Source organism: Nipponia nippon, unplaced genomic scaffold (assembly GCF_047370975.1).
Source record: "Nipponia nippon isolate SJK-2023a ecotype South Korea unplaced genomic scaffold, ASM4737097v1 scaffold_5, whole genome shotgun sequence".
Taxonomy (NCBI): Eukaryota; Metazoa; Chordata; class Aves; order Pelecaniformes; family Threskiornithidae; genus Nipponia; species Nipponia nippon.
Window position 1 is genome coordinate 46900793 of NW_028262369.1, and position 144179 is coordinate 47044971.

At 36.7% G+C, this 144179-nt stretch overlaps 1 long non-coding RNA gene and 1 other non-coding gene across 2 annotated transcripts; both read right to left on the minus strand.

Annotated features, from left to right (window-relative positions):
- Window positions 1–13469: 13469 nt before the first annotated feature.
- On the minus strand, window positions 13470–93464 carry LOC148052174 (uncharacterized). Its single transcript, XR_015699014.1, has 4 exons — window positions 93397–93464; window positions 72940–73101; window positions 20256–20359; window positions 13470–13560 (listed from the first exon to the last, which is right to left on the minus strand). It is a non-coding gene; the product is annotated as an uncharacterized LOC148052174 (long non-coding RNA).
- On the minus strand, window positions 25566–25639 carry TRNAI-AAU (transfer RNA isoleucine (anticodon AAU)). Its single transcript has one exon. It is a non-coding gene; the product is annotated as a tRNA-Ile (tRNA).
- Window positions 93465–144179: the final 50715 nt, after the last annotated feature.

Genomic DNA, 144179 nt, shown 5'->3' on the forward strand with positions numbered 1-144179 from the left:
CACATGGAGTAAGTCAAAGATAGATTTGAAATTTATCTTTCTCCAGTCTTCCTGTAAGCTTTTTGCTTCATGTCCTTTTTGTGAAGCTTTTGGTGTTTGCTCATTGTGTGGATACCAAAAAGCAAATATCAAATATTTTCATTATTTGGGAATGTCATTAAGGAATACAGAGCTTCTCAGAACTCCCACCAATAGGATTAGTAGGAAACTGGGGTCTAGGAAGCTGCCGCACTTCCATTCTTGCAAAGATTTTTTCCTCCTATTGTGAAGTATTTGGTGCACTGATGTTTCAAGAAAAGACTGGCTTATTCAAGAACTGGAAAGAAAAAAAGCAAAGGTTCTGCATTCAGCCTATCAGGGACTAGAAGAGCCAAAGGGACCAGAATTAAATACTTGCTCAGCGCCCCCCCCCCCCAGGTAGATACTGAATATGTTCCTTCTTATCGACATCTTAAGTAAAAATTCCACCATTTAGCACTGTGCCTGATGTGTTATAAAGAAAATGGTAAAATTCTAAGAGCAAAACCTATAGAGAAGAGTAGTGAACTGTACACAGTAATGGTGTTGCTTTATCACTTTACAACTGCTGAGTAATGTTTTTCTAATAGCTGCCCCTGTCAGAGCCCATGCAATTGGCTTGTTTGGAAGGGTCTCTTTGGAAAATACTGTGTAACTGCCTGAGGATCAGTATACATTTACTCCCTCTTCTACTGAGATGTTTACCTTGCGGATTCATATAGCATAAGCATATCAATACAGTTCTACTTTGCCTTGCATCTACTCATCTATTGCATGGCCAACTCCTTGCAGTACAGGACCAGGAATCAGTTTGATTTTACTTGATAAAGTAGCTCTTACAGTAGTTTTGACACCTCATACAACAGCACGTTAGTTTCTTGTAGCTGTAGTGCTGTTTATAAGCATACAGTATACAGAAGTTCTAGACTCCATTCTGCAAACCGTTAGGTTTTAATTGTTCAGGGAGACTGCAATGACCTTTATTGTACTATTAATCTTCAGATTTACTGATCTCTCTGCTCTACTCATTGTATCTGCATGTTCAAGCTTGCAGTATGCTTGGCCCCCTTTTAGGAAGAAACCAAATTCTTTTTTAGGCACAATAAGTACATTTAACTTCTCCGTTTCTCACCTTCAACAGGGATGAATTGCTTCCTTCCTTTATCTCTGAGCAGAATCAACCTGGGAAGTTGATCTCAATATGTACAGCAGTACTTGCTTTTGCTCTGCTTAACAATTCAGTGTTTTCATGAATACAGAGTAGGTCTTTAACACACACTTAGCAGGTTGCAACTGCATAAGCACCTGTTTGCACTTTGCCTTTCAAATCTCAGTGGTAGAAGCATTCCTGCCACACAGTAACCAACAATTGGAATTGCCTTTATCAATTCCAAGACATATTTCCTTCCCACAGGAACGTAGTTTAGTTGGACTTAACAGAACCAGTTGCGCAGTCACAAATTCCCTTTTCCTCGATGGGCATGGGCCGTGGGAACTTTGCCTGACTGATTATTATGGTCAGCTTCTTAGAAAAATGCAGTCCCATTTATAGTACAATCTGGATTTCCTGCTGTATGAACTACAACTTTCCCATTTAAGTTAATAGAAAACCAAGAGACAGAAACGGGACTATTGCACTGCTAGTAGCATTGACAGGCATGCTGTACATTGACTTTGTTTTTCAAAACCTGATTTTATGTTTAATCATAAACAGTCAGTATTCTTCATGTTGGTATACTGCTGTCTGACTTTGTCTTGGAATCATAAAGGGACCTTAACTATTGTTTGAGTCTATGAATTATTTGTAATAAATCAAATAAAATCTGCATTTATACAGTCTATTCTATCAAAAGCTGTTTGCTGAATTTTTGTAAGGTTCCAGAAGCAGTGAGGCTATTGTTTCAGCCCCTACCATTACCTAAAAAGTCTATTTGAAAGAGCCACTTTTCAACAGGATTATTTGTTAGGATACGAAGTGAATAATTGAAATTGTTTAGCTGCAGTCCAACATCTCACCAAGTTTCCACTAACCAGTGTTCTGGGCACTGAATAAATGGAATTCAATCCATCAAGTATTTACGCCATATTTCCCAAAGTAAAATTTCATTCCTTTAGGAGAATGTAAACTTTCCCACTATTTCCACATCAAAAGTTTCATCTGTTAAATGAGATGAAATGGAGCAGACTCCAAAAGCTGCCCCCTGGAAATGCTGCATTGCCTGCTGGCGTATCTGCCCAAAGTATTTTATACAGGTGGTTGAAAGACTCAATTTAACTATTCAACTCACTACTTTCCTACTCTCCTCTCAGGGCACTTTGTGCCAGTTTTACTCTTTTTTTTTATCAAAATCTTAGTTATGTGATTAGAGTTTTATAGGTTTTGGTGTAGCTATATCTTAAGATGTTTACCCTTGCTGCCTATTACCTATGATAAACTATTATTATTATTATTATTATTATTATTATTATTATTATTATTATTATTACATAGCAACATGTTTATTCTTAATTTGGTAACATTTCAGAAGTCTGAAAAGACTCTTGCTTATCTCAGTCAACACGTAATGGGACGGAATGGGACAGGCTAGAATACCTGTACTATGAAAGAGTAATTTATATCATAATCTTTTAAAAGATTTAGGGTTAATAGAAGCTGTTTAGAAACCTGCTTGAAAAACCTCAGAGTAGATGTGTTTACCTTCGAGTCTACCACTTTGTCATTTTCTCTGATGTTCTCCAACCTCCATGATCCTGCTAATGAATTTATATCCTACTGGACCCCTCTCCTCGCCATTACAACTTCCTACCCAGCATTGCTCCATTCCTCCAGCAGTCTCTTTTCTAAATTTGGTAGCATACAACCTAGAGCAATCCCTCACTTTTTCTAAAACCCGCCTTGTCTATACAAATGATTTGCAAAAGAAAATCTTTATCAGAAGACAACAATAATTATTATAAATTATTGTTTTTATCCAGCATGAAAACATTAATCAAACCCAGTTAAAGAAAAAACAGACGTAAGAAATCTTGTCTACAGCTGAAAACCTGTGTATTTTCTGAAGCTATTGTTTCAACTATTGGTACTCTTGCAATATATGAACTTCAAGACTACATATTCCAATTCTGCTTCTCTGAAATCAGTATTGGTCAGAGAAATGTCAAGAGATCAGAACAGCGAACACTGTAAATAAAGGCAGCTTGACTCAAGATTAAAACATGAACAAGTAACAAACCAATGCCCTCCCCTGTTCTCCCCACTAGATTTTTATTTTTGTTTTTGCACGGCTTTCTACAACTCTCCAAACCAGTGGTGGGAAGCAGGTTGAAATAGCAATCCTGTGGATTCCTTCTCAGAATCTGGAAACTGAGCTGAGGATAACAGTGATATCGCTTAGATTTTTCCAGTAAGAGAAGAATAAGTTGATCTTATTCTAATCTTTAAAATTAATACAAATAATTCAACTTTCAAAGCAATTTACACACTATGAGGTGTAATTTCCAAAGCAAGATGCTTCACATTCATAGCTGAATTTGCAACTGCTCCGTGTGCCAATAGAAGGCTGGCTGATTTCTTGGTTAGCTGAATAAGGACTCATGAGTGCCCAAATGTTGCAAGAGAATCCACCTCTTCTGAAGTTCCTCAGTTTTTTGAGATATCTGATTTTAAAGGAAACACTGGTGAGTTCAAGGCATTGCCATTTGGCTTTAGGGAGCCTGCTAATGCAATATTAATCTGCTTCACTATAAGACCTTAGATTTCACAACTAGGATCTCAATCTTATTGCCTAGCCTGCCATTTTCACTCAATGAGGAACATCAAATTCTGTACTAATTTCAAATGGCTAATTGTATAACATGGTATTTAATGTGTTTACATACAAGAAAATCTAGACCTGCATATCCTACACAAGATAGGATTTTTTTGTCTAACACAATGGTGTCAACCTAATAACAAAACCAAACCTTCTGTATCACACGGTATGTTGTTCCTTCAATAACTCTGAAATAAAACAAAATATATTGCTGTGTAAGAATAGTGTCATACAATAATGCCCCTGTGAAAGTAAAGCACTGTACTGTGTTTCTTCAACAGAGAAAACACCTTTCAAATTCCTTTCTCTTTATGATGCTCACAAATAGGGAATGTATAAAGTCAATAACAAAATCATAAAATGTAGAAGTAAGAACTGTTTCTATGCTTTTCATTATCCTGGAAAAGACATAAACAAATTCTAGAGATGGATAAAGGCCAGTAATTTAATTCAGCTTTGTCCTTTTTTTAGACAAAATTTAGACCTATTACAAACTAAGTAAAATAATATTATGCAGATTAGCTCAATAAATACTTCAATTAATTTTAAATTCAATATCTTGAATATTGCTTTGAAAAACTTGAGAAATTATTAAAGAATAAGAATATGAAAATGGAATGCGGGAAATTAATCATTTATAGAAGTAAGCCCAATTTGACTGTTAAGCACCTCAGAAAGTGAGAGCGATCATGTGTGAGACTTAAGGTCAATGGTACAACATCACTGGGAATCATCATTTTAGTATGCATCAGGTTTTAGAGCCACAAGAGGATTACTGTGGCTGTAAATGAGAAGCATCAGCAGTCAAATGTAGCGCCATAGCTCTGCAACTCCTTCATTATACAACTTCTGGCAAATAACTTGCTATGGTCCTTCCATGTATTCATTTGCTCTGTTGTAATTACACCATATTTTGAGATTCTAGGTGAGAGGTACCATCGGATATACAAATATGTGTAGTATTTTAATGTACAAATTTTCTCCACCTACATGAAAAATAACAAGGATATACTTTGTACAAAACTCTCCATGATTCAAAATCCCTCACAGAGATGACTGGGCGAGTCTCGCAGACAGGAGGCAGAATGTGATTAAGCCAAGAGGTGAGAGCCACTTCTCTACAGGCATGGCAGGTGCATCTGTTCTTCATTGGGAAAGGAGGAGATGTGGCAAAAACCTGCAACGGAGTATCGATTCCCCTCTATGTAGGGGCAGGAGCTTGCAGACACAGCTTTTTCAGAAACCAGTATGAGACAGGAATACGTAAGCACTGAAAGAAGCAGGTTCCCCACTATCAACTGCAGACAGAAAAGACCATGGTATTGGACACTAAAAACAAAGCCTAGTGTTGACAGCACTACTCTGGTCCAACACCTAGACAAAAATCAGGTAAGTAAATATCTGCCAGTTTCACTTGGATGAAAAATTTAGCACGGGGTTTTTCAACATTAAAGATGCTCTGATATCAACACAGTTTGAGCAAACCTATGTATAAGGCATTTGTTATTCCTCTGAGCACAGGGCTTAATTCCCCCCTGGAGTAGTTCCAGGGAAGTCAATGGAGTTGCCTGAGGGATAAACTTAGGGATGTTCAAATGACCGCAAATGATCAAATTACTGCAGTTTATGATATTATGCTCTCACCAGAGATGTTCTAACAGATTGTATGTGTTTCTAACTCAATTGAAAGGAACCAACTAACTTAATTGAAAGGAACAAGTTTAAATCTCCAGCTTGCATCACACTCCCATTTCTCCTGTCTACCAGCAGGTACGCTTACCAATTCATCCCTCTCCCATTCCCTAGTCAATGACCTAAGTGACACACATGCTGACCTCATGTCTGCTGGCCAACAGTGACCCTCAGTAGCAGCAGCCATTTACAGGCGGCACCTTCTTAACCAACAAGCCTGTACACTTACAATTGCGTGAATGCGCATCAGTCAGAATAGTCTTAATTCAGAACAATTGTTTTATACTTCACAACCAGGCACAATCCCACTTATGAGAACAATCCTGAAAAATATTTTTAGCTTTTTGTTTTTGTATTCCAGTAACGCAGTTACAGTTCTGCAGCTAAGAAAATTTCACATTTTCTTGTACGTATATTCCTAACAGACTGGGTTTTTTGGTCATATACATGCATACATTGAAACAAATGTCTGTTTTCTACCTTAATGTTGCTCTACAGTTGGTTTTAGAAGGTATTCAACGGGAGGATACTCTGGGCATTAGGAAGACAAAACCTAAATTCCCTGCATTTCAATGTCCATTTTGTTTCCATGGAATGACTCTGAATATAGCAAGCCAAAGGATGGTTTGTTTGTAGATGTACTTTCTGTTGTTAGTCCAGGAGCCTTTAGAATTTTTCTTGGACTTTTAACTAGAGCTACCCAGCAGTTTCATAGAGTTTCTTTTGTGTTTTAGGAATTGAGGATGTATGTCAGGACAGGTGTCTTTTTTAAGACACAACAAGAAACGATGTTACATTTTTTTAACAGAATTATTCTCATTAACTCTCTGGGATCAGAGATTTCTGCCAGTAGGCTTCCCTAGGTTTTTGCTTTTTTGTGTATGTGACAAACGGTACAATACTTAGGAGGGATAGTATTCAAAGCAGGAGCACAGAGTCAAGGAAAGAATGTAAATCTGTCTTCCTACTTGCAATGGAACAAATAACAGCAGAAAAACAATGTGTGTATTTGGGAACATGAGCAGATCGATTACTGGGTGGGGACAACCTGCATTACTTTACATAATTATGCAGATTAAGGAATATAACTTATGATACCACACATTATAATTTCAAAGAATTATTTCCTTAGCTTCCATATACAAAACTTCTCTGATTTTTTACTATTCAAATTTCCCCTGTTCTGTGAAGACAGCTGTGTCTATTAAAGACTATTCAGCTAATTTATTATTCTTTTTATCCACTCCTCTCTAATGTATTTTCTCCTGTGAATTAATAAAATAAGGGTCAGGCTTCAGAGGGTGACAAAGCATGAGACAGTTAGGATGATTTATAGTCCAGCTGAGAGTGCTAGCACTCTGTTAGATAAATACTCCAATCAGTTTAAAGTTGTCTTCTAATAATGACAGTGAATGTTAGTGATAAATTCTCAAGCAAGAGCTGCCAGCATGCAAGAGTTAACAATGGCAGAAAACCAGGTAAAGGGCTATCTACTGGGGAGCCCTTGGAGGTTTTTTTTAATTTGCATCTAAAAGAACATGACTAGAAAACAGAAAGCAGAGAATATAAAATCTTGTATCATCTTGTTTTTCAGTTTAGAGAAGTACTCATCAGAATGAATGCTTTTTAATATTCTTGGTTGTTCTGTATTTTAGCATGGAACTCTTTTCAAATAGAAATGCAGAGAAATGTATTTCTGTAAAAGGTATGAATGGTGTTAAAGTAAAAAAAGGTCTTTAGAAACAGTTAACGCCTTGAGGGAATTCACCTATAAATAGAAAGCTACAGTCAAGATCTAAAATACTGAGCAAAGTGACTCATAACAGAGTAGATTAAAAATGGGCATCTGCAGAAAATATGACTTAATGCAGTATTAACAAATACTTACTAAGGAGCCATATTGAGCAGAAAAGATATATTGTCTTTTGGGTGTGGCAGACTCTACGCAGCAAAGGTTTATTTGCAGAGGCATGCAGCTCCAGAAGAAAGTCACCTGCACCACTTGGGCAAGGAGAAATTGAGCAATTCTGCTGATGAGACCAGTGCAGCTGTGCTCAGAGGAAAGCTGCCCTAGCTGGTGCCCCCACTCCCATTTAGTGCTGTCATGTCCAATGCCTCCTGGGAGAAAGTAACGTCCCAGGATAAGGCCATTTACAATACTAAATTGTAGTGTTTGGGACTATTACTTTAGAAGATTAGAACATTTTTATATTGATCTTAGACTGTTTCACACCCCAGAGGTAATTACAGGCCCAGGGAGTGCCTCTAGCTCTATTTATGGTGGGGATTAAGGGGATTGTATGGACAGGATTACCTTTCAAATTTAATAGCTACCCTTTTTCTCAGAGACAGAACATTTGGTGACATGATTGGTAAGTTCTGGGGCAAAAACTTCGGGGACAAGGCAGAAGAATCAAATATATTGAGAGTGAAATATTTGACTCATCTAAGATGCTAACAACTAAGATAATTCTCTTTAAAAAAAAAAACCAAAACAACAAACTTGTGAATGAAAGCAAAAAACCTTGCATCCTCAAAGGTAAAAACTGTACCAAATATGGAACAGTGGTGTATCGACACTTTATTGTATTTGGTTAATTTGATAGACTGATGGATCTAAATTTAGATTCAAATTTTTCATAGTATCCTCAATATATAGAAGATACTTCAACAAAATTTTATTGCACAGTATGTTTTGAGTTCTAAAATCAGATCCCACCTTACTTTGAGAATATAGATTTATATGCAAATCCTATTGGCTTCAGATATTCAAATGAGACCTATAAGTTATTGTACCACAATTGATTTCAGAAATAATATTCATTTTTAAGCACTTTATAGAGTTTTCAGTTCATGTAGCCTTGAAGTTCATCTGATCACCTAATTAAAAAACAGCACTGCAGCAAGGATTTGAGAGCCTAAACAGTTTCTCTAGCAAGCTATGAAATCTGGCATTTAAACTTCTAAGAGAAAAATAAATCAGGTTTTATATATTTGTTTCAATGGGATGTCTCTAACCTGTTTGTCTTGGAAGCATGCTGGTAGCATTTGAAATCTCTACTTCAAAACTTATTTTCATGTAAATTGATTAAAAAATAAAACAAGTGCATGTGCACCAAAATTAGCATTTTTGCAAGACAGACATGGTAATGAAAGTGCGATCGATAATGGGCAGCCGTGATTTAACATCGCCACCGTGCATGTTGAGTGAAAGACCAATCACTGGTGTGGTCCCTCATGCTCCTACATTAGGGGCAGGAATGCATTTGGGTATAAGCCTGAGCTCTTGTGTGGTCCTGCCAAAAAGACAGAATCTGAGTCAGGGACACCACTTCTTCAAAGATCCATAGCACAAAACAACTCTCTTCTGTCCCAAACTTTAGGTGATGGACCATGAGGCTTCAAAACTTTCATGCTGTCTGGAAGCCCTAGAAACTTCACTTAAGGATTTAGAGAAAGAAAGCACTGAGAGAATTCCTAACATTCACTAGCCCTGCTGTGCAGGTGTGAACTCATTAACTCCCATGGTCTCAGCTATACCAAGGATTCACAGGATTTGTTCTTGGCTTTACAGCATCTCATCTGAGAATCTTCTCTAGCTATTAATCTTTCTGTCCAGCCACGACTATAAAATCCTGCTGATTTTATCGGTCTGCTAGATCTGAGAGCTGGTCATTATGGCTGAGCCAGGAACCTTGCAATCTGGACTCCTAAATTCAGTTACTTTTAAGAATTTCAAAACACTTTTTACATTTATTTCCTTCAAAAATGAAATTTGGGGAAAAAAATCCTTTGTTCTGAAAAGAAACCACTTTATTCAAAATGTCAGTCTTCCATGGAACAGATCTAGCAACGAATTCTTGTCTGTCTTAGGCTGCAGAAAGCCTAAAATTAGGGAAGGAATGTATTTTTTGTTATAATGACCATTCACTACTGGATCCTAGCAGGCATATCAGAGATACTTCAAGTATAACTTTTTTCTTTTTAAACACTACTTTACTAATGCAGATGATAAAATGATTTATCAAGCAGAGATTTGCCCACAAGGGGAAACAAACACATGTTAAGGAAGCTTTAGCTATTTTTTCATAAGCACTGGTGAAGGTAGCATATGTTCCTGAGTCACGTGCTCCTCCTCGGTCACATTCTGAATATCTACAGTATCTGACACCTCATGATGATACCTAAGTTTTGCTTCTGAAGCAGAAGAGGGCTGTCTTGTCTTGCTTCACTTGTCCCCAGCAATAAAATACAACACTCCAATGTTTAACGTGTGATTCTGATTATACCCTCTAACTATGCATGTAGAGTAATTATATAAAACATTTGCTCAATCTGGCTATATATAGTTCCTTCATGTTTTCCTGCTAACAAATGGAATTATAGCAGCTAGTAATAACATCAGCTTTAATTAAATTTCATCTCTTATTTGAATACATCCACTTACTTTAAAGCCTGAGTCATTTAAGTTCTTACTAATACGCCTTCTTTCGTAAACCAGATTCCTGTGTTTCTGACAAAGGTCTGCATTGAACTATAGAGAAAGCAACAGCAATCACTATAGTTAAGATCACAGAACTATTTTTATTTTCTCTTCCTTCAACTTTTGAATAATAGGCATGATATTTTCTGTGATCTTGTCTGAGCTTTAAGGTGAATACTTTACTAGTTTGATGAAAAATAAAAGCATCTTAGCGTTGGGAAAAATGCTCATTATTACAAAATTCTGCTTGTGGGGGGTTTCGGGTTTTTTGTTTGTTTGTTTTTCTCTTTTTTTTTTTTTTTTAATGGCATTATAACTGAAACAGCAAACAGTTTAAAGCTCAAGTTTACCATAGCAATAGCTGTCAGTTGAAAATAGTTTCTTTGCTTTTTTTCCTGACAGATATTGGTTTTAATTTGACTGCATTACAGATATAATTCTTTGCCACTCAGGTGCTATCTCCAAAACTCATACATTGTGCAGTTAAAGCCCACTCTGCTACCTTCAGCTGATCTTCCATTAAGCGTCTGCAGTGATTTATTGTGCACGTGCTTGGATCTGAGGTGCATAGTAAATAGCAAGAAACAGACAAAAATCAGTCAGGCTGCCTGGATCATAAGGACATGAACAAGTGAAAATTTTTAAGATGAAAAGGGGCTGTAATATGTCCTTTGCATCTTTCTGTTTATTTGCTAACCAATCAAGCTGCATACTCACAGAGAAATCATTTCTTGGCAGGGATGCCACAGGGCTATCTTTGGAACACAATGATTGTTTCTCCAGAACAAAACATGCTGTGACTTTGCCTCCAATGGTAACACTTCAGTGGAAAAAAAAAAACAACAAAAACAAAAAAAAAACAACCTGTGCCAGCAAATGGTTGACTTTATCTTTAAACCTAAGGGTGAATATCCCAGATGAAAACAAACAAAAAATTGAATCATTTGTGAATGACACAGTTGAGCCTTGCAGGCTTTGATACCAACTTATGTCTAGGACTCAGTAAATGTATGACAATGCTAAAATCAACTATTCTTAGAGCTTTTTATAAAAAGAACAAGTATTTACATCTATAATTTTAAACATGTCCCTTTCTCAAGTTCATTAAATCTTTCTTCTGTTCTGGAAACACAGATCACTGGTACATAAAAAAAGTAATTACCTTCTCTACAGCATTACTTTTTTTTTTATATACACATTTTTTTTTTTTTATCCTCTGCATTTTTTCTCCAAAGTAAGCACATTCAATCTTTTAAATCCCCTTCCTATGGAACACTTTGCTCATCTCTAATCATTTAATCATCTGAATATGAATCTCCTCTATTCATGTTTAGGAAGGGTTTTACTGCGAATCCTTGGACTTTGTGGTGCCATAAGCTATGCTGTCTGCCTCTTCTTAAGGAGGCTGTAAATCCTTCCTCCTCTGAAGAGCATGGTATTTCAGACTCCATTTTTTAACATTTCATATTTTAGTGTTTTATCAAGGAAAGGGAATGTTTAGGGCACTGTAATTTCTAGAGGGCATGTTCCAAAGCCAAAGAAGTCAATTAGAAGAAGGAAGGAGCTAGGTAGTAGTTTTTTTAGAAGAGAGGATGCTCAGAGTTTTTAAAGGCTTATTGCAGGAATAAGTGAAATGTTTTATCAGGATGTACACAAATTAATCAAGGGCAATTATAAAAATTGTTCATAGAGATAAAGCTGAATTGGCTACTGCAGATTATTCATAGTGAAGCTGTCTTGACAGAGTAGAAGGAACAGTATTTGTCCAAATTAAGAACAAGCTCTGGCTGATGCACTGAAGAAAGTATGTGCACACGTAAGACAAGTACATTTCATAACTACTATGAGGTTAAAAGGCCAGCATTACCTGTGTCATTGCAGATACTATCACAGCAACTTGCAAAAATGAAATTTAATGCAAATGGTCTTAGCTGATTTAGAAAAGTAAGTTCCTTCTAGAAACAGTAAAATAAATTAGTGTGACCAATTCGTTACACAGGTTTACATTCCATTTGCACTGTAACTAACAAGTTTATGAAAGCATTACTTGTGCATCTTCTGAAATGTTCCCGTTTAATATTTGTAATTATATATAGATTTGTTTTATCACTCCAGTCTGAGGTATATTCAGTGTTCAGACAATTCCACCGTGCTTGATTGTACTAAAATTCCCCAAACAGCTCTCAGTATAAAGTAGAAAGAATAGACTTTCTGAAATCAACTCATTGATGATAAACATTTTTTAGCCAGTCTAGTGCTGCATGATCCTAGAAAATTGCTGTCGCTTTTTTGCCCTTGCAGCATCTGTTTTTGCAGATTTGAACCCCAGCTGCCAGTTTAGTTTGAAAATGAATTTCACGCATTTGAATTGGTACATGAATTACAGTCATGGCTAGTGGGATCAGAACGCTCTCAGAATCAAGTCTCAGAAGCAGGGAAGGTCAGTTTCTACAAAGAGGTTGTTAATGACAAGGGTGAATAATTGGCACTTACGAGCAGTGAAGAACCTCTCGTAAGTCCTTTATTAATCTTCCAAACTACTTCACAAAATAGCTAGTTGCATCAGTGTTATAAATAGCTGAATCAAAACAATGATATTTTTCAAACCTAGCTAAAACAAACTCAGGAGGGACTAAGCTTTCACCAAGATGTTTACTTCAGTGACCAAGTACAGTAAGTTTTAGATAAATCTAAAGCTCTGGCTCAGAAAATCTGGACTTTAAGGTTCCCCTGGAGCAGGTGGCAGAACAAGATGTCCTACCACTGCAGTCCTAACTCAAGCTCAGATGTAGCACTGAGGTCTCCTGCCCCTCTGCACAGTACACATAATCAATAGTTGGTTTTGGTAGTAGAAACCTATTTGTAATAGCCCAGCTCTGTGTGAAGATAATTTACCATCCTGCCACAGCTAGACTATTTCTATTAGAAACTCATTTAACACTAGCTCAGTTTTTTCTCCGGTACATTACAGTGCAGACATATCCTCAGATGATCTACCATATAGGTTCATTTTGCGAGATGATCTGCCCTGGCAGATTCTTGTATCTACACAGCTTAGCTGACAAAAACAGGACCTATTCTCGTGTCTTCATAAACTCTGTTTGCTATTCATTCCGTTCAAACAAATGGCAGGAATATGAGGTGAGGTTAACAATAGCCACTGTTAGCTATATCCTGCAGTGTAATAAAAACGTCCCTAATTGAAAGTTAGTGCAAACCCTTGAAGCGATTTCCTTCCACTGCTTTTTACACTATTCTCATTGATATCACAGCACCCAGCAAGAGAGGGCCTTCTGTTGTGAATTTATCTTTGCTTTTGGCATGTTACTCTAAAATCTGCTTGATCATTTGTTAAGTATTTTTTTCAATACAAAAAAATAAATACAACATATGTATTTATTACATGTAATGTCTTACTATTCTTCCTTTTTCTTTTATATCAGGCTAGAAACAAGAGGCAGAAATTGCTCTAGCTGCTCTGCAACGCATAGGATTCATGTCACTGCAGAGTCCGGACCTTTAGTTTCAAGAAGAATTCTGTTCAGTCATAATAGCCTAATGAACACAAAATGCCATGATGTTAGTTTTACAACAAAGTTGAAGTTTGCTCTGTACAAATATATGGCTATCAAAACTTCGGACTCCTCTAATCATTGCAATCAGTCCCTTAAATAATATCTAATATTACTATAATTGCATAGTTTGGTTAAGGTGTCAGCAACACAGAAGCAAGATTTCTTAAAAGGCATCTAAAATTGCCAGAAAATTTTATTCTTGCTGTTAATCATGTTTTTAAATAAAACTTTTAAAACAGATCAGACAAACTGCACAATACTCAGTTGCAAGCATAAAGATTCATATACTTCTGAATATTAAAAGTTGTAGTCACAAACATTTGCTTAGGCAAAGTTGGGCCTACAACTTAAAAACGATTTAACATCCTTCTACAAATTGGCATACATATTACACATTGGAAGCAAAGATAAAGATAAAAAAAAGGAAAGCTACAAGACAGAAGGACTGACTCTTGAAAAGATTTTGTTTAATTACTCAGAGATCATGCCTTGCATTTGGAAATGATATCACAAGTTCTTTTTTAAGTGGACAGTTCCATGAGATCGTTGAACAGAATGTCTCGTAAATAATGCTTATGCATTCTCTAGTATGTGGTTTCTGATGCTGCTGTTCGACCAGTTATTTTTTATAAATCTGAAAGTTCAGCTTGCTTTCAACTTAAAAATAAAATAAACATCAACCCTTAGGTTGATGCTAATACTTGGACCCTTCAAGTCACAATTTGCTGAATATCTGTGCTTATTTGCAACAAATGTTTGTTGTAGTACTTAGTTTACATTCCTGACATCAAATTTTCTTCCATTCTTAATAAATTATAGATCAGAGTTTTAGCAACACAGTTATTGAAGCAGATAGTGTTTGATTCAATACATTAAAAACCTATTATACTTCTATATCATAAAGGGATAATAATTGCTTTATTATTAAAACATGCCTTTCATTCTGACACTGTTTAATGCCTTTTCTGAAATCAGTGCAGCACAATAATATTGACAGAAAAGCTAAAGGTTATATGGACAGCAAAATGTCATGTGTTAGCATTATACAACACAGAAAAGGTTTCCATTTATAGATTTCATTATCAACTACATTTTATGTTCAAAACATTTAATCTGTCTTTTTTTTTTCTCAGAATCCCATGTTGACCTTCATCTTTAGGAGGATTTAAACTGCATACAATGCTGCTGTTCAATCATCATTATTTTAGGTTTCCTGAAAATAGTCTATTATAAAACAAATTCAAAATGTCAAATTTGTTATTAATTTTCCTCTCTTTCTATCACAGCATTTTTTTTTTCCTTAAGAGTAGGAGCCTAGTTGGTTAAGATATCCAATACTTACATTGCTTTTGTACACAAGACAAAATTGTAAACCTGTAATCACCTAGAAACCAGAGACTTCAGTGCTTCTGCATATTTCAAACGTATTAACGATAAACTTTCCATGTACATTTAGGAGTGAAGAACAGTAAAAGTGTGATGAAAGTGATTGATTCTCCTACCAAAATGAGCCTTAAATAAAAAAAAGCATTTTGAGGTCACTTTTACAATGCAGTCACGGTATATTATTACCCCTGTGGTGGTGTTCTAAAGAAAGTTCTTTTCCAACTAGGTGACCACAGGCGTTCTTCTGTTACCTTATTGCCTGGTGAGTAGTACAAAATAAAAGGACTTGCCAAGATTTGTATTTATATGCTTCCATAAACTAGTGTTTCTAGAAGGCAGTTCTTCAGAGATTGAATTAGGGTTTATGTTGGAAACAAAGAAGATAAAAGTAGCTAGACTATTTACAGTGTTTGTTTTTGTTTTTTTTTTTTTTTGAGAAATGCTATTATATAAGCATATAAAATATGAATACCTTTAGCAAATAAAATTTGTAAGTGGAAAGATAAGAGGATTAAGGGGACAATCAAGAAGATTAGTTCACTAACCTTGCCCAGATATCCCCCCACAGTGTAAGCTGGCAAAGTGCCACTGCTTCTCATGGAGGTATGCCAACTAGACAGCTAAGGACTTGACCTACTATATTTACATTTTAACTTAGTTTAAATTGACCCTATCATATACCTGAAATAAAGTTTTAAAAAAAATTTAAAATGACTAGTATGTTATTAGAAAGTTCAAATAACAAAACCACACAAAATACAAGACAGCTTAGAGATACCAAGGCAAGCTATTTTCAACATAGCATGCAGATAATGAGTTAACAGGTAATAGTACCAAGCGTCTCGGCAAATTAAAAGACTAAGCCCACTTTAAAAACTGCATGGCTACTTAGCCTAAATTCTACCAATTGCCAATGTGCCTAAATGCTTTCATTACATTTGTAAATAGGTTTTGGTACTTGAGAGGTATATACAAACAGAATACAGTTTCTGGAATGGTGACTTCTGTAGGGCATATGTGCCCATGCTGTCTGTTGCAATCCACAGTCCCTTGTTACATACTTATGCTCAGGACAATGGAGAGGAAATTAGATGCCTGCAAACTGGAGTCACGAAAAATACTGTGCATGGAGCATAGTGTCCAGCCATTATGATATGCTAGAAAGGCTTAGGGAAGAGTTCTTGCCTCTCAGTTCTTGTCATTCTCTCAACCAGCAGGTAACAGCCCACTCTGAAATCATTAAAAGATTCTTAAGGGATTCCATAATGCTGGAAGAGACCATGCCTCAATGTCCATCACTGAAACACTCCCTTGTTGCGATTTCAAAAAGTTTCAAGACATCTGACATCTAAGGAGTCGGTAAGTTAAGTATATTTCAGTGGAAAACCTAAAAGACCTGGTGAATCTTGAATACATTGTACCTTAAGCCTTTGACCACTGAGCTGCATTTCATTATGCTCTTTCTGAATAGGTTTATATAGTGCCCAACTGCTTGGAGAGCATGCAGAGATACGAATGCTGATTAACGCAGGTGCTAGAATGACTTATGGAGCTCATTCCCAAAGGTTCTCTTTCTCAGCAGTTAGTTAGGACCAGACAGAAAATACATTGGAGGCTGAATTAGTTGTCTTAGAAGCTAAGAAAGTCTTACAACCATGATCTTTCCTTGACGACACCTTTCCCCATTCCAATTTGTGACCAGTACATATCTATGATTTGACAGGGAAAGCACTTATGAAAAATGACTGTAGGTCAGGTGAATCCAGACTAAATCTGGAATATGGGTGGAGGATAAGTTCAACATAGGGACTGAAGGTATTTGCTCCTTCAGTTAATGACTTCGAATTCCAATTAATGATACAGACATGTGTTATTTACAGAGACTGAGATGGTCAGATCAGGCCCATTGATGTGATTTCAACAGACATTTAAACAGTAATGTTCTGTACTGAACACAGCACTAATCAGAACAGGACAAGTATTTCACTTTTGTTTTGATGGTTTTGATACTGTCAGCTCTAGGACAGTTTGTCTTCCTTTTCTGCTGACTTAAACAGTGTGTTTAGAAATACAGTGACCAGCTGGCATTCACATTCCAAGAGGAAAAATAAATTCATTTAATGGAAGCATTTGCTATCACTTCAGCTTTTATCCATTTTACACAGATCAGAAAAATAGAACTTATATCCAAAGCCATGGCAAAGACAACATAAAGCATTATGTATGCAAATGACTCTCTAAACAAAGTTTGCCAATCAAAGTACATTTTCCAATAATCAGAAGGAAACTACTTTAGTCTGCAAAAATGTTTACATCACAGTGACGGAAACCATGTTACACCAAAGCCCTCTCAGAATGACTGTTGATAAGTTCTCCGGCTTTTTTCTTTGATAGGAAAATTAATAAACAACTTCTGATGCATAGTGGGCATCACTTTGTTTTGCTGCTCTTGCTACATGGTCTAGGGTTATTTAGAAATTCAAAAAGAGACCTTACAATAAGGCATGCATCTGCTGAAGGAAATGCATCTGTGCAGTCCGTTATTTATTAATTTCTTCATACTTTACACTATAGATAGATTACAACAAAGTGCTGCAATTCTAATATGTATGTATTTACTGGGTCACTTGGTGAAAATGCAATCTAGAATTATTACAAATGGCCTGCAGTATTGCTTTGAAGTTAATGTAAATTTTGGGCCTTAACGGATACATTTTTGGTTCTAATAAAACCTCTCAGTAAGTAAAACTAATTTCAGGATTAATATTCAATGTTAATTAAAATTTATTATTTAAGGTTATTACTAATATTCATCAGTTTATGTGAAATTGATTTTAAGATCTCTGAACATGCCCCCTTGGACAGAAGTCTGCATTGTAATTTCAACTACCCAAACATCCCTATGTTTTCAGAAAGGAACAAGCACAGATTGGCTTTGAGGAGAGGAGTAATAACTGAGCAATCTTGGCTCTAATGCGACCCTGAACAAGCGCCTTAAACCCTGCTTCAGTCTCCTGCTGTTCACATAATTTAAAAGACAAGCAGTGAAAGTAGGCTAACACACTAAGATGCTCACAGAAAAGATGCTAATTAATCAAAAAATGTTTTGTGCTTCTTTTATACTGGTTGAGTGGGTAACAGCAAATATAGAAACAGTTCAAGGCAACAACAACAAAAAAAGCTAAAGCATATGCACTTGATCGACTTAAGCTGAACACCCTATACATTCAAACGCAAAGGTTTCTAAGAGTCTGATGGCAGAATTAGGTGCTTACTACACTGTTAGCAGCCTTCCTTTTTTTCCTCTTCTGCCAACCTCTGTCTCCCAAGAGTCTTGAGCTTCATGTTGCACTTGCAACGTAAGACTCTACTCACTAGAGGTCAGTGTTGGGCTGGCAGAAGCACTGCCACTGCACACGAATAATGAACATTAATTAATCCTCCAACCAGAGATGGAGGCAGGAGGTTGATGCTAATTTCACAAAAGATCAGGAAACAGTGATGACACAGCAGTTTTCAGAACAACAAAAAACAGAAGCTGGAAAGGAGAAAGCCAACAATTCTCACAGGTATCAAAGAGCTTTGCAAAGAGTCATGTTATTTCAAAAGCTGCATGGTCCGACTCCACTGCAGAACTGGGCCCAGGTGCATCAGTAGAGGAAGAAAGTGAAAGCTGCAAGTCAGCTTGCAAGGACAGCTATTACAGACGATGGGGACTATGTGACACAGCAGTTTGTCAACCAAAGAAAACTAAACAGGGAAAGAATCCTCTATACAGGAAGAACTTTACTTTCTGATGGCACCATGTTCTGGACACCCATTTGTGATTAGTCATCTATTCAAAATCCTGTTGGTTGATCTTTGCAGTGACTTGAAAAATTAAATTATAGAGGTGAGGGAAATGAAAAAACAAACCACTTTTCCTTGTTTTTTCTACCATATATCCACCTTATGACCTGAAATATGCTGTAACTGCTATTGAAGCTGGCTGAGTTGTACTGAACTGAATTTACTGGTGTGACTTTTTTTTTCCCTGCAGTCATTTGTTTTCACTTGTTTGAGAATCTGGCCTGAGGTATTGCCTGATGGTCTTGGATTTTGCAGAACTGTTTATATCATTTTGTCTTGTAAATGAGATATACATACTGTTTTTCTGCACCAGACCTGTGTAAATTTTTAACTTCTTACTCTTTAGAGAACAATGAAAGTGAAACATATTTCAGTCACTGATACTTCTTAGAAACTTTAAGTAAATTCCATTTGTTTCCTTCAGTTCCTTTCACACTATCTTTTACTGTTGGCACCCACTAGCGTCAATGGAATGGCAAATGTTATTTTGGTATTTCTTTTCACGTAATTGCTGATCTTCAAGGTGTACATATTGTTACTCTAGAAAACATTGAGACCTTAGAATACACGTAATTTCAATGTTTTATTTAATGCTAAAAGGACTCTATTCAGTATTGCTATTTCACTGTGCTTTTAAAAGCCTCTTAATTCGTTTTCAGAAGGCTTTCGCTCACACAGTTAGCCAAACCTGGTGCCCTTCAAGAACACCCCTATTAGATGGGTAGGTTACCTTAAAAAAGCAGTAAAAAAAGCTTTGCATTGATCAGAAGCTACTCAGGAAAGAGATCTTCTTCTGGCAAGTCTACATGAACAGTTCCTACAACTTTTCCCAAAGAGATCATCAAGGTAAGTTGACTTTTCTTTGATGAGAGACTTGAAACCTTATGAGAAGAGGTGGATGTGCATCTCTCTAATGAGTTTTCAACACCCTAAAGAGCTGGAATATTTTTGATGATGTACATACAATTTAATAGGGGCTAGTTCCTGGCTCCAAAAGAAGAAATACTTTATATTTATTCCATTTCCTGAAACTGCTCGAGGACGTCTGAAAATCTTGGGACACCTAACAGAATATAACCATTGGTATTTTTACAGACTATTAAAATACATATTTTCCAGATACAATTTTATATAATAAAGTTATCAAAATGTATTTTTTGTTTTAGCCAATACCTTAGAAACAAGTCTCAGAATTTCATCTCTTTTTCTTGAAATTGTTTGTGTTCTAAATAGAGGTTTTCTCTTCTGCTTTAACCTCCTAGCCACTCTTTCTTTAAAGCAATCCTTGGTCTTACTATTTCCATTTTTTCCCAGTGTTATTTTTCCACTTTTCTTGGAACCTACTTAAAAGACTTCACTGCCTTTGTTTTCAGCTTCATAAAACACTCCCTTTCATTCATCATTTTACTCATTCTTAGTTGTATGAGGAAGTATACTTACAGGAAAACAGGAAAAATGTCTGTCTGTTTCTCCTCTTGTCTCTCCAGACTCATGCATTCTGTATGCCATGCTACTTTCAGATTAGTGGTACCAAACAAATTTCCCTGAAATAAATGAGTCTAATGAGTTAATGGCATTGAGTATTTCAGAGAAATGTCATCCTATTCAGTTCCATGGTAAAAAAAGGCCTTGAAAATTAGTGACAACATTTTCTGCAGTTGTTGAAGACATATTTAAAAAAAAAAAAAAATGGGCTAAGACACCTACCTTGAATCTGAAATAGGATGGCTATACAAAGCAAGTTTAATGAACGTATAGAGGTTACTCTTAAATAACAAATTAAAGAAATTGGGAAGTTAAATACTCTCTTAAGTATTCCTTTTTTCATAGAAGGAACTAGTTCTTTTATTTAGCTATCCCTTTGCCAGGCAGCAGGGAGAAAAAATATTACAGATGGATATTATTGTTGTCAGCAATCTCTAACAAGAATAAGTACATCTTTACTTAGTTTAGTTACATGTTAATTAAGTTCTGTTTTAAAAATTTTAAATAGGACATTAATAAAATGAACTGTGCGGGTTTTTTCTGGTAATCCTGTGTTTTTTGATTAAAGTAATTCCATTAAAGTAACAGTCCATTTTATTTAGAATTATGTGAAAAAGACTGCAATGTCCATGTGAAAAGCAGAAAGAAAAAGCATATGAGAATCAAGGGCATTAGCTTACATTAAAAAAGCACACTAAAATAAGTTTAAATATTTTGTTGAAATGTATTTGGTAAATTTTTCACTTTAGAGAAAAAAAAAAAACCACAATGGCAGAAAGAAGCATTTTAATATTTAATCTTAATTTTTAGTTGAAAATCCTCCATATCTCTACCACAAAAACTAATAAAATAAACAGAAAATATTATTTAAACAACTTTCAAAGCACTCAAAGAATTTGAGACCAGTTTTGGTTAGCAGCTTGGCCTGTCTTGTCCACGCTCCTATATGATGATGCTCTGGATATTATTTGTTTTTATAGTTGGCATGAAGTTTTGATTCCTACTTAAGAAATTCACTATAAGCTTGTTCAGTTCCTGAGTTCGTGATCTCCTAGTTCTCATGCTAACAGATACAGCTATATAAAGTCCTTATAATGCATTTCTCAGACAGAGATTACCTTGGTCAATCACTTAGAAAGCAGAGATCTTTTCACAATCTTTTTTACCAATAAATACATCACTTTAGGAATAGCTAGCCTCCCAGAAACATGAATGTCAATATAACTATATTTAAGAGTACACTAAGCCTAAATATTTGTACTAAACTCCCAGCAAAGTCCATGAAAATACTGTCTCTGTTTTCAGTGGAAGTTACAAATGTCATAAGGTCCCTCACTCCAACTCAATGCAATATAGAGCATCAGATCCATCCATACTTAATGTACTAATATACAAGTAATTCTGTAGATTAGTTTTGTCACACACTATAAAAACATTAAAGGGCAGGTACAGATTTCCCAAACCAAGAGATCAGTAATAAAATGTTCAAACCATTTTCAGTGTTGGACATTAGCCAGCAAATTAAAGTAGATTGAGGAAAATACTACCTTTCTTCTCCTGACAGTTGGGGATAGAGGCTTTTCAAGCTTTTATTATGGCCTGATTTTTCACTAAAGATGCAAAGTTATAAACTGGGTAAAAGACAAAATTAATTTTTGTTCAAAGATGTCTTTTTCTCTTTGTTAATGGATCATTTACAATATTTAGCCCAGCTGTACACTGATATATTGATTTCTTGATCTTGCATCATTGACAAATGCATTTCCATTGAAAAGATATGAAGAATTCCTACAGCTAGACAGGCCTTTCACAGAAAAGAAATGAGACTAAGAAAATATACTTTCTGGAGTATATCAAAGCAGTTCACTTCAGTGAATTGTACATGGTGATACTTAATGGATTTTGGATTTTGCTGCACCTGAAGAGAACTATGAGGTTCACAGAACTCCACCAGTAAGAGCGCTTAAGTCCACATAAACTGCGCTTCAGTTTTGTCCAGAACTCAGTTGCTGCTGCACTGAGAAGCTGCTAAGAATGAGGAGCCCCAGGGGGGCGAGGAACTAAAATGAATAAACATTCCTCAAGTCTCAGGCACCATAGAACTGTTCTGTTAACTGGTGGTAGGAAACAATATGTACTACATGGCATCTCAAAATTAATGGCTCAACGGCTTCGCAGTTTATTCTTTCAGGTTCTTAAAAACGTTCTTATTTACAATAGATTTTCACATGCAGTATCTGCATTAGAATTAGCTTAAGGCCACAGCAGTGAGAGCTCTCTGCCTTGCAAAGATGAACGATAAGAGAAAGAAAATCAGAAAACTAAGTCTTAACAACTCAGAATATTTCATTGGATTCTAGACAGCAAAGTGTGAACTGGAAAAAAGGAACCTTGAAGAATGTAACTACATAATTTTTTTGGAGAAAACACACCAAGTACTGGAAAGGAAATTTTCAGTATATTTGAAGAAAGGCAAATAACTAAAGAACGCAGAAAAAACATCCCACAGAGGAAAGCATGAAAATCTGCAGTTTCAATTATTCCATACTGGTATGTTGAATGACAGCAGTACAACTGTGGTACAATTAACACACACATCTCCAAACTCTGTTATTAAATGACCTCCAGAATGTTACCTTTTAGCCTTGCCCTAAGATTACTCCTTCATTCAGGCAACATGAGATAACTAATATTATTTCTGGCATCCATGTCTTCTCTGATGAATATGGTTACCACAATTTTTCCAACACTAACCAATCTGTTGATAAGTAATCTATTTCCATCACCAAGTAATCTATTGCTATTAGAGCTTCAGAGAGAAGAGCCACTATTGTGCAACAGGGGATGCCTGCCCAACTCTAAGGAAGAAGATGGGAACAGATCTACCAGCAAAATGCAACCATATAAACCATCTAACTTCACTGTTTTCACTAGCTTTTGACAATAAATTCTTATTCATTTCACTTTTCAGAAATACAGAAGAGTTCATATATATATATTTATTTAAATCTGAGGCAGATTCTGAACATTTATGAACTTCAAACACAAGAAAGAATTCACAGAATCGTAGAATCATAGAATTGTTAACGTGGGAAAGGACCTCTGAGATCATCGATTCCAACCTGTTAACCTAACTGCCTGGTCCACCTCTAAAACATGTCCCTAAGCACCACATCTACACGTTTTTTAAATACCTCCAGGGATGGGGAGACAAACACTTCCCTGGGCAGTAGTCTGTTCCAATGCCTAACCACTCTCTCCATGAAGAAATTTTTCCTAATATCCAATCTAAATCTCCCCTGCCACAACTTGAGGCCATTTCCTCTTGTCATATCATTTGTTACTTGGGAGAAGAGACCAACCCCCACCTCCCTACAACCTCCTTTCAGGTAGTCGGAGAGAGCAATAACGTCTCCCCTCAGCCTCCTCTTCTCCAAACTAAACAACCCCAGCTCCCTCAGCTGCTCCTCCTATGACTTGTTCTCTAGGCCCTTCACCAACTTCATTGCCCTTCTTTGGACATGCTCCAGCCCCTCAATGTCCTTCTTGCAGTGAGGGGCCCAAAACTGAACACAGTATTCAAGGTGTGGCCTCACCAGTGCCGAGTACAGGGGCACTATCACCTCCCTGGTCCTGCTCACCACACTGTTCCTGATACAAGCCAGGATGCCATTGGCCCTCTTGGCCACCTGAGCACACTGCTGGCTCATGTTCAGCTGTCAACCAACACCCCCAGGTCCTTTTCTGCCACCGGGCAGCTCTCCAGCCACTCCTCCCCAAGCCTGTAGCGTTGCATGGGGTTGTTGTGACCCAAGTGCAGGACCCGGCACTGAGCCTTGTTGAATCTCATACAGTTGGCCCCAGCCCAACAATCCAGCCTGTCCGGGTCGCCCTGTGGGGCCTTCCTACCCTCCAGCAGATTGACACTCCCACCCAGCTTGGTGTCATCTGCAAACTTACTGAGGGTGTGCTCGATTCCCTCATCAAGATCATCAGTGAAGATATTGAACAGGACCGGCCCCAACACTGAGCCCTGGGGAACACCACTTGTGAACCGGTCGCCAAGTGGATTTGACTCCATTCACCACCTCTCTCTGGGCTCAGCCATCCAGCCAGCTTTTAACGCAGCGCAGAGTGCACTTATCCAAGCTGTGAGCAGCCAGGTTCTCCAGGAGAATGCTGTGGGAGACAGTGTCAAAGGCCTTACTAAAGTCCAAGTAGACAGCATCCACAGCCTTTCCCTCGTCCACTAAGTGGGTCACCTTGTCATAGAAGGAGATCAGGTTAGCGAAGCAGTACTCCCTTTCATAAACCCATGCTGGCTGGGCCTGATCCCCTGGTTGTCCCGTATGTGCTGCATGATTGCACTCAAGATGATCTGCTCCATGACCTTCCCCGGCACCGAGGTCAGGCTGACAGGCCTGTAGTTCCCTGGATCCTCCTTCTGGCCCTTCTTGTAGAGGGGTGTCACATTTGCTAACCTCCAGTCAACTGGGACCACCCTGGTTAGCCAGGACTGCTGATAACTGATGGAAAGTGGCTTGGCAAGCTCCTCTACCAGCTCCCTCAGTATCCTCAGGTGGATCCCATCTCACCCCATACACTTGTGGGCATCCAGGTGGAGTAGCAGGTCACTAACTGCTACCTCTTCGGTTATTGGGGCTTCATTCTGCTTCCCATCTCCATGTCCCAGCTCAGGGGGCTGAAAACCCTGAGGATGACCAATCTGACTATTAAAGACTGAGGCAAAGGAGGCATTAAGTACGTCAGCCTTCTCCTCATCCTTTGTGGTGATGTTTCACTCTGCATCCAATAAAGGAGGGAGATTCTTCTTGGCCCTCCTTTTGTCACTGATATATTTGTAAAAACATTTTTTGTTATCCTTGACTGCAGTGGCCAGTTTAAGTTCCAGCTGGGCCTTCGCCTTTCTAATTTTCTCCCTCCATAACCTCACAACATCCTTGTAGTCCTCCTGAGTCACCTGCCCCTTCTTCCAAAGGTGGTAAGCTCTCCTTTTTTTTCCTGAGTTCCAGCCAAAGCTCTCTGTTCCGCCAGGCCAGTCTTCTTCCCCCCCGACTCGTCTTTCGGCACATGGGGACAGCCTGCTCCTATGCCTTTAAGACTTCCTTCTTGAAAAACATCCATCCTTCCTGGACTCCTTTGCCCTTCAGGACTGCCTCCCAAGGGACTCTGTCAACCAGACTCCTAAACAGTCCAAAGTCTGCCTTTCTAAAGTCCAGGGTAGTGGTTTTGCTGACAAAAAAATGGCCTGTACGGGGATCGAACCCGCGACCTTGGCGTTATTAGCACCACGCTCTAACCAACTGAGCTAACCGGCCTGGTATCAAAATAACCCGCCCTAATTAAAGGAATTTGAATATAAACAACCCAAATCGCTTTGATTAGCAACAATTCAATTAGTGTATGATTTTATTATTCTTATTTAAACCAACAAGGTACTGGAATATCAAAGTCTATATTTATGTTTTAAATTCTGCATTGTGTACACAAACCGGTACTTCTAAGGCTTCAAGAAACTTGAGCTTGAACTTCAGATTTATTGAAACTCTTGAATTCTCTGTTGCCTTCACTGCATTTTATAATGTGGCAAAAGAGTGAATTTAACAAGAAAACGCTGCCTGGAGCATAACCTTAATCACCCTCCAACAGCTAGCATTTTTTTTTATTCCATATAACTAAAACCTATGTATTCTGCTCCTTTCTTCATGTCGTCTTCACGTTTTCAAACTGTATACAAACTTCTACAAGATTGCACTGATCAAGCAATGCTCAAAGTAGAAGACTCCATTCATTAAAGCATGTTGACGAGTACTACTGGTAAAAGGGGACAAGATTGACCATCTGCGACTGATCATCTCCTATCCTCAAATTCAGAATCAATATGAAAACAAGCTTCAAGAAGAACAGGTTAATGATATGGATCAGGTGTTAAAAGCCTGGAAGGTACTACAATAAGAATTTTTTTAAAAATCAAACAGAATGAGACTTAGTCACCTATTGGAGAAAACAATGGGTCACTAAATAATACATTGGCCTGAATCTAGGTTTAATTCTGAATTGTGCCATTAACTTCCCACATTTTCCCGAATGTATGAATTAACCCACTTTATTCTAGAGAGAAATACACATAGATGGATTTCTACCACACATCAGTCCTTTCAAAAGTGCCATATTAAGTCAAATTTTTATGGAAACATTAATTTACACTTCTAAAAGTGATTACTGTCATAAAATCAAGGTTGTATTTTGTTCCCATTAAATACCTCAAACATAATTTTTAAAACACTATGTTCACAAAGACACTCTATTATTAATAACAAAAGAAATTAAATAGATAACATTCCATAAGCAAAGTACCTCGATCTTTTTTTTTCTGCTGACAGAAAGACAGATTTTTAAGTCACTTAAAGTCTGTTCATTCATCTGAGAGAATACTGTTTTGCTGAATATTTCACATAGTCATGATAAATCTATCTACAGTAATTGACTGGATTTTGTTTGAAAACATGCTGCAGAGGCATTAACAAATACACCAATGTAATGAGCTGCAGCTGTTTGTTGACAGCAGTGCACAGTATATTATGAAGAGATTTGTTACATCTCTGATTAGCAAAGTCCTTTTTCACACCTTTGATTACTGAGAAAGTTTATACATTTGCCCATGAGACTGTTTTTTTTAGTCTACTACGTAAGAACTTCAGTGACTGGTAAAGAAAACGTCTGACTATTCAGCTCAATTCAAGACCAACCTTAGTTGCTTCAGACCCAAATTCTCCTTTCACTGCGCTGGTTAATTTTCAAGATCACACAAAATAAGGACAGATCTGAAGGATTTATAAAGCCCAATACAGAAGTTGATTGAGAGAAATCCACAGTAAAGAATATGGATGAGGATTTTAAAGAAGCAACATCGTTGCATGGTAGTCATTTGACACCTTGCCATTGATCCAGGAGTGCAGGGTCATCTATTTCACACTTTCACCTAATGCCAGTAGCAATCTAGGACTGACTTCAAAATATTCTTGGCATCAGTTATTTCGCCGAAGACAAGCGCTTTCGTAACAATAAATACATGACAATCATTGTCTGCCATGTCAAATCTTTTCTTTCAATATGGACAGCTTTATTCTGTTGGTTCCTTCATAGAGAAAAAACCATCACACCAACAACGAAAAAAAACCTGCACAACTCAGAAGTCACCCAAACGCCCGCCATGAACTTTTTTGGAAGGAAATTGTCTCCTTAAGAGAATCTCCAACCTTCTCATTCATTTTTGTCATTAACATACATGCATGCACTCACCCTCCAAAAGAAAACAGCTTTTTCTTGGTCACAAGACAACGGCATGTAATGGGTTAGAGTTTCAAAGCTATTTATGTACCTAAGACAATCGATAGGAAACTACTTGGATTTTGAGTCGTACCTACGCAGGTGGTTCTTGGCTCCCACTGGAAACAGTAATGAGTTATGCAATAAAAATACACTTTGGCATAAATTATGCCAATCTGCCACATGCTGTTTTCAAATTACAGCTGTAAAATACACTATATTTGTCCAACAGTTATTGCTTTGAATCACTGAAAATCTCTTGATCTGGGGCCAAAACTCATAGTTTTACCAAGGTCAGTGCTTAACATTTCATACATTTTTAATCAATTTTCTCTTTCTACAGATAGCCCACCATTATTATTGTCATATGACTTTTACTGAAAATTTTTACAAACCAGTAGTATTATTTCCAGAGCTGATAGGTCATGAAAACCCTGAAGCCATCATTAAAATTCACAAACATTCTCTCATGAACTATTTTACCCTATATATATATATTGCTGCAGGGTGGCTCAAAATATGACAGGTGCAAAACCAAAAATATACCTGAACTGCATTTTAATTTTGTCTTTCTCATATTCATATTTCAAAAGAGTTTTCTTTCTACAAAGTCATTTCTAACAACATTACAAAAACAGTAATCTCAGAACTGCCTCAAACACTTTGAGATCTATAAATAATTGCTAATCCTTTTCCAGGTCATAATGGACTTACTTTCTTTTGAAGTATACCTGTCTGTGAATGGTTTTTCCATTTTTAAAACATATTTTCTTCTTAATACCTTGTGCTTAATGCTTTTCGGAGAAAGGGGGCTTAGGATTTTATTCAGAGTGTATTCCCGAAATCCTTGTCTACACACAACATGCCCTCTTTGTATTGGAAACAAGGCTGGCTCTAAAGCTCACTGGAGTTGGAAAGAACCTGCCTGTAGAGTATTACGGTCCTTGCTTCTCAATAAATGCCTCTTTCCCTTTTAATACTAACAAAGTCCTACCTTTGATTATCCTTGGCTTTGTTTTTTAACTTTCTTTTTACCCCAAAGGTAAAAGCCTGGAGACTAGATTTTATGCCTCAGGATTGTGTTTTACTCCAGTATTACAGACAAAATCCTTAAAAAAAACCTAGAAGCAAATTATAGAAAATTCCAATTGATTTTAATGAGGCCAAAACTTTATCCTACATATTTTTGTTTTCTTTCCATCTAAAGCAATGAGACCCTTAATTTAAACAATTGCATAAACATGCATCTCAATTTAAATATTATACAGCCAAAAATCTGTTCTTGTAGCCTTGAGATCCCTGACCTAGACCAGTAAGCTAAATTCAAACTTTTAAAAATGGAGACAATCGTTTGGGCAATAACCTATCTGTATAAACAACAGCAAAAGCTTTCTGTTATAAATATCAGTGATAACTCCATAAACTACACTGAAGCTCATGAACTCAAGCAACACCCTATAAATTCAAAATTAATCCTTCACCTTCCTCAGAAGCAGCTGTTTTGACTGCAAGGCAGCTGAGGCTGTATGGTTCTTGAATGGTTTAAGTACCACACTCGCCCACCAAGGTTGTACCATCATCAGACAACTCTGCTGGCACAGATTTGGATTCTTGTAAAGCAAATACCAGCTGTGAAAAAGAGCAGTTACTAGTGACTCTTCAGTCTAAGACTATGGAGTTATCCTGGTATGCATCTAACCAGCCATCCCAGCATGAAGTAGTGGGAATCAACGATCCACAAGTGATGCGGGTCAAAACACTCCTCTCAGACTCATAAGGTGTTCTATGTCATAAGGTGTTCTATGTTCTATGCAGGCAGCTTGCAGGCTCAGGTAGGCTGGGCATTTTTAGATAAAACTAGGGAGTCACGTTCACATTGCTCTTACTCAATTCCCATGAATATTTGCCCAGAGACATGTGGAGTCACCAACCTTGGAGATATTCAGAACATCAACGAGCAGAGCCCAGCTAACCTGATCCAGTTTTGAAGCTGGACCAGATGAGCACCACAGAGACCTTCCAACCCTAATTATTCTATGATTAAATGATTCTTTCAGAGCATGTGGAAAATCTTCATGAAATGCCAATCCATAACTCCATCCTGCAATATTCAATTTACCTGTTCTGTTTAGAATTCTAATTTTGGGGCTCCTAATTTTAAAATACTCTTGGGCATTTTATAATTGAGGGGAAACGATGAAGCTCTGAACCTATCAGTTCCTTCAGGAAAATCAGAAACAAAACCTAGTTATGCTGTAATTTCATCACTATACCCATATTATTCCAAACATAACATATGAGAGTCTTACTTAACAGTTAGATCAGGGTGGTTAGGTTTTGCAATTTTAGTGCCATTCTGGTGACATCTGAAGTTTGATTTGATACTTTTAGATGCAGCTTCTAATATCACCCTTTCATTAAAAAGAGTATCTCCTTTGTGCAATACGTTATGCACGGGTTAGCAGCAGAAGAAAAGAAATACTATTTTCCTTTTAAAAAACATTATATTTGATACTGAGAAACAATTTATACATTTGAAACATTTGGGACTGTGGCGTGGTTTAATCCCAGCCAGCAACCAAGCACCACGCAGCTGCTCTCTCCCCCTCCCACTCCTGGTGGGATGGGGGAAAGAATCAGAAGGGTAAAAGTGAGAAAACTGGTGGGTTGAGATAAAAACAGCTTAATAATTGAAATAAAATAATACCACTAATAATAATTATGATAATAATGATGATAATAATAATAGTGAAAAGGAAAACAACAACAACAACAAAAGAACAAAAATCCAGGAAAAGCAGATGATGCAACTGCTCGCCACCCGCCAACTGATGCCCAACCTGTCCCCAGGCAGCGATTGCTGCCCCCCGGCCAACTCCCCACAGTTTATATACTTAGCATGACATCCTATGGTATGAAATAGCCCTCTGGCCAGTTTGGATCAGCTGTCTCGGCTGTGCCCCCTTCCCAACTTCTTGTGCACCTGGCAGAGCATGGGAAGCTGAACAAGTCCTTGACTTAGTGTAAGCACTAAGCAACAACTAAAACGTCAGGCTGCTATCAATATTATTCTCATACTAAATCCAAAACACAGGACTATACTAGCTACTAGGAAGAAAATTAACTCTATCTCAGACGAAACCAGGACAGACTGGCAATAGTATAGCACAGTAAATACATACGCACATTGGTCATTTAGTGTTTTCCACAGACACAATTTATCAAACTGCTATACTTTTTTCTTGCAGAGATCATGTATTCACCAAGCTTTATCGCCCACATAACATTTGGAGTGTGTAATGTACCCCAGCTGAAGACAGAATCACTCATTTTTCTATTTTAAAATCATTCCAATTAAGAACTGGTACTTCGAATTATTCTTTTGTAAATTCTTACATGGAAATATGATAGAGGTCAATTGATCCAGAAATAAAATAACTAAAGAGGAATTTCTTCCAATTCCTCTTCTGTAGCCAGCGTCATGCACTCTAATCTATTATGCACTTCAGTATGAAATGCAGGTTAATACTGCCAAAAACTGGTAGTCCCTCAGTATGTAAACAAGCCTTCACTAGCAGTTTATTCATGGCAAAGTGCACAACGCAGGATGCATCCAACAATATCATATATACATTAAACCTCTATTTCCTGTGCATGTGATACAAGATTGCTCCACATATATACTGCAGATGTTTCTCAGGAATGTCCCATTGGGTTCCCACAGCTCTTAGACACCTAGAAACCGAACAGATCACTCTTCAAATATAAAAGGTAAGTCTTCAATTACAATACAAACCAACTAAAATAGTTGGTTTGCCTACAGAAGACAGTGAAGTTCAGTAAACTACTTAACTGGGCCGGGGCGGGAATAATAATCTAGAGTTTTAAAAACACAGACGAGCATTTTTCCAAACTGCCCAAGAGTCAGGTGAAAGCGACTGTTCATTTGCCCTAAGTGGTAGATTGATGCCACTAAGCATGAAGGGAGAGGAATCTTTCTGCTTAGGAAGGGAATTGTCTTAACTTTCATGGGAGAAAGTATCAGCAACCAAGAGCCTGACTGAAAAGAAAGTAATGAACACTTTCTAGAAGCCAAGCATCCTCACTTCACAGTAAAATCCAAATGCAACCAGTTCATTCTGTACCTGGCAAAAATCTGTCATGCCACCAACCATAAGACAGTACAATATGTCTATTTGAGACAAAGCGGGTTTTTTCAACCTTAATTTGGAAAACTGGCTTATTTCTGAAGAAGAGATTCCAAGTAGGTATAAACTAGAGATTAAATATAAATCCATTTCACATTGTTATAAAGTGTCATGGAAACTTTGAGCAACTAAGAACATAGTATATATTTCATGTCTTCCCCCAAAATATAACCGTATTTTGCAAAAATGATAAGCAAAGTAACACAAATGCAGACTTACAGGGGAGAGAAAACACAGAAGGTTCTAATTTCAAACCATAGGTGCCACCACCTGCCATTCAACCCTGCATGGACTGATGAGAACCAGAACAAATTCTGAAAGGCTACGCCCCAGATTTGCTGCTCTGGCAGCATTCCTCTTCGGCTGATCAGCTTTGTGACCAATCTTGGTTTTATTACCTACTTCCCCAGTGAGGAATGATGTTTAGTTATGATTATGCTTGCTGAATTACAAATACAGCAGATAGAATAATCGATCAATAGGAGGACTAGATAACTTAAGGATATTTTGAATTTAGAAATCATTGAAAATTACTCAGGGAGAAAGAAAATACATTGCCATTCAGAAGTGTCTGTGATTACAGACATTTAAATTATTTAAGTGCTTTTCAGAGTTGCAAACATGAATTGAGTGCCCAGATTTGGTGAATCTCAAGGCAATTTACTCGTCTAGATAACAGCCTAAAAAGAATAGACATTCTAAATAAAGACTTATAACTGTAATCAGCCATAATCTTCCTCCAAACTAGTTTGCAAACTGTACTTCATGACATGTTTATTACTAAAACGAAGTTATATTGTCATAGCACCTAGGACAAGAACAGGGCCATATTGTGCTAAACTGAATAAATGAAGGAAAAACTCTGAATAAATGAAGGAAAAAGATGATTCTTGGTCAGATGACTTAACATAGGAAGCATGTCTAACACCAATTACAGATTGCAGTGACGTCTTTTGACTGTTCCCCATCCTGAAACTTCACATTAGCCAAACCATACTGAGAGGGAGAGGCCGTTCTTTAGCAGCATTACATCAGAACAATTTCACCAAGACAAATATCTGAAATACAGTTTTTACCCTTGCTGAACATTTATCTCTAAACAGCTCCTTGCCTGCACAAAAGGATATATGATTTTTTTTTTTTTAAATGCTCACACTATAATCAAAATTCCTTGGAAAGAAGTAAAACTCTATACAACTAGAAAGGAAGAAACTGTAGCGCATAAACAGTTTCAGCCAGTGGCAGCTTGGCACTGACAAGACAGTATGCAGTTCTATAAAACGGACACTCTACATAAAACTTCATTGCCAGTTTTCTAACTCTAAAGGGTTGGTGCTTGACTTTGTCAATGCTTATGGACATTGTACTGCCCATAAAGTTATTGGATTAGAAAATATATCTGGACAAAATATGGCTCCTAGTGCAAATGCACGCTGTAGTTTGAAATCATCCATATTCATTTTGATATGCCTCCATAAAGACGTATGACACTTCAGATGCACATGTTGGGCAAGCCTGAGAATTTTAAAAAGGCTTTACTGAGAGAAGTGGCACGTTCAAACACTGGAAAATATTCCAGAGTTTGCTAGGGGCCCAACTGCTAAATAACAGGAAAAAATGCCTAAAACCAGAACCATATTCTCATGCTGTTCAATGGGTTTCCCAGTGGGTGGTAAATGAGAAAATAGGCTTTAAACTCTGCTTCTGGCTTAAACTAGAGGAAGGTGATAAAGTATATCCACTGAATGGCAAAATATTTCACAATGAAATCTAAAGAGAAGCTAGTCTCACTATAAAATTACATTTTAACAGTGAAGCACAGTAGAGTTTTACCCATGAAACAATAACATTTTAAGACCAATCCGTCTCCAGCTGAAGAACACGGACTTTCCCAGAACTGAATGGAAGCAGAATCAAAGCATCAAACTTTGCACTAGCAGAGATAATTTTTCCACCCTTTATTTAATGACTTACATATTGAAAGAACTGAAATCAGTGTCTGTTTCCAGGATGTTTATGGGAAATAATCAAAATCACTTCACTGAGCATCTTTATCATTCTTAGTATGACAAAGTATACCAGACAATACATAGAAAAAGCCTCATTCAATGACTTAAGTAAAAAGCAACCTGGATGACTACTAAGCATGGAAGAAAGTATCATATAACCTTTTACCTTTAGCCTTAAAAATGCTGCTTTTGTGTTTTTTCTGTGATGTTTTGTGTAATACAATTGCTGATAACTCTTTGAAAGGCCAGTCTATTTGGGTCAGGGGAAACACAAAGATAGGGCCAAGGTAAAAGAGTTTTCAGTTACCAATTTTTAAGTGGATTAGCCAAATCACAAATTTAACAGTTTGTTTTGTCCTTAATGTTTATAGCAAAACTATTATAGTATTTCTCTTCTCAAAAATCAGTTGTCAGTACCATATCAGTTGTGTGATGTCGCTATCGAACAATATGAACAATATTTAAAGGACTTGCTTTTAGTATGCAAGTACCAATAATGTTACTGACAATTAGTGATAGGTTTTTGATAGTAAACAATTTTAAAGAGAGATCCCTACATTTATAGCAATACGTCCTCTGATCCCATGTCAACTTGATGGATCTCTGTAAATGAAATCAGAAACACATGATGACATATTCAAATAAAAAGTTATCACGACATTTTGGCCAGCCTGAACAGACTAATGGAAGAGTAAACAGAGATCAAGGTAGCAATAGTGACTACTAAAACTGACATAATTGACCACATTATGATCAGCATCAAAAGCAGCATTTGTATCATACAGCAGTAAGAGCTTTCTTCAAATGAGTTTACTTAAAGCAGAAGCCAACAGAAAGGAAGATTTGCTAACTGGTGAAGCCAAGCTAAGAACACAGGCTTGGTCTTTGTAAGCTCTGGTCCTGTTTCCTCAGCTACACTTCTTTTCATAGATGAGCTTGTTGTTGGCTTGATTATAGCATTAAACAAACCTGATATACAGCATTAAACAAACCTGATATACAGTATACCATAAAACATACTATGCTGTTTTTCAGGTATACTCTCAGATTGGGTAATCCTGAGGCTTTCACTGAGTTTGAATGTGCATTTCAGAAATAGCTTTTAATAAGTAGATAATCCAGGTAGCACACTAGAAGATAAACCATGTTTCAATGATTTCACTCCAGCATACAGTTCTCCAGGGTCCAATCGTACTGAAGCAACTGTCTTCAGAAGCAGGTCTTCTCTCTAACGCTCAGCTCGTCTTTGGCTTAAGTCTTTTTGTGTAACCTTGACAAGGATTGACTTCCTCAGAGAAAATTGCCACTCCCTTCTTGTCTCAGAGAATGAAATATAAATTGGCTTTAACTTAATCCCATAATCAATATATAATATTTCAAGTATAGGAGATAGATGGTGCTTTGGAAACTGAGCCATCAATGTACAATACTCTGGACACCTACATGCAGATAACACAAACTCTCATCTTTTACTGAAAGGTTTTGTTCAAAGAAATGGTTTATGTTTAGAGTTTTGTACCTTATAGGTTGTAACTGCAAAGCCAACTCTACAGATTAATATCACAGATCCCAGCAAAATAAACTTTCTATGGAAATCCTAGAACTTGAATGACATTTTCCAAAGACCTCTTTATTAAATAAGGTAAGAAAGATGTATGTATTGAGTAAAATTACAAGAAAGTTTTTTAAAAATTGGTGTTGCTGAAAAAGCTACATTAACCTGAACACTGTATAGGCTATAGAACTATTTTATAAGCATTAACAGAAATCTCATATTGTCTATTAAAAAATTTATCAGCAACCCTAAAAATTTATTTCTTCTATAGCATGAAACATAATTGAAAGGAATAAACAAAGAGGAGTTAGGTTAATAGTGCACAGCTATAGAACAAATTTTACTCTAAAGAACTGTGAAAAGGAAGATAATGAATACGTTTTAAATCATGCTGCACAATAGGAATTTACTCAAAAAGCGACACTGAAAAAGTGTTGCAAGGCAAATGATAATACTTAATAAACCAAATTTTCATTTTCCAGGTGTTTTTAGAGATAAAGTCTGCTTTTTACTGCATGTGCTGTATGTTTTCTGGATTGATTCTAAAGTTAGAATGAGTTTGACTCAACTTTTTCTTGCTTAGAGAATGGGGAAAAAAATCCATTCTGATTAATTTTATTTTTTTTTAACACATCAAGGAACTTTCTTCTTAAGCTTGAGCATTTTGTGAAGACGTTATATGTGAATTATACGATGTAAAGCTACACAATGAATTTTGTTTCAAAGACTGAATGTACTTGAAGCAGAGTATCAGGGCAGAAACTGCATTCAACTCAACTTACTAGTTTGCAATTAGGCCAGCATGCACAATGTTGAAATTACAAGGAAACAGAACTGATGTTTGCAGATATAATGACATCTGGGAAATAAATTGTCTGGTTGCCTAAGATTGTAATTGTGCAAGATATTTCACAGAAGATACTACTGTTGATTAAGGCGTTTTTTTAGCTTAAAGATAAGAACAACTTTGATTTCTAAAATATGGAATTTGTAAATTTCTTTACTGCAAAGTAATAATAGAACGCAATTCCATCATACAGTTTCAGGTATAAAGGAAAATCTGAAGAAATGTAAACATTGTTGTAAAACAACAGTCAAACAACACAAGAATTAATATTTTGCTGCTGTAAGATTAAACCAATATCTTGAAATAGCAATATGGACATGAATCGTTTCAGCTAAACAATTTCAGACTCGAAGCAACCATACGACTAAGAGCTAGACATATACCTAAGGAGGGCTGTGGAGACACATAACATCTGTATTATGCATCATCTGTAAATCTTAGGAATTCATGGGATCAAAGTTCTCAGCACTGGGACAAGGTTATCATTGCTGAATGTTTTGTGGAGAAGTATGCTAAAAGATCCCAGTCAAGCATCCTTTCTTATTAATTTCTTCTATACTTCCAGTGCATAGGAGATAAAGATCCCTGCTGACCAAGTAATGAAGAGACCAATAACGGCCTGCCTCATGCAGAAACCCTGCTGAGAGCTTGCAGAGGTTTCTATTACACAAATGCCATATGCAGAAGGCAGCTGCCTTGTGACTGCACACCCTGGACAGGGTTGCAATGGAAGTACGGCTCGCTATACCCATTTGTGCAGCACCTGAGTGGACAACACCACAGATGCTCGTGTTTCAAGCTGTGCTAGAGCTACTGGACATGGTCAGAGTTTCTTTTTAACATACACATGACCATAGATCTCTTTTCTAGTCATTTTTAACCGTAATGGTTCATGTCTCTCTGGTCTATGCAACTCAACTGATAGTAAGAAAAGTGCCTAACTCTACAGTTTAAAGGTCTATGAAAAATCACATCAGTAAAAAGAGTTTACCACTGTCTAAAATGCTTCTGAAATAGTTTGCTACAAAATATATTTCATTTACAGAACATCCTGTTGCAGTGGGCAGAATAAAAGTTTTACAGGACCTTACTTAGGATAATTAACCAGTCATTCAATCTCATATCAATATACTTTTTGTGCCATACCTCAGTGCCACATGTTCATATACAACACTGTATAAAAACCAAAGCCTTTTTCTTTTTAAAAGAAATCATGGCTGTGAAGAAGAGGGAAAACACTCACGTGAAGTAGATTATACAACTTCGAGGAGAGCAAATTCGATTTATCCAAATTAAAATAAGTATTGTAGAGCAGAGACCAGACCTGCTTCTCAAGACATCAAGAGTTTTCTAGTTATAGGGAGTGTACTGAAATCTAATGACTCTTCCAAAAATGACCTGTGAGGAAAATGGGGCAGTTCCCATTGACTTCAAAGCACTTTGGACCGAACCCTAGAGGAAGATAGGAGAACCTTAACAAGGACAGAAGATTTGGTTGAAAATCATTCACTAAATAGGTATTTTTAAGAGGTAAGAACAATGAAAGGAACCTTTTTAAAAAAAAAAAAAATCAAAACAAGAACAGAACAACAACAAAAAAACAGCAGTTGGGCAGCACAGAGAAGTTTTTAGCAGTTTAGAAAACATCCTTGTAGAAAGATAGTTACAGATAAAGAATAAGGTGCAGAGAAACACAAAGCTATTTCTAAGTAGGAGGAAACAGAAGTTGGTAATTTATAGTGGTCCTGATTAGAATTTTAGCATGACTTTTATCCTGAACTAGAAGGAGAAGGAATGTGAAGTATGAATTATCCATGTGATCTGAATCAAACTTTCATGTTGAATTCCCTAGCGTTTGCTGGCTTGTCCTACTTATTTCAAAGTAATTTAAATGTGTTCTGTTAAATTCATTTTATTTTTAAAATCTAAGCTCTTTTTCGTATTTTCTATTTGCAACATCAGACAAGCTATGTCTCACTTAACCGTCCCACCTCTCACAGTAAAGTGCAACACTTTATTTTGTATCAAAAGATCAAAACAAAGCATACAGAAGGCTAAATACCTGTTTCCTGAAAGAGCCCGTGTTTCAAACAGATCCCATTTCAAGGTAAATAAAGGCCCATTTAGTAAGTCTGGCATTTGGTTAGCTATACAATTTACCTTGCTGCAGGTCATAGCTTTCAAGTTATCGCAGAATGATAGCTTGCATGGGCTGTTTACTTCTTAATACAGTATATTACATTGAACAAAGACAAAGCTACTTCATCCTCAAAATGTCTAGCAACTGCAAAGGATATCATTAACACATGACACAACATTATTTTCAAGGCAGAGCAGTCCCATGGATGCATACCATAGCTCTGCTGCTGCAGAGGCTGACAAAACATCTGGTTGTCAAAAAACCTTTATGTATCAGCTTTATAACTAAACTAGATGAAATATAGCACTGTAGGGGAAGTCTGGATGGAATAGCTATTGACTAAGGCAGCGATCGGAAATGGTATAGTATTGAATTTATTTCTTGATTTTGCCACTAGTTGGTTTTGAAATTTCACGGAAATCACCTTTGTATCCTCCAGGCTGGGAGGAGTGTCCCCTCCAGTGCTTGTGTAGTACCTGATAGGAGGACTGAGAAAGACAATAATTTACCCTTTGAGTAGCATGCGTTGTATCACAGTAGAGCATACTCATGGGATGCATATAGCTCTGAAGAGCTGGATTCCTTCCTCAGCCACTGTATACCAGTACTTGTGATTTCATAAGAAGTTATTTGTACGCGGCAGTTCAGCCATCAAGGAATCATCAGCAGTAGTACCTAGTGCGGCACAGCCGGCCCTACTAAATGCCACAAAGAGACAAAGGAAACATGAGCTCTTGGTAACTAGGGCAAAGCACAAGTGTGCTTGTCAGCAACTCTGCTTGTTCTTCAGCCTTGAGGTGCTCCGCTCCTGGTGAACATGCTAACACACAGCTGACTGCTGGTCTAACAGCATAACATCCTACGAAGAACAAATATGCAGTCTGTGCCTAACTCAGGGAGTTGGAGAAGTACTGTAGTTATGAGCATCTCCAATACATAGGAGAAAAAGATCCCCTGAATCTCTCCACATAACATGTGTTCAGCTTTCACAGCACTTTTGGTGCACGCAATTGGATTTCTTTTGAAGAAAACTAAACCAGCAGCTTTTCTTTGAAAGCACCCCAGCATATGGCTGACTAGCCCAAAATCATCCACTGGGCACCTAATACGTTTTCCCTTCAGAAATCTTCAAACCATATGTTCATATGGTGACAGTGGATCAAGGGACCAAGTAATCGGAATAAACCCTTGAATCACATATAATGAAGATATGCGTAGTCTCAGCCATAACTGCCTCAATGTACTTATCATATTGCAATGAAATACCTAATGTAAACAAAGCCACAATTTAACTAATTTCAAGATTTGCTACATGGCAGATTCTGGGTCTCTCTATCCATTTCAAAATCTGCCGTCATTGGAGTAATAAGGATGAAAAATTTAAAAGTAATCTATAACAGCACACATTTTTTCAAATCGTTCTGATTATTTAGAAGGAGTACCAGGAAACAAAAACAAAAAAAATGCATTATTCAGAGATGAGTGCAAAATTCCCATTTGAGTCAAGTGCTGGGATCATGCTTTAGTGGAATATGTTTTATTTAAGATGGTGACATTTTCTACTCAGTAGAACCAGTTTCAGACTGAAGTAACACTGTTAACTTCTGGGTTTAAATCAAGCTATGAGTGACAACCATCCCTCATGTGCCTTTCTCTTCTGAATATTTTTGCAATGGTTAATCTTTATTCCACAAAGATAGCTTTCTTCTTTTATGCTCTCTCATGCTCTGCACTGTTCTTCACAAAATTCTTCTTTTTGCCCAAAGACATCATTTGCTCTATAACTTCTAAACTGCTGCAATTTGCTTTGCTGGGACATTTTAATTTTCTACTACTTCCTCAGACATATAGGGCTTGACTCCCATTTAATTTCCACCAATTTGTACTACTGTTAACTACCTCCAGTGAACTCTCTCATAGTTTATCTAGTGATACAAAAGGAATTCTGCACAGCTGAGTTGTCTCTGCTTCAGCTGCCATTAACAGTTTGTAATTGCTTCCAAGTTGTTGGCTGGTTTCTTGGGACTGTAGTCAGACGGGCATCCTTCTAATGACAATACAAAGATGCGCTACCTAGTAACTGCTGAATAACTGAACACCCAGTGAATATTACTGATGGAAAGAAAGGCTTACAAATTGAATGGCTATGAAAAATGAAAGAATAAAAGAAGCCTGTTGATGCAAGTTAGAGGGAGACTCCTATGACTAAATTTTATGAAAGATGGGAAATATTCCTAAAGTGATCATTTGAAACTGAGAAATATCTCCTCCTTCAGAAAATTAGTCCCTTTCCCATCACACCCCTTACTGATAATTCAGCCTCAGACTTCATGTTCTTTCAGGCAGCCACATATGTAAGTATGGAAAGCAATCTTTATTTCATAAATTAGGACCTTTTAAAAGCAGTCTTACCCATGGGTCTGTATTATGAATAAGGAATATGCGAGCTTGCGTATTACTCTTTCTTCATATGTATGCATTGAATCACTAAGAAGTAAGTTTCCAGGGGAATTTATGTATAACCTAAGTCATTCCTTGGACAAGCAGTGAACAATCTGGAGGCCAAAAAACCTTGTCTGCATAAAACATTCATTGAATAGCAAACACAGCCTCCAAAACAGCAGCATGCTCACAGGCTATTCACAGTGAAGACAAAGGGTTGATTCACAATCAGGACAAAGACAATTGGGCACCACAGCTTGTTCAAGCAGCTGTGGAACAAAGGGCCTATGTGGATACTCGGTGTTAACTATCTTACCAATAAATAAAATACCTTGTGTACTGACACAAGTGTCCCTGGGTGAACATCCCAGGTCCTTCCTTCTGCAGTGCCCTGCGCTTGCAGTATAATGAAAGAAAATACAAAATGAAAATAATTTCTTAGAAGCCCAGAACTGGCATATTGTAAGAAAATGTGAGTTACCTTCTTGTTCAGTTATGACCATATCAGCACTATTTCCAGTTTGTTTTTGCAAAGTCATTGATAGCAATTCCACTGCTTGAAGATCCACAACTAGGGTAGACTTCCAATATCATTTTCCTGAATTAAGTTTATGCATATTTATGACAACACTATTTATACATTTTGTGTATCATAGTCCATAATACAACAGAAGTTAAACGGTTAAAGAATTTAAGGTTGATAGAACACATCATTTCCTTTCTAAAATTTCTAGTGTCTACAATAATGCAAGTCAACAGACGGCTGCTTTTCAATCAGACAGGACTACAGGAATGTTTCCTTCAAGAATAAAAATCTTGCCATAGAATCACTACACTTAGTGGCAAGAATGAGACAGAATGACTGGATGTGTACTGGCTCTTATGTATTTCCGTGAATACTGCATTTTGAAGGGTATTAGCAAAGGATCACACAGTTTCATTCAAAGAAGAACAAGACCCCTACACTGCACAGAAGCTAGTCCCATTGCTCAAGGCAGTTCTGGAGAATACAGATCCTACAGTGATGAGGCTGGAGTAATACCTGGATGCTTTCACACCTATTCTAAAGCATATCAATGGATCCATGGAGGATCCCATCCACTATGTTATTCAGGAACACAGAGTATGACAGAAAGGCAGTTCCATCAGCTTTCCAATGAGAAAAAAAGTGCTTCCTGATTCCCAACTACATGTGCCAACTAAATCATGTAAAAGGAAAATCCTAGCAATTCCCAATGTTGATGTATTAGCATTAAAATGCTAATCTGGACATTAATTAATGTTAAATTAGTTACAGTGGAATAAAATTACATCAACATAAAAATCAAAAGAGCTAAGCATAATTTGCCACTTAAGATAAATATTTCTGCTTTACATGGGAATTGTAACAAATGATTTTTATGTCAAGTTAATTGATGCCAAATAAGTGAAATTCCCTTTGAAGTGAATATTACATTCACATTATTTCCAATAAAAAAATTAATTGCACTGTATGCTCTTAACATAACAATAAGATTCCCACAGTTTGTACATTGAAACTCAAAATACTGTACTGTACATTCAGGGTAAAGCAATATACCACCACCACCATCCCCCTCCAGAAAAAGGGTGACATACAAATTTTAAAAGCTCTGCCTATATTTAATTGTATTTGTGAAAGTACCAATCATCCCAAACGGAGGTTTTCATCTCAGTGAAAAATGGATATTGGTTAAACCACCTAGAAATATTCTTGGCAATTAATACTTGCTTTCATTTAATTAATCTACTCAAATGGGTAGAAGGACAAACTGATCTCTCACTGCTATGGCATTTTGCCTTCAAGTGGTGATTATCAAAAACAGATTCTAGTTAACATCATTTCTTCCTTGCAGTACAAAAAAATTGAGGTTTTTTTTTTCCTTCTAATAACTTTTATGAGTTCTAGATAAGTTTTAGACAGCTCTTGAAGATAAAAATTGCAATAGAGTTAGATAAGCATTTTGAAATAGTCTGTATCCTTACTGGCAGAAATATAACCTGTCTTATAAGCAGTATCTATACCTTCTACATAGTTTTACTGCTGTTATATAAAGAATCTACAACCAGAAATTCTTCAGCTATGCATATACTTGCATTAAAAATATGGCATCTTGAATACAACCCGTGTGTCTCTGAAAGAACTGACAGTATGAGATAACGTGCAGCAATTATTCATGAAACGTAGAATTAATTTGATGCAACTCTAGGCTAAAATAGGTATCTAAGATACATGGGATGAATCATCACCATTCTCAATTGACTGTAGACAGCCTAGTTAGAATTAGCCAAGTCAAATCCCACTTTCATCTTAGAATTTTCCAAGTAATACTGAGGCCTCCAAGACTTTTCCAAGTCTAGTTTTGTTAGAATACATAATTCCATAAGTCCTCTTTCAAAATTCTGACTTACAGTCCTATTGACTTCAGTGAGCATTAATGATTAATGAGTCATAATGTTCAGGTGGAAAAATAGAATTACTTAGCAATGGGTCAATACATCAATCATCAAAATGTATTTTGATTGCCTGAAAGAGTTTAAGGTTGGTTGAGGGGAACTGCACACACTTAAAAACATAATGGACTGCCTGTAAAAACATTCTCATCCACTTCCAGTTCAAGATGTCACATTTATTTTGCCATTATACCTGCAAGAATGAAGAACTAATCTCCCAGAATCCCTCAAGAATAAGTTATGGTTTAATGATTAAGTTTTCTGCTCTTTTTATTGGAAATAAGAAACACTGAATCCATGACATAAAAAGCGTCAGAATATTAAACTATATTCCTTACACAGTATTCTAAGACACTGACCTTCAGTGCTGACTTGTTTTTCCCCTTTGTTTTTATTCCACTTAGTAAATTACTCCTTTTTAGAATATCCTCTTACTTGGCAATATGAAAAATAAGAGCTAAAAATAGATTTAATTAGAGGGATTTCAGAAGTTGCATTCTATCAAAAATTCTGTCATAATGAACCGAAAAAGCATTCTTACTCAGATAAAGAAGCTCTTTATCACCCTAGCACATAACTATAATAGATTGGCATGTTATCATTTTTAAAATAAACCTCACTGCAGTATGCTTTTAAGTCAGTATAGACACTTTCCACCCTCATAAATTAAATGTGTTTTTGAAAAATGAACCCAATATTTTAGTCATGAAAATATATACTTTGGTTTTTTAATCAACAGACTTCCTTTCCTCAGTCCATCCTTGTTACTGATAATCAATCATTTAAACTAGAAAAGATTATAAGAACTACGCTATGGGTTACAGTTTTCAAGAGTTTATGACACTAAAATGGATCTCTGCATCTGTGTACAAAAGAAGTGTGGATTGTGCACCTGCTGAATATTTTCAAAGGAAAGTGCAAGTATAATTTTACTATGCAAGCATGTAAATTGCCACATAATTGCAGATTATTTTTAAATTTCTACATAATTGTGCTTCAAAAACCTAAACTTCCTTTTACAAACAAAACTGAGGGCGAGATTTTTTCCCTTACTCCCCCTACTTCACATCATTCTAGACCTGCAGAACAGTTATGCACTGGGATTAACAGGTTGGTTAGACAGGTTTATAGTCACTTTGTATCCTTGCAATAGTAGATATCAAGCAAAACATAGTCAAATTTGAGCCTGAGGCACTAAACATTATTCCAGATACAGAGCTAACCTTTTAAATGTGGCACGTATAGGATGTCTGCCTAAGGCTGCAGACAGCTTGAAACAGTCGTGTGGCAAGGCAGATATTATCCCCTTCATCTCAATTCAGTATTAACTCATAAATCTAATCTGGCTGGATATTAATGCAGTTAACTGCTTAAGTGCTGTTAAATTTATAATTTTCTGGTTTATCTATCTACAGAAAAGTAATAAGGAATATCTTTGTAGCTTCTAACTAATTTCAACAGTTAATCAGAAGATTAGGTGTACATAGTCCTCCACTTCCAGCTAAAGTGACAGTAAGGCAAGACTATCCCACAGATATTTCAGAGTCAGAATAATTTGTTAAACCCCAGTTACTGGGGGTAACATTTCCTGGAACACTGGAAATGCCATACAGGAACTACACCTTTTGCACCTGCCAAGAAGTATGCCTAGTATCTAGTTTGTATAGAAAACATAAAACCCCTCTAATTTATATAAATTGAGTATGAATTAATTCCTTAGTGATGAGGCACACATTAGCAGCAAGAATAGTACAGGCTGAGAGATAGCACTTTGTTCACTAAATATGCCTAACAGACCTTCCTATCAGAATAACAGGTCTACACACACAGCATTTCTAATTAACAGGCTGTATAAAATAGGATGTTTCTGATTTACATTGACATGTTTACTCTAAGTAACCATAGTCCAGGGGAAAAGATTGGGAGAAAAATCAGGAAAGAGCTTGGTGTATCTGTTCAGGTTTATGATTCACAGATGACTAAACCCCCCGTCTACCTCTTCACACAGTGTAGATATTTATCAAACACTAGAGCAGATCTAATGGATACACACAGGGATGAAGCTTGCTAGATCCTACCTTTGAAAAACCAAATCTATAAAAGGTGATGGAAACCATCATACTTGGCTGGTATATTTGCTAAGCAGCAAGAGCTGGCATATTAAAAAGACTGAAAACAAAAATTGGAAAGGACTAGAAGTAAATTCTCTCTCTTTACCTGCCCAAACAGCATTCACCTATGGCTCCTTCAGCTCCTTTCCTGACTTGGAGTTAAATTGAACTAAAAATAACAGTATTAATATTTTTAATAAATACGTGTTTTCATTAAATTTCTTGTAGATTGCTCATTGACTATTCTTTGGGACCAAGCTAAGAGATGTTAATATCAATACATTCAAAAATATTATTTACAGTTTAGAATGTTTAATATTTCCATTAATTTCTTGATTAGAGCAAACGATGAGATATTTAGCCTGATTTAAAATCCACTGGAAGCAATGGGAGAGTTTACAAACATTTCCACGCAGTTTTGCTTAGGTCCTAAATGAACTAATCAAAATAAAGTCCAAGGTAGAGTACTTAAAGCGTAATAACAATTTAATCTAATGTATACATCATACACACACCAACTGAAACTTTTAAGCAGTAATAAAACAGAAATGCACTTGCTATTAGCCTGTCCAGATAATTTTTAACAAAAATAGAGATGTATGTAACCAACTGTAGTAACAGATTTTTTTTTTGTTGTTGTTTATATACATTTCTGACACAGAGTAGGTATTCATTAAATATATCAACAGAATGTAAAGCAAACCACCACTCCTGCTGTTTAAGTTCAGGTTTACCAAGTAAAAATGTACTTTCAGTCATTCTATGAGAAAAAGAGGAACAGAGATGAGGAAGTAATCAAGTTAAAATGTGCTAATAAACAACATTAAATATAAATATTTCTTTTCTGTGATCTCTACATCTAGACTGCACACAATAGGGAAGAATAAATGTCATGTATTTTTCTCTCTGGAATACTGCACCTGATAGTGTTTGTTGGAAAAAATGTTATTGAGAGGTTGCAGGGAAGAACAGTGGCTTTTCAAAGACTTAATTTATATCTATTAATGCAAGTTCTTGTTTTGTTTTTTAGCTTAAATTTAAAATTAAAAGTGGACTTCTAATTTAATGCTGTACTTATGCTGCATTTCTTTTCTTTAAAGCAATAGTCGGTGAACTAGAAAATCGTTGTTGAAGCTCTCTGTCATATTCACTACAATGCACTACAGATAATATGTTTTATGTGAATAAGCAAAACCAGTCTCCTTTCTGCATTCTTTTCAATCATATTTTGCCTGTTAGTGGGACACGGGGCGGGGGGAGGGGGGGGGGGATCAAATGGCATTCTGAGATCACAGAATCATAGAATCATTTACATTGGAAAAGACCCTTAGGATCATCAAGTCCAGCCATTAACCTAGCACTGCCATGTCCACCACTAAACCATGTCCCTAAGCACCACAGCTACACAGCTTTTCAATAGCTCCAGGGATGGGGACTCAACCACTCCCCTGTGCAGCCTGTTCCAGGGCCTGACTACCCTTTTGGGGAAGAAGTTTTTCCTAATATCCAACGTAAACCTCCCCCAGGGCACCTTGAGGCCATTTCCTCTTGTCATATCATTTGTTACTTGGGAGAAGAGACCGACCCCCACCTTGCTACAACCTCCTTTCAGGTAGCTGTAGAGAGCGAGAAGGTCTCCCCTCAGCCTCCTCTTCTCCAGACTAAACAACCCCAGCTCCCTCAGCTGCTCCTCATAAGACTTGTGCTCCAGACCCTTCACCAACTTCATTGCCCTTCTTTGGACATGCTCCAGCACCTCGGTGTCCTTCTTGAAGTGAGGGGCCCAAAACTGAACACAGTACTCGAGGTGCAGCCTCACCAATGCCGAGTACAGGGGCACTATCACCTCCCTGGTCCTGCTGGCCACACTATTCCTGATACAAGCCAGGATGCCATTGGCCGCCTTGGCCACCTGAGCACACTGCTGGCTCATGTTCAGGCGGCTGTCAACCAAACATCACTCGCTATCAGCCTTGAGAGGTCATGGTGAATGGGAGGTTTCCTGATGGAAAAAGCCAATCATCACACTCATGGTCAAAAGGGGGATCCAAGGATTTACAGGCTGAGTCACCCTAACCTTACTCCCTCGAGGGCTATGGAGCAAGTCTACGAGGAAATCACTTTCAGGCATATGAAGGATAAAATCACGACTGGATGCAGCCAGCATGACTTACCAAGGGCAAAGTGTACATAACGAACCTAACTGCCTTCTTTGATGAGCTGACTGCCTCCATGGATGGGAAAAGAGCAGCAGATGTAGTTTAACGTTTGAAAAGCTTTCAGCACAGTATCCCTATAGTCAAGCTGGAAGTGTGTATATATTTGTGAGATATGGAGGTGGGTGGTCACTTTGACCTAGTGACTCAACCAATACAAATACAGTGGATACAAAGTCCATCTGGAAATGGTAACTAGAGGTGCGAGATTACCTGTTAAGTGGATCTCTGATAGCAAACAGTGATTGCTACGTATGAAATATTTAAAATTTGTTATATTTTTATTTCCCTTTTCTAGTTTAGTGTTAAGCATTCATTAGTGAATACAGATGCTAGTACTATCTTAATATCAGATTGAGCTCAGAACTACTGAGATAAAGTAAAAATGCTTAGTGATGAATCATGGTAATGCCTTTTCCTAACAAGCGGAACTAAATGCAACTCAATAGAAAGCTATCTTTAATTTGATGAAAAGATAGTTAAAACAAGCTCAAGAATTATGCCACCAGAAAGTTTTAGATATTACTTCTAGTATTTTATTTCCTTTATCACCGAGAAGTCAAGAAACTATTTGCCACTACAAGAGCATACAAAGATGTAAAAATAAATTTTATTTGCTCTTAATGCTCTTCCAAGGCAGAGAATTAATAACCGTCTGTGAATGTATCATGCAGGCTACTTTTATATGCACAAGAACACTTTGAAAATACGCATTTTTCAGGCAAAAAACTTTGGAAAACAGCTCAGATTAGTTTTCAAGATTTCCATCTATTATAAAAGAAACCTTTAATTCTTGCGTCTTCTATTCCATTTCTGTTGCTCAAACTAGAAGTTGTGAAACACTTGAGTCAATGCATCCTGGCAAATTAGCAAACACACTCCTGTTTTGTGCTTGAAAACACTCATGCTACTCTATATTCATGGCATGATGTTCCAATTCCAAACACTTAGTTTTCGCAGGTGGCCTAAATGTGTGGATGACATCAATTGTTCCTATTGTCAAGTCAAAACCTCTAATCTGCAAAAATACTTGCGTGATGTCTTGTAAGTACCATAAAAGAACACAAGTCTCTTGTTTTTCTTCTGAACACACCAGAAAAGCTTGAGAGGATCATTTCTGCCATTACAGATGACCCAAAGACTACAATATGCACTGTTATATTGTTTTATCGGTCTTGTTCAAAAGCAAAAATAAATCATTTACAGTAACCAATCCTAAAAATAAGACCACTAAGTACAGATGGATTAATTCAACTTACCTTATTTTAGGACCATTTTTCTCAATTATTTACATGTCAAAGTTGAAGTACTTCAAAGTGCGTTTAGAAAACCTGTGGACTACCGCTTTAAAAATCACTTCCAACATAAGTCTGAGACAGTATTTGCTGGAAATCAGTAATTTAACTTTCTTCCAATGCAAAGATTTTTCCAACAAAACACTTCAATTAAGCTGTTTTTTCACCTATCGAATACATCTGAACAGTAACAAGATAAATAAAACTAGTAAAATGCTAAGAGAAGGTCTTAGAAACTGAAAGTTGGTGGTTGTGCATTTTCCATAATGCACTGATAGATCTTAAAAGGTGCAACAGGTAGCAAGTTACAGTGAAGGTGGACGTGAAGGTTGTGCTCTTCTAAAACCAAACACAACCAATCTCTGAAGGAATCTAGGTCTACGGTTTTTCAGAGCATGCCAGGTCAACCCTGTTAAGTGCCTCTTGCGTGCAGCGCTCTTATCAGATTAAATGGGATTCTCACGCCATTATAACATTAATCTGTGCTTCGCAGGATAAGGCTCTAAATGGTATTTGATTCAACAATCATCCCCCACTAAGAAAGGGGTTTGGGCATTGCAGAAAGCCACCCATGATTAAGTCTGGGTTATGCATCACTGATTAAATTTAAACAAGTCTTTTATGCACATTTACACAATGCAGAGTTTTTGATATAGTTCCAAAATAAAAATTGCTAAAACTTTGCAGCTGTAGAATTCATTTAATAAACTATAGCTCCAAGAATTGTTGCCAAATTTCCAATTACACTTTCAGGGTAGAATTTGATTGGATATTTAAACAATAAAAATGGTCATGCGGCATCTGTGAGAAAGCATTAGTGCCTCTGAAAGTAATTATGGTTGTGCTTTAGCAAAGTACTTAGGATGAGACGCAAAAAGTGGATCCTTAGATATCCTAAAGTGTATTTTAAGATTTTAGATGTCCTAAATCTAAAAGTGAGCCACAAAACCTAAGGACTAACTACTTCACATACCTAAATTTTGGCAGAAAGCTTAGTCAGGAATCCAAAGTTCTGTTCTCCCTTACGTTCTGAGACACCATGCTTTTAGCTGAGCACCCACTACATATCAGAAACCTGCAATTTGCAAACTTGTGGTTTCACACACAGGCTTCTGGCAGAGCCAGTCTAATAGGACAGCCTCTTTCTTCAGTATTGATTGACAACTGATTTGGCTGCCACCTAAACCTCATCAGCAAGCTTGTTCCTCTGAATCCTTGTTTAAGAGGTGCTTATGATGCCCTGTTGTATAACCACACACAATAAAAGTTCTGAGGTATTGAGGCCTGGGCCATCCCAGATGCCCTAGGGTTTGTCTGCAACTCTACTTCACTATAATGAAATATATAAAAGGGAGAATGCACTTAGGAAATGCACAGGATCATTTTCCTTAACGAACTACTAGAATATCCTAATGTATTATGTATTGAATTCAAGCTCTTATGTTCTATTGATTCATATAAGAACCCACTACAAAAATATGCTCTGCAGTGATTAAAATAAACTTTTAGGCACACCTTAAAAAAACAGAAAGTGCACCTCTGCCACCTTGTACCCAGTAAACTATTGTCTACTCTAGTGGTACCTACAATATGTACATATTGAATTTTTAAAGTCTTTAAACTTTTAATATCCCTCCAGGCCTGAACATTTAATTTTGGAAATGCACAAAGAAACTCAGTTCTTGCAGGTTTCATTCAGCATTTCAGTGCCCAGCTTAGGCCTAAAGCTGATAAAGGTTCACGTACTGCTCCTTTTCAGAGGGTAATTAAATCACACCTACAGGATCAGACAAACACAGCTTTCTTTAAAAAGTAAAAAAAAAAACAAACCCCAAACTTTTTATGCAATAGTCTAGTTTTTGCAGTAAACTTCGGTAAGGGAGACCAAAGTGCCTACCGACTTTTTGCTCAAGGTTGCTCAAAATCCTGTCTCCCGAGTGAGGACTCTGACCAAATGTCTTCGGGCTAATTTGACATGGGAGGCAAAGAAAGGCTTTCTCTAGCCCTCATGCTGGAATTGTGCTAGAAAGAAAATATTTCAGGAGGTACTGAAATATATAAAAACTAAGTCCAATAGAGAAAGAAATGATAGGATGATCATTTAAGGTTTACAGAACTGCATATCTTATTTTTAGATCTGGGTTACACTGAGACATGATCATAACAGCTCTTTAAGGCCAAACTTAACAAGATTTCAGCATTAAACTGATGAGCTGAATTTGAAATTCAGGGCATATAACATGTCACAGTAAATACTTCAGGATACTTCTGGATCTCACTGCAAATGCAAAGTCATGTCTCACTGTGTGACCAGTATTTAATGTGTGTTAGCAAAATGCTGAATGCTCAGACAGTACTCTGAAATAGTAACATTTAGCAGAAAAAAACATCTTACCACAAAAAATTAACACTAGACACAATGATAAGTAATGCACAAATCACGAAAGCACTCAGGTCGCTTACACGAAATGATCACCTACTACAATTCCCAAAGAAATACCTCCCAGGGCCATAATAAGGTGCACTATGAGGACAACCTGAATCTTTCTCTGAAGTGCCCAGTATTGCTTATTGACTAGAGATAGGATGCCAGTCCTGACTGACTCTTATTCTGCAGCATAATTCCTAGGAACTGGATATGGAATCCTCCAGAGATGATGTGGGAGGTACCCAGTAATATGTAGGCATCAAATAACCTATAATACAATTTAGTAAATATCATTTGCAATACATTTTACATGATGTAAACAAAACTAAATTAAAATACAATATAACAAGCAGAAAAAGCTCATTTGGTAAACAAGATCCTTCAAAAGACAGCATTTGCATTGCTCAGAAAGAGCATACCAATTTGAAGCAGATAAGTAAGGACTATTATCAAAGGGATAATAACCATCTCATACTTATGCATGCAGTATAATGAACAGAAAAGCACAATAAGGCAGATATGTTAGATTAGCATAATTTTATTCCACTATTCAGATGTGTAAGTTGGAAATGGGTTTTGTTTCAATTACTGCTTTTCTCCATGGGTTTTAAACATTCTATTCAAAATCCAGACTCTCTTTTACTTTTGTTTTAGCCCATTATCTGCATTTACCATTTACCTTGCCTTTGTTTTACCAATGGATACAGCTTTTCAATCTATCCCAACAGCCTTAAGGCCACATTAGGTCACTACTTACATTGTCTAGTAGTACCTTCATGGTGTTTCAGATAGATTTTGTAAAACGTCTCTCCCATTTCTTTATTTGGTTATATATTTAACTTCCTCCTTTGGCTAAACATTCCCTCTGACAGAAATACAGTATTTGGAGCCTTTAAAACCTTTTTCAGAATATTTTACTCCTGTTAGATATGTCTTCTTTAACAATTTACATCCATTGCAATAAGTAACTACATTTTAATTTAACAGTACTGGTCAAAAAGTAATTACTGCACATGAAAGTCTAACCTACTGTATACGAAAAACTACTATATTTAATTTGTTTACTTGTATTCAACATAACAACTTGTTCCTAAAGGAAAGTAATCCTCCAGGAATGCATAGTTTAAATTTTAACCAAAAGAGAAGATAGCAGTTCCTTTTAGGGAACTGCTCCGATGGTTAACCATTACTATTATTGAAAACAAATACACAGACGCTTTGTATGACTTTATGTTTTACTTCAAGTACTGACAACTGTGCCATTTTCTTTTAGACAGACTTACATGGTATTTTTCCTACCTCTTATTCTGCTGCTGAAAATAAGAAAAGATGGATTCTGTCCAAAAGGTAAGTCTCACCTAAGGCACTCTAACTAGCTAGAAAATAATTCCAGAGGGTACTTCTTTGGACTGCTCAATTTTTTCTGTGCCTTTCCTCAAGCACACCAGAACTAGACATATTGCTCCATTAAAAGCCTAACTGGTGTCATCTAGAGAAATAAAATTACCTCTACAGGCTCTTGCACTCATAATCTGTTTTCACACTTAAGGCTGAGACTATGCCTTTTGCCATGATAGTGCTCTGAGACTTTACCTTTAGAACATCAACATTTCGTTCTGCTGGAGCCTCTTGCACCTCTAACACTAGAAGCATGCATAGCAAATTTTCATTTTAGCTTGTTTTGAACCCAAACATAAGCGTAATCTTTATAATTTTTCTAGCTAGTAGTTTAATAAACCCAGTATTATCATTGCTAGTAGAAGGCCACAGGCTTTATGCTAACTACGTCTTATGCTAACTGCATGAGACCCCAGTCCTGGCCTGATAGGCTTGTTACCAACTTGTCATAAGAACTTGTGGTGTAAGTTGGAATTAGGTACCAGGTGTCTCTTGTTATGATGAACAGTTAAAGTGTGAGCAGTAAAATATGTGCACATGTTGAAAACTCCCAGAATTAAACGCAATTCACTGTTAGTCAACTACTGATCATTAAAGAATTACAATTACAAAACCTTGAAAAAACTGAGAAAATGAAAACGCAGCAATCTAGAAGCAATTCTACAGATTTAAGATCTTTTATATCAGAACAAAAAATGTTTACTGACTGTATTTAACAGAGAGTTGATCCACTGTGATGCGTATTTATTCAGATGAACTACATTTTACTAGAGTACAAACAAAACCTGTTTATTATAGAGTTGCAATAAGGAGGCCAGGGAATCAGGAGTGCAGGATTATTGTAACTATTTGTGTCTGATTAAGATAGGATGCTCTGGGAAACTTAAACGGACTACAAGAAGAGACAATAGCCCTCATTGTATCCTTGGGACAGGAATCAGTGTTACTACTATGTGTGTGTCCTTCCAGAACAAACTGAAAGCTACCATAGTATACAAAGGTTTAAAAAAAAAAAAAAAAAAAAAAAGAATAAGTTACTGTAATACATTAAATAATTCCGTTACCTTTCAGCTGAAAGGCTATCTGAATAAGATGTTCAATCCTGCTAATATAATTACTTATTGAAATCACTTCCAAGAACACAAAATAACTAGTCAGCCAGGCAGTAATAAAATTATTAAACTAATAAACTGAAAAGCAAATAAAACTACAATTATTCTGATCATACACTAGCATACTTCCCCAGATTACAATGTTATACTTGCATCTAAAGTAATGCCCTCAGAAGCGTTTCCTCATAGGTAGCAAGAGATAATCATGTCTGCACTATTTCTCAAGGCAGTTGAGAAGATAATGGTAATAAGAACAAAAATAGTCATTTATTTACCATGCTAAATAAGATTTCCTGAACTTGAGTTTTTGGTTTCACAACACGCAGTTGCATGGCTTCTTGGCATGTTACTATTAGGGACTGGGGATGTTTGGTTTGGCACAGCTTGCATTCATTGCAACTTCCTTCTATGAAAACAAAGTCATTCTTCATTGTATATATTTGCTTCTGCTCCATTTCACAACTTGATATGCTGTCAGATGGCATTTGTTCTACCTGTAAATCAATTTCTTTTCTTTAGCACAAAACCAGCCCTTGCCTAAAAGGTCCAATACAGAAACATAAGAATATTGAAATGTGGAAAGCATACATCATTGCTCAGTGTGGTATTGATCTATTAATATATTGTGACTTGTTTTTAAGGATGTGTTTTTGCTCAAATCAAGGAAGTAGTTTTGCTCAAAACCAATAAACTGAAACCCAAAATATCAAACAGAGTCCCCTCTATGCATGTGTTTATATGTATATAAAGGTATCTGTTCAATACTCTGATTTCTAGAAATTAAATAATCCACAAAAAATATAGAAAACAGTCTCGTACTAGCTAATCAAAAGACTTAAAGATTTTATCAAGGTTAAACAGATCCAAGGAACCAACTGTGTCTTTTTATACCGTCTGCCATTATGTTAGAGCAAGGCTGGATTCTGCACAACACTGAAACCCCATTACACTAGGAAGAGAGAAGTATATTGAGTCCTAATATCAGCGAAGAATCCAGGTGATGGAAAAGGACTTCCCTATTGATCTCCCAGATATGCCTGCAGAATAAGACAGAGCAAAACACAGTACCTTTCTATATTTATACTGTCATTTCACCAACATTTTTGTGCAGCTGAGCACTTGACTTAAGAGGTCTTAGCTAGGTCCCTGTACACAGCACATACATGCTGTATCTATAAATATATGCTGGTCACCCATTTATTCACTTCCCTAAGTAAAGTGACCAAGTAAAGGATAAGGGAACAATGGGTTTCACGCCACATGGGAAAAAACTTCAAAATATGATATGAAATACGTATAAACACACTAACTATATATGTGCACACACACATAGGACAGTGCATAATTTCATAATAGAAATTTAATTTTTAATTAGAGCCACAATGAAGCATCTATTTACAGCCCTCTGAATAGAAAGTCATGCAACAATTAAGAAAACAGTTGTGAACAACTTTGAAAAATGCCACTCCTGCTACAACTTTGGCATTGATATTTAAATGGTACAGCAATGTTTTGGTGACACTACCAACAACATGTATTCTGGATTTATTTCTATTTGAAGAAGGCCTGCAATACAATTCTGCAGCAAAAAGCTAAAGCCACAAGAGACCACTTTTTTTTCCACCCCTTTTAGTCAGTGCTTAGTTTAATACTGAATTCCTGGCCCCTTTCATCATCGCTAGTTATTCTGCAATTAATTTAACAGTGTAGGATTTCATTAATTCTCCCCTCCCCCAATAACCAATATTTTTACTTTCTTGACTAACCTTAAAGTCACAGGAATCATACCGTTCAAGAACCTAAACTCCCAACTTCCTTCTGGAAATAAGTATTACTAATCTTAATACTCATACTGAAGTCAGTTGACTTCCAAAGGAATTTTAAAACATTGGCTTTCATGTGAAATAGATGTTGCTAAAAACCTGTTTTGGTTAGGTAAAATAAAAGTCTAGATGAATAGGATTTTTTTCCTGGGAGTGATCATTTCAATTGTTTACAGAGTTGGATTCAATAATCCACCTTTCTAGAAACTTAAGATTAAGAACCTTTACCTACACTGACAAGTCATCCTCTGGGAATGCATGGCAGCACTTTGCCTCAGTGAGTATGAGAACTTCCAAGTCTGGATCTAAGACCCGATGTTACTGAAGACTTTGGAAAAAAACTCTGACCTGTCCTTCAACTCTGAAACAACTCAAGTCAGTGTCCCAACAGCATCATAATCATTTAGGAAACTTTATAAACATATTCCAGTACTGGAAGTCAGAATATAGCCAGATACAGTATGATTATGGGTATTACAATTAAATACAACAGAAAAACAACCCTCCATCTAACACCTCGTACTGATTCTATTATCTAGCATACATGTAGACTTGTAAAAATATTTTTAAATTACCTCTGACATAAAATATTATACATTTCCAAAGGTATGTTTACTTATACGCCTCTACACTAGCAGTAATCAGCAAGGAAAACAATAGCACAAGATTAAAATGCCTTTGAAGTTACTAAATACACACTAACATATTGGATGCTGGGGCTCAGGATGATTAAAAAAAAGTGTGTATCTTTTGCATGATGCATGAAAATAGATCATTCACAGCTTGCATGAAAAAAATACCTGACATTTTGTAATAGCATGGATAGCTAGCTGTTTAACTGGAAGTGAATCCCAGACATTTTATTGATCAATATTGGTGTAGCTCTACTAAGTTCAGTGGTTCCAAATTAATCGACTTGGACTGAGATTATGACCTATGGTATTTTATGATATTTGTGAAGATCAGAGATGTAAAACATAACCACAAAATCTTGCTTGAAAGGCAGTTACACTTTTTTAGTGCTTTGATGAAATAATTTGACTGATCTCTCTAATGTCAGGTCTAAATCTTTCCTGTTCTGTCAGATAGCACATATACAGTCACAGGATCCTGTGACATTAAATCCATTAAAGCCAGTGATACATTACATTCCCTAAACTTTCCCTCTCAGAAGTGTACAAGATACTTGAGCACATGATCTTTGGATGGCCAGTAGCACCCCTGCCATGGCACGCATTCTGGTTTAATTATTATCTTTTCACAGCATAACTTAAAGGGTAAGTCATAGTCTCTTAAAAATAATATTCACTTTTAAGTTCCTTGATCTCGGAAACCTTAAACATGTTTGTAAAATGTTTATAGATGACTTCTGCTGCTTTAATGATGCAAATTTACATGTTCATATGAAAATATCACTTTCATGTTAAAAAGATAACATTTCTGCTAAACAGGTCATGCTGAAACCAACAGAGGTAGCTTCCAACTTTTCAATTCATCACGGTAATCCCTACAAAATATTCCCATTGACAGGTTTCTTTGTAGGGTATCTAAATTAACTTACTACTTTATTCCTTTGCTTTCACAAATACCTTAAAGCTTGCAGCCACCAAAACTTTATTGAAGGGTTTTTTTTCCCCTCTACAACTATCTAATAATGTTGGTTTTCTTTTCAAAGCTGGACAATTATTTGATCTTTAGGTTAGCCAACAGCTTAGTTGCCACGTAGAAGACTCGTACCAAAGTCTAGATCCACTGATAAATTGTTAAGATACATGGTGCCTTTATTACAGTTTCCAATGTATTTTGCTTATATTAAACCAGAAACAATGCTCAGTAGAAGCATTCATCCTTGTTTCAGCAGAATCTGTGGCAGTTCATTCAAGGCTGTATTTAACTATGCATGCTCTCCTTTATTTTAAAGTCTTGATAATGAAAATTACTTGTGTTGGTATACTGCAAGATATACTCACAAGTGAATAGCAAGAGAGCCTTACCAGTGGTTTCTTAACATTCAGGAAATTTATATCTTTTACTTCTACTGATTTAGGAAGGCTGCATCTTTTATACGAAAGACCAGTTGTTTCAGCAGTCATCCAGGAAATTGAACAGTTCAGAAATTTTAAGTCCATAATCTCCTTCCCTAACTAACTGTCCTGAGAGTGTCCAACAGTCCTTCTGTGAAGGCCACACAGCGAAGCGATGAAAAGAGAACAGGGGAAAGACTATGACTGCAGCTAAGCAGACAGGGCATTTAAGGAGGTGTGAACTTCCGTTCTTGAATTTGCTCTTAAGGTTATTCCTGATTTTATCAAATAAGCATTAGGATAAGATGTAGAACATGGCTCTGTAGTCTCTGTAAATAGATACTCAATCACACTGATAGTTCCAGAGTCAAAAGGAATTTTAGGGTAAAAAAAATTACGTGATTGAATCCCTTCTTTACAAAAGTATTCTGGATTCTGTAAAATGAAGAATGTCATCTACTGCTCATTGATGTTCTCTGTTCAACAAGTGACTCAAACATCTGTTTTCTGTTAATCACCTGCTTAAGTATCGTAACCAGTTGAGGCCTGAACTGTCATATTAACTGTAATGTTTCTCATACAAATCTGTGCTTAGCAACCTGGAATATGAGAATGCCTTTCTTGCAGAAGCCAAGGTTGAAGTCTGTTCTTGGCAACAGACAACATATAAAGATACGGAATGGAACCGGGACATGGACTATCCATATAAGACATATGACATCAATAACAATCTTACTCAAACTCCATGCAAAACAAGTCCATCATTCACTCAAATCAAAAAATCTCGTTTTAGGACCTTAGAAGAGAGTTCAGTTTAGCCACCATTAAAAAAAAAAAATCAGTAATTTCTTGACTTCAAATCCAATTATTTTGACCAGATTACTCATAGATAGATATTTCTATTTCACGTGAAAAATCAAGTCCTGAAAAACATGCATAATAATAAAAGATTCAAGAAATACTATGTAGACAACTCTTGAAACAAAGGTGAATGTTAGGTGACATGGATCACTAACTAAAACCAACTTTTTCCTTTGAACAACAAAAATTCTCTAGGCACTATACTCTTAATTTGGTCCTTTGTTTAGGTATCTTAAGAGAGATGATAATGATCATAGGTAAAAAATGCATGTTAATGTACTCACATACACCCTTTTTTTCTGTGGCTGGAGTATCTTCTGCTGTGCATATCACTACCATGAAAGTACCTAACCATTACTAGAGGCAATTGCAGTGAAGTATAAAAATGGATCTTGCCACAGAAATTATTATTAGAGATTTTAAGGAGCTGGAGGAAATGTAAATGCCTGTACAAAGTCAGTTAAAAGTCAATATCTCTTTCTGTAATATGAAAATTTTACAAATGTTTCCTAAATAAGAAAAATCCCATTTCTGTAAAATGGCTCTTCCCTTCTGAGACACAAATTCTTTCACAGCCTTTAAAATGTTCTCTTCCTTATCTTCTTCTGACTAATTAACATTGAGGGCTTTGGCTTTGTAGTATATTTGCCCTGCATGTTGTTAAATTGGTCAAGTAATAAGATATGACAATGCAAGTCAGGTAGTTATGAGATAACCATTTTGCCTCTCCATGAAAAGGGATGAGAATGAGATAAAGCCAAGTGTCCTTCATGCTAATGGATGTAATTACTTAACAGTAACTATTCTCTGTGGAATTTCACATTCTTTTAACAAAGCCTGAGTTGCATGGAAGATCTATTGATATGCATACTATCTGCTAAGGTGTACGTATGTACAGAGTCTTTGTATGTTTGTACAACTACATGTTTTTCACTGCCTATGCACTTGCACCTGTATTACACTAACCTTTAGGAGTGACTTGAATATCGAACAGTAAACAAATTGTTTTGATTAAAGTACAGAAATAAAAAGCTAAATATTAAGGTAACAGTCTAAAAAACTAAGCATCTCAAAAATTTGTTGAACCGCAATCTTCAATTTTTTTTTTTTTTTTATTATTTCTCAATTCATGTTAAAAGCTCAAGAGCTAGAAACTACTGATATACATATCTGCAGAACATGTGTGAGCTGGTAACTTCTGCTGTAAATATCTACATGCAAAGTGGAAAAAGTGTGACTGAAAATATCATGAAACTTGAATGTCTGTAAATTTAAGAGCCAGTGATTAAAATATAAAGGTTGCAGATTTAAATGAGGAAGTTCTCACTGATGTAGAAAGCTAATAACATTTTTAATTATTTGCTTGCAGATGGACCTCAGAAACCACAGGGTTTAAAAATACATGAAAACAGTCATTTATTCAGTCTTTGTTCAGAGTATTCCCTGAAGCCTCCTAAAGGGTCCCTTGCAAAAGTTTTTTCACAAATTTCGTGGAAAGTTCAAGCTACAAGAAAAGGGGTTTAGGGCTAAACACAAAAATCTCTGCAAACAGTTGAGAGGTCTGTGACACTTCCCACAGAATCCTTAATGCCTTCCTCTAGCCTGGGGAGAAGAACTCACCCCTCTAAGCTTCACCCAGGGAGCTGTCCTAATAGCTCAGTTTTCTATTTTGAAATGGATGAACAGGCTGACTGTTTTTTGAAGAGCACTAGTTTGATCAAAAATATGTTCTTAGACTATATTCTGGTTTACCTGCTACTGGGTTTAAATAATTTGTCCTTATACCCTTCTGCTGCAATTCCCTTCCCTGTAAGACTCAATTCAACCACTCTCTTTCTTATTTCTTCTGGAATACATTAATTGTCAGAAATTAACATTAATGAACCTCTGATTTTCTGGGCAATGACCTCTCTTAGAATGACCACTTGCAAAACTGAACCCAAGTTCTGTTCAATTTTTAAGTGGGGATTTGAAGAAGGAAGTTATGACCAAATATTTATCATAAATACTGTACTCAACACTTGAACTGAAGCAATAAAAGCATAATCAATTCCCTGCTTCATCGTCAGCATAAGAACCTGTTTCTTTCATCTTGCACAAGTTCTGCTTAAAATTAATCATCCATCCATTAGGATCACCTCTCTGTACTCCTTCATTGACTATACCAATTTTTTGTGACTTTAGAGAAAGAAGATTCCAAAAGGACAAATATCTACAACTCAAAAACTTTACTTGATTTGCCTATCCAGACCAAGAATCACAGCTCATGCTGAGCTTGTGCTCTAAATTACGGTATGTATACGGCTGTTTAACAGTTCTTTGCTGTCTCTTGGTCCACCTGTCAAATACAAAATGGTGTATACAGAATGGAGTTATGGTTTCAGCATTGCCATTTTCTCCAGACTTGAAACAATTTCAGTTTTCTAGTAGTTTGCTTTCTTCTTCAAATACTTTGTGTCTAGAGGAGGATGAATGGGGGGGGGGGGCGGGGGAAGGAAGACAATGCAAGTGTACAGAAAAAGTGCCTTTAAAATAATGTAAAATGAGATTTGATTATAAAACATGCAGATCATCTTTCTGATCTATTTCTAATATTTTTCTAATATTTAATCTACCTTTTATTTTTAATAACATTTAATAGAGTAACAGCTGAATGTTTATTTTCATTAATGCAGGTTTGTAGGCACATGGATCACCAGTATGTTTAAACACTAACCTGCAATAGATAAATCTCTTTATTTTTCCTTGGGGATAATACTGTGCTAAAATACAGTATATTACTTCACTAATGAAAACAAGGTAGTTATGCAGAGCATATCAAGTTTACTATCATAAAACGGCACTTACCATTTTTCTACATTTCTTCACTACACCTATCTTTCTAAAAGGATAATTCCATGTAACTAAAATAGCAATACCATATCACATTACGGCTCCCACAGTCTAACCTGTCAATCATATAAAAGGCAATACAAGCCTTCAGAAACAGTCTTCCAACCCCAGCAAGCTCCAGACTTTACCTCCGTCCTCTGCTTTTCCTAAACACGTTCTATTTTGATGCAACAGAATTGTCTCACAGTCAAGTACAGAAATGCTACAGAGTTACTACTAGCTCCACAGTCTTTGGCATTTCATCACCCTGCATTTTACCTTGAGGTTGGTATTTAATATGTATAATCCCAATGCAGCGATTCCGCTACTGCTGTATTCTAGGAATCCTGTCTTTATGAATAGTAAATCTACTGCAGATATGTAAAGCACCCTACTCTGACTCTCATACTCACGGTTTTCAGAATGTTAACCCATTTATTCCTTTCATTTAACTGAACTAGAAAAGGGTTTTGTGTTGTTTGGGTTTTGGTTTTTTGTGGGGTTTGTTTGTTTGTTTGTTTGTTTAAATACGTAAGAAAGCAAGGATCCTACATTTTGAACTCTGCAACCACTAATATTTAATACTCTAACTTACTTTAATTATGTGAACATGCCATTAGATACATTTCTTTATGTATGTATACATGTCTGTATTGTACCCAATAAACCTACATCAGTGATTTACATTAAACCATTATTTACATGCTGGAATCAGGTACCACAACCCCTTTTTCCTTGTACCATACCAGTATCAGTGGAGAAAAGCTGTACAGTTACTGTGGCATATCTAAAAAAATTTTCTCGGCAGGGCAGTTCTCTGCATTTTGGCATAGATTTAGTATCTCATACGCATAATCACACAGTAGCAATAGACTGAGAAAGCAGCCTACATATTCCTTTCCAGCTACAGTTCTACCTAGTCAAATGTACAGTGAAAAGAACTTAGCAGGCACAAAACTGCAATAAGACAATGAAGACAGAGTAGCACTGAGATGCAGGCACAGATATGGCTGGACTTAGACTTGGACAAAGCAGGCACAGTTGCCTAGGACAGAGGACGAGCACAGGCAAGGACCTACCCTACCACCTTCCATATCCCTCTCAGAATCCACTGTGCCATGACAAAATTCATTTTTCCCTCTCAGCCCAGGTAACTGAGCCATCTCTGCTCTCCTCACTTCTTAAGCCTATTTTAGATTATTATGTACAACCTATCTGAATGAGTCAAGTCTCATAGTTGTACCAGGTGTGAGTTCTCCATGTACACACCCCACTTTGGGGTTTATAGGAGGTTAAAGTCTTTCACTGGTATGCAATTAACTGCAAATAATTGAGTCTCTTTACCTTGCATAAGAAGAGCTATATGAAGAAACTACAAGTTCAATAAGTCAGCAAGAGCCTCAATTTGCTTTTGATTTATTTTCAGTGTTTACGCTGTACTTAATAGATTGTTGCTGGAGAGAGAGACAGTAAAAATTCCTTCTGGTAAACAATTTAGCTTAAGAATTGAAATTAGAGATAAATAATGATCCAATTTTATTGAGACTGAATGCAACTGAGAAGAATGCAAATTGAAGCATCTTGATGGCAAATTACGTTGTTTCATTATCTTTCATAAATTGCTTTGGGAGGATTCACTCTTGGCTAATGAGTACAAAACTGAAGACCGAGTTGCATTTTTTTCTTCCCCAGGAGTTCGAGTCTGAGGTCAAATGGAGTCTCTCAAAGTGACTCTAATAGAGCTTAGCCTCGGCCCTTGGTAGTTACTAGAAGCAACCATAGTTCTCATGCTAGCTTCACTAAAAAGTATGTCAAAAAACACAGCAAAAATTGATCCACTTCTAAATCCATTTCATGGTTATTTCAATTAATGTCCTTTTCTCTCAAAGGTCTTCACAAAGCAAACCCTTTCCATGAGGTCTATTGTTTGAAAAACGATATGTACATACCATCCTAGTAAAAGTCTGTATGAACATACATTCAAAGAAAAACTGTAAAAAAAAAAAAATCACAGAATAATTCAAGTTGAAAGAGACTTTCAAAGGTCATTGGCCCAATATCCTGCTCATAGCATCACTTTTCAGAGAAAAAATAGAAACAGCATATGGTTATATTGAAAGTGTATCTTCTTAAGAAATGTACACAACAAGCAACTCCACAGAGTCAAATCACAAGTATTAGTGTAACAATTAGTACTGTACTGATGTTATTACTCTGTTACTCTTGTCAGTTACATCAGCCCCATACCAGTCTCTGATTTTCTGCATATCAACACCCAGTCAGCAGTCTGTGTTTTGAATTCCTTCCCCAAATGTGTTACAAAGGATGCAAAGTTGTTACAAGTCCATCTGTGCTGCTTTGCCACATTTAGCTAAAACATTAGAGCAGGATAGAGGTAGGCCAGAGCTTTCAGGTAAGCCTCCACTGTAACAATTATCTGTGCTTTGCTTGTTTTCCCAGCTCAGTTAAGAGCTACACCATGAGACAAGGTCTCATTGCTCTGAGCAGTGCTTTCAGGTAGGCGTTACCCTGTGACAGCATTCAAAAAGATGGTCTCCCTTCTTCCTGCATTTTGGAAATAGGGTTTTGTAAAATGAAGGTTTAGCTGTGATTTGGTTTTGTTTGCCATGTATCCAAACAACCCTTCAGATGGCTTGATTTAGGGGAAGCAGCAAAGTATTTTGAGTCGACTGCCTGCCATAGTTGTGTACACAATGAAAATAACAGCAGCCAGCCTGCAACTATTGAGAGGACTAAGGTGACCCACAGGCAGCATGTAAATAGTTAACACCCATCTGAACAAGCTGGAATGCACAAGAGAGATGAGATGCTCATTTCATTTCTGGCTTCCCTTGTCAAGTTGCTCTCTAATCTGGCCTCTCTGCCTCAGAGATTAAGCACTATCAGAGACTGACGCCACAAGAGTCATCATACAGCATCAGACTCATGGTACCGTATTTCTTTCGGACTGCGCAGAACCCCAAGAGAACATTCTAGCTTCCACATAAAGCAACAGAACTAGCACTTCAGGTGCAGTGTCTCCATTTGCTTTGGTCCAGTGCTTCTATATGTAAAATAAATTCTTCAGATTCAAAGAAGCTGTTTTTAAATAAGACACAGCGTATTGAAGTATTTCCAGAGTATGTTTTTCTAAACCATTCCATGCATACTGGGGAGTCACAGTTGCTTATTTCTGATCTCACAGTTTGCCAGCTTCCATAATTACAATCTCACAGGCTTTGGTTTTCATCTTAGCAGTTCCACTCAAGTGGATCTCGTTACCATTTGTATCGTAACCCCAGGATGCTGCAAAGATTTAATGTGTTTGGAATACTGACACAACCTGTGCTGAAATCCATGCTTCTTTTATTTTGCCATGCTGAATTCCATAGTGGATTCCATATTGCAAGCTCTCTGTAGTTTTACATCATATTATACAGACAGAGTATACCACTAGACATACAAGATTGTATAAAACAACATATGAACTACTAATCTCAGAACCTCATCTCTCTCAGATTTTGTATTTTTCTACTTTGGTTAAAGAATCAGTAATTCCCAAGAATGAATAAGTTGATATACTTCCAAACAGTAGCCAGTGGATAACAACCTAATTGCCTCACTACTTTGTATAAATTTGATGGGGAAAAAGAATCTGAGCTACTGTATTGCTATTCTAACTGCTTACTTTTTGAATGTGTTTGTTAATTTGCTATTATCAGATTCAGCCCTCAAAAAAAAAAAAAAATCACATATAGATGTTGCCGTCAGAAGTTGTGTTATGTGAAGAAAGAGTAAGACAACAATCCGTATTGCTTATAACAATCAGTTCTAGTAACACACAAGATTTCTCATACTTGCAATCCCCACACAGTAGAAACAAGATGAATGGAATCTGCTACGTCCTTAGCTGTGGAAGAGTTAAAAAAGTAATCCATACGTTAAATACCCTTAACACTACTTACATATTCAGTAGTCTATCAAAACACGGTAACACATGATCCCCAAAACGTACTTCGGCCACCGTGTTCCATACAGAGGCCTGGCTTAATAGACTCATTTGCAGAACAAGAACAACAGATTAAAAAAATAAAAGACCATTTTATAACCATACGTATCACCTTATTGGGCAACTAAGTTTTAGATCTTGTCTTCAAGTGCAGCCAGCACTGCCACAGATCTTACGATGATAAATTAATAGTTTGCATAACTCACCTGCACATTCTTCTCTGTAAATGCAAGGAAAAATTCCTTCTGTAATTCATGCAGTGCTCATTGTGAAACTCACAACATAGCATTCACACAAGGCTATGCATCACAGCAATTACTCTGAGACTAGTTTAGAAGCATCCTGGACTTTGTTGCCTCCATAACACACACATCTCTTGTTGCAGCAGATCCTACCAGCCCAGATATTTTTTCATTTGTACTAAAGCAGATTAAATAACACCAAAAACTCTAGCCCTAAACTGAGTATTTCCATGACTAATTCTGCTTTCAAGTGTGCTGTAATATATTGATTCCAATAGGAAAAGCACACTTGCATCCAAAAGATATCATAGCTTCAAGCATATGGGTTAAATCTTTAAAAGGAGCAGAAAATTTGTTACTGTCATTAGAGCTAAGCTGAATTAATACACCTGAAAATCCTAGTTTTAGGATTCAATATCAAGCCTTTCAAAATACTACGTTTCTATCGGTACTGATTCCTGAATCCTCACTATAGACTGTTTTAAAATAGTTATAGGAAATATGAGTTACAGGCAAACAAATTAACTACCACAAATCAACCATTCTGCATGGATTTTTGATGACTACATTACATTATTTAATAATTAAATTTAATTCAATACTATTTCACTGGCATTTTTCAAATCTGAAGAGCTAGAGGAGCAAGACAGTCTATTTATACAAAGTGCATAGCACAACTAGACAGCAATTAATCAAAAGCTCTTCCAAATTATTTTCACTCATCCTTCAAATCAAGAATAGAAATCAATAACAGGAAATACTTACATTAAACTAGCTTAGAAATCAAGAAGATAATTACAGAAAGTTCTGACATCTTCAGGAAAAAAAAAAAAATCAAGAGCAGAGTTTGCCAGATTGAATCTCTATACTGTGAGGTTCATTATCAATCAACTGAACTTTTTTTTCCCCTCAAACATTCAACAAAAGTCATTCTAAATAATCATCAAGGTTTAAAGTTAATAGGTATCACAGAACTTTATGAAATGTAGGGTTTTTTACACTATGCTGCATACAAAAATCTCTTCCTTAATATTTTTTCTTGCATTCTTCATTCGGTTTTCAGTTGTGTTGAGTTTGGACTGAATGGAACATAGAAACTCCACATCAGAAGTTAAAAACTGTTCCAATGTTACATAAAAGAGGATGTAGTTTTGAACTGCAGTGTTAAGATTCAGATCTGCATCACTTCTCATTCTTCTCAGTTAAGATTTTTACTAAAAATCTTAATTTTAATTAAAAATCTTCTTTGCAAATGCCAGAGGAAAATAATCAATCTTTAATACAGAAAGAAAAAAAACTTTTTATTGTTTTTTAAGTCTAATCTGATATCTAAATGTAAATTATTCACTTCAGTAGCTTTGTTTTTAAACCATGAATTAATAAGTGCAACATATAATAAGCTGTTAGTTTTGTTTCTTACTGTTTTCATCTGTTCCTATATGTGATGTGCTGTAAAGAACTGCTAGAACCCTGTAGTCTTAGGAGCCTACAGTTACTGATTTTCTGTATTGATCAAAAAAAGCTTCTAATAGACGAATCCTAAAAAGATAAGAAGATGGCTCTAAAAAGATGAACAGGACCTCACATTAACAGGGAATTGTGGGGGAGGTAGTTGAGTGAATGGGACTTGTTCACATCAGTGAGAAGGAAACCAGCCAAGAATCTACTGAGGTTGTGCATGCTTCATCTTTCCAGATCAACTACCTGCTTGTGCTACGATACCAAAATGGAAACAACAAATCAGACAACACTGATGACAATGCTTAACAGGGAAAATGGAGCATGGCACAATAAAGCGTGACAAGCAATAGACTGCTGCATGTATGGGGGGATGCAGACCAAAAGCTCTTATCTTTATTCCTGAGTCATTTATCCAGACAGGCTAAGGATCACTGGAATTTACAGTTACCTTAAAGTAAGCTTCAACAATAAATCTGTGCAGAGAAAGCAGGTTATACAGCACTGCTTTTGAAAAGAAGATCCTAGGAATTTTGCATGTGACTGCTTCTTCCAGCACAAATGATAAAATCTTGGAAGAGTCACTGAAGCAGCCTTCTAAGACTTCTGTGAAAGCTGGTTTTACACAACATTTACAGACCTAATATGTCCAGCTAGAGAAGCGTCCTAATTGGTTGCTATGAACCTGAGCACTTCATTGAAGTAGTGCCCCTCACATATTTTGTTAGAATGACGCCATGGATTTATTTAAAGCTGTCTCTAACACAGAACGCAGCACTTTTTCAAGAGTAAAAGTAGTACTTCCAGTTTTGCTGACAGATATTGCAAACTGTATCAGGCCAAAGGGGTTATGGTGACATGTGACAGGAAGCCTGGGGGATTCAGTTTAGTGGAGGACAATTTCAGAGGCATTGGGTCTAGACAATTTACAGCAAGAACTCCTCATTTAGAGCCAAGCAGTAAATCAAATTAAATACTTTCATAGTCTAAGTAGAAAAAACAGTCAGAAAACAGCAAGCTTCCACCATAAACTTTGGAGTAAAAAGCAATTAAGTGAGCTCTAGTTCATTCATCTGGTGAACAAAGCCCAAAATCAGAAAAAATTACAAAGATTGTTAAACAGTACATTTTGTTATTTAACCAGAGCTTACTCCAGTTAGCAAGGTGAAATGATGTGTCTTTACTTGCCTAGAGAAGCATGTTTTGGGAAGTCCAAGATTCATACTAGCATCCCCAATAATAAGAAAATTTCTCTTTCAAATCACGTCCTATAGTGAACATCTAATCTCAGTTTAAAAATAATGATCTAGAACTGGTCTTTATATTCTCAGAGAATTATGGCAGTCAGGAAGGCCAAACTGGTGGTTCAACTCCAGTATTGAAGAACCATTACTGATTATTTGGAAGTAACAAAAGGTACAGGGAAAATACAGTAGGGTCATCCTAAGTAGTTCTTGAATATGTGAGTTGTTATATGCATATATAACATCTTTTAACTTGAGTGTCATACTCAGTAGCTCAAGCCAAAGTTTGTATTCTAAGATACATACTATCCATAGCAACACTATTAAAAAAAACCTCATGCATTTATGTTAAATACCTTAATAATAGTGGTTATTACATGCATGTATTGCACTTTCCAAGTGTACCTGAAGATGCTTTTTTGTCAATGTCTGTCCGCAAAACAGATCAGAGATGAAAATCTTCTAATATTGTTCATGGCACCATTTAGACTCATTTAGGGATAATGTAAAAAAACAAAGTTCAATTAAAGTTCTCTTCTCAAACTCCCATTTAAAAAAAAAAAAAAAAAAAGCCCCAGGTTAAAACAGAAAAATAAAGGTAAATTACATTAAGTACAAACCACATGAAAGTCGCTTTCAAGTTCAGCTGAGAGGAAGTATGGTACATACCAGTAACACTACTATAAACTCAATGTTAGCTCTCATACAGTAAGCAGGACAGTTATAGCAAGGTTGATATATTTCTAAAATACTAAAAAGGAATTCTTGTTAAAAGATAAGAAAATTTTTCTTCCAATTTACATGCACATAAATATGTAATCTCCCCCTCCCCTATGGCATCTTCATATGTAACACAATTCAAGAAATTAATTAAAATAACCATTTAGAATTCTGTTCTGCTGGGTTCCAGTCTCATCTGCTGGAAACCACTACCTGTCAGGATTCATATAAGTTTACTATTCTGTCCTCTGGGAGAAATTTAGCTTTGTGCAGAGAAGCTGCACAAGGTCTAGGTGTGATTTAAATTTGTCCAAATGCCTTGGTTGAAAACCTGATCCCACTGTTCACTGGCAAAATTCCCACCAGCTTCAGAGAGGCCAAGATATTACAGCTCAAACTGTGCCTATGCCTTGCACTGATCCTGTGTGAGCAGGAGAATCTAATACTAAAAGAATAAATTAGTCTTCTGACAACAGAACTTATAAACAACTTTGCTCCTTTAAAAAAAAAAGGATGGGGGGAGAGTGGAGTTAAAGAGGACCAGAAGATATTTAATATGAATGCCAGCAGACGCACAAATGTATATGCTATTATAGAGAAAAGAGGGAAAAATATATTAGGCTATTCCTTCAACAGCACTTAAGTATTGAACTGAATGGCCTTGTACCTGTGGGTTTATATTGTAGAACAGTACATAAACGAACTTTTTTTAATTGTAAGTTCGCAAGCATGAGGTTTACTTTTCCAACACTGTGAGACTGCTGATTTTAAAGACTGCACAGAATACTTGCACACAAGAACAAAGTCAGGCAGAAAAACGTCAAATGGATGTGAAAAATAACATGTTGAGCAGCTTCGAAAGCCCTCATTACAAATTTGAGCTATGTTTGGCTCAAACATATTTAGCACCAGCATCAGCGCTCTGTTAGTCTTTATGCATGTGAAATACTCACAACTGCTACAAGGAGGGGAAAAAGTAGTTTATTTCCGATTTACCAGTTTTCCTAAACTAATTAAATATCTGTAAAAACAAATTGTACTTACTGAAATCCAGCTTTTTAATTTCCTGAAGGATATAATGACTAGGATACACAGGATAATCCATACTGGTTTGTGCATTTATACACATCAAATGAACACTTTTTTCCATCCAAATAATCTCCAAAACCAAACAGTTCAATTACCTTGGTTATAAAATCTGTACAGTGAGGTCTCAAGAGCTGAAATGCAGAATCACATACACACAGTAGTCTCACGAAAATTAAAAAAAAAAAAAGTTAAATATTTACATTTGTAGCATCTCAAAGATCTCTCACCACAGAACAAGATATAACCTAGTCATCACATTTTAGAAAGGAATAGAGATGTAAATAAGAGGACTGCTACCAGGGTATGTCTTAAGCAGAGTGTGCAAATTGTTTTAAACAGCAGCCAGCTTTCAGCTTGCTACTGAAAGACTAGACTAGGTTTGAATATTAGTAAGCCCAGAACGCAGTCCAACCTTTGAATTTCTACTAGTAAGTCAGCTGGGGAGTTCAAGTCTTTATCTTGATTAAAATGAGTACTATCTTATTTCTCTAGTAGAACCGCTGAATTGTGAGCCAAACTTTTAGCGTAAGAAAACTATTTAAGTGATAGTAAGGTGACAAATTTGTGATTACAGATCACAGCTGCACATAGCAGCAGCTGTCTCCTTTCTTAACTTACTTAGCATCGATTACATTACCATGAGGTACAAACCAGTTGTGAGAATATGTGGAAAGCCAAGTGCAGCATTCAGATCAGCCATTCTGCCGGTTTGCCAAAGAATAGCTTTGGCCTTTTTTCCACCTAAAAAGCCAATACAGTTTTCATTATACTTTTGGGTTTTTTTTTTTTACTCTTCCAAACTGGGTCACAGCACTTCCAAAACAGTTTGTGCTATAGTTCAGAATGTATAGTTTCAATGGTTAATGCAAATGGTTAATGCAAAAGCTATAAGGTCTTTTAAACACCCGAAACTTAATCTTTCTCAGTAAAGCCATAATCAGCTTTTCTGACTTACAACCCCTGCATTTGTTATTAAATAGAATTCAGGCTGGTAGACCTTAAGACTTAAGGCGAAAGTCCTCTAAATTAAATGAGAATTGAGTCTAGGTGAAGAATATATACCAATTTTGACCTGTTCCTCATATTTGCCACAGCCACCTCTGATTCCCTAAACAGCTTCAGCAACTATTTCTTCTCAAGTTGCAACAAAACAGATATAGATCTCTACAAAACACCAAACAAGGAAACCAACTTGAAGACAACTGAAGCCAAGCATTTCACAGCCTTGAAAGCTGGATAGCTGTCAACTTCCGTAACGGTCCCTTACCCCAGTTAGCACCAAAAAGGTATGACATTTGGGCTTGTCAGAGAACTGGAAGAGATCTAAGTGGAAGATACAGTCCCAGAGCAGTAGGGTCCTGAATGAGACGGATTTTGAACACAAGACAATTTGCAGTTCAGTATTGCAATGATACAAAGGACAGAAAGAATTATACAATTAGAGCCTTTGCCAAGGAATCAGAGCTAATAAGCTAACCTACGCTGATCATAATGGTCTATTATCAGTCCAACAAAACTGTTTATTACTAGGACCTATAAACTCAAAAGACTTTTTATAGGAGTGTTCATTTTTTCCACCATAGATTGAATGGTGACAGCATAAGTGACTGAAGTCTGTAGCTTAAATGTCCCATACATATAAATCAATAGCAGATAAATTACTTGTCAGGTGGTGATTTCCAGCTTTTTACCTTGTCTGCAGAATTGGCATTTTTAACAAGCTTTTTCCATATGAGTGCTGAAAAATTAAAACCAAGTCATCACTGCTTCCTTAGGTGATGTCACTAAGGAGCACACAATCTTTTCATATATATTCATCGCTGAGAATGAGCTTCCTTGATCCTGCATGCTTCTCCTTGAAGCCCTTGATAAGGGCTTTCTGCCCTCCCCCTCCATTTCAATGTGAATAAACACAATATAGTCACTTGTGTATTGACAGCATCTCAGCAACCTCTCAGCTCAGAAAAGCTTTCAAAATACAGTGGTTCCTGTGGGGCACAAAGATCCTCTTCAGATCGTCAAAGGAAAGGTTATCTGCAATAAGCCAGAGAGAATTCTCTGGAAAAGAACATTTTTCTTCCAAGAACTCCTCCGCATGAGAGCTGTTTTTCTTCACTTCCTTTAACTTTGCACAGTTTCACCTGTTTGTTTCCCCTTATTGCACTATTAGAGTCATCACTGCTGAAACTGTGCTGTCCTCATTTTGCAGCTGTATTTAGAGAAGTATTTATAGTAGAGCTTTTGAAAATTAAAAAAAAAAAAAATTACATCCTACCTAGAGCAAAAAGTACATTATAAACAAACAAAAGAAATATGCTGAAGGTCTCAGTTCAACTAAAACTTCAAAACCCACTCCCCTTCTCAAACCAACAAAGGCTGCAAGTACCTGAAGACTCAAAGCTCCTGCCTTGAGGCTGTCTGTACAAGCTGCCCCAGAATCTATTACATTAACTTAACAGTGCTAACCTCAAAGACTGCACGGATGACGGCTATGCTGACGCTGTGGATCATGGAAACCTGGACTCCCTAGCAAAAGGACTTTCAGGAAACATGACTAAATGTTGCCATTTCCATTCCACCCCCATCATAAGTGCAAGCTTCTGCAAAAAAAAATTGTGACCCTATAGAGATCTCACTTTTCTCCCTGCCATTCCTTACCAGATGTAGATTATAACTGATGCATTTGAGGTTTGGAAAATATTCAACATGACTTACATGTAGGCTTGAGTCTTGCAGTACCTTGGGAGGCTCCCATTCTGTCTTTTGTGTCCAGCTTCTTGAGAAAATCTTTGTTGCTTCAATCTGTGCCCAGGGCACGCTTTGAGTGAATACCTCTTTTCTGTGAAGATCATCTACCAGAGCTGTATTTCTCCATACCTATAAAAATAAATGCAGTTATTAAAGAAGGGGAAAAACAAACAAAAAACCACACCACAAAAAACCCACACATACAAAAACATCTGTTAATTTTGATCCATATTGTTTTATTGGTTTGGGTTTTTTTGTTAATCAAGAAGAAATCTGCATGAACAGTCCTTAAGCATAATTAAATGGATATTGCATAAATAGGTGGCTTGATCAGATTAAAATTTGATCTTTAACTGATGCACATTATAGTTCTTTCCAGGTTGTAGCTAAAATGTATTAGAGTAACAAAACAAAAGAAAAGAGCAGTACATTTTAGCCCCCTTAGTTCTCAAAATACTTTGCCCTTCAGTGTTTTAAATCTCTTCTTTTTTGGTTCAGTTTCTTGTTACAAGCAGTAAGATCAGTATTAAATAATGAATTGGCAGATTTTTAACAACTAGGTTAAAGTATTTCTATAGCCTGCATACAGCTTAGCAATTAGATCTTTCAGAAAGATTTGGTAGCATTTGGCACATTAAAAGTATAAAGAATATTCCCAGCACATTTAGACTAGAAATCTATTTTGTGTGTAGTGCTGTTAGAATAAAATCTATTTCTGATGTCTTTTTTTTTTTAATAACAACAGAAAGTCAAAAGTGTATACACACTCACTATGGTTTTACCCTCAAGAACCCAGGACCATCACTCATGCAGTTAAACAGAAAAATGTGAAAAAAAAAAGATTTGCAGAGTGTGTCAGAAATATAATTATTTTATGTATTAAGTTACAACACTTTAGCATAGTTGTGGCAGCAACATGAAACTGAATCATGCCTAAGAGAATATGTTAGTTTCTCAGAACTTAGTGCCTGCTAACAAAAATTTCCTTATGCCAGTTCATAAATTAAGGGCTTTTTAAAGTCTCTGATATACAGCCATAGGTATAGCTTTCTGGAGTTTGGAAGATCATCGGCTTATCAATGGCATGAGAAATGATTGAAGAATGCTGTGTTTACAGTTGTGTGGCCATGCACTCATGATAAGGTACACACATGAATGTGTGTCATTCCTTCTTGTTCTCACCTATAGTATTCAAATCCAAACTTGAATTTTCCAAAGTTGATGAAAGAGCAAATATTTGAAAGATGCTACAATCCTCATGCAGAGGAGGCAGGAATAATGTAACACTTTTCTCTGTTTGGGAATTTGCTAGTCTAAGTCTTATTGATATGTAATTAAATTTAAACAAACATAAGAAAAACAATGCTTGAGCTTGGCTGATGATTAAGAAAGCAGCCACTTCTGCAACACTTACTCATTTGAGCAATCCCATTGCAATTATTCTCACCAACTTTGAGTGACTGTGCAGAATACAGGTTCCACATTATATGAAAGAACTGTGTCACTAGATATTAACAGCATGTAAACTGAAGCTGAAGAAACGACAAAAGAAAGAAAAAAGGGAGAAGAAAAAGGGGATAGGATTGCAAAATATATGCAAATTTTATTATCTAAGTACCTTGAACTGGATGTTTTTTAAAATTCTGAGGTTAGAACAGACAAAAATATCTATGGGAATTTCTATTTTTTATTTTAGAAACAAGGATTCTCAAAGTCAACACTAACATTGTATAATACTAGAAGTTCCTTCTGTTACTTGGTAATTAACAATTTTTAAGTCTTAAAGGTATTTTTATATTTGCATTCTTATATAAAAGGAAAAAGCATTGAATATGAAATCCTATTTTTTTGGAGGATAGAGATACTTGGTTTAAGTGAGAGTGGTACCACCACAAATTCATTCATTCAGTCCCAAGTCCTTTAATACTCCTCTGAAGAGCTCCTCCCTTCCCAGTGACTGCTAAGATTATCCTTTTCATTTATTTAATGTTTACTCTACACTCCAGTCGACAGCCATTCCACATCTGAGCCATCCCAGTACAATCTTGGGCTTTTCACTTCATGCCCTTATCTTCTCCTTCGGCACTTCACGCTAGGAAACAAATGTGGAACACAGAAGAGAACTAAAAGCTGCTTTCACATCATTCAGGTTATTAACTAAATATAAGAAAACAGCAGTGGAGACTGTAAACAAAACATTTTAGGAAACAGAAAAAGCCCTCAGAGTAGTCAAACTGCTCTTCCTCCCCCCCCCGCCCCACGCTTTTTTTTTTTAATCAAACCACCAACAATATAGATCCCTACATATACTGAAGAAAAAAATCCTTGCAAAACCCACTGCATTCATATTAAAAACCTTGTGTTAAAATTCACAATACTTCATGAACACCACAATACAACAATAAACAATAATTCCAAAATAGAATGTATTAGAAATCTACTAAAATGTGGATCTATACCTCTGATTTTAAACTTTCCTAAAAGCCTTGAATCTCCCTTTGAAAACGATGTCTACTTCAAACATCGAAGTGGGCATTTACAGACACATGCAAGGAAATTGTGCTGCACTCAAAATACATAAAAACATGCTTTAGTCAAGGTTTTATCAACCAGAAATCACACAACAGAGCACTGCAATGACTAAGCTATTATGTGAATATGCCAGCTAATAACTGGAAAAATCGGAGCATGGGCAGTCTACTGTTTAGTTAATGGACAAAACCACCAATGCTTGAAAACAAAGCAACAAAATTATTTTCTTTTAAACAGAAATACATGTGAATATTTACTTTCATAACATTAAAGCATCAGCTAATTGCAATATTCCCTGTCATTACCAATAGGGAATTACTTGTTCTTCTCCAAAGTGCTCAAAAATACAGCAAGTTTACAGAGTTATTTTCAAGTCAGATATACCGATAGCTCCTCATTATATATTTTATTCTGCAGCTGGTGGACTGGTGGACTAACTCTCATTTAGTATATTTTGTGTAAAACCCATCTACTATTTATGGCTTATTTCAATCTTTTTTTTTTAATTGCCAAGCCTCAGAACTTCTTAAAAAGATAGCACTTCTAAATACAGGAAAGCTATGTGTATGCTCTTTTCATTTTCTCACTGGCAGTTTCTCTCCAGATCTCTATACTAGTGTATTAAAACACTAATGCTGGGCTTATATCACAGAAAACAGATCAAATTCAAGTAGTTGTGGATTGTGTGGGTGACAAACAAATCTGCTTAGCTTGAGAACACATTTATGTTTCTCAGATATTTTCTCAGCTGATGGAAAAAAGAAATTAGAGGAAAAAGGAGATTGAAAGATTGATACACCAGAGAAAAGATGTTCAGGCGTATCACTGCTGAGTTGCAGTTACTCTCCCGATCACTTCAGAGTTTATGAAGTTTTCTGTGTTAGCTACACTGTAGGGAAAGGTAGTTTCAACACTTTTAGCTTCTTTATAAAGTCAAATAAGAAAGGATGAATGACTAGAACTGAGAGGCAGAGTTTAATTCAGAAAACTTCTTGCCTTTATTCTGAAACATATTTGTGTACGTTTAATATGGTTATAGAGTCCAACAAAATATAAAAAAATAATCTAATAATCAGTGCAAATCTAGCTGATTAATAGCTTTAATGCAGGAATGTGTAGTCTTCAATGGCACAAAAATCCCACCACACAGTGAATAGCAGCAATGTCTATCAGTCCACCGTCAACTATCTCTGTAGCAGACATCCATCCCATACTTCCACAGCAATTCATCCATTTTAAAAGGTTTAACAAATTTCCTATAGCTCAGATTTCAGCATAGCTATAAGGGTAGCTTTTGTAACAGAAACATGCACTCAAATAGAAAAGAGGGTTATATTCGCAGCAGGCTAACAAAATCATTGTCTCTACTTTTCCTGCATCTCAGCTAGGGAAGCTCCTGCTACTTTGATGTCGGTATTCTCAGAACTTTCCTTCCTGGAAGAAAACACAGGCCAACAGCGGGAACAAGCATGTTCAACCTTCCCATAGTCTCTTCCTGCAAACACTGCTTCTGGTAACAACACTGTTTAGAGCAGCATGGTCTTGAATGATAACACCACAATTTGGGTGTACATATGCAACAGAAATATTTTCTTAGCTATATAGTAACTCAGAAACACAGAAGTACTTAATTTTCTTTTGGATCAGATCATGTTGAAAGCCTTTACAAGCTTCTGGACATCTGCAAAACAATTTGCTTCTAATGTATATTTTTTTACTGATTCATATACAAACCAAGCAAGGTTTGTTGCTCAGCATCTTGCAGCAGACACCTTGGATCTATTCTGAATGAGTTGATTTGTTTCACATAATCACTTGGCAGATTTCCTTCTATCCCTCAGTTTCTTTTATGTTGCTTTAAATAAGTTAAGAACAAAATAAGGATTAGAAATAAAGTTTATTGGTTGCACTTGCACCCTATCTAAAAGGTATGGAGATCAATGATGGGCTGCTGGGAATGATATTCAACAAATGATTCCTTAATTTACAAAATCACATTTCTGCATCTCATTCATTGTAAAGCCATTTTCCCTTGCAAATTAATGCATCAAAGAAGCAGGCTCATAGAAGTCCAAGAATGAGTCAAAGTAATTACTAGAAATTTACCATAACACGCGAGCACTGCTCCAAGTTTAAGGTTTCTGGCAAAAGAACAAATGCTTGCTCTGCCATTAACTCCATTGAACAACACTAGATCATAATCTGTCAGCTGACACATTTATGCACGTCTGCATCAGTAACAAAGTTCTTGAGCTGTAACTTCAATTCAGAGCATTGATACTTTTCATAACAATCATTTAAAATATGATCATTATTGCCTAGAGGATATGAGTTAAAATACGTTTCTTGGTTCACGCAGCAAAACTTGTTTTCATGCTTAGTTCCCTAAAAATATTCTGAAACCCACAGCAGTTGGTGACAAACTGCGCTGAAAAAGGGATTTGATAGCAAAACTCACTCAGAGGTGTGTGCTGGTTTTCAACAATACCTGCTACAATACCGTATTTCCCCTGTGAAACAACTCTGGGGAGACTGAGCTGACAACACTGACCACAACAACACATGGAACCACGGGATCAGTCTGTGCAATTGTGCGGAGTTTTTGGCTAGTAATCCATCAACATGCATACAACAAGAAGAGAGCCTGTTCCTTTAAAATACAGAACAGTATTGATCACTTCTGGCTTTTCTTGTTCTCCAGCTCCTACTTTGCTTGGAGCTCAATTGTAACACCATGGGAGCAGAGAAGTTGCAACTACAACAGTAACCACTAGCATTGATTTCCCATGACTACTTTTCCACAGAATGAGTAGCATCTTACGTTATACTCTTTCTTTTGAACAGAAGGGAATATGCATGCCAAGTCTGACGTTATTAGGTTAATTTGGAAGAATGCATATAGTGAATTTACTTGATACAGCCCACAGTTGAGAGCCTAAGACTGTCATCTGACTGTTGATACAGCGCTGAAGTTCTTGAATTCATTAACTTCAGTAGATGTGTCAAGAAGATACAACTAAAGAGTTCCCCGATTGAAAAAACTTAGATCAATATCTCTGATACAAATCAACTTCTCATATACACACACCAAGTCATCCATTTAAGTTTCAGCTGGTATCAGTTCGACAGACCACTCTAAATGCGAAGCATGTAAATCAGCACAAGTCAAGATGAGCAGCCATGGTCAATATCGTCATGAGACACCTCGACTACTACTGTGTATATACCTGAGTAAATCAACTGTAATAAGCTTCCACCCTCTCTTTAACTGGCAAAGAAATGTTTGCTTCTCCCCGAAAGGGGAAATGTACTTGGATTAGTTTATTCTTACCTTGCATTCTGCACTATTTTCACAGATGATACATATGCTGTAATTCTACTACGGTTCATTTACATGCTGCTGGAGATTTGCCCCAAGCTCAGCATGCTTAATATACAGTCTCATAATACTTCTTGCTTCTGATGAGAGGCATTCACCATTAATTTCAATACCATTATTAGAAGGAGATGCTTCCCACAACTTCCTCTCCCCTTTTTTTTAAAGTATACAGAGGCAGTTATTTATATACTCTTTTACAGTATCTTCTGACAGGCAGATCTTGAACCATGATGGTTTTACAGAAACTAATAGCTAGTGCGGTACAGGCCTCAGCATGTTAGATCAGCCTAGAGTACTGCGTGAAAAACAAACATTGCCATATTTCATAGTCAGAAAGCAGCAAAGAGGTTAAAAGGAAATAAGCTCGGCAAAATGCTCTTAATAAAACTGATCTGGACTACTTTTAAAGAGTCACAATACCACAACAGTTTTAGTTCATTCCTCTGTCAACCAGAAAAATAATTTGCAGGTATAATTACAGTTAAAATACATGGAATTTAGAAAATATATATTCTCTCCTGTGTCAAAAAAAGCCATCTTGTTTGGAAGTATTTACTAGGAAGCCCATTAAAAGACTATGGCCAGAGGAAAACAAATTTAAATGTATTTATAGGAAAAAAAAAAAAAACATACCACTAATAAACTTTCAGATCATAAAAAAAAGGAAATATTTTTATTTTAAAAAAATCATTACCCTCCACAGGACATAACATTCAGAAACCTTTAACATAGCTCTGTGCAGGAGATAGGGATCTGAATTCTATTCTGCTCTTTTCTTAGTGTCTGATTCTGGGGTATTTATTTTACTTTTCTTTATTGTTTCTGCTCCTTCTGGTCTGTATATACCTTTGCACAATGCCTCCTACAGACTTCAGACTGTCTAGGCATTACTTTAAAACTAAAACATGTTATATGTGAAAGTCATTACAAAACCAGAAAACACCCCATCCACACAAACTATTCTTGTCCTTCCCGAACTCCTCTGGGAAATGAGCTCTGCTCAGTTTAGTAGAGGCCTCTCTCGGGCAGATGTCATTGGTTTTTGGAAATGCTAAAAAAAGAATGGAAGAGAATCCATAAAGGACAATAATACAATGCAAAATAAGTATAACAGGAGATTATGAGTAAACGTCCTAACACTGAACAGTAAGAAAGAAGGCTGGTGTCTTTATATACCTACACAGATATCTGGATGATGTTATATTTAAATATAATAGAGTAATTCTTCTCTACAGGCACCTTTAGTGTACTGATTCATAACCTCCTGTTAAGAAATACAGCTCTATTAATCTGATTCAATTCTAGACAGAAATAATTTCCTTGAAATAATAGGTATGGGAGAGTAGCAAGTTTTCTTTGTTTCCTCAGAGAATTAATAAATTTGCATTGTTTTGTAGCCTGACCTTGTTTACAATTCTACTCTGTTCACATCCATTTATGCTTTGCATTTAAATATCTTACTGCATTAATCGTAACTTTCTAATTACTTCCCTCACATACTCAATGTATCTATATGTTGTGTGTCTATTCTCACATTAAAAAATATAAACTCCTTTGGGCAGGGATTACATCCTCAGTATGCATTTTTATGCTACCTGGCATGTAGGAGTTCCAAAATCATACTTCAGCAGAACAAATGAAACCCCTCCTTACTGAAAATGCATGTCCTAAGCTTTGATGGCTATTTATATCCTTGCAGCCATACTGCCTCTGCTCATAATGTCTCTTGCTCCCTCCAAAATTTCCCACCCATCTGAAAGGCTGAATAGTATCATGGGTCAAGGTCCATTCAGAGCTGCGCGTTTCTGCACTAACCTTTAGGAGAGCTAGTTGCTGTGTCTCAGAACAGCTGAGGAACTCAACTGCAACTGTATTCCACTAGTGGTATCCAGCAGTATTTAGTTATGCCATCCTTCCACTTGCGGGTCACTGGTTTTCAGAGAATTTACAGAAACTTAACTCTTTGAGACCTTGATCTCTCTTTGAAATTGTTCAAGAGCTTCAAAATTTGTTTTGATTAACCCTGATAGACAACATCTGTGTAATAAAAAAGCTCAAAAGAATATTCTACTTGCATTAGTCATGAAGAAAAAAATTTTCTTTATGTAAAACACACAATGAATACTGGTTATTGACTATACTGAAATATTCAGTGAATATATTAATTTTCATTGACAGTGCTCAATGCTATTCAAGCCACTATCTAAGTTTGCAATCAAGTAAAAGGCCATAGCATATTCCTCAAGTAACCAATTACATACTGTAAAATAATTAATAGCAAGTGGGCAAATCAAACAGCTCTGATCAAATGAATAGGTTAAAGGCTACTTATTCAAAACATTATGCAAATATATAACAGTATAAAAACATCTGCAAAAGCTGAAGTCACTTCACAGGTTCATGAGCAGAAAATTTCATGTAAACAATAATAATGAATTCTGGCTCAAGTTTTTACATCTAGGAAACCCATTTCCATAGCTATAATATTCAAGTCACATGCACGCTGTGTGGATCCCATGAACAGTATTTTTTACAGGAAGTTCCCACTTTTAATTTTCATTAAGAGGCACAACACAATTCACACTTCACTGATGTATCAACACCCTAAGTCTCCCTCCCTCTGGCATTTCCCATTCCCCCATCCTCCCTGCTGTATATTCCCTCTTAACCTCAAAGGAATAGCGCTTTACACTCAATCTTCTTTGAATTCACATTGCTTGATCTTGAGCAACCAGAGACAGGCACAGTATCGCAAGACGAATTCTCACCAATTCTTTGTACAATTGTACTTCTTTCTTTCTGAAATACCCTGCTGAATAGATAATAAATTTGTCTCTCTCAATCATCCTATGATCTGCTAATACACTTTCTTGTTCCTCTTTCATTTCCTATGAAAAGATTCTAGCCATCAGTAGGAATCTTGTTATTAGTTTCAAGAGCACAAACTTTTATTTGGGGATGTAATACATCTCAAGGACATCCAACTTAAAGAAAAAAAAAAAAAAACAACACTGAGCCTCCTCTTCTTTGGCAGCGTCACTCAATTCACATTAATGAAGAGAGCTATCCAGAAAAGGCACGAAGGACCCAAGGCTTTAGACTGTTTTCTTATTATGCAAGTTTAACTCTGTAATGTGAACAGGGAAACAAAGCAAAATGAATAACTGAAGCCTGCTTACAAGAGGGAAATGCTACCCAGTATCAATACCAATTACAAAAAATGGAATCACTTAAAAAATACAGTTGCTTTTAATAAAATCACTAGCAATCCAAATTTCATACACAATCATAAATAATGTTTCAGAGCAGTTTCCTAAAACTATTTATTGTACAGCCGTTATTGCAATATTGCTCCACTAAAGCTGTTAGATGCAATGTGGACTGACACATCTGTGACAGGAGGCTCCAGCATTCGAGGAAGCAAATGACAACCCGCTTACTTGCTGGGACCGAAATAGAACGATACTGAGCAGAAGTTGCTTCAGATCATACCTTTTCTGTTTCCCCAATATTTGCATGCAGGTCTTCTCAGGGTTCCCGAAACACCTTCTTATTCTGAGTTTCATAACAAAATTATTCAGACACAACTGTAATCTACTATTAAAGGCCACATATTTAAAGGAGCTAAAAACTTAGAATAAGAATTTTTCAGAAATCTTGAACTATCGTTCATAAAACCTTGAACCAAAGAAGCATAATAATATGAGCATCACCATGAACACTGAACAGGAGAGAAGAAATGAAGAAGTAATTTAAATAAGCGAAAGTATTGTGGCAGCTAAAATCAAGTCCCAGCTTTACAGCTCTCAGCAGAAAAATCAGGATTTTGGTTCAGGGGCCAAATCTAAAATTCAGAATATACAAACTGGAATTGAAATAGCAGCACTTTTTGCTTGACTCAAAATTATCGGTATTTTTCGTGGCCTAAACCCAGCTGTTACACAGAAGTTGGGTTTTTTTTTTTTCCCCCCTTCAAGTAAATTTATCTTCCTTACCACTTTCATCACTCAGCTCTAGATTTAGTAGTGATAAAGAACACAGCAGAGTCTTGGACAGCACCCTGTGCTGGTACCCAGACATACTAATGATATTCCTGCTGTCAAATTTATTCTAACTATGTCTTAGGCACTGGAGTCCTCAATGATTGAATCATGATATTACAATACTTTCTTAATTTGAGCAGCCTATTTGTAATCATTTTAATGAATTTGAAGAGGATCACTTTTAGCCAACTTTTTACTAATCATTTACTTAGCTATAATTTCTGTGCATTAAATTTTCCCTGCATATTTCACATTTTCATTTTCCTCTAAATATTTCATGTTTCTAACATAAAAAGATGTTACTAGCAGCAGTACCTACTTTTCAGGAAAAACAAACCACCTCCCAAAAATCCCTGAAATGTGTGTAATTTTCACTACTGAAATAATAGAAACTAATGTCATTGCATAGCTGTCTGCAGGTAAATAGAGAAAATTTTCTGTCTCTTCCCCCCACCTTTGAAATATTCGTATACTTAAAATATCTGTTCCTAAACCAAAGCTTTACTCTCCCCCTCCCATATTTTAGCCTACAAGATAAACTGTAAACTTACTGGTATACATATTTTCACTTTATTTCTGCTGTTTGCCAGGTTGCAGCACCAGTTTACAGATAAAAAGAAAAGTTATTCAAATTGTTTCTTAGAGAAACCTTACTAGGTTAAGATCACAAGGGACATTAAAAAAAACATCAACAAAAAAACCATGTCTTTGAATTTAGTCTCCAACATGGTGCTTGTATGATTTTTTTTTCTCTTGTATTCAACGAGTTTCTTTAGAATTCTTTTAGAGCCATTACTAGTAATCTCAGACAGTCCATAGATAAGAAATAGGAAGCAAAACAGACAGTGAATCATGGCATGAAGAAAAATCAGTGCATTTTGAAATTCCATTCAGATATCGAAATGAGACATGCCTGCACAATATTAAACGGGTAGTAGAAAGGTGTGCCTCCCCCCAAGACCCTTTAAAGGGTGTAATACTGATTTTTTCTTTCTTGTCTATAAAACCTAATATCAATACAACTGTGGGTACATGAATCCCAGACGTGAGTCATTCTGCCCACTTCTCATTACTCACAAGCATTTAGGTGTCTTGTTCTTTGTCTCAGTCTTTAATAGTCAGACCAGTTGTTCTCAGGGTACCCAGCCCCCTGAGCCGGAAGACAGGGACAGGGAGCAGAATGAAGCCCCCATAATCCAAGGGGAAATGGTTAGTGACCTGCTACACCACTTAGACTCTCACAAGTCTACGGGGCCGGATGGGATCCAACCAAGAGTACTGAGAGAGTTGGCAGAAATGCTTACCAAGCCACTTTCCATCATCCATCAGCAGTTCTGGCTAATTGGGGAGGTCCCAGTTGACTGGAGGTTAGCAAATGTGACACCCATCTATATAAGAAGGGCCAGAAGGAGGATCCAGGGAACTACAGGCCTGTCAGCCTGACCTCGGTGCTGGGGAAGGTCATGGAGCAGATCATCCTGAGTGCCATCACATGGCACATACGGGACAACCAGGGGATCAGGCCCAGTCAGCATGGGTTCATGAAGGGAAGATCCTGCTTGACTCACCTGATCTCCTTCTATGACAAGGTCACCTGCTTAGCAGATGGGGGAAAGGCTGTGGATGTTGTCTACCTGGATTTTAGTAAAGCTTTTGACACTATCTCCCACAGCATTCTCCTGGAGAACCTGGCTGCTCATGGCTTAGATGGGCATACTCCTCGCTATGTAAAAAACTGGCTGGAGGGCCAGGCCCAAAGAGTTGTGGTGAATGAAGTCAAATCCAGTTGGCAACCAGTCACAAGTGGTGTTCCCCAGGGCTCAGTGCTGGGGCCAGTTCTGTTTAATATCTTTATAAATGATCTGGATGAGGGGATCGAGTGCACCCTCAGTAAGTTTGCAGATGACACCAAGTTGGGTGGGAGTGTTGATCTGCTGGAGGGTAGGAAGGCCCTACAGAGGGATCTGCACAGGCTGGATCAATGGGCTGAGGCCAACTGTATGAGATTCAACAAGGCTCAGTGCTGGGTCCTGCACTTGGGTCACAACAACCCCATGCAACACTACAGGCTTGGGGAAGAGTGGCTGGAGAGCTGCCTGGTGGCAGAAAAGGACCTGGGGGTGTTGGCTGACAGCCACCTGAACATGAGCCAGCAGTGTGCCCAGGTGGCCAAGAAGGCCAATAACATCCTGACCTGTATCAGGAATAGTGTGGCCAGCAGGACTAGTGATCATCCCCCTGTACTCAGCACTGGTGAGGCCACACCTCGAGTACTGTGTTCAGTTTTGGGCCCCTTACTACAAGAAGGACATTGAGGTACTAGAGCGTGTCCAAAGAAGGGCAATGAAGTTGGTGAAGGGTCTAGAGCACAAGTCATAGGAGGAGCAGCTGAGGGAGCTGGGGTTGTTTACTCTGGAGAAAAGGAGGCTCAGCAGAGACCTTCTCGCTCTCTATAACTACCTGAAAGGAAGTTGTTACGAGGTGGGGGTCAGTCTCTTCTCCCAAGTAACAAGTGATAGGACAAGAGGAAATGGGCTCAAGTTGTGCCAGGGGAGGCTGAGGTTGGATACTAGGAAAAATTTCTTCCCTGAAAGGGTAGTCAGGCACTGGAACAGGCTGCCCAGGGAGGTGGTTGAGTCCCCATCCCTGGAGCTATTGAAAAGCTGTGTAGCTGTGGTGCTTAGGGACATGGTTTAGTGGTGGACATGGCAGTGCTGGGTTAATGGCTGGACTTGATGATCTTAAGGGTCTTTTCCAACGTAAACTATTCTAGGACTCAATCATTCTTGTCCTAAATACACACATGTGCAGAACATCAAGAGACCTTAGTAGATGTTTCCAAGAGCGAACAAAACATGCCCACCAGTCAGGCTATGAGTATAATACACAACATTCTCTAGGTTGTGGTGTTTAATCATTTAATAATGTACAAAAATCTGTCCAGAAAAGCTAATGAAATTTTTAGAATTATGAATGGAGGCATTGACAATATCAATGGAAATATAAGTAGCACCTTAATATTCAGTACTAGATTGACTATTGCTAGTAGACTATTATCTATTTTTGCATCCACAATTTAGGAAGGAATTTGAAGAGTTCAGAAAAAGAACAAGTAATTAAAGGGCTGGAACATCCTTTATTACAAAATCCTGGTTTTTGTTTTTTAAATCATAAGAGCCTTCAAAAACTTACACTGTTACATTCCCAGAAAGAAGGCTAAGAGATTATTTGATCACAGAGTACCTAGGTGAGAAACAAAACTTGGATTAAGGGCACTTGTGGTTTTACAATCTATAACTGTGAAGAAGGCAAAAAAGTTGGTCCCAGAGGCCACTAGGATGAGCTGGATGAAGATTAAAGTCTGTGCAGTAGCCCACCAAAATTGTATACATTAAAAACAGTTTGGATGACAGATTATACTCAACATAGGAAAAGCAACCTTCAACATGTTAGAAATTGCAGCAGAACACTGGTTTAGAGATAAGCTTATTCAGAGTGAATAATGAATCTTTTGGTTATTTTCAAAGGGATTAAGCCAACTGGGGAAGACAAACCCTGTGTTGCTACTTACTGTTAGAAATGGTGTCAAAATATTGCCATTGCAAATATCAGAAAAAATATCTATTGAAATATTAACTTTTTAACTGTTTGCTATACTTCATGTCTGTTTGACACTAATATTCATCTCACCTGTGTTAGAGCTCACTATCAAGGCCCCATAACATTTTAAACTACACAATATGCATGAGCCTGGAGCAGTAGAGGAAGACAAAATCTTATAAAGATTAATTTTTATTGTAAAATGAAGACAATCTGCCTCCTCTTTCATTTGATCTGTCATGCTGAATAATTCAGACCATGCTGAATACTTCACTAGTTTTTTCCAGCAGTCAAACGCAAGGAATTCCTTAGTGAAATCACTGAACAGAGGCAATGAACTCCGCACAACAACATGCAACTGATAAATTTGCGTGTCAGCATGCAGGCATCCCGGGGTCTGTTCCACAGTAACAGTCTATTTCCGAGTACCCTGAATAACACAAAGTATTTTCAAGGTCAAATCAAAAGTTGAAAAAAGGAAAGTTATCAGTGTGTTTGATATATGTAGGCCACACACATCCGTACCGATGACCGCTCTGGGTGTAACCATGTTTTGCTAGTGCTACAATCAACATTTCTGATCTCTCCTGACACAGTGAAAATGCATGAGGTACTACCTCTGCCCATCACTTGCTGGTGATGATTGTATTCCTTGTAACTGCTAACATAGCCTCCTACATACAAAGGAGCCATTCCTGGCAGATACTGATGTAGTCTAGCTCCCAGAACAAGGAAGCCTTATACCAGGGAATGACAATTCAAGAAGAAATGGACTTAAAATGTAAGTGACAAGCAGTGTGGAGTTATACCTGCACACCCCAACATCAGAGGGCTGCAATTCAGAGCTCACCACGAGGACCTGAAGTGACAGTGGGAGCTCTTCTGTCTTAGTAAAATGCAGTGAGCAGCCAGACAGGAGGAGTAAGAGCACACCCTTTAGTCATACCATAATGGAGAAGTTTCTGGTCTCACAAGGCAGGACACGAGTTAGGAAGCGCAGGTGCTGCAAGCACAGTACAATGAAATTCAAGCACGCTATCTTTGGTTTTCAATGCATAATGATCAATTCCTTTATATAACCAGGAGATCAATTTAATGTACAATACACAAAATCCACTCAGCCTGCTTGCACATGTATCAAGCTGATTATAAAGTTTCTCTATTTTAAATACCCTTCTGTTCAGTTACCATTATTCAACCGCGACTATGATAAGAATCTGTCTCCAGCTACACTAATTACGTATTTGGTTGATTTTACATAACCAAGAAATTACACGAATTAATAGCAATTATATATAGCAAAATACAGCTTTGGTATAATGACATGGTAATTGGAGTATTGTGTCCCTACTATAAAACCATATGCTAAATATAAAATCTCTGACAACACAAAAGTAAACTGATGGCTACCTTAACGTATGACTGGAGAACTTCATTACAGCCTGCAGTGACCTGTTTGAGTAACTGATATGGACCCTGCCTCAGTCCTAACAGTTACTTTTGTAAAAAGTCTTTCTTGCTTTTCTCATTCGTTTGGATTAGACTTTTCCTATTTATTCAATAATAAAATTATTCAAGCATTAAACATTCTTATTGTTTTGCATGGCAGTTGTTTGGTTGTATTTAACTTTTTCACTTGTCCTTAACCCACTATGACTCCAAATTCACCACTTTTTTAAAATGACCATCATTGAGATCAGTTAAATAAGGAGACACATACAAGACGTGCTTTGCACAACTAAGAACAGCAATGCTTTCGTCCTTGCTGATTTATATTACACTGCAGGGGATGAATTTAATGCAAAACAAGAACATGTTAAAATTTTGTCTGTTTTGTTGACTTTCGCTTGAAGAACTGTTCTATGGAGGCAATCATGTATTGTTAATATTGCTTTTAAACTTTTACTTTCAGATCAGATACACCTGGAATACACTTCTGAACTTTAAATAACATTAATAATTAACTATTAAACATTAAGTAATAAAATGTTGTGTCATTAGATCAGACTGAAGAAAATGCTGGTATTCAGTTTTCAAATAAGTTTACTCCTTTTACAAATTCCAGAACATTGTAAGTAAAGAAGAAGCCATCTTAGTTCACTTTAACATACCGTATTTCATAACAACATTTCAACAGCAAGTTATTTACTAGCAAATGAATACAGTTACAAGTTCAAACTTTGCAACTTCTCTGCCAAAGCCTTTTAAGTATTAACAGCTCATTCAAGCTGAGATGTACATATTTATTTTTTATTCTCAAATATATCTTTATTAATTAACATCAATGCAGACTGGCCCCCTCAAGCTGCTTTTCTGGAACGGTAGAAGAAAAAGTCCACACAAAAGTTTTTAAAATAATATGATATCAAGACAAGAGTTCTTTGCTGTATCTGTACTCTATCTGTATCATTTCAAGATCTGTTCATATACAGTCATTAAAGACAAGAATAAATATATTTTGGCAAAACACAGGTGCTTTCTATGTATTCAGAAAACACACCAAAAAAAAAATCCATCAATCCACTATGATTTTTGTTTCCATATATACATTCTTACCCTTGGGACTGGCTTTTTCTCAGGCCAATTTCATGAAACAATTTGAAGTCTTATTCATACTGGTCAAAAGAAACTAGCATCCCTTTTCTTTTTTTAGGTGGAATGTCCTCAACATTATCAAAAATTTTTTTAAAAAGCCACTGGGGACTGTTTGTCCTTGGTCAGACTCTGCAGAGCGTGCAGCTGCACAGCAAGAGAAAAAGAAAAGAGGTGATGCTTGCAGATATCAGTGAGAATCTCCATTAATAGTAGTTTCATTACAAAATGTTTGTGACACAGTCATCATTCACCTCCTTGTGGAACAGACTTCAAGGTGGTGAATCTGGACAGTAATCCAGCTGTCCAGATATCAGGAACCAAAGAGAAGAACCACAAAAGCTCCACACAAGCTCCCTTCCCAGCACAACCAATTATAACACATCTCTGGTGGGGTGGAGCCCTGACTAGATTGCAATAGCTGAAACCGTATAACAAACAAATCATTTGTTGTCTTTAAAATGTTTGTAGGTCCCTTATTTAGTGTATCGACCTTTATATTTGAAAGAGGTTGTTTCACATCTCAACAATTCTAAGATAACATTTTCTATTTACTGCAAACGTGTTAATATTTCTGCACCCTCAGTGTCCAGCACTGCTCCTGAATTGGTTTTCTTACTCCCCACTAAAATCGTAACCGATTTTGAAATTACATTTTAACCTTTTCTGTAATGATATTCCCTTAGAAACCTGAAAGCCAAATCTTAACTTCCCTACAAGACTTTATGTTTGCATATTTGTTTAGCATTGATTTCCTTTTTTCCCCTGTTTTTTCCTACTAGCATATAACATAGTATACCCATTTCAGTACACTCCAATGCTGATGCACCAGCATAATGAGTGTTTTGCCAATTCACCTCAGGGGAAAGTGCTAGCAATTAACTGCAACTGCCACAGCTGAGAGATCACAAAGAAAGCCTTTGTGTTGATTTCATGAACACTCCAGCTACCTAATAGCCAAAACCCACTTTTTCTTTCATTTTATGTTAAGTATTGACATTCAGAAAAACATTTTACTCCATTTTATCACTAGAAAATTGTATTAGTGCAAATAATGCAACAGAGTATGAACTCAGGAGGCCATCACAGCTTCCACCACTCGTTACAAAACAGTCTTTGGGTGGTGACTATTGCTGAGATATCCAAGTCTGTATTAAACTTTCTAACAGTCAATGTCTATTCAACATACAACACAAACACATCTGTAAGCATGTCTGGGGATGATATACTCTCATTGTGGCCAAACCATTAATTTCATTTGATACACTGTAACACTAAATTCTATCACATCCACAGCTGGTAGTAGAATTACTTCTCATCCTCTGTTGACAATTTTTTTTTCAACATAAGTAACTACATTTTTTTTCATGAACGAGGGGACGGTGAATAAATAGATTGGAACAGAAAGAAGGAATCCAAGTCTTTGTCCCTGCTCTGTGTGTTTATAAATGTTATACATGTACATACATATGCGTGTAAATACACACATTATGTATATTTTCTGCTGATTAGTCAAGTTTACAAAATATGTAACCCAGCAAAGCAGTATAGTACAACCTTCATGAAAAATCCTGCAGGACTTTTTTTATTTTTACTTCGTGCCAATCTTGTACTAGCAAGTTATATCTATTTGAGTTGTGACCAGTTTTCTAAAAGTTCAGTAAAATCAAGGAGGTAAATTACAGAAATGTTTAGAATTATTCCCATCATTAGTTTGATCTAATCAGTATATACACCAAACAACTGTCTAAATCATTTACTTCTGTTTGCTGTTAAGAGGTTCTGGGTCACTCAGGCATGTTTGCAAATGTAAATGGGCCCAATTCCAAAGGTTGCAAGTTTGGTTTACTGAAGCTGAGGTTTCTCTGCACCTGGGAGAACTACTGAAGCATAAGTATTCAAGCTTGTCATTGCATTTCTAAGTGCAGAAATTTACATTCAAATTTCCTGTATGGGAAATTATAGAAAGTGTTAACCAGAGAGCTTTTTATTGCCTGTAAAATTAATGAAAATGAAGTTGAAGCACAGCTCAAGTCAATATGTCTTTTTAAGCAAGTACTAGTGATTAATTCTGAAAATACAATTTTAAATCCAGAATTTAGTGATGTACATTTAAAAAACAAGTGATAGAGCACAAGAAAAAAAATCCAAATCCAGTTGTTCAGCATTTTAGTTATGATTTTTTTCCACCATTTTTATTTCCACCATTAAATTCAAGAAGTTTCCTAAAAGTCAAAGAAATTTCTGTCCTGCAGTTAACATTTTAAAGTATTGTAAGATTTTGTACTGTTTACCCAAATCATTTGATGGCGCTCTTTTCAGTATCTGTAGGTACCCATTTAAGTTATACGTAGACATTCTCTCTATTTTAATCCCTGTACTTACGTTAAATGTCAAGATTCAAGGCAAATCTTAAGTATACATGTAGCCTCCTTAACAATGTGGGTAGTCTTACAGTCTCACCAATCTCAAGTTTGTGATCAGACATATTCCTAAATCTTCTTAGAAATGAGGGTTTGAATATCACAACTAAGATCTTGAGCAAAGGTTGAAAAACTAACAGGATATATGCACATAACTGTTTGTAGGCCCTGAGTTAACCAGAACCTACATGACTATATGAACCCAGCATTAAATGTGAACTAAAAATACTGCTTTATTCTATGGGCAACTCCTATTATTATCAGAGAATGGTTTGGGTTGGAAGCAACCTTAAAGATCACCTGGTTCCAACCCCCCTGCCACGGGCAGGAACATCTTCCACTAGACCAGGTTGCTCAAAGCCCCATCCAACCTGGCCTTGAACACTTCCAAGGATGGGGCATCCACAGCTTCTCCGGGCAACCTGTTCCAGTGCCTTGCCACCCTCATAGTAAAGTACTTCTTCCTCATATCTAGTCTAAGTCTACCCTCTTTCAGTTTAAAGCCATTACCCCTTCTCCTATTGCTATGCTCCCTTGTAAAAAGTCCATTTCCAGCTTTCTTGTAGGACCCCTTCAGGTACTGGAAGGCTGCTATAAGGTCTCCCCGCAGCCTTCTCTTCTCCAGGCTGAACAACCCCAACTCTCTCAGCCTGTCCTCATAGGAGAGGTGCTCCAGCCCTCTGATCATCTTCGTGGACTTGCTCCAACAGGTCCACATCCTTATTCAGGTTCTCGCATGAAAGTTAAAATAACAAAGCATCTGTAGCTTTTGCTGTGCATGCATCTCCAGTACTAGAAATAAATCCTGAAGAGGCATAGATACTACTTCCGTCACTGTAAGGCACTGGAGTTCCTGCTAGACTTTGTAGAAAGGATGCTCTCCTTGTCCAATTTAGATATCTCTAGAAAATCAGCTGAAAGCCAGAATTTATCTCCTTGTCATTTTACAAGGAAAAACTACAAATTGTGATGTTTAACCATATAGATCAATATTTAGGTTATTTACCATGTTTACCTTTCTTTTGTTGCTATCAGATCCATTGCTACTAAATGGATCACTGGAAGCTGCACTCAAACATCCTCACAAAGAAAGAAAATAGTCACTAAGGTTACAGCCAAGATTATTACTTGGAATCGATTTCACTCTATAAAAAGGTACTCTGATTCCTAAGAAACAGTAAAGACTGGAGCAACACTTCATTTTAATAACACTAATTAAAATAAATTTGCAAACAAGCTTTAGCTACACCTATTATCAATCTGAATATATTAACACCAAGAGGAACAATTCTTTTGCACGGCAAACACAATTAGGCATTTATTCTTCAGTATTTTAAACTCCCTTTAATTTATTTGCATATTTTTTCAACATATGCATTTGAGTTTTGCTGCATGAGTTATTCAGACACAGCACAAAAGGTATCAGTACTGCAACCACCTCTGCATAATTTCCTCTGTATCAGTCAATAGTCTACCCTCCAAGGAAGATTTACATTCCAGTCAAGGGTGGAGAGTCCCAAAGTACGTGCAGTTTTCCTATGATTATTTGCCAGAAAAGGCAGAATGCAAAGCAGTGGTACATGAAGTAAATGCTAATTGTGCTACGAAGAAATACACAGGCAGATGGGTCAGGGTACCAGCAAGGCAAAGGACCGAAGCGAAGCAAGCAACACTACCCAGAGCCACAAGGAAGAAAGCCCTTCCTCCCTGTACACAATCCATTATATCTTTCAAAAAGATCCAGCCCCGAGTCCTGTAATCAATGTGCTCATTTTTTCAAGTGAAGACTGCTGTAATATCAGCTACCCAGACTTTAAAAAAATCTATTGCTTTACACGTAATATAAAAAACTTACCACAGAAATGGTAGAAATCATTGGCAGCACACAGATCCACGAGGGATGTATGCTATCCAGAAACTGCTCGTTTTCAGCACTCTACTGTGATACTCAGTGATGTGTACCTTCCTCTTTCACAATATTAAATGATGACTTTTGTCCAACAATTAACGCACAAGCACTAAATGGAGCTGAGTTCTAGCCTACCGGTTTTTAATTTAAGGCACCTTTTACCAGGCAGAAACAGAAAATTAAAAAATGAAGGACAAACCAAGGAAAAGCATCGAAGCTGAATCTTGGCACTAAATTTAGTTGCAAGAGAATCAAACCCAGCCATTCTTATTTAGAATCTACAATATATATATAATCAAGAACACATGACCAAAAATAAATTAGATACAAGAATGCTTTAAGTGCATAAACAGGAAAAGTTCTTAACAGGTAAAAGTAGTTCTGTTTATTTTTGTAAAACCATAGAGAGGTGTCATTGACAAAATTATAAATAAAATATTGCATCAGCCAAAGTCCCTGGTCATATTTGCAGTGGAAACATGTTTACACATCTCAAACTGAAAACATAACGTCTCAAAAATAGTATGAAAAGATTCTCCTTGCGTTGCCAAACAAATCACAAGGTTTTTTCATAGTGAGCAAAAATGTTATCAGGAATTTTTTATTTCACTATATTGCAAAACAAAAACAAAGACCTATACCCTTCTGCTTTTACCGACAACTTCCTCTGAAAGCGTAAATAAGCTCTGAATTCTGGAACAAACCAGAGTACATGCATATAGGCCAAGCCAAACCCTCCCTTAGAAGAGTTTCAAAGAGAAGCATTTCAGTTTCACATGAAGGCACACTACCCTGTACTGGCAATGAAATTTCAGTTAATGCAATTAACTTCTGGTGTCACAGGAGCTGTTGTCCAAGTCTTTTTCCACAGAAAAGCTCCTCTCCTTGATGTTTGTCCAAAGACCTGTCACACTTCAGATCTTTGACACAAATGACATTGCTCTTTAGCAGTCTGCAGTGGTTTTGGTTTTTTTCCTCCTTTTTCCTTAAGTCAGTTCATAAGTAATTTATTTATATATTCTACATCTCAATTATCAAAGCAACATGCGATATTGATAGCTTCCCATAAACAACTAATTACACCACAGCAACTACAGCCACTGAGTTTACTGTCAATCAAATCTTTACATGGGGTCTCCCATCCATCCTTCATGTTAGGGGGATTCTCACTGTCCTCACTGAAACTTCTTTTTCAGCTTTCCTTGGTAAAACATTTTCTTGTCCAATCTCCCCTCCCACCTCCATCTCTCTGGCTGAGGTTGCTGCTGTGCTGCAGTTGCTGCCTGCCAGGCCAACAACAACTCATTGTTTCCTCCAGACTGGTCTCTGCAAACCCCTATTATCTCCCCCAGAATGCTCAGCCAAAAAGCTAAAAATAAGTTTACCATGCCTTTGGAGGTTACTATAATACACTTAATATCGCACTTCTTTTTAAAAGATTACATTTCATCATAGTTATCATGACAAACTCTTAAATTCCAACTGCAAATAATGTTATTAGATATAATACTATCGCAACCCTATTTACTTTCAATAGGCATGACAAGCTCCTTGACTTATATTGGGAGGAGGACACATGTGATATCAAGTGAACACAGTTGTTTTGCTTGACCTTCAATTTCCAATAATAGTTCCTAACACAGGGGATTTCCTGAGAACAGCTGTTGCCGATATGCTTCTTTGCCTCTTCAGGTTTAATGCTTTTTTGATAGAATCATTTGAAGTAAGGCTTTATTTTTAAAAAAAATCTTCTCTCATTAAACAGTTTCTTACCAACTTAAGAGTTGTAGTCTACGTTTATAGCAACATTTTGGTACTAAGACTTCCTCACTCATGTAAAGAAAGGCACTAACTAGTAAAGCCAGCTGCCTACTTTGTAGATTAATCCCAACAAAACCAGGAATTAATTGTTAAAGTAAAAACCATTGTGGTAAGCAGCAGTGTTTTGTATACCTTGAATAAGTAAATGTCTTAACTACAGACAGAAACTGCAAGCACAGTTTTCCTGCATGACCGATTTCTTTAAACAAAAGGAAAACCAACCCAAATAAACTCCAAACCACCAGGAGCCATTACCCACCTTAGACTTTGAACGAAGGCCTGAAACCCTGCGTCTGCAGTGAGCACTCTTTTTCAGAGTTTGGAGGCTGGGAGTATTTTCCTTCGGTGTTCTTGAAAGGTTTTAATTTAAGCTGCAAGAAAATCTTTCCTGTTCGCTTCACCAATTGCAGCTCAGGTGGCTATGTTATGAACTTATTTTTCTTTCTTACTTACAAGCTTTTAATAAGCAGTATCTGTTGTAGTCAGTGAAAATACTGTTTTATAAACATACATAATAATGTCTGATAAATATTTAAACGGAAGATATGATAGACGGAATCATGAACTATAGAATTTATGATAAAAGCATTTTACTGATTAGCACAAGTGTTTCTTGCTTTTTGGTCCAGTCTAAAAATTCCAATTACATTCAGATGCATGAAATAATGCCTTGAGTTATTCAAGCAAAAATTTTGCAGGAAACTACATTCTATGTAGTTCAGATGAAAACAATTGCAGAGTTCTGGTTCAAAGCATCTCTGAATAACTACAGCAAAATATAGAAGTCCTACAATGTTTTTGTATCCAAGGTGAAAGATTAAATCTAAAAAAAAAAAAGTTGATTTCACAACTCTGTTCAATTCCTGGATTGCATTAGCATCCTTCCAGGAAATGCACAATAAAATCCTGCATATTTTTCTATTCACAAGTTTAGTTTCAAGTCCACTCTGAAAATGTCCATTTTCAGGTATATAACATATATGCAAGGTTTTATTTAGATATCTGTGATCTACTGCAGCTAAAACTAAGCTGTAACAAATTTATAAACAATATCTTTTAAAACCCCTACAGTTTTCCTATTCATGTACACCACTTTGCTCAAGCTTTCCAGGATATTTACTCTGTTCTTGCAAATTAATATTGCACATGACAATGTTCTATTGCCAGCAATTTCTGCTAAACTGAACTGAATTTTAGTAAATTTCTTTTTTGTTTCACTAAGGCAGACAGCATTCCCTCAACCCTCAGCATCTTACAATCAAGCAGAGAGCTATTCAAGCTTGCCTCCTAGCTCTTTTGTCTTTAGTGCTGATAATGGAAAATAAGTCCTCCTTTCATCAGCTGTTTGTTACATGTTTTGTTTCAGCATTATTATTTCTTGTACCCTTCCGTCCCCCCTTTTTCTTCCTTTTAATTTCAGCTTGAACTGAACCATTCATTTAGATTTTCTGTAAAATAAGTACTGCATTTGTATTAGTAATGAAGTGAGCATACTCTATTAAAAGCTCTGACTAGCTCTGTGAGCTACCACTAAACAAATATAGCTCCACTGTGAGATGTACCTAGCCATGATATGCAATAGTTTTTTGTAACTCATTAACAGACACGATTAACATGAATGTGCATAGTTTGGCATATTGGTGAATACAGAGTTATTTCAGAAAGAAGCTATAAAATTCAAGCTAGAAATTAGAACGGATCATTGAATTAAAATGCAGGATTTAAACAAGTGGCCTAAAATGTGGAAGATTTTGTCAGAATGAGCTCATACATAGTAAAAACTGATCTATGATTAACATAAAGCTTCCATGGTTACAATAGCACCCAACAGTTCTCAGAGCACAAGGGATACCTTTGCATCACTCAAATTTCACTCCTGAGCTATGAAAACCCATCAAGAGGCATTTTTAAGGCTTTCCTGATTTTCAGTCTTGCACTATACAGTGTTTACAAAAATGATCTATATAATGCAAAGCAGCTACAAAAGAATTGTAGCTTGCAAAACATGGGTTGCAGCAGAAGTTATGATTTCTGGGAGAGGATTTTCATGGTAAATTAGAGAAATAGCATGAAAACAATAAAAAGCAGTTTGACTAAGCGAAACATACTATGCATAAGGCGGCAGAGTCTCATGAATAAATAGGTTTGGTAACGGTACTGTAAAATAACAGTCTGGGGAATTATTATAAGTTACCGATTGAAAGAAACAGCAAACTGGTGCTCTTAGGGAAAAAAAAAAGAGGAGGATGTGCTATTATAGACAACACAAGTAGCAATATCCTATGAAACGCACTAGGTCATAGAATCATTAAGGACCCTTGAGATCATCAAGTCCAACCGTTAGCTTATCACTGCCAAGTCCACCGCTAAACCATGTCCTCAAGCACCACGTCTACCCTTCTTTTAAATACCTCCAGGGACGGAGACTGAACGACTTCACTAGGGAGATTCCCTCTGGAGTATTGGACATCATACTTTAAGGAAAGATGTAAAGAAATTTCAGATTATGTTTTCTAATGAGGGATCAGAACAGACAGATTAGAAACCTCTTTAAAAGACTAGGTGATAACACGAGTCTGATGCATAAAGAACTCATCAATTATTCATTCACTTTGTCTATTTACACTGAATGAAAAGCAAAAACTAAACAACTTCATTTGCAGCAAAAGAAATTGACATTTGCTGTAAGAAAAATCTTTTAAATTATAATTTAGGTGGGCACTGGAGCATGATATTTATGTAGGCTATAAATACCCTTTGTTGGTGGTTTTCAAAAATAGGTGGACTAATAGTGGTTAAGGTTATTGTTGGTTAAGGTTATTGTTCCTGTTCCATGATGGAATGAACTAGATGATACTACAAGTTTATTTCCATCCAAATATTTTTATTCTTCTATGTCCCTCTAACTAAACACAGGATGTAAAGTTTGTGCTGTTGCTGCAGGAATAGTAAATAAACACTGTTGTCACACTCACACCAAAGATGAATCTTGCATCATGAGCAGAAAAAAATAGTTACGCTAAATACTTGCAATAGTTGATACTAAAATGACAGGGACATAGCTCCAGAGCCATCTCTATTTTACAAAAACAAAACAAAACAAACAACGGGAAAAAAAAAAACCAAAAACAAAAACACAAAAACAAGCTTTCCTATCAGCACAGTACTTTACAGAAATGGCCGGCTTCTGTAGTTAGGTGCTTTGTCTGCAACAGCCACAGTGCAAATTCAGTTCATATCTACATAGCCTCAGAAGATGTTACTTAGTTACTACATCCAGCTATTTTGTGGAAAGCTACATGGGTTTTCTTCTGAAAGAAATAGGACAAGAAAAAGGAGAAGCAACTGGCTTCAAAGCAGTGTAAGCAAGTGCCAATACCTTATGCAAAAAAGAACATGCCTACAGCGTGATGTGAAAGGAAAATACCATGACCCAAGGCTGTTCCTCTTTCTGCAGGTTCAAAGGCGTGTGAAGAGAATCAAATTGGTGCATCTGGATATGGATAGGTGAGAACAAGAAACACAAGATGGAAGGAACCAGAATAGCTAGGCACTGTCTGCCAAAAGAAGCTATCGCAAAGGGAAAAGTGGTAGACAGGGACAACCATAACCATCTCTTCTACCTGGAATAAGCATCACCTACCCCTCTTTCAGCATAGGCACTAATTATAGTAATGAAGGTGCAGCAATAGCTGCAGCACATCTCCATCACCACTCAGTGGCAGGATGTGTCTGCTTTCCTCACCCTCATCCCCCTCACGCAGCAGGCTCAGCGTTGCTATCAATATCACTGTGCTTCTGAGTCACAGACTGCCTGAACTGGTGTAAAGCAAAGTATAACCTTAAATTGCAACTCAAGAAGCTTTTAAATAAGCTCTACTCATGATGTTTCTATAACAGAACTGACAACTATTTCACTCAATTAACTGTCGGTGAAACCACATGTAAAACTTGAAGTGATCATACTTGTCAAATATCCAAGCTGATGCACTTCTAGCAAGTTCTGCTCATTCATTTTCTATGCATGTAGACGGAATCCAAAGTGTCACACTCATGTGTTGATAAATTAGGATAGGGGAATGACAGAATCTACTCTTAATTAGTGAACCTTGCTAGTTCCACTGAAGCAGAATCTCCTTTTAAGAAACTAATAGCTCTTTTAGCCCACAACAACTACTATTGCGACTCATACACAAACATCCTTCATCTTCAAGAGAGGACAGCTCTAGTAAGTTGTTCTTCTAGAAGAACAGATGCTTCTCACTAACTTTACCCATGTTTATTAATCACGTAACATTAGAATGCTTTTCAGATACTCTATATATCCATCCCAAAATTAAAACAGCTTTATCATTGACCAGAGCAACAAGATTCAAAAATCTTTTCTTCAAGGTTTTGAAGAAAAAGAAAAATCAAACTATTTTCTTATGCGATAAAGACCACTATACACATCCATGCCTGACATTTTAAGGACTGTTTGTCCCTTTAGGAACTGCAGTGTAGACCTCCATTTCTTTCAGAACATGCTGGAAAAACTCTGGCTGGCACAGAATGCCTGCGGCAAAATTAATTACGAACACAGAGAAAAGCTGCTGCCATGCTGCCCCTTCTTCAGTCTCCGCACTGAGTTCTCGAAGTTTCAGGCTCATTTAAAAATGTTTAGTCTCACATGGAACATTCTCCAGAGCTATGACCTTCCTTATTTATCTGAGGAAACGTGGGTCCCTTTATACTTTCCATTGACAGTTTATGTTCTCTATAGCTTAGTCTATTAATTATCCTGAAATAGAGATAGAAGTTGGCAGATACCAGAGTCTTTGTAAATTCTACGTTATGGGGACTGCTGACTTAGACATCCAGCAGTCTGTTCTGTATCTGAGTTTAGGAGAAAATAAAACAGTTCTGGGGATTTTCTGCAAGCTTTCAAGTGCATCCAAAAATATTCTTCTGCCCTGCCTGCATCCCCCTCCCCTGCACTAAACTTGTTACACATCGTTATCCAAAACTTCTTGGCAAGAGATTTGGCAAGTAGACAATATGACTTCACTTCATACTTTGAGTGACGGGACTCCAAAGAATGCTACCATCAAAAGGCAGAAAAGGCAAGAGCAAATGCTGAGAAGCTCATTATAATGATGACAGCACATAGACCAAAAAACTTCTAGTGATGATGTACACATTTGAAAATTATAGACATACTGGCTCAATATTGGGTCTTTGGACCTTAACCCAGTAATAATTAGCTTGAAATCAAAGCAAGAAGAGAAGCCTCTGTTAGTTGCATCTTCTCAACTGAAAGTATTAATGGCAACATAAAACACACACCAGTATTCCTAATTGCAGCAGAATACTGACCAACTTTCCAGTCAACACTTTAAAAAAAAAAATTTCTGTTACTTTCACTCCTGTTCTTTGTCCTATGGTACATCCTTGCTTTAACTGCTCCTACCCTGCTTTCTCCTTTCTGCTATCTGTTCTTCTCTCAGTCTCTTCATAGCTCTTTTCCAAGACCCAGTAACAACATCTCTCGGAGAGACTGTTTTTAAACAAGCTAAAGTTAACCAACATACAGCAGTATGGTTGTTTTTTCTTCCATTAGTCAATTGGACTGTTTTTCTAAATATAAGCCATTTTTATAACAATGATGATGAAAAAGTGCTGACCGAAAACAACAGTTGCCCCAAAGGAATAATGTTGTGAAGTTACCTAGGAACAGCCAGTGCTCACCTCCCAGAAATTCACATAACTAGATTACAGCTCCCTCCACATATCTGCCAGCTATATGTAAAAAGTACTGCAAATATTTGGAACAACCACTATTTATTCAATCTGCGCAGTTCAAGATTAAATAAAGTCTCTAAGAAATTTGTAATATGCATAAAAAAGCACTACATAAAACTTTAATGTATAAATACAAAATCAATAGAGAGAAGCAGTTACAAAGTTTTTAAAACTTACACGACTATAACAAAGACAAAACTGCCTGCACTAGCCAGGAGCCAGTGAGCCACCTCATCAGACAGAGTAAAAAAATAAAGATTCTAGGCAACATTGGAATTTCAGTAGCTTTTTCTTCAAGTCTCCAAGAAATAAACTCTATACCATCCTCAAACCTGAGGCTAGCTACTCCAATCATATATTCAGGGGGTCTTCTGGCCTGAAGACCCTTACTGAATTGAGTTGATCTTAAGGCATCAGCTAACCGGGTTCTGAATGATCAGCTTTCAACCACACAATCCCAGGATTTTATTTATTACTAGAACTAACGAGCAAGCACGTGTAAAAGAACAAAATACATCCATTTGATGCCTAACTATATGCCGATTATGGTTTTCAACACTTGTGACTTAGAGGTCTTTTGAACTTTTAAAACATATAGACAATAATTAACATCAACCCAATAATCTCTTCAATTTGAAAAACACCTTTAAACAGTTACTGAACCTTATTTGAGTATAAAGGAAAATAAATTGGCTTATAAGCCAAGGCTGTTTCCAAAAAGTTCAGCTAAATTCAAAAAAAAGTCAGATAAAATATGATAAGCACCCTTTAGGACACGAGCTTCTCTGCAGTTTCTGAATACCAAATATTGCACATGATCATATCTGTGAAAGTGAAAAGGACAGTTTTACTCTCCAGTTCCATACCCTTAATCTCATCTCTAAACAATCTGAGAAACATGAAAACTTGCAGACTTTTTCAAGATCTTGACTTATCGCACTTCAGATAATAGTTCTGACTACTGACAGGAAAAAATCGTATATCAGGAAGCCCCACATCCCTCAGTACTGTCCATCTTCCAAAGATCCAATGTCTCAGTCTGATACTTTGGCTAAGACATCTAATAGAAACCATTATGCTGTAAGAAAGTTGTGAAGGAGTCTGTGGAGCAGAGCCACACAAGACAGAGGTAAAAGGTAAAACTGGCTTCACAGGTAAAATTGTTGAAGTGGGCATTGTTAGCCGCTCTGGTATTCAACAGGAAGAAAAAACACCAACATGGTAAGGTATAAAACCCTAACAAATTAACAGGCAATGGGTAGAAGATGGCAAGTCAACAACATCACAAATCTATTTTGGAAAGCAGCAGAGGCCAACTCTTCCTCTCCTGACACCTGCCAGCAAAGGCACTTTGGGTATCTTATCCCAGGCAGAGAGCATACTAATGCTCAGCTTAGTAGATCATTAAATCCTAGGTATCTTTTGCATGTGTTAGCCAATAAATAACTGAATTATACTCTTAAGTTGTTCATCCCCTGCTCTCAGATTCTCTTTTTTCAGATACGTGCGGCTGTGCACAAAATGACCCCAAAAGGGAGGGTAACAAGGCCAAATTTCCTAAAGAATTAAGGAGATTAAAGCATTCAAATTTTCAAAACAGATTTAATCCTAATTGAAATAGCAACTGTTAAGAAATTACTTTTATAATATCTACCAGGTTCCTACTACTTCCACATCTAACTTGGAAAATTTGGTCCTAAGCTCACTGTTTTTCAGAAACCAACAATAAGGCCACTACAGGAATCTAAAAAGAAATACATGACTGGATCTACCCATGAATTAGGCTGCAAGAATTATATTACTGAATCCAGCAGACGCTAAGAATTTGCCTTCTGTCACTGGTTTCAGAGGGAGTAATCAAAACATACAACCTAAATACAAGGATATTAGGAGGTCCAGGGTCTAGAGTCACTATGAATATGTATTACAGCATTGTTTTCATGACTAAACAGTACACATAGAGGAGGACAGAAATATAGTCTTTCATGTTTAGGAAGTCTTAAGTTCAACTAAAAATACTGATCAAAGACTGAAATAATACCTATGCCTCTCTTTCCTGAGGGAAGGAAAGGTGTTTCATGAGAGTAAGTAGGTAGCTGGGTTTGAGGAACCTGGCCCTATCTGAATGAGAACATTATCACAACTAGTAGAAAACCTTTCAAGAACTTTCACATTTCACTTTTAAATTACAATCAACTATAACATGATGCTATCTGGTGACTCTACTCACAGTGTTCATCTGAAAGTTTTAGATGAGAGCTGAGAACAAATTAACTGTTATACTACTGCTGCCATACAGCAAATTAATCTGCAGCAAGACTTTACATGCAGTATGTACTCTCTAGTTTACATGACAGTGTTTGTGGTCACGAAGTGGCCTGTGTACTAGAATAGGGGTCAGGGGAGATGTGCGAGGAAGGTTATTTCCACACTAGAAGCAAGCGCCTAGTAAAAAAAACAATATAGAAATATTACTAAAGTACTAATCTTATTACCGCCAATAGCATCCTGGCTTGTATCAGGAACAGTGTGGCCAGCAGGACCAGGGAAGTGATCGTCCCCCTGTATTTGGCACTGGTGAGGCTGCACCTCAAGTACTGTGTTCAGTTTTGGGCCCCTCACTACAAGAAGGACATTGAGGTGCTGGAGCGTGTCCAAAGAAGGGCAACAAGGCTGGTGAAGGGTCTAGAGTACAAGTCTTAGGAGGAGTGGCTGAGGGAGCTGGGGTTGTTTACTCTGGAGAAAAGGAGGCTCAGCAGAGACCTTCTCACTCTCTCCAACTACCTGAAAGGAGGTTGTAGCAAGGTGGGGGTCGGTCTCTTCTCCCAAGTAACAAGTGATAGGACAAGAGGAAACGGCCTCAAGTTGCGCCAGGAGAAGTTTAGGTTGGATATTGGGAAAAACTTCTTCACCGAAAGGGTAGCTAGGCACTGGAATAGGCTGCCCAGGGGAGTGGTTGAGTCCCCATCCCTGGAGGTATTTAAAAGCTGTGTAGCTGTGGTGCTTAGGGACACGGTTTAGTGATGAACTTGGCAGTGCAAGGTTAATGGTTGGACTTGATGATCTTAAAGGTCTTTTCCAACCTAAATGATTCTATGATTCTATGACTGAATTACTTGTAACTCCAACCCTATTGCATTGTATACCAATACTGGTCTGTCTCCAAGTATTATCCAATATCATCAGCAATAATTCTTTCATTTTGTCAGGAGAAAGCAGCCATTATCAGGAATGGCAGAAACAGCAGGTCCCTGAAGGTGAGTTGCATATTGTATGACAGACATGGAAAACTGAGACAATGTTCTCTGCCTCAGCCGCAATCTACACTTCATTTTAATAGTCTATTCCGGCTGGATAATTTCTGGCTTTTACTGAGACAAGATTTAACATACTATCATTAGTCTGGAGCTTTTCTTGAGGATCTTAAAGCACTAGCGTGAGCTTACTGCAAATTTTTTAGAAGTACGGGTAATATTTAGTTCAGTACTAATTTCCTTACCATATTCAAAAGCATACCATTAGAGCAGCTGAATAGTAGAGATTCTGTTTTCAGATAAAAATGTTCTTGCTTTTTGGCAGTTATTTCATTCCTTTTCCACTTTTGAATTGTTTTGAGTTATTTTTCATTATATAAATTCATTTCTGAAGAAATGTTTACACTACCAGCCATTTTATAAACCTTGGCTTGAGTAACAGCTAAAAGAACAAAATACTGTGTAGCATCCTTGGCAGGAAGGAAAAGGGCAGGCAAGGAACACAAAACTTCAGACAGTTCTGTTCATTATACATGAAGCACTCAGTCTTGCTCAGTGTGCTAAGTTTGAAGTCTTTGAGCTATACATATTCTTTTTCATTTTTTGATTTATTTTCTCCTTTGCATTTAAAAATATGAAAAGGCAAAACACCATTGTAATGGCAAAGGAAGTGAAGTTAGAAACCACTTTGATACCAAGCAAGCAGTAACATCCATTGATGCACAAAGGAGTATCGCAGGATATTGTGGAAAGGACAGAAATGCCTCCTAGAATCCTAAAACGATATATTCTTTTCCATTTTAGAAGAGGAAAAACAACTCACTGACTGCAAACCCAAATCACTTTTCTTCTTTCCTTGCAGCAGCAATCCAGTTACAGTAGTATCTTTTATGTGCTGACTACAGACATGTTACTTCATTTTTTTCATTTTAGATGTTACTCTAACAGGAAAGATGGTTACCCAGCTTTGGATGCTGATGCTTATTTATTTTGAGTAATCTTTCTTCTGATACTTTCGTAGCTCAGAGTGGAGAATGTGAGCTGTCGTGGTTTAACCCCAGCCAGCAACTATGCACCACACAGCCGCTCACTCTCACTCACTCCCCCCCAGGGGGGTGGGGGAGAGAATTGAAAGGGTGAAAGTCAGAAAACTCCTGGGTTGAGATAAGAACAGTTTAATAATTGAAGTAAAATGAAATAGAATGGTGGTAGTAGTAGTAATAATAATAATAATAATAATAATAATAATAATATACAAAGCAAGTGATACACGACACAATTGCTCACGACCCACTGACTGATGCCCAGCCCATTCCTGAGCAGCGATCGCCCCCCCCCGCCCCAGCCAATTCACCCCAGTTTACATACTGAGCATGACGTCATATGGTATGGCATAGCCCTGTGGCCAGTCTGGGTCAGCTGTCCTGGCTGTGCCCCCTCCCAGCTTCTTGTGCACCGGGCAGAGCATGGGAAGCTGGAAAGTCCTTGACTGGTGTAAGCACTACTTAGCAACAACTAAAACATCAGTGTGTTATCAACATCATTCTCATACTAAATCCAAAACACAGCACTATACCAGCTACTAAGAAGAAAATTAACTCTATCCCAGCTGAAACCAGGACATGAGCTTAGCTGATAGAAAAGTAGAAGCACTTCCTACATTTCTATCAGTAGCAAAATAATAAATATGTTTTTGTGGGTATATGGTCTTTTCTGAACAATTTATCAAGAAAAAGGGACTTGAAAATGCAGTCTTGTAATATTTGGACAAACTTTCTTAAATACAGTGTGCAGTTCTCGTTGTGTAACATCTAGTATTATTTCTAGCAAAGTCTTTCCCCAATATTTCTCAGTATTTTATCTAGCTTTTTTACTGCTGCTAAGTTAGCTAACATTCTCATAATTATTTTCTCAGTTTAATATCTAAATTAGAGCCTGTTGTTACAGACTGTGTCTTATTGTGACATTATGAATTTAAAATTTAATCTGTCATATTATTGCCCTATCTCACACAGTTGTAAAGTATGATGCAACTGCAGATAGCACCAGCTTTGACTAATAAGGAAGAGAGTCAGCAAACTGGACTATCAAAATATTCAGTCTTTCCTACTTCATTGAGTACCAACAGCAAAAGCATATAGCCCTGAAGATCCTGCTGGCTGCCTCAGCTTTCAAGCAAAAACTGCTTGATGCTTTCTTCCTTAATCTACTATTAATTCATATTCAGGAATCTTCTCTCATCAAATACTGGGGAGCTGACACTTTCTAACTTTGGTAAGTTCTCCGATTTTTCCTTGTAGTTCCCCATCTGTGAAACAGAAATGGCTATCCTACAAAGGCACCTAGAGAACACACTCATGCTTGGTGCTTACACTTTGCCAGTTACCATCCTTGTCTGAAATAACGTGCTGGATACCTAGTAAGGATTCAGTATTAACACAGATTAATACCTTATTCCTTGACTGGATAAATCTGTTTCAGTCAGAGAAGGAAAGTACAAGAAGAGAGACAACAGTAAGTGCATCAGAGTCAGACCACTAAGGAATTCCTACAGTCAAGTAGTGTCTTAGAAGTTCCTCTAGATGTATCCAAGTTTGTCTTCCCCAGAGTTCCACATATAACTTCATTTGCTTGAATTTTAATGCAGAATCTACAAATCACTTAAATGCTGCTCAAATTTAGCAGTGTTATAAATTTGAAAATGGCAGTTTGTCTCTTTTATACTGCTCTCTGCACTTTTTCCAAGTGCCTATCTCTGACTGAACAAGCATTTATAGCACTGTTCAAATTACACACTGTGCATGATGCTGTTCTATCAAAAATAAAACACAGTAAAACAAACAGCGAGCTAAAACCAGGTGAAATTGTCTAATCGTTTTTCTAAATTCTAGCACTGCCTGAATTTGAGGGGGGAAAAAACCCAAAACAATCTGCCACAAAATGCTTCAGTTGACCAGTAAATTGGGTATATTTTTCATGCATTAGGAAAAGAGATTTGAGTGTTCTGCAGTTAGTGTAATATTATAGTTGGATAAGCCACTATGGTGATGATAACGAAAGTACTAACATCCCAGACTTCCATAGTTATGCAAAGCTGATTTAATATAAGGGAAAGCTTGTATATCATCTTAGACATTCTTCAGCTGAACAAAAGGGAAAATTCTACAGGGCTTGGCCCTTAAATCTGAAAGCTATCAATTCTAGTCCCTCTGATTTCAGTGACATTGGACAAGAAACCTAGAAGGAAGCCTTTTTAACTACTCCACTGGGCATTGAGAGTGGGGTTTAATACTGAACTCTGGTAAAACTTCCTGTGAAATTTTGAGCTCATCTTCATTTCCAAAATTTTCCCCTAGAAATTTGAGATTTTGGGCTCAAAATAAACACTGGAAATTCCTGAGCAGGCTACCTAAAATACTGAGTACTTCCTTCGCATTTACTCTCCTTGTGGATTATCTCATTTTACACAAAAGGACTGTTTACAACCTTGTGCGTAGTTAGCACCTGGTGAGATCCCATAAGATTTGATACGATGTGGAAAAAATCTAAATGTATATTTAAGATATTTACAGACTAATATATTTATTATTCATATATATTAGTTCTCATTTTAATTTTCATAAGAAGAAAACTTAAACCAGTGTAAAAGTAATTAATTTTTTTTTAAATAATGGATATAAAGCAACACTACATTTCCTTAAATCTATATCACCCCATAAAATATTACCTGAAATAAAGATTACAAGTCTTTTGATTAATGAATTTAATAAATTGTATCCCTAAAGGCCATGAGTATTATGGTGATAACAAAAGCTATACACTAGCTCTTCTCATCTGTTCACAGATACTTGTTTAGGCCATTTCTTGTCCCTGCCCATAGCAGGGGAGCTGGACTAGACGATCTTTAAAGGTCCCTTCCAACCCAAACTATTTATGATTCTATGATTTCTCCAGCCATATTAGCATTACAGCTGTCAAAAAAAAATCATTTTGCACAAATTAGGTAGAATTTATTTTAAAGAATAGCAAGTTCACATCTGAAGTTCACTTTCCCAGAGATTTTGGATTCACACAAAAGATTCACTTTAGATTAGATGACCACACTCATAAATCAGCTGCTTTAGAACTTATTGGTATAAATCACCAGATATAGACAAACTAGTATTTAGCAGAGTGAATATAAACAAGGCTTTTCTGTAAATAAATCATATGCCATTGCCAATCCTTTTCATACTAAGATCAAGAGAAATCCTTCTACTGACTTGACATGAAGAACTGACTGGACCACAAGAGATTTTGGACCAAATCCTGCATGTATCTGAAATAAGAAAGTCATAGCAGGAGTTTTGCCTAATTCTGGTATAAGGCTATATTAAATGAGACCTCAAAATCAGACAGCCTAGTTAAGTGTTGTTTCATTTGAACTAAATAGCAAGAAACTGATTGGAAAAATGAAAAGACCACCACGTCACATGGGCTTTGTTTGCAGTAATCAGACATACAGAAAATTTGGAAAAAAGCTGCAGAAATCCTTCAAAATTACATCATAACCGATCACAAATACGGTCTCCATGATCTCTAACTAAGCATAACATTAATGGCAAAAGATGAGGTAAGTGAAATAACATCTTAAATATTTCCCATTTCAGAAAGTTGCTGACAGGGCAAAAGAAGTTCACCTAAGAAATAAAGCCATTAAGAATACAGGAATTGATTTCAGAAATGAAAAAGTAACACTTTGATTTACTACACAAGAGGTGGTTGGTATCTAGGACATCTGGTATTTGTCTAATACAAATAGAGGTTAAACAAGACAACTGCATAAAGCTTCAGCTATCCATTAACAAGTCAATAAAAACCTTACACAGAGGCTTTCTAGCAAGGAAGAATGCGAGACAGCAATATAATAATGTTATGGAATTTCTTAAGCTTTTTTTTTTAATTTATACATTTGAAAAGTTAGTCTGTCTGGGATTACACAGCCATAGTAAATGCAAGTTTAGTGTGGTACTTTAAGTTATACAAAAATTCAAAGTAATTTCGTCTCCTCCTCCCCCCAAATAAATATTTTTCATCTTGTATGCATTATTTAGCATCTTAAGCCTTCAAAAGCCACTGCTTATTGCAGCAAGCTCATAAATCATCTCTTCCACATCAGTCAACTACCCTTAGAAAAGCATACAAAATAGGGCTTTTTATACAGTATCTCCCTGTGACCATAATTACTTTACCATATAAATATATTTCATCTGCAGACTAATATGAGTTGATTTTTATATAGTAGTACACTAGATCATTAGCAAATAAATGTTTGTGTCTGAACCTGATAAAGCTATTTCATGAGGAAAATTTATTCATGAAACAAGCGAAACAAAACCAGACTGTCCCAAAGCACGTGGTACCAATATGGGAAAGTCATGGCTTTTATTTTCTTGTTTCCTAAGAGTAAATAGATTAAAAAAGGGTCAGGCCCAGCCTCAGGTTCAGCCTGTCACAGACAATTACAATGCACACTGCATAATCTCAAGAAAATGCTTCTTAGTCTTCTTTATTTCACCTGTTGTTGTCATTGATAAAAGATGACATTTGTTATGGTTAACTTTCCAGGCTGAAGCAATTACATTTTTTTATCTGCAATGTGTTCTAGGAAATAGTAATCACTTTCATTCACATCAGACTTTCTGGAGGAGGGCTGATTCTTCTGATGACAGAGCACCACAAAACATAGCAGTTTGTGACCAAAAGTGCCAATGTAAAAATAATTACAACGTGTTGAGGAGAAAAAAAAACCTCAGTAAACAGTGTCCCTCCCAATACCCCTCAGCTCTATCTATGTTAAAAAAGGACAATGAAGATTACATACCAAATTGCACTTGATGGGCATCATATAAACATTATTATTTATCATAGCCTGCAAATCCAGCTATCAAAAGGGGTAGCACTAAATTGCAGGCACAAGTAGCATGTTATTTATGGAAATGCTTTTGTTCACCTAGAAAGCCATAGAGGCATTATTCTCAACCAACTGCTCTTCAAAGAGTATAAAAACTATTAATGTGTGTATATCATTAATTATCATATACACTGGGCATTTTTCATTTAAAACTGTAATTAAAAAAACTCTACAAGGGATAATACACAGTAATCTAATCAGGGAGAAGCTTTCTATTTCTTTAGAAAAATCACCTAGTGCTAACTATCAGAATTATATTATTGATTTAGGCTACGTTGCTCTAAATTGTTAAAAATTCCCACTGCGTGCAGCTAGACAGGTGGTATAAAACCTACAATGAGCACTTACAAGTTTTAATACTTATGCTTATACATTAACTGTTCACTGTGGCATGTACATATACAAATAAAAACTGTGAGGAAAGCCACACATGAAGACAGAGACCAAAAGAATACCCTGAGACCAGGAAAGCCCGCTAACGTTGGAGAGAACAGCAAACTAGCGCCATAGACCACTGTTCGTACAAATGTAAGCCATCAGTACGAGCATGCTGAACTTTAATTCACAGTGAAAAGGAAACTTTGGAAAGACAAAAGCTTGCTAAAGGAATGCAGAAATCAACACACATTGATTTAAGGCAGGGCACAAATGTTAAAAAGATTATTAAATCTATAGGATGCCTAGAGAAAGGTATTTGCCACTTTATGGCAGGAAAAAAAAAAAAAAAAACCAAAAAAAAACCCACACAACTCTGTATTATTCAAAACACTTAAAACCCTTACTAGACTCCCGAACTCCTAAATGCTGTTCATACCAACGTAAAATGAGAAGGGAAAAGTAGTGATGCCTAAAGCTCACTTTTGCTTTTCAGTAAACAAGGAATTACCATCTTCATCAACTATTTAGAGCCTATCACAGAATCAGAGCAGTGTTACAACACTAAAGAGTAAAGGAAAATAAACATACTGTCTTTATCACTGCATTTATATTAATGGTGTTTTCTTTTTTTAATTTCAAAATAACCATTTTGACATGGTAATAACTTATTATTCACTTTGGCACATGACATAGCTTTTCATTTAGGCAGAGTTGTTGGGGTCTAGTTTGTTTTTTAAACTTTCCTTGTCTAATTTTATCTGAGTTGAACAAACATAGATGAACTTTAATACAGAGGCAAAGGACATATCTTATCTAGCATGACAAGCTGAACCACCTCCAGGGTGTCCCCCTACCGAGGAATTCATATTCTTTCTTATCCAATGCAATTATGAAAAGTGACAACACTACCCAGAAGATATCAGTGCGCTTGAGCAGACTGTTCAGTCTTGCCATTGTAAAATCTGGTCAACTGACTTTCTCTCGCATTCATGAGCTAAGACTACAAAGCAGGTCTTGAAACACCACTTCCACAGAGCGACAGTCTGCCTGCTGTGGTAACAGATTACTTTACCTTTTAGTACCTTTATATGCATCTTAATGACTCCATATAGAAGAAGACACACTCATACAAGAGTATAAGCATCCAACACAAACAGTGATTCCAGCTACTATAGTTTTACGATAAGCCTCAATATTTATATGATTTCTTTCATTCTTGAAGATAAGTCATCAGATGTGAATGTCTGATTTCTTTTTCCTAAGTAGCAGCAGTAGTTTGCAAAAAGGAAGGTTTCTTGTCTTCCTGACTTCTGAGAAAAGATGTTGAAATCATGGCCATCATGAAGCCTTTTAGCATTTTATAAAAAAAAAAAATCTTTTTTAAAAAAAACCTTTTATTTTGTGACGTGTGATTTTGTGGATCTGTGTTTGTGGACACAGAACCATATGATGTCTGGCTCTATTCACATGAACAGGTATAAGGTTGTAGGCAATGGTGGGACATGCTCTCCTTTGACAGCAGAGCCTGCAAGAAGGCACTGGCCACATTGCTGGCTAGCAGACTGCAAAGCCAGCCAACCTGCTCACCTGGCTTCCTGGGAGAGGCTGCACTACTGTCTCATCAGTTTTGGAGATGCTGGGAACACTACTGGGGAACCATGAACCACAAGCTTCAGACACTGTCAGGGCTATGACTTGACAGATCTGTGGCTTTGCTTGATCCATTCGTTAGATAATTTAAGAAGTGAAAATAAAAGAAAACAGAGCCAACTTACCAGCACTGTAGGAAACTACTGCTGCTGGATTAGAGTTGCGATCACTACTGAATTTGCTATTGAGTGATTGCTATAGAATCATTTTTATAATTCTTTGACTATTCCTTTGGATAACCCTCAGGCTAGACAAGAGTTAAGTCTTCTCTATAGAGCACTGCTGTAACATACATTGTTTCAGTTATTGAAGTATTACATACCCTCATGGAGTGATACCAACCCAGAAGCAACTTGTGAGACCTTGACTACATCCTCCTAGCTCTGACTCATGGCTCCATGATGCCACCTAAAGCACAGCCAATGAGGATTATATTTCCTTCAGAAATCACGCTCTGACCTGAAATAATATGTTAAGATAGAGATACCCAGTATGTTATATAGGAATAGGAGTACAGACTGATTCTCCTAATATAATGTGCTTATCATATATATTTTCCCTGCATCCTCCAGAGCCAGCTAACCAGGCTACTACAGTATGTGCCTAACTTTGGGTTCCACAAGCTACTCAGGTACTTAAAAAGTGATGTTTAAGAGCTTCACTGAATAAGGCCTTTGTAACAAAGCAGCTGAACACTCACATGAGCATCTACACCATTTTAGAAATCTTGAAAAAACAAACAAACAAACCAAACCCAAACATTCAGTGCAGGAAGTTAATATCAAGGAGGCACAGCGATCAGGACAGCGCTATGCGTACGTTTGTTAAATGCTTTCTGTCTTTCCCCACACACTCCATAACAGCTATATAATCTCTTCTTAACCTTTCAGCTTATAAACGCTATAAGAAAATGACTCATTTGCACAGTTATCAGTTATTAACTTTGGATCTTTTAAAGACTTTTGAACACTAACATAACTTAACAGTTGTGTTAAAACAGATTCATTATGAACAATGATGTTTTCACTCTTGGCAGACACGTCTACACCATACTCCAATGAAAGTTCATCAAAATCGTATAAAAACTTTCACAGCTTTCAAAATCTGCTGAAAGCCTCATGATGTGTCCTGATTTTGTTAAAGTTGCATTTGATTAGCCTCTCTGAAAAGGTGGGGAATACTACGGCGCATCTTCCTGCACAAAAACTGTCCTTATTTTGCTGCATATGCTGTAACTGCATGTATATTAAATGCGCCATTTCATTTTTTACAGTACTCCTCTTAACGTAGCCTTAGTGACAAAATAGACAGCATTTCATATACTTTTTGGCTTACGCTCATCCTCAATGTATTCTGTCATTCTCAGTTCCATATTTCTTCACCATAACTAGAATAGTTAGATGCTTCTAAAGAATTAACACGCATGCATTCTTCCATGTGACTCCTGTAAAAGCTTCCTCCCGTTCAGGAAGGGGCTTCCTTAGACGGATAAAGAATGGTACAGAACAAACTTATGTGTAACATTGTAGCGGCATTAATATATAAATTATTAGAAAAATTACTACAAACCAGAATGCAAACATGACTTCTATTTGAAGGTCAACTATTATTCAGCAGGAAAAAACAGATTTATTTATAGATTGTATAGTCCTTGTTACATCTTTTTCTGTGATGGAATATTGTTCTATGTAGGCTTTAACTTCTGGAAACAAAACCAACATGTCCTCCTTTCCTAGACTGGAGACTGTCATGTTAAATTGCATAACCATATTAACAGCATGCCTGCTGATACACGATTCAGACCATTCATTTCAAAGTCACCACCCTTGCTTTCATTGGTTATACCAACAGTTTTGCTGCTAACTAAAGACAAGTACGCAAGCTTAAAATTAGACTATTTGTTCCCCTATACTAACAAAGCAAAATAGCAGCTCTTACCAGTAGACTGCCTATATAAGCAGTCACTTCAGTGTCACACAGAATGCATATTAATTAGACCAGTGACTTTTTTCGGGGGGGGCAATGATGCAAGTAAAATGAGCTTTATTTTAAAGATGACCTCACAGTGGTTTTTCTCCTAACCAACCACTATTTGCATTATTGATTTTTCAAAAGTTACCAGCTGGTGGTCACCTTGACTAAATGTCAGACTCTTAAAAATGTCATTTACAAAGGGGACTGACTTTCAATTATGTGTGCAGATGAACAAAAGGTTCATGGAATCATCTGAAGTAAATCATGAGCCTACCTTAACTCTGACTGGTGTGATTATATCAATCCAGTGCTTTTTAACATCGGGACAATACATGGGAGTTCACATTTAACTTACATATCTAATGTAAAGATTCCTCATCAGTGAAGCAGAGACATTCAGCTCAGCCAACAGGGAGAACTGGAACTCAGCGGAGAAACAGCAAGATTCAAATTTCTGCTCCAGTGCTAGCACAAGCCACCACCAAGCAGCCCCTCAGCATCCAGAATGATTCAGTCCCCATCGTTACCACCTGACCCAGCTGCCCTCTCATCATCCCTTTGGCCAAATAAATTTCTGCCTCAGAGCACTTATGCTATTTGGCACTGAACAACACTGCTGTAGGATGGTCATATCAGTATTTCTGCAATGTCTCTAAAACCTGAGAAACCCTATGAAAATAATATTTGTCTTGCTTCATTACTTGATCAGCATTAGTAAGTCCAGTCTCTCTCTCAAGTTTGCATAACTGCTTAGAAGATTCAGCTGTTTGCAGCCTCATTTTCTGGGAGAGTGAAAATGCTATAAATAGCTATGCTTTTCAGTAAAATAGAGAACAAACCATTATTTATCCTAAAGCACTGAGCATTGACAATTTTCTCAGCTGCTTTTGGCTTAGCACATCACAGACAATTTGCAAGACTCAAGCTAGAAAGATTTGGCAGTAGAGCATGATCACTTCAGAGGACACTAGAAGTGTAGAGGGGACTGAAATTACCCTGCAAGACAGGTCAAGGTCTTCCAGTCACATGTTATGGGAGCAGACAGCATCCTACGCAGGCATGATTCACCAAAAGAATGCCAGTCCTCAGTAAGCCACAAGCTGGAGACAGCACAACCACCTCCACTACGCATAACTTAGAATACTCTTAGAACTGCTCTGAACACTAACATAGCAGCAATATTTTGGGTGAAACTACTTTAAATTTCGAGCCTAAAACAGTCTTACAGTCTAAAATACTCAGTTTAATTGTGCTTTTTGGCAACTGGACTATTAACAGAATACTCCTATCAAACATCTTTTAAAGTTTATATGTTGTGTCTAAACATTTGACCCATACGAACTCTTTCTAAAGCTAGTAATTTACAAAAATAGCCTGTGTAAATTCACAGGCTACATTTTTGCCACAATGCTATAAAATCAGCTCCTGATCCAAGTCCATACCACAGTGCCTCTTCTGGTGCAGGAAGAAATGTATTTCATGCTGATTTACTGCTTGGCTGACTGACTGATATCTTTGGGAATTTCCAGCATTACATTAAAAACAGCGTGGCTATTTTGCCTAGAGTATTTTTTAATGCTGTAGCTAGTCCTCATCAAATTGCTGCAATATGCTTAGTTGCCATGGAGCCCAGAGTTCATGTACAGCTTATTTATTTAATTTACTACCATTTAAATTTAAAATTGTTCAACAACCAAAAACTCTGAAGTTTCCCAAATCTGAGATTTGGATTCAGGATTTTGACTCACATCCATCTTTAGTAAATATTAATGTCCCCCTACAAATAAAAAGATTGTTGTCATTCTTGATGTAAGCGCTAGCATTTTGAATGAGACAAAATAATTTAACAGAAATGTGTAAACCAAGGTTCTGCCACAGTAATAGTGTGATTATAGCCATGTTTTGCATTTTTTTATTCAAATCTTTAATTTGCACACACTATCCAAGCATAGTAGATTCCTTTGCATTAACTACAATGTCCAAAGTCTGTTACAGTAAAAACCTCCGAGATTTCACTTCACGTAATCATGATTCAAGTTTCCCTTAGTGACAGAAAGAACAGCATGCATAAAGATTGGTGCTAATTTGGAATTATGAACCTTGAATGTCTAGAAGCTGTGCCCTTTCAAATAGACTGTCCCAAGAAGAAGGGGAAAAGACTAATGAGGCACACTTATGGCCTATAAACGGCACACAATATAAAAGAAATGGAGACTATTCTTGTGACTCACCAGCAAAAAGCATAGCCAGTCACACATGCTTCCTCAGCTTTCTCACCAATACCCTCTGGTGACTAGTTATCATGACAGATAGCTTCTCAAAGATGTGCATACTGAAACCAGCATCTCCTCTGACACATCCTGTCCCTAATTTGTTGTTAGTGCACCTACTTTTTTTACTAAGTGACACTTTCCTTTCAGTCAACATCTCTCTCCAGCATCTGCTCAGCTAACCTACTCAAGTGTTGAAGACTAATCACAGTTTTAAACTCCAACACAATTAAATGAATGCTTAGCATCACTTTGAAGTACACAAGCTGCACAGCATGCTGGACAGCAGAAGCATAAGATGCAGTATACACAGACCCCTTGATTATTCCCATCTCTCTTCTCCAGGCACTTACAGGGGTAATAGTCAGTTTCAAAAATACATTTCCTCCAGAACTCCACTTGTATTCAAGTGTTTGTACAAACATTGCTACTTGTTAGATCCTAATAAAACTATGTACTGCTGAAAATGATTGCAACAGAGGTCAACTGCAGAAGGTCTGATCTTGCATGTCACCCCCAAGAATCTACTGCTACACTAATTTCTCCCCCTAACAATGTAAGACAGACTGTAAAATTAAACTTCACAGTTGGTTTAAATTAACCTTTTGGCTGAAATCTCCATCCCCTGTTTGGGCATGCTTCACAACTCTCAGATGGCTGCCTTAAAACCCTTTGCTTTTTCATCTTTACCAGCACTTTAGTGCAGGAAAAGGCACTATTTAAGCCAGCTTTCCTGATGTCTTACAATGGGTAAAACAGGTCAGTGAAAGTCTGATCTGTTCCTTTGGTCTCCTTCCGTTATCAGGCCTGATCTGGTAGGGAGGTGTTCCTACCTAGCTTCATTACCTTCAGGAGACATCACCACCCTCCTGAGGGCAGCTTTCACTATCATCCCATTGTAGGATTACAGCCTCCTGGCATTAAAAGAAGAGACTATTGAAAGTGCAATACAAACCTAAAACTTTTAAAAAGTCTTAGGTTCTACTTTCATTTTCTCCTAGTAAAATTTATCCTAGCAAGAATCATAAATTCATCAAATATTTCCCTGAACCCATAATTAAGTCAGTCATTCAAAATATAATGAAGAGTAGACCTTCTAGAGACCACTGATTATTCTATTTAATGACAATGTCTGTTAGCTGCTAAAACCAGTATTCCTGATCAGAAATAGGCCCTATTGTGCATGTTATTCTTTTATTTTATAGAAAACATTTTAAAAAAAATCATATTGTATTACCATCAGGAATTTAATGAATTTAAATTAGAATTTAGAAGGACATAAGTCCATTGTCACCATATGCATATGCCAAAATTGGAAAGAGAACAAAACAAGCTTCTAAAGAAGTCAGTTATTAGTATCCCATTAGTTTCGGAAGCTTTGTACATACAGAAGTTGTGATTTGCATATTCCACTACAGGGTATGGATATATTCCATGTGCAATTTTTTAAGTTCATTTCAGCTGGTAAAGTTGCAGAGAAGAAAACCAAAAGATGTTTTCTCATTACACAGTTTTAGGCTTCTTCCCCAATTTTCTAGGAAAATCCCAGTAAAAACAGAGTGAAAGCATAGGCAGTCCTTTGTACTGTTTTTTCACTTATCAGCACATTATTACTTTATTCGAACTATTATTTATCAACTGACTGGAGAAAAAAATCATACTTCTCTATGCCCAGATAAATACTTTCTGAAGGTCACATGATCCAGAAAAGAAGTTTCAGCTTTGAAAACTAGGGCAAAGCAGCTACCAATAGAGGATGAGAAACCATGGACTATTTGGCAGCTGTATACCCAAAGAAAAGGAGACACAGAAAACCTACAAAATGGGTGCAGCATGGAGGAACAAGTAGGAAAGAATGAATAGGCTTGAATAAAGGAGGTAAAGTATCAGGAAAAAAAAATATTCTTGAAGATATGATATAAAAAATAGAAAAACTGAGAATATAAGTAAAAGCATTTAGTACGAACAAGGAAACAGAAATAAAAGCATGAGGATACACGTATGCTCTTATATAGAGTATTCCTGGATAAATCTCTCCATAATATAAGGTTTTTAAAGCAAAAAATCATCGTTGTTTGAAGCACATACACCACTGCACTGCCCTGAACTTTTAGTGAAGCCTGCAACACTATCCAATATAAAAAGTAAACAATTGAACAGTTGCAAAAAAAACTTGCTTTCAAAACAGGTGAAAAAAAGCTATGAAGCATTACCTCTGGACTTGGAAGAACCATCTTGTTCTCAATTGAATAATTGGGTGTACTTTATCTCCCATTTATCTGAACACAGCAGTCCAATAATTACAATGTACCTGCATGTACCTGTAGCAGCACCAAAAAAAAAAAAACCAAACCACTTTTCTTCCATTCCCAGAGAAATTTTAGCTGACGTGCTGTACTAACAAAAAGTTGAATATTCTTGCTTCCGCCACCAGCTGTTAGAGTCAAAGTTTAGTTTATGGACTTAAAATCAGCAAAGCAGCATATCCTTCAGTGTATTATTTCTCTTGAGAAAACTCATCTCCACTGAAACATACTCTCAATGCTATCTCCATGAGTGAGAGAAAGTGCAACTCATTTAGTATCAGAATAAATTCAAACTTAACTTCACAGGTTTCTTCACTTAACTTGATACAGGTTTCTAAAAAAGACAGTGTCCACTCAACTCATGCCTTGCCCCTTAGGAGAGCACCTCCCTTTTAACATTTTTTTTTTTTATTTTCTGACTTAGTTTTATGTAAATAAAGCCTTATTTCCCTTCACTTTGAGGGTGGCTCAGATAACCATCAAAAGTGTCTCATGTACCATTACAGTGCTTTTTTGTCTGGGGCTGTTTTGTGGTTTGAGAGTTTCTGCAGCTGTGTCACATTCAAAACTTAGTTGTTTGTTCTGCCACAGTGGAAGACAATTAAAAATAGATGACTCAAGTTTGAATTAATTTAAATTCTAGATAGAATGTACTTTGACAAGATTGCAGTTCTTTTTTGGTACACTTTTCAAAGCTATTCTAGTAACAGAGTTTACTCAATAAGAAGCAATAACTTTACGCAATTATTAGGGAAAACAAATATCAGATAAAACTTGCTTTTGAAAGTTGTCTCCATATAATCAGGAAACAATTTTCAAATTATTTCAGTGTATACAGCCAAACAATTTTGAATTTCAATATCACGTAGTTACAAGAACTGCTGTCAAACAGAAAAACTACTGGGAGACATTCCCGGAAGAAAAAAAATAATTTAGTTCTTATAAGTTTTAAAGAATATGTATTTCAGAAAGTACTGATATAGACATGCAAGTACACAAAGGTCAACTCTCATCAAAAACATTATTTTACCAGTTCTAAAGCTTTTTTGGTCCAACACACTTCTAACAGTAAAGCTTATTAGTTGATTAGAGACATTTTCTGAAAATAGCTCAGGTCCAAACAGCTTATATCCACCATCAAAATCAATACTAAACCTAATTTAAGATAAGTAAGCAGAGGGTAAGTGTTTCTCATTAATTTGTGCAGATGTATTGGAAATTATTAGAAGCCACAGCTTTTTGATATATGAAGATATGCCAGAAACAGTTCACCTTCCTCAACCCCTTCCCCTCAAAGCACTCCCCCTACAAAAAAAAAAAAAAAAAAAAAAAAAAAAAAGGAAGAGAGGACACAGTTTACACATCCCAGAATACTGATGATTATGATTCAAGTCTTTGTCCCCTTGTCTCTGAGAACCACAAACTGAACATTATTTGATAGATATGTATTCCTGAAAAAGTCTGCCTTGAATAATTCTACATTTTCTTAAAAAAAAAAAATTAAAAAACCACCCCCACCACCCCCACCCCCCACCACCCCCACAAACCACACCCCCACCCCCACCAACCACACTTCACTGGAAAATTCTGAATTGAAGTTTACAGCATTGCTTGTAAATCATTACAAAAACAATGCTATGAATCAAAGAATTCTTAATACATGTGTCCACTGGATAGTGAATTTTTGTCTGATTGTCAAGGTATGTCCCACCCAGACAGCAGTTACTCAGAACTAGCAGGACTTTTACTCAGTGGGTCTTCAATGACCAACCAAAGCATCCATTCATTTCTTACACTTGTTTAAAAACATAATATTCATGCTAGATTTTTCTGGATATATATGCATTCTGCCTACATATGTGTATGTATAATTAGTGTTCAAACATCTTATTTAAATATTAATACATACTATATAATATCTCTTCAATTAAGATTTGTTCAAATATTTAAACAGCAACAATATTTAATTTGAGAAATGCATCCTCCATATTAAGTATTATATGAAAAGGCTGACAACTCTTAGAAGTATAATCAAAGGAAAAATGATAGCTTTAACAAACCACAACTTAACATTTGTTTTATTCCAACATTTTTTTTAAATTTGAACTTTGCAGGTGTCTCCACTTACAGGCATTTATTTTAATAGGCAACAAATACTTAAGAAACTGTTTTGAAAGATAAGCAGTAGCCAAAACAGAATTGTTAGCCCTTACACGAGCTTGACTGGGCTAGATATCGAAGACCCTCAAAACTCACAGCTGCCTGAAATCAGGAAATAACAGTGCACACAGCCACTTAATTTCAACCGGTAACCTAGTCAACTAACAACTGTGCAAAAACCAACTTTCTTGCTTCTTGTCACCTGCACACCAATACACTTCAAGTCACCCTCATTCCAACCAGGATGCGAGAACCACATTATAATCCGAGGGGGGGTGAAATCACTTTTTTTTTTTTTAATAGGCAGGACCAATAGATCAGCTTGCTCTTGCTATAGGTGTCTTCAGTGAAGACATTATGACATCATAGCAGAATCCAAGATGCCCATTCCCTGGAGAACTTGTGTTTAACATTACACTTATCATTGCTACGAGGATATAGTTTTCCATGCAATTGTGTTACTGCAACTTTACTGTAGCTTGTGTTTTCAGATATTTCAGATACTTAAGGGATCACATAGTGGGCAGTGATTCACCTGTTCACTACCTGGAGACTGAATGTTTCCCCTGTAAGAAGGTATCTGTCTAGGAAAATTCCATGAGAAGCATTTCCAGGAAACTGACCTGCTCTATATAATCAGTTTGAGGCTTATAATGGAGAGAACCATTACAAAGCTTCCTAAATTTTTTTTCTAGTTCTTTGTAAATACCTTTGTGTTAAGTTATAGACTTAAAAATACACAATTCGGGTTCTGGCACCAGTTCATGAACTGGAAAATAACCACAAACTACTGGGTGTTAATGTATGGCTTGAACAAGTCATAGAAAAACAGCTGTAATTCAGTTCATGAACTGTAAACATCACAAGGGCTCCGAAACACCCCAAACCTGAAACTCTAAGCAAATTAAAAAACTAAAAATGTGCACTCTCTCTTCCCCATAGCCCACCCTTCACACAGACATGAAAAACAAATCATGCACTTCTTGCCATTAATGTTAAAAAAGTACCATAGAGCATTTAATCAGATTTAGATCCCAGCTCAAAACTCACTGCAGTCAACTGGAATTTTTCCTGCTGTCTTCTATAGGTGTAAGATTAAGACACAACACCAAATGCTGATTTCTAGAGTTTCAGCATGACAGGAACTTCCACTGAAGCCAGTGATATATACAGAAAGAACAAACTCTGAAAGCCTAAACCCATCCAGGAAATTACTTCTTGGGTAATCTTTCTTTTATGCAGAAAGGGGCTGTCAGCATCTGATCACTGTAGTCAGTTCAAGCCCATTTACAGGTGCTAATCAGAGCAGACTCAACCTCACCTTTTACAGCATATATAAGTCTTTGAAGGCTTCTTTATAAAGTGCTTCCTTGCAAAGGACTTAGTATATTCAATTCCACTTCATTCAGTGGAAACTGAATGGGCTTAGCAACCTTCACGAGTTAGTAATTTCTTAGATTTTTTTAAAATCAGAATAAACCCTCGTGACCACTTAGTCTGGCCTTCTGCATGCAATTTTACTGAGGTCCTGAGAGAGATACCTAGAATGCCAAGCAATTATTGGGAGAATGAGAAGCAGCTGCCCAAGGCAGGCAACTGGGTTTGGAAAAGAACAGGTAGGATTGGGGCATTTTTTTGTTTTGTTTTCTCTGAAGTTTAGTGCCCAGAAAATATTTTGAGTAAGGGGGGAGGGGGGGGGTAGTGGTGTTTGAGGTTTTTTTGGTTGGTTGGTTGGTTGTTTTTTAAACACCAATTCCTCATGACAGAAGTATAAATAAAATACAATAACATTTAAGTGATTTCTGGACAAAGTCTGCTTAACTGAAGGCTTACGATGAAGATCTGGAATTTCCATTGCATTCCATGGGGGTTACTAACGAAGTAAGGGTTGGGGTTTTTTTGTAGCTGTGATGTAAAAAAAATTAAGAGTAGTCACAGGGGAGAATGGTAGACAAATATCAACAAGCTGGTTTAACTACACTTAAACTGTTGCTGGAATACTCCTAAAATTTTTGAGTGCACTAATCAATATTAAGTACCTTGTCTCAAGGAAAAACTACTCAATTCAAAGCCTACAAATCAATTTTCTATCAACACAGTTTGATTTATTAGCAACACAATCAATAGTGCATGAAGTATATGTTCAGAATCAATGTCAGCAATACAACACAAACCACAATATTAGATAATTACAAAGTATAATATACATCTACTAATTTCTTGAGCACCCTTCAATAACTAATCCCCAAAAGCTGTAATACTGACCACCTCACGAATGTTATATGCAGTTATAGGCAGTCCCCCCACCTCTTATAGTGGGGTGCAGGTTCCCCTATTCACACACATCTCCTGTTAGAGCTGTGGTTGCTGCAGCTTTACATGTAACCCTGCTGCTCCCTGCAACCTGCTAATCCACATGCTGGTGAGAAAGCCACTGTGGCCCCATATGCACACCTAGACGTAGGTCCCTGCTGCTGCACCCTGCCCTGTCACTCCTCTAGCTGGATGCAGGCTGTTTGCAGTGTCTGACATGGAGGATGCTCTTCCTGGCCTAGACAGAGGTCATGTGCCAGTGGGACAACTTGTGCCAGTGGGACAACTTGTGCCAGTGCCAATCCAGGCTTAGACAGCTGCTCTGCTATCCTCTTCTCAATTCAAGGTGCCTCATGATTGTTGCATATTTTCATGCTTCTTTCATACTTGTAAAAGCAGATGCCTTTGTTTCAAAAGTCTCTTTGTAATTCCTTGCTTATTTTTTAATCTGATGGTTATCTTTTTTAGCAGCATCACTGTTTGGGCAAACGCCCTCTCAGGCAGTTCTGGCTGTTCCTGGCACATGCACGCTCTCACGCTCCCTTGCACATGCACCCCTCTCCCCACCCCACTCAGCCATTTGACCAAGAGGAAGGTCCATATAGGCACTCCCACACACACACTTCATTACCTTTCCAAAGCACTACATAAGACCAGTAACTACACTGGTTTTATCTTTGTTCAGATTAAATAATTTTTAACCTATATAGTGAACCTTGCTACAGAAGAAAACACTTTTTAAAAAGGTTCAATCATTTTCCCTCTAGTCCCTAAAGAATAACCTACGAGCTGCAACTATGCGAAATGCCTATGGACTGATATGAAAACGCTATCAAATTTGCTATCTCAAACAGCTTTGAAGCTGGAAAAGGGCAGATTAAAGACAATCAGTATGAATCTCTTAGCAAGCCTTTACACATGCATCGAGGGAAGCAATCACACACTGATTTTGCATTCCAGTGAATACGCCAAGGTAAGAAAGAGTCATACGGAATAGTATTATAATAATAATAATAGATTATTATTATTACTGGAACATCACTACAAGTATAAAACATTCAGATAATATAATAAGACAATATTTCATTCACCAGTGGCATTTCCAGAATGAAACAGCTATATTTGAAAACAGAAGAGTTTGTTGTAAGGTATCAGGCTAAGTTACATTCTGTGAATGTAGAGGGAGTGTGGAAGAAAAAGAAACTAAATAATATATACTGTAATAACATGAGGTCTGTACTTATTGAAATGTCAATGAATCAAGCTAATCAGATTTTTCCAATGACCTTTCCAAATGAATCCGTAAAAATTCTGAGGTACAAAAATTGGTATAGTACATCACATCATCTTAAAATATGATATATGGCAATACCATAAACTGGTAAGCACCAATAATAACTGAAATAAGTTTCTGGATCTTCTATCCTGTTCATGTTCTCAATGGAACAGCTGTTATCTGATATGAACACACGCTGGTCAATAACAGTACAAAACTTATGAATTTTCTCAACATCTACAAATTCTGCAGAATTCCTTCTTCATCATCATCTTCCTAATCTATTGAAATACTCTCTGCGACAATGAGAGAAAATGAAAGCTATGTCATTTTTAGGTAGTGGAGCATATTTTTAATGCTGAAACTTACAAAAGCTGTGTAATTGCCAATGCCAGTGAGTCATGATTTTTCAGCAAGACACATTTTCATTCTTTGTACAGAAGAAAATTTGAAGAGGCACCACAACCGAATTTTATGCAATCTCTGACAATAAAAATGTGTTTGGGTTATTGCTATATGAATAAACCATTTCCCAGAGAAAGCAATGTAGTTTCTAAAACATATTGCACAAACTCACCCGCTAACACCCCAGAGGAAAACTGTCATTAAAAAAGCAATTTGATAAGTTTGATTCCAAGAATTCTACCAGAAGTGCATCATCTAAACTGAATTACTGAAGTCAGTTCTATGATGCAAAGATTGGAATTAAAAAAAAAATTCAATACCAAAATAGACAACATAAAAAGAGAGGTACTGAAAGAGATACAGTACTCTATGTACTAAGTATTAGCATTAGCAGATATATATTTATATGTATGTTATATTGTATATATTAAAATATATATATTTATTATTAATCTGAAAAAGCAGTTAAGTGTTTCATTACCATCATTGCTTTTAAATCAACATGCATAAGTAGAGAAAACAGAACTGCATGTGGCACACCTCTGGTGTCAAATAGTAACAGTGGGCACTGACAGCATACCCATTTTCGAAACAGGGAAACTATGCTTCCTTTCATGTATGGAGAGTTACTGCTATCAACAGTTTCACTCCACTAGCTATTGCAGATGATGGGGAACCTGTTTCTCCCAAATCAGTCAGGTGGCTGGGAGAACCTTTCTTTGTAGTCACATATGTTACACCTTACAGTACATCACAACAGTTTCATTTCAAGATTCATGGAATTTTTCAGATATTCTATAGAGATCTAGCTCCTGTTCACATGAGATTAGCTTTCTTACAACACAGAAAGTACCCAGAAGTTCGATTATAAACCCTTCCTACTTTCTAATCATGGGTGCACATAATCTTATTAATATAATTTAAAAGACAGACATTGGGGATGGTAGAAAGCCATGAATTAAGGTCAAAACTAGAGACAAGCATTTCCAGCAATTAACTTGTTAATAAGACCATAATAAATATAGTCTTCTAAGGTTTCACAGGAGGAGCTCTGGTTTAGCCAATATTTTTGGTTTCATAATTTAACTACAGAATTAAAATTCATTCTATTTTGTAAGAAAGCCTGATGTGAGGACTGTAAAAATGTATGTGGAGGTGTTCCAAGTGCCTTTAAGGAGTTTTATGCCTAAGAGTCCCTATTAAAAAAAAAAATCACAGGTTTTAAAAAATTGTTTCTTTCAGATTCTTATGGCATCACAAAACAAATTTGAGTCAAACCAAATATCCATCCAATTCTATTAACTCATCTCCAGTAGTGGCCGAAAGAACAGTTTAAGCAGTTCATACACTATTCAATACTCAAATTTTCTGCAAATATACAATGCCCGAAATTCATGTTTTCAAACTAACTTTTATAGTACTATAAGGTTAAAAACATATTGCTAAGTTAATGCTAGTATTTCTATTTCCACTTGACAGACAATACCACAGACTGAATGGTGCAAAGGTACAAGTATCTTTTCATATTTCTCATCTTCAAAGCTATGCAACTAGGCACCAGAGCACCATGTCCGAAATCTTTATTTGCTAACAATACCTCAAAAGGAGAATTTCTGATTAATTCTATAAGTACCTTTCTTTCACTTCACTTAAAAATTAATTCTAGGAATAGAACTGGATTAGAAAGGAAACCTCTACTGGCTATTCATTCTCTTGACTGGTATTTACAATCAACTACATCTTATTTTTCTCCTGAACAGCCTGTGTTGTGTATAAGGCACAAAACAAGCATTTTCTTTACCCTTCCTTTTGACTAACTTGTCATACGGTTTATTTTTCAGAAAAGCAAGCTGAGTATCAAGGCATGAAACAAATATATAACATACAGATACACAGGTAACTTATGGAGATTACAAGTGTACTAAGAATGGGAGTACACAAAAGTACTTTCCACAGGACTTTGAATTTCTTACAGATTTTCATGAAGAAAAAAAGAATTAGCCATCTGAGAGCTAGAGATCCTTTTGATCATTTTATTTATGCTCTACATGCCTATGCCCAAGAGGCATTTTGTACTCATTTACACAGGGAATGAAAGGAACATCAAAAGCACAGATGCAATCTCCTTCAATTGAGGACATTTTACCTGAAATTGTGTGTTCCAAAGTCCAAGAAATATCAATAACTTTAAATTTATCTGTACAACGTAATAGGTTCAGATTTCAGAAGTGTCCTATTCATTTATAGATTGTTGAAAGTCTCAGTTTCTCATAGAACAGTGTTTAAAAGACTAGAAAACTGTGTTGTGCCTTTCAGTTTTCTGCCACAAAAAGGAATTAACCCAGAAATTGAAACCTCTACTAAGAATTCAGAAAAAAAGAGTTTCAAACAGATTAAATATTTAAATTTGAAATCTACCACCAATAGCAATGGAGAATTCCAGGGGGGACAACACACAACACAGGACACACAAGCAAACCACAACACAAGTGTTATTGTTAAGCCTTAGGATAAGTCAATGCTTTTCCTTCAGAAACTGAAATCCAAGTTAATTCCTGTTCCCTGTAACAAGTGACCTGGATTGTCCCTCAACAAAAAAATTGCAGCGTATGTTAACACTTCCCATCAGGACTGCCAGACTAGCAAAATGCAAACGAACAAAATACTAATAGGGAATCGGGGATTTTAAGGAATCTCATTTCAGTTTTATCTGCAACAGATGAAAACTCGAAATCTTGAACATCTACAGCTCCACTTTAGAGCATCATCCCTTCTTGACTTGCCATCCAACCTGAAACCACCTAGAACACTCAGTTCAGCTACCACAGGGAAGCCATTCTAATAACCAGCCATGACATCCTCCATGGTCCTTCTTTGCTTTGTGTAAAGTTAATTTCATTTGGAAAATAAAAGTAACTTTGCAGCTTCCTTTTATTTAAATGCAAAAGTCATCCCTGGATTTTATCAATTTATGCATTGCTGTTCAGTCTCATACAGACATTAATTTCCTAATAAATAAGAAATTTCTTAATATACATAGTATCTGAACATAAATTCATACAAACACCGAGCCCTATATGAGAGTATGATCTTCCTCAAGGTAAAACAAGAGGTAAGACTCATAAGCACACAAACACAAAAACTCTGTTTTCTACTTATCTTTGCAGACCAAACTCATGCTAATTTTAACTGGCTAGCAAGATCAGAGAGCTCAGGGTTGACATAGCAGCTGTGTCCTGTTTTCATACCCAAGTGAAGCAATCACAGAAACTCAACAACAGAAAAGTACAAAGTGAGCCAGATGTGAGTCTAAGGAGTAAACAGCAGGGAATGAGCTCAAAGCCTTGAATATGCTTGTTAGTCAGGGTTCATAACTTTGGCAAATAAGGTACTTATACATGTAATTCCAAGTAACAACTCTCCTGGCATGTGGAAACATATGCCCAGACCTGCGGGTTTCACTTAGTAAGAACAGGAGATCATTGTGGGATTAACTGCATTAACTTAAAAGTAATTACTTTCCAGTTATGTTTTTACTATTCTTCCAATAACCAATGAAAGTATCTGTAATTGTGTATGCAACACAATTACAATGCAATACTATTAACAATGTTTTCTGATTTAACCCTGTGAGTAGTTTACCAGAGTTAACACAAAAAAACTCTACTGCTGTTTGTCTCGGAAATCAGGCCAAAGATTGCTTTGATGTCAGTAGATTTAATAAAAGTCCAGGTCTTAGCCTGGTCTCTTAAGAGTATAAATGTTTCTTAAAAAATACATATTAATAGAATTGCTAACTATGATTCTTCTTCACAGGTTATTCAAAAAGTTTTTTGTTAAATATTATTATTACATTTACTCCACACAAAGCCTAAATAACTGGTCCCTATTGCAAAGAACACTTCTAATATTCTGCTCTGATCCTTCAAAAATAATGTCAGAGAAATTTTTATTTTGTCTACTAAATATAAACTATTGCTTGAATTATAGGTTTCTTTCCTTCAATCTAACTGTCCTGGAAAAGTACTTCAATAATGATGAGTCCACACATCGCCAAAAATACTAAAAATTCAAAAGCATACAGCAGTCCAATAGTGTTCAGTCAACGTATCTTCTAAACATCCACCTACAGTGCAACAGCTTAGCAGCTAATGATTTCCTAGATTCTTCTCACAGTAACCAACCGTTGGATGACACAAGTGAATGAAGACTTAACATGAAGTCACAAAAGACGTAATGACCAGACTGATATCAGTTTATTTTGTCAGTTTCTAGCATTGGGTTCATTTTTGTCATGAGAACAAATTTGGTCTTTTTAGTATCACTGAAGCTCAGTGGGAAGATGTGCATAATTGAAACGTTAAAGTAAACCATTCAACCTGATTAGGAACGAATTAGTTGGAAAAAAAATGAAGAAAATGTAGTATTGTTCACAATTCAGAAGTGATGTGGATCGATGCTTTAAAATAGCATGCACAGGATGGTTTTTCCATGCAGTGAAAAATGCATGCTTCAAATGAACCCTATTGAAGCCAGGTCCCCCTTCAGAGTCGCATCATAGTTTACAACTCAGTTACGTTACAAACTTCTGGTGTAATTTTCTGAAACTGCTGAGCCACAAAGCAATCCTACACCTTTTCTTAAGCTGGCATTAGCATTAGCAACTAACCCTCTCAGCAAGGAAATTAAACATGAGCAAGTCTAATGAGCATGAGAGTTGGTAGAAGGAGTGATGGAGGAAGAGGGGCAGACTGGGCTGTATCAGCATCTTGTGAAACTTCATGCATTTATGTCTGAGTGAAGAATCGCTGGCATAAATCATACACTGTCAGCTACTCCGTAACAAACTTGTTTATCTGAATAAATGCTATTAATATTCATCTGAACCTAAAGTAAATGTGTTAAGACTTGAAGAGCCAGTATGATAGATCTATTTTACTTACAGATTTCAGTTCAGTTTTTAGTGTAATAGACTGGTAGAAGTGCTCATACTTAAGAAGTGTAATTCATGAGTATTAAGTGAATTATATTTGACATTGGTGTTATTTTATCTGATGAACTCTAGAAGGATCCCAACTAAATGAAATAAATTGAATTGGCCCTTAACAGAAATTCATTTCAGTGTGCGGAAGTGCAAAGCGGTATGTCTACAGAGACACAAGACCCAAGAAACCAGGTATTCTTGAGAGAAAGCTGTTGAGGCAACAATCGTCAAAAACCCAACTGTCACTTAATTATTTAAAAATCTTGAGAAACCTTGCTCCTCCTCTGTTTATCTTCTAAAGTGAGGCTAACATTATTATATTTACTATAACACTGCAGACTTGCTTTTCTTTGTCCCATCCAAGTTATGTTTTAACTGACGTTCAGCATCATTCAATAGAGCATTCATTTTTTCTGAATGCTCTACTGAATGCATGCTGAGCTGCATGAAGTGCAAGGATGTCACCTGCACCACCTGACTTTTAGAATCCTGAAGCCTCGTACACTGGACGGTGTTTGCACATCCTTGTGTTTGTAATTAAGTAACTAAAAAAGAGCAAAGTGAAAAAAGCTCCTGCCTACCTTGATTAGCATATTATATATTTTGAGACAATCATGTCATGAAATTAATCTATTTTACAATTACAAGAACAGTAAGAATTTTTTTTATTCTGCATATATGAACACTTTTCTCTTCAAATACGAAACCAAAACACAACTTAGTGTCCTTGCTGACTACATTAACCATGGCTATAGCAGAGAAATATAGAATTACAAGAATAATTTGTTCTTCCAACCATTTTGTCTTTTTCACCCAAGAGGAATGCATAGGAATCTAATCACAGACAGAATCTCCATCTCATATTTGCAGATTTTTGTCCCTTTTGCTTTCTCTTTTAAACAACATTGGTCTGTTGAAGTGACTATTTAAGTATTATCTTAAGACAATAAGAAGCATTCAAAGAAAGCCACAAACACTTTTTTCTACTAATTTAGTTTACCATGACGAACACAGGCACAGTCTCTCCTTTCTCCTCTCTAATTTTTGTCTAATTTTTCTTTCAATTGCACTAGTACTAACAAAATGACAAATAAAAAAACCCAAATGTGGGTCACAGAATTGGCAATGAAAACTCACTACTTAGAAAATTACACTGGGGGCCCTTGAGCCATTACTAATGATTGTGAGGCTGAAATGAGAGCCCTGTTCTCTTCACTGCATGTTCACAATCCATCAAATCCCAGAAAACTTTTCCCCTTACATTTTCCATAGCCTTTATTCCTCTCTAAAAGAACCTGTTACTAGTAAAAGTTTTTCTACAGCTCTAGCATCAATTTTCTGTTTCATTGATTATAAAACACAATTGTTCCTAACATGATTTCTGCTTTCACCCTATAGGCAGTACTTAAAAAAAATGACATAACTGATAGGAGCCTGATGTAACAGCTTTGTGGATATTTAAAGTCAAACAGTTTCTGTATCTCACAAAATTGTATCTGAATGTCAAGTTTGTCATTTCCATCATTAATAATAATGAAGCAGTGTTACAGAAATATTTTGTGCCACATCAAAACCTGCTGCTAACAGGATATGTAGCAAAGAATAAAACCAGGGTCTCTTTGGCCACTTCCACACTAACATTTATGTCAAAATTCTCTCACCTTCAGTGACTCATTCTGTACCAGACAACATTAATTTGTTGCTCCTAATGTGTTTCTGTTCATTCCTGAATTGAAGAGATGTCCTAATTGTTTTTAAGAGTAGGGATTCCATATGTCTAGAAGTGGGGCTGGCATGTTAAACAGTCTTGTGAAAAGGAAGGACAAAGTCTTGCTAAACTTAAACTCACATCCAGATGCAAGACACCATATGAGACCACCACATCTTCCTGTACAAAAGCCTACCGCATCCCAATGCATATTTCCACCCTCCTCAGCTGGCATTCTCATATAATTTTCTGTTTCCTCATCCTGTTCAAAAGCCAAAGTCTTGCAATGCCTCCCAATTCTTCCCACACTCCAAGTTTCACCTCAAGTTTTCCCATCCTACTCTACCTTTAAAACAGCGAAGTACTTCATGCAAATCAAGACTGATTAGTCTTTAGACGATCTCTGACATGGGTCAAGTCTGTGGGTGACATCTTTTTCCTTCCCCACATACCCCTTCATTTATCAGGTTTGAACTTTGAAATGTAATTAGCTTCAATCATAAATTCCAAGAGTTCAGATAAGTCAGAAATGAGAACTTGTGAAATTCTGATTTTCAGAGAACTGTTTACTGAAACATGGACATTACACCACAGTAATCTCACAAACAATGTATTATGTGAATACGTGGGCTCAGCAGGGATATTGAACTGCTATTTTTTTCCCTTCCTGAAATGGAGAAATATTAAATACATTTAATTTTGTGTGTTAACACATATATGATTCAGGATACAAAACTATTTTCCAAATTAAAAAAAAAAAAAGAGAATCAATTACTAGTTATGAAGCTTGTGTACTGAAGGAAAAAAAGATGGGGGGGGGGGGAATATTTCACTCCCCAAAACCTAAAGAAACAAAAACCAAGCCTCATTGAGACCATATGAATTTTCTATACTTTTTTCTAATAGAGCTTCTAGATACCATGCTACATATAAATACATAACTTGGGAATTTCTTGCTATATTTCTGCATAAGGCTGTTTCCAGATAACACATATCAAATTTAACTCTCCAAAGTTGTTGGTTTTGCTGGTTTTTTTTTTAACCAGGAATTAAGACAAAAGCTAGGTTCAGAGATTTCCAAGTCATGAAGATGTAAAGCTTAGAAACAAAGCGTCCTCAGACACACTGCTATAGGCATTAACCTATTGCTCACTTTTCATTCATTTCCCACAGTAAGAAATACAGCCTCGCACTCTATGTAATCAGTGATATTTAATTTATGCAATGAGAAATATTAGAAAAGCTTAAAATAAACCTTTTATGTTTCCAAAATATTCTAAGCTAATATCTTCAAGTTCCAGACTATTAATCAGAAAGCGCAGTAGCACAAATATATCTACCTTGATATGCTGACACACATAAGTTTCAACTAAAAACACTTTATAGTGAGAAGATAATTTAGAGTCTAGCAGCACTACTCAGTTTTTTACTTTTCTTTGAAACTACAAGGAAAGAACAAAGGAAAGCCCACTCATTTGAGAGAACTGAGGCCACCATTTTAACTCACAAGATGCTAATGGGATTGCTGTCTTTATCAGTCTAAGGGTAGTACTGAAGCTCAAGATTTTTGCTGGCATCCGAAAAGCTGAGAACTTAATATCTGAAGCATTTAACTCCCCGGTTTCAGGTTCTGCCCAACTTTCAGTCTCCCTCTTAATTCAATTTATTTAAACAGAAATGATGCCTTAGAAATACTTTATGGCTCTATTCTCCGTAGTAAGATATAATAATAGTTAACAGAAAAAGATGAGGCGATTTACACTACACTTACAGATGCATTTAAATAAGTCTGCTTGCTAAAGCAAATATAAGAGGATGTAAAGCCACTAGTCACTTGCATAAAAACAGAAGAGTTCAGTGGAAAACAACTTGATAACTTAAGCTCATGAAACAAGTCAAAACCCGTGGTGGGTTGACCCTGGCTGGATGCCAGGTGATCACCAAAGCCACTCTATCACTCCCCTTCTCAGCTGGACAGGGGAAAGAAAATATAACAAAAAGCTCATGGGTTGAGATAGGGACAGGGAAGGATCATTCACCAGTAACCATCACAGGCAAAGCAGACTCAACTTTGGTAATAAATTAAGCTAATTTCCCCATGAAATCAAAGAAAGGTAATGAGAAATAAAAACCAAATCTTAAAACACCTTCCCCCCACCCCTCCTTTCTTCCTCGGCTTAACTTCACCCCCCATTTCTCTACCTCCTCCACCGGAGTGGCACAGGAGGACAGGGAATGGGGGTTGTGGTCAGTTTATCACACATTATCTCTGCTGCTCCTTCCTTCTCAGGGGGAGGACTCCTCACACTCTTCCCCTGCTCCAGTGTGGGGTCCCTCCCACGGGAGACAGTCTTCCATGAACTGCTCCATTGTGAGTCCTTCCCATGGGCTGCAGTGCCTCACAAACTGCTCCAGTGTGGGTCCCTCCCACGGGATGCAGTCCTTCAGGAACAGACTGCTCCAGCGTGGGTCCCCCATGAGGTCACAAGTCCTGCCACCATGGGCTCCTCTCCCCACGGGGCCACAGGTCCTGCCAGGAGGCTGCTCCAGCACAGGCTTCCCACAGGGTCACAGCCTCTTTTGGGCATCCCCTTGCTCCAGTGTGGGGTCCTCCACAGGCTGCAGGTGGATATCTGCTCCACCCTTAACTTCCATGGGCTGCAGGGGACAGCCTGCCTCACCACAGTTTTCCCACAGGCTGCAGGGGAGTCTCTGCTCCAGCACCTGGAGCACCTCCTCTCCCTCCTTCTTCACTGACCTTGCTGTCTGCAGAGTTGTTCCTCTCACATATTCTCACTCCTCTCTTTGGCTGCAGTTGCAGAGGTTTGGGGTTTTTGTTTTTCCCCCCTTCTTAAATATGTTATCCCAGAGGTGCTACCACTGTCACTGATGGGCTCAGCCTTGGCCATCGGCAGGCCTGTCGGAGCCAGCTGGCATTGGCTCTGTCAGACACAAGGAAAGCTTCTAGCAGCTTCTCACAGAAGCCACCCTTATAGCCGCTCCTGCTACCAAAATCTTGCCATGCAAACCCAACACAAAAACACATAAAAACTGTAACACTTTGAATAAATTTGGGTATTGAGTGCTTAACTACTTTTGTATTTAAGCATCTTGATGGCATTGTCAAATTTCAGGCCAGGTGTGGCTGAAATCTTGACATTATTGTTATGCTGCTTAAATTAAACAAAGTTCAGCATTGATTAGTTTAGCTGGTTTTACTTAAGCAAGCTTTTGTTGCGTGCAGTGGGGGCATAAAGTTTCTCTATTCATCATTCTCCCTTCTTTCTCTGAATGTCTTTAAGCAGAATCTGGGAATCTTACATCAATAGCATTTTGTTTATATCATAATAATGGAAGTTATGCACCTGCACATATACAAAAAATCACTGTTATTACAGAGGCATCACAAGATCTAACAAATTTTGAAGCCCAGAAAAATTCCATTTGCTTCCTGAAAGGGCATCAGAATTGTCCACGTTTTTCTTAGCAGTTGCAAACTTCACTAATTAGAGGTACACCTTGTCAAAAAAAAAAAAGTAATTTCTGTTCTGATCATTGTGTCCTGTTTTCTAGAGATGTGCTACATGCAATGTACTTTCAAATTCACACTGGGCTTTTCTGCTGTGAGGTTTTTCACCGAATACTTCCATTCCTACTTAAAGGAATCAAATAAATTTAAATTAGGTCTGTAAGTTCACTTACAGCAGAAGCAGAGCAAAATCTGTCCCTTAAATTCCAGATGACAGGAATATTGTGAAGGATTGTTCTTAGTTTCTATCCAGATAAGCATTCCCAATGAGATGGGTAAGTTCCATATTAGGGCACATATTACAAAACTTGAATTTGGAAAAACAGTTCCTCGGCATGCTTCTTTTATGGCAAGCAAGTGCAGACAACAATAAGAGGACACTGTACCCCTTGGGCGGTAAAGGAAAGATGTCTATACTGGACCTTCTCTGAGCCCAAGACAGTATTGGCAATAATATTTGAATAAAGAAAATATTAAAGCTACTAAACAGCTCTAATTTATTAAGTTCTGCTAATTAGAAGTATAATTAATATTGTATGAAACCAACGTATGAAGCATGTCTTCAAATTTTATCTGAAGGACTAATCAAGGTTAGTGGTGACAATATGGAAGCACTCGTTACCTTTTTTCTGTCCTGCGAAAGATAATAATTAGTGCTTCCCGAACAGCAGTAATTGGAACAGTGAAACTTTTTTCTATCCTTTTTAAAAGAGATTCTGAAATTGTCCATATTTCACAAATAGCAAGTGATCAGAATAAAGACAATTTTCATTTACTTGACAAATGAGGCTTTTAACTCAACTCCCTCCTTTTTTGTGATAATGAATGACTTTCCTGCTCAGTTCATCTGGAATACATCACATTAGGATAGACAGATTACAATGACATGTAGGAAAAAGAACTCAACTGAGAAATTCATAGTATTATCTCCTTCCTGTGTATGTTGCCGTAAGTAGTAATATCCAGTTAATAGTCATGAGTTACTATTACAATAAATCAGAAGGTTGAAGAAAGACTAGTCAGAGTTGTGGGTTTTTTTTCCTATTTCTGTTTGCATAACATATACCACACAAAGACATGTCAATCACATTTTACATTGATTGCGTTCATATTGAAGCTGTGTTGTTCTGAACAGAGACAGCACATCTGCAGCCTCCGTAGCTTGTTAAAAAGGCAGTATTCCCTCTCAGCTCCTAATCACAGAAGGAAATCTACTAGTGACAAAAATTTTATTAATTCAAAGTTAAATCAGTCACGCATATAACCTGCGTCAGCTGTTGGAGTAAACAAGGAAGATGACTTTATGCCCCACCTTTTTCCTCATGACAAGGAGTCTGTCTGTCACTTAGTCCTGATAGCCTCTTGCCAACCCAGCCCCACATTCAGACAGTTTTGGTGGAGGTTTAAATTATGTTTTCACTTCTTTTCTGTAGATGACTTTCAATCCAGCTTTATTAAACGCTAAGTACTTCCTCATCATTGCATGGTGCCTGTTAGGTAAATTTTGTATTCTCTTTGCAGAAAATCAGAAAAATTAATATTTTTTCCATCACCTTTCATTTCTTTATAAATCCAGAAATTTTTAATGTAAGGGATGAATATAAGGTTGCTTTCATTTCAAACCATTATTCACTTATGGGTAACTGAAGACCATGTCATAGCATTATGTATACCATATGGCTCTTCTATAGAAAACGAGCTTTAGGAACATAATTATCAGCAAGACTTAGTGGCAATATGTTCCATGTAGTTAACAAAAGAATATGATCAGTGATGTGGGAGAAGGATTAAAACTAATGTAGAACATTATGCAGTCTAACCAAGGCCAGCAAAGTCATATATATATGCACATGTATATACATATATATGCATGCTTGGGTGGAACACTGAAGGCATTTCAAGCACACTATTTTCCTGTTGGATAACTTAGGAAGTAGCTTCTAGTATATTAGCTGGAAGCTAAGATGATACTATAGAAGCTAAAGAAACCAAAGAACCTATCGAAGAATAGTACAATACATCCCAGGCAAGCACTTTGCAAAATCAGCTGTCCTCCCATGCTAGGGCAGATGCTTTAGAGCAACTAGGGAAATACAGTATAATTTTGAACGATTTATAAGTAGGAAAAGTGAAGGTGTGGAACATTATTTAAAACTACCTCTTCTAGTGTGTTCTCTTCAAGGACTTGCAGACCACACATCCAGAACAGTCTGTGTGCTTGTAGGAGGACTAACTGCATCCCAACATCCACGGTGCAATACACTGAGGACAGAGTACAGTCATGGCGAATAAAACACGTTTAGAGCTCTGGGCTGAAGAATGGTGAAATGTAAAATGTTTTAACACACATACACACACAGAGAAGCAATGAAAAGCTGCAGAGTCCAAGTCTTCAAAAAAAAAAAAAAAAAAAAAAAAAAAAAAAAAGAGATCTCAAGAGAAAAACAAGCCATACATACGTTTCACTAGGGAGTGGGCCTTTGCCCCAAGATACCTGCATTCTCAGTCTCCTAGCCCATTATCTAAAATTATGCTTTGGCTTCAGGCTGTATTCGTAAAACAGATCACTAATTGCCTGCTATAACATATTACCTAAAGGAAATAAATCAAAAGGCCAAAGGGGTAAAAAAAAAAAAACAACAACAAAAAAGAAAAAAAAAAACAAAAAAAAAAAACAAAAAAAGAAAAAAAAAAAAAACAAAAAAACCAAAACAAAACAGAAAAACAACAGCTTCCTGTCATCGTGGACAAAAAGACCCCTATAGTCTATCCAGAACTGATTGACTTGGTAACTTAAGTATCTTATCCTCTTTTACACAAGTTAATTGGCATGAAAAAATTAACTTTTTGGGAACTTTGTCTTTTAGAAGTAGAGACTTGGTCTTCCCAAACAGTAGTTCCAGAATATTCATGTTTCAGAGAAAAAAAAAAAAAACACAACAAAAAACCCACAGAGGTTTGCTCTTTTAATGAATCATCTCATGTAAACACAAACTTTATGAGGAACAAGGAAGTATCCTACAAGCTACCAAATTACATTGGACCAACTCCAGTTCAACTAAACATAAATCAAGGTCCTTTCTTCAGGTTATCTGCTGTGATAGAAATACAGCCAGATAGCTGAGCTGAACATCCACTAGTGTGGTCAAATAATCCCTAGATTATTTTGAATAGGCTAACAAGAAGGACAACAATTTAAAACACACAAAATATGTTGTTGGAATACACATTTACATGAATCTTGGCATGTAAAGTTTCCATCTAATGAGCAAGTAGTGTGGCTCAGTGTACCTGTAGAAGAAAAACACTTAGCTCTGAGGATCCAATATGCATTTTAGATATATATATATACACACTACCTTATATGCATTTTCAGTTGTGTTTTCCCCAGTTTTTGCACACTGAACCAGCTCTAGCACACAGAGTGTGTTCCATCTCCAGCTGGAATGCATCAGGCACAAATATTTTGAGATGTTAAATCAGACACCTTAAATGGTTAGTTCCTAAAAATGTACAAAAGGTACTTATAAAGAATTACCTACCCAAACCCTCCTGAAAATTAATAAATCTTTTGAAGAATCCATTAATAAAATATTGAGCCTAATAAACACTTCTAATTAAAGATTTTCTAATTTTTAGTGCTTTGGAGAAAGGTATAACATTTGGGATTTGGGGAAAATACACTTGTATTTTTCATTACCTGTTATTTCTAGATGTATCACGGGCTCTCGGTTAGAGTTATATAATGGTGGCCCACTTTTTCCAACAGTACTTCTCCACCCTTCAGATGTTTTATGATTGACAAAAGGTTTTGTTTGTTTGTTGGGTTTTTTTAATAGACATACCTAGTGTCACATGATCTTAAGAAATCCATATTAGTAAAGAAAATACTTCTTTTACTAGGAAATGCATTTCTGAAATTCAACTGAAGAGCAATAAAGAAGTATTCCTGAGAGTAAATTCTAAATATTATAACCAAAAGAAAAACATATTCATGTTAATCAATACAGTGATTACAGAAACCTGACCATCCTTAAAGGATGTTCAAAATAGAACTTCACTTTAATAGTAAAAGGATGATCTATTTGTCTTTTCTAATGATCAGCTCTCATTACTGGGAAGTATTTTACAAAATGTTAAGCAGAAATATTCAATATTTACTACAAGAACATATGCAACACAAACAATGTATTTAAGAGGAAGATATCTCTTTCTTGGGCATGATTTTTTATTTTCTAAAATACTTTGCAACCTGTTATATATAACATGAAGCTTACTTACTGAAGAAGGCTTTCCAATGAGGTAATTAACCTTGAGCAAAATACCTTGCTAATCCTAGCCTTGTCTTAAATGAAGGATTACAGTTTTAAATAAAGCATTACTAATACAAAATAAATGTTGAGTGAGTTTTGTTTCATTTTCTAATACATAACAGTAACAGGATGACTATAAGGTATTTACAAAGCACAGATTCAACCCCCTCACTAACTGAATGTAAATATCCACTTACATTCTCAAATTACTTTTTACAAAAAATACCAGTAAAAAAATTCACAGTACACATAGATACTACGCCTTTGAAATACTGTTCTCTAATTTCACTTGCCAAAATGCAGCATAAAATACTCAACTACTAAAAAAGGACAGTAAAGCTTTTGGCTTATTATTAACAGTTTCTGTAAACAGCAAGCAGCATTTTGCATAATAGAGCATGAATAGCCTGAAACAGCTCTTTTACATGCAAAATGATACAAAGTCACTGAAAATGAAAAAGGTTCCACCAATCAAATAACAAATGAAAAAAAAATCAAGTAGAGAGGCAAACTTTTAAAAGCCATGTTTTAAACTAAGCTTGTCCTGTCATTTATGAAACATCAAATACAGTCCAAGGACCTACATCGGAGGCAACTTCACAGCAATTTCATTGAAGTTTCCACAAATGTTCGTGTTGTGCTTCCCCCACCCTCTATCACCCCCCTAAAAGACAGAGTACAAAGGAGTATTTCAGAAAGCTGGAAATTGCAGTGTGACAAGAATCCCTTATCACAGTTCAGTCCATAGTAGAGTGTGTTAAAGTGATGGATGAGAATTCACTTTCTGCATTTCCTCTTTTAGCATTCACAACATTTCCTATCAGAACTGAAACACATGCAGCTGTGCTTACTTTGATTGAAACAGGACTAAATTGGAGACAATCCCATGGTAAAAGCACACTTTGTTTAAAATACATACATATGCATTCATATACTCACACTTTTTAAGCTTCTTCAGTGTATTTAAGACAATAGAGGAGTTAACTATTTGATCCTCTGGCAATTTTTCCCTAAAGCACTTACTTCAATTTTTTTTTTTTTAAAATGCAATCTAGTTTTTCCTTGCTGAAACCTGAAGAACAGAACAGCAGGCTGTCTACCATGGTGACCAGGTTTGCTCCTCCCTCTTCACAGCAGCAGCTAGATGCTTGAAGGCTGTTAATATAGTTGATTTTACATGTAGTCTAGACAACTTATTTCTCTAGTTCAGAGGTCTTACCACTGATGAGTCAACTACAACCTTTATTTGCAAAACAACTATCTACTTAGCTGTTCCTTCTCATGTAGCTTTTCTTTCTGGCTGAAGTACAACTTTTACTTTTTCCTATTGAGCAATTTCCAACCTAACTTCTCTCCCCAATCATATTCACCATTTAACGAGATCATTTTGAATTCTCAGTGTATCTTCCAACATTTAGAACTCTGGTAGCTTCTTTTGGCTTGGCTTTGTCTAAAGACAGTCTATACCATCTCAAAGCATTTATGAAAAGGAAGAATAGCATGGGCTGACGCACCACTGGATCGCCATGCAATTTCCATGAAGACAGGACTTTCTTCTTACAGTTTTCTGACCAGTTCTGTACCCTATTGATTTCATTTAGTTGTTTTTGGGTTTTTTTGTTTGTTTGGTTTTTTTCCCCTACACATATTAATGCCAGGCTTCTCCATCCATCTTTAAAAAGATGACCTTGTGTCCACTCCCCGTAAAGTTCTATGCCATGTTTGACAACCGCATACTTGTCATGACAAGATTTCATGTAATGTCTGAATTGTTTAACAGCTAGTTGCTGCCAAAAGTAGAAGTCCACAGAAAAATCAAGAGTTCTCACCACATTTAGTTCTCCCAGTCTGCTTCACTGTCTGCTCCAAAGCGCCAGAACCAGTTCAAGGAAAAGGACTCAGAGTGGTAATGAGACCACCTTCTTATATTTGGCTGCAGATAGCTTTTCAAATGATGCAGCTCCCCAATATAAATCTTCAGCTTTAGTAAGTGACTTCATATAGTTCCTACCTTTCCCTCTGTAATGGGATGGTATGCATTTGTGCCTTTAATATAATTAATTGGAGAGACTGCAGTTTTCTTTAGTACCTCTAAGAAGCCTCCCAGAAGATTTTACTAGCCAGTTCTCCGAGTTTAACGAAGCCTGTCATACTGAAATCTATTGTTTTTATTTTGCTATTATTCTTCCTTCCTATCCCAGGGATCATGACTTACACTGGTGACATCTGCTCTCACTTAGCATTCCTTCAACCTTTTAACACTTTTCTTCACAACAGACATAATTAAATCTTCAAAAGCCTGTGCCTAATTGCTTTTTTCTTTGTACGAAACTATTCTCTTAACACATTTAAGGAACTGTGTTCTGTTTCATCTCCTCACCAACAGATTTCTGGGCAGCTAAAAATCTCCCACAGCCATCAGGTCCTGCAACTCAAATGGTGGCCAAAAAAATTAAAAAAAAAAAAAAAAAAAATCACTCATCTATGATTTACTTATCTTTCTTTTTTGAAGAGAAGATAAATGTTATTTAATAATTTCTAAGCCTACTTTGAATCATGGTGCTTTCAACTGCATAACAAAACTCAGAGATACAAAAAAGTTTTACTATACTATTTCCCTTTCACAAAACTGAAAATAGTTTTATTCAACTTGAATCTGACTTTTGACCAACACATTGGTATGTCAACCTTTTGCAGCCTCACTAGGTACATACACAGGCTTTGCCAATTGCAACGGAAAACTTGGGGGAAGGGAGCAACGCAAGTTACCTGAATAGAAGTCTCCAAAGGAATTCGCAGGAAAGTAAAGTAGACAACCATTTTAACACAGAAAACAGAAACTGGTTTTGTGTGCCTCGTAATGAGTGAAACCCATGGACATCTACTGACTATCATTAGTTGTATCCTACAGGTCTTCCAATAATACCTAAAACATCAAAAAAATCTCTATAGTAATCTTTTATGTTTTCTACCTTCTTCATTATGTTAAGGAAATCATGTAAGATAGCACCACTTCTGATGGAACTCCAAAAAAATTTAGGCATTAGAGAGTTTAGTGTTTCATTAGACTTCATTAGAGAAGAGCAAAAATCAGATCATTATCCTAATGGTAATTTACACAAGGCTGAATTAACTCTTACATAACTTTAAACATATGTATTCACTGAGCCTAAATTGATTAGACAAACACACACTGTTTCTTACGCAAGGTTCTGCTTCAATATAATGCTAGAGACCTACAGATAAACTTGTTTAAAGGACTAAGCTAAAACTGCATAAAACTACACCGTTAGCATTTCTTATTTTTCAAGTGCTTAAATATGTAACATTATTAACTTTCTTTTAAAGATAGTATATTAAACAGAACAGCTATCACACTGTGGCCCAGCCTGTGTTGTGTTCCAGTTTTCCCGGCTCGTCTATCAGAACACTAAGGTCTATTCACGCTTCCAGCGAATAAGAATTATTTATTTATGAATATTCTCGCAACATGGTGAGTCTCCTCAAAAAGAAACTGAATCTGCTCTGAGGATTTTATTATGGAAGAGAAAAGAAAGAAATACAGTCAAGGAAGGCTAATGACAAACAAGGTTGGGGTTTTTTTCCCCCCTTAGAATTTCATTGTATACTATGCCCACAACCAAACGGATAGAGGACAACGAAGAGTCACATCTTGCCTCTTGAATAGTATGAAGAGGCAGGAAAAACAACCATGGGGATACTAACTAGTGGTTGGATGGAATAGAAAAGAACTTAGAAAATATAGCCTCAAGAAATAGGGTAGGAATCTGTTCCTGTAAAAAGATATGATACAGTTCTTTATAAATAGACATGAGATTCCAGATTTAAAAAAAAAAAAAATCTCATGTATAGTTGAAAAACTAACTTTACATTCTGATAGTTCATTTTTTAAATACTTCATTGTGACTTCAAAAATTTTAAGCATCCTTGTTACAGAAATTCTACCTACCCAGAAGTTTGGCAAGACTTAACTTTATCTCTTATTCTTTTCTCCTATTCCAAAGAATTTTTTATACTGTTGTTTAACAGATGTTCAGTGTAAATCTGTATTTGTGAAAGCTGTATTCTAAGACGCTGGGCTTCCACAATAATCATAGTCCTTCATGACTTCTAAGTTGAAGAACCACTGCAGATTCTTAAGAGTTTTTTACTCTTACAGAAAATATATTGGTTGGTGCAAGAGTATGTCATGAGTGTATTAAGAATATAAGTACAGATAGGTATGTGTACTCATGATCTAGCAAGAAAACTATTGCTGACTTGCTTATAGCAGAAGACTTAATTACAGGAGTTAGAGTACAAAGGAAAAGATGAGGAAAAACTGCAAATAATAATCCACTCAGGTTTACTACTGTCAGCACAGTTTTCAAATAGTCCCATAATGGGACTTCTCAGTTTGAAAAGTACAATCTGTCTGACTTGAAAGTTTGGCCCAGAATGAAAATTTGTTAGTGTCAGGAAGGGAAAGTGTGGGAATTGAAAGCCATTCATCATTGTAACACTTCACCACAGACTAAAACAGAGATAAAATATTCTGTACAGGCCATAGTTTGCAGTATACCAGCCTTTTTGTTAACTTGTCATATTGGAACATACAAGATGCTTACACGTAAAATGATTAGTTCCAGGGAAC